Genomic DNA, 138,662 nt, shown 5'->3' on the forward strand with positions numbered 1-138,662 from the left:
GCTGATAAAATGCCAAACACACCTGTTATGTAATAATGCTAATTAATAACTACATGTACAGTCACGTGATACTGTTTCTGGTCCCTGGTTGGCAACCTATAATTACAGGCTACATGTCCACCTATATAGTGTGATGAGCTATCCATTATGTTTATGTGGCCTCTTGATCGATTTGCAACAGTGCAGACTTCCAGCCACTACAATTCTGCAGTGGCCTGGGCTGGTATGTACTGGCACCACTTTCTATGGGATGGAGTTAGAGCTGCTCCACTGTGTGTCAAAAGCCCCATATTGCAGATTCTAATGGTGATTCTCCGTTAGCTCCAATGGCCTGAAGTGGATCTGGGTGGTATCCCTGCTGCAGTGCAATGGGGGGGGGGGGGGGGTTGTCTTGCTGGTAGGGTTGACAACCCTCCTGGATTGCCTTGGAGTCTACATGGTTGTGTGCAAGGCCGCCCCTTGGGGGGATGCAAAGCTTCTGTGTGCAAGGCTGCCCCTGGGGTGGTGCAAGGCTGCCCCTCCCCCTCCCCCTTCCGCTCCCGGGTTGCTGGTCACAGCACGTGCTGCTGGGTGCTGAGCCAGCCGCTCTTGTTGCTGCGCACGCGCACTGGAGCAATTCCCGCTCCGTTGAATGCGCGTGCGCAGAGTGCGGCAACATGGCGGCGCCCGTGGACCTGGAGCTGAAGAAGGTACCGGCCGGGCCCGCCTGGGGCGCTGGGGGCGGCGCTCGGGGGCTGCAGCCGGAGGCCCCGGGGCCGCCCTTGCTGGGTGTCCCGAGCCTGGCCCGGGCAAACAGCGGGGCCCTGCCCCTCCCCCCGCCCGCGGCCCGGCCCGAGTCTCTCGGGGGGGCCCTGGCCCGTGTCGCTGGGGGGGCCTGGCCCGTGTCGCGGGGGGGGGCCCTGGCCCTGGCCCGTGTCGCGGGAGGGGGGGCCTGGCCCGTGTCGCTGGGGGGGGACCCTGGCCCTGGCCCGTGTCGCTGGGGGGGGCCCTGGCCCTGGCCCGTGTCGCGGGAGGGGGGGCCTGGCCCGTGTCGCTGGGGGGGGACCCTGGCCCTGGCCCGTGTCGCTGGGGGGGGGCCCTGGCCCTGGCCCGTGTCGCTGGGGGGGGGCCCTGGCCCTGGCCCGTGTCGCTGGGGGGGGGGCCCTGGCCCTGGCCCGTGTCGCTGGGGGGGGCCCTGGCCCTGGCCCGTGTCGCTGGGGGGGGCCCTGGCCCTGGCCCGTGTCGCTGGGGGGGGGGCCCTGGCCCTGGCCCGTGTCGCTGGGGGGGGGGCCCTGGCCCTGGCCCGTGTCGCTGGGGGGGGCCCTGGCCCTGGCCCTGGCCCGTGTCGCGGGAGGGGGGGCCTGGCCCTGGCCCTGGCCCGTGTCGCGGGAGGGGGGGCCTGGCCCTGGCCCGTGTCGCGGGGGGGGGCCCTGGCCCTGGCCCGTGTCGCTGGGGGGGGCCCTGGCCCTGGCCCTGGCCTTGGCCCATATCTCTGGGGGCCCTTCCCTTGCAAGCCCCTGCTGCTCCAAACGGAAACAGCAGCCCAACGTGCTATGGCCATAGTGCTCGAGAGCATCCTTTCCCAAGCCGTAACGGGCCCTCTCTCCCCCCCCCCCCATTAGGCTTTTACTGAACTGCAGGCCAAAGTTATCGACACGCAGCAAAAGGTGAAGCTGGCAGATATACAAATTGAACAACTCAACAGGACAAAAAAGCACGCACACCTCACGGATGCGGAGATTATGACTCTGGTGGATGAGACTCGCATGTATGAAGGTGTAGGGAGAATGTGAGTAATTTTTACTGATGGAGAAGGTTACGGCTACACTCTGCCCCATTGCCAATAAAACCTGCTGTAATTAATTGCATGTAGATTATGCCACTTTGAGAGATTTCTTTCTACAGTCAATGAAGCAATACCAGGTTTGTAAATATTAGATGCCTTCTGTATTACATCTTACCTGCTATACCTCTACTCTTCTTTTTCAAAACATACCTTCTTTGTATGAGAATGGGAAACTGTCGTATCCAGAGGTGGCAGTTAGAATAGTGGTGATCCTGCACAGGGGAAATTCACTCTTGGCCATCTGCAGGGCTTTTCTATCTCCTGTAAGTTGTTGAATACAGGGACAGAGGCTCTCTCATTGTCACTTATTTGTTTGAAAAGCATTCTGGCTTTTTTGTATCATACTGTGTTTGTTTAGGTGTCATCTTATCCCATTTTTAATTATCATTTCAATGGATCTTCGGTAAGTGAGACTTTAGTAATGGAGATTGCCTGTCTCCTAGAACTGGAAGGGACCTTGCAAGGTCATCGAGTCCAGTCCCCTGCCTTCACAGCAGGACCAAGTACCATCCCTGATGAATTTTTGTCCCAAATCCCTAAATGGCCTTTGCAAGGATTGAACTCACAACTCTGGGTTTAGCAGGCCAATGCTCAAACCACTGAGCTATCCCTCCCCCCTTACTGCACTGTGTTTCTCAGGATCAACCTTATAGGTACAATGTTTGCTACCTACCAGTTTTCAGACACAATTTATTTCAGTGAGTGATTACATATTTTTGTTTGTTGGTTTTTCTCATGTGAACTATAATCACATTTGGGACTTCATGAAAGTTTATCGATTCCACCAGCAGAGTTTGTATTCCTCATGAATGCTGATGACAAAATGTAGATTTGCAAGAAGTTATAATTAGCCTGTTCAACTTTATGCCTCATGAAATATGTATTTGTCCCTAAAAATTGTGGGTCTCCTAATTTAATGCACTCGTTCAGGGGCTGTGGTTGTACAAAGGAACTAAAATGGTGACTTCTTTAAGTTCTGTGAAAGGTGTTCTCTGGACTCTTTAGAGACCCAGGTGTAGTGAAATTGATACCAAAGAATTGTTTGTTCAGGTGCACTCTGGCATATATTAATTTTAAAACAATACTAGTAAAGAAGGAAAATGTAATCTTTGCACATAGGTTTCTTTTGAAGACAGTCCAATCTTAAACTAAAGCTACTATCGGGGTAGCCGAGTTAGTCTGTACAGAAAAAACAACAAATAGTCTGGTATAACTTTTATAAAGTGCTACCAGACAATTTGTTGTTTTTAAAGCTACTCTGTATTTTGATGTCTCGGGTCTGGCACATCAAAATTTGATGGAATGCTAATGATGCTTTCCTATTGTGATTACGATACCCTCTTGTAAAAGGCTACATGAACTAGTCTTTAAGTTAATAGCACATTCTTAATGGATAAGTGTTTGTGCTTAATGCTCTGAAAATTAAAGACAGACCAAGGTTTGGGAGTACTAAGGTTTTTCTTTCTGGTATTGTATCATAGTATCGACAAATTGCCACTTGAAGGGGTGTTCTGTGTCTCTCTTCTAGGGGTCCAGTATACTGTATGTACTGTCTCTTTGTGTCCTGTAAACTGCGAGTAAGCACATTATTCATGCCGCTGAATTGAATTTTGTGGTGTTATATGGAGGTCGTATTGACAGGCACCTTCAAAGGAAATTAATTTCAATCCCTTCCAATGAGGCAGAGAAGTGAATGATGCAGCCTGTAGGCAGATCAAAGTCATAGAGTTTAAGGCCAGAACAGACTACCAGATCCATCTAGTCTGTCCTCCTGTATGTCATAAGTCACTAACCCATCTAGCAGGCAAAAACTACATGCAACAATCAAAACTAGACCAAAATATTACAGCCACAGAAGAGTAATAGGCCGCAGGCAGAAATAGGAAAAAGTGAGGCGCACCAATGTCAGAATCCCCTGCATTGCAAGGAATTAAGTGAGATATACTTGGATAATCCTGGCATGTGATCTGCAGGAGAAGACAAATCCCCACCCTGGTTACCTCACTCATGATGATCAATTAGACCAGGGCTACTCAACTGTGGAAGCCCCAGGGCCCACAATGATACTCACAGCACATGCCGAGGGCCACAACTTAAGTGTGGTTGCATATACTTGCAAATATATGCAAATAGATTCTTTCACACTGACAGACATGAATACAAAACATGTCCCACAATGTCCCGGTGCTCCTGGCCCCTTCTCGCTGGGGACTAGAAACACCAACACCCTGTCTCGCCTGTTCCAGCCAGTCTATCTGCTTGCGTCTTTCAATGCTCACCCTGCCTGGGAGCGTGTTCCCAGTGGAGGCCATAGAATACTAGCACTGGAAGGTACCTCGAGAGGTCATCGAGTCCAGTCCCCTGCCCTCATGGCAAGACCCAGTACTATCTAGACCATTCCTGATAGACATTTATCTAATCTACTCTTACATATCTCCAGAGATAGAGATTCCACAACCTCCCTAGGTAATTTATTCCAGTGTTTAGCCACCCTGATAGTTACAAACTTTTTCCTAATGTCCAACCTAAACCTCCCTTGCTGCAGTTTAAGCCCATTGCTTCTTGCTCTAGCCTTAGAGGCCAGGAAGAACAATTTTTCTCCCTTCTCCTTGTGACACCCTTTTAGATATCTGAAAGCCGCTATAATTTCCCCCCTCAATCTTCTCTTTTCCAAACTAAACGGAACCAGTTCTTTCAATCTTCCCTCTTAGGTCATGTTCTCTAGACATTTAATCATTCTTGTTGCTCTTCTCTGGACCTTCTCCAGTTTTTCCACGTCTTTCTTGAAATGTGGTGCCCAGAACTGGACACAATACTCCAACTGAGGCCTAATCAGTGCAGATTAGAGCTGAAGAATGACTTCTCGTGTCTTGCTCACAACACACCTGTTAATGCATCCTAGAATCATGTTGGCTTTTTTTTGCAACAGCATCACACTGACTCATATTTAGCTTGTTCAGAGGATCCTCCTCGTGGGTGGTGTGTAAATCCAAACTGCACTGTGGGCCGCATGTTGAGTAGCTCTGAGTTAGACCCCGAGTATGTAAACAATAGAAGGGTTCTTCAGAGCAGTGAGACAAGTAGGCACCTCAGGGAAAAATAAAAAGCACCTTCAAAAAGTCCCCAGGAAATTTCTTTAAGCCGTTTTTTACTTAAGAGCATAAAGTGATGTGTTCAATTTTGAAGAACCTCCTTAGGTAATTTCAAAATTAAGATGGCAAATGTATTGTCCTTTAAAACAACACCTGCTGTATTTGTCTAAAGGGAAGAAAACAAAAAAGTAAACAGCAGTTAAGGTCATAGAACCATAGAGCTGGAAGAGACCTCAGAAGGCAGGACCAATCCCAACTAAATCAACCCAGCCAGGACTTTGTCAAGCCGAGACTTAAACACTTCTAGGGATGGAGACTCCACTACTTCCCTAGGTAACCCATTCCAGTGCTTCACCACTCTCCTAGGGAAAGAATTTTTCCTAATATACAACCTGGACCTCTCCCACCACAACTTGAGACCATTGCTCCTTGTTCTGCCATCTGTCACTACTGAGAACAGCCTCTCTCCATCCTCTTTGGAACCTTCCTTCATGAAGTTGAAGGCTGCTCTCAAATCCCCTTGGGGCACTCCGCTAGAAACCGGCCGCCATCCCGACATCGAGCCGTTGATCACTATCCGCTGGGCCAGGCCTTCTAGCCAGCTTTCTATCCATCTTACCATCCATTTATCCAATCCACAGTCCCTTAATTTGCTGGCAAGAATATTGTGGGAGACCGTATCAAAAGCCTTGCTAAAGTCAAGGTATATCACATCCACTGACTTACCCATGTCCACAGAGCCAGTTACCTCATCATAGAAGCTAATCAGATTGATCAGGCACAACTTGCCCTTTGTGAATCCATGCTGACTATTCCTAATCACTTTCCTCTCTTCCAAGTGCCTCAAAATAGATTCCTTAAGGATCCCTTCCATGATTTTTCCAGGAACCGAGGTAAGACTGATTGGCCTATAGTTCCCTGGATCGTCCTTCTTCCCTTTTTTGAAGATGGGCACTACATTTGCCTTTTTCCAATCATCCGGGGTGTCTCCTGATTTCCACGACTTTTCAAAGATAATGGCCAAAGGCTCCTCAATGACATTTGCCAACTCCCTCAGTACCCTCGGATGCATTAAGTCCGGACCCATGGATTTGTGTACGTTTAGCTTTTCTAAATAGTTCCTAACCTGTTCTTTACCCACCAAGGGCTGTCCATCTTCATCCCATCTTGCGTCACTTAGCACGTTAGTCCGGGAGCCGACATTGTCTGTGAATACAGAGGCAAAGAAAGCATTGAGTACTTCAGCTTTCCCCACATCATCTGTCACTAGGTTACCTCCTTCATCCATTAGGGGCCACACACCCTCTCTGATCACCTTCTTCTTGTTAACATGCCTGTTGAAACCTTTCTTGTTATCCTTCACATCCTTTTCCAGTTGCAATTCCAATTACACTTTCGCCTTCCTGATAACCCCCCGGCATTCTCGAGCTATACATTTAAACCTCTCTCTGGTCATTTGTCCAAGTTTCCACTTTTTGTAAGTTTCCTTTTTGTGCTTAAGTTCACCAAGGATTTCCCTCTTAAGCTGATCTGGTCTCCTACCATGTTTGCCTCTCTTGCTACTCATCGGGATGGTATCTTTTTGTGCCTTCAATAAGGCTTCTTTTAAAATACTGCCAGCTGTCCTGGACTCTTTTCCCCTTCATGTTAGCATCCCAGGGGATTCTGCCCATCAGAGGTCTGAGGGAGTCAAAATCTGCTTTTCTGAAGTCCAAGGTGTGTATTTTACTAGTCTCTTTTCTTCGTTTGGTCAGGATCCTGAAATCTACCATCTCATGATCACTGCTTCCCAGATTGTCACCCACCTCTGCTTCCCCTATTAGTTCCTCCCTGTTTATGAGCAGAAGGTCAAGCTGCGCACGGCCCCTGGTTGGATCCTTCTGCACTTGTACCAAGAAGTTATCCCCAACATTCTCCAAAAACTTCCTGGATTTCCTGTGTACTGCCGTATTGGTTTCCCAACAGATGTCAGGGTGATTAAAGTCCCCCATGAGAATCAGGGCCTGCAATCTAGAAGCTTCTCAGTTGTCCGAAGAAAGCCTCATCTACCTCATCCACCTGATTCGGTGGCCTGTAGTAGACACCAACCACAACATCACTGCTGTTGTTTGCACCTCTAAACCTAACCCATAGACTCTCAACAGGTTTTTCTCCCTCTATATACTGGAGTTCAGAGCAATCATAGTGCTCTCTTACGTATAGTGCAACTCCTCCTCCTTTTCTCCCCTGCCTGTTCTTCCTGATCAGTCTATATCCTTCCATGACAGCGCTCCAATCATGCGAGTCATCACACCAAATCTCTGTTATCCTAATTAAATCATATTTCTTGGACTGGGCCAGGGCCTCCAGTTCTTCCTGTTTGTTGCCCAGGCTTTTCGCATTAGTGTACAAACATCTCAGATAACCAGTTGATCGCCCTATCTTCTCCATTCGAATCAGGGGTCCTCCTTTCTTGCTCGTTCCTCTTTGCATTTCTTCCCAGTATCCAACTTTCCCACTCCCCTCAGGGTTTTGGTCACCGTCCCCCAACGAACCTATTTTAAAGCCCTCCACACTAGGTTTGCAAGTCTGCCCGCGAAGATGCTCCTTCCTCTCTTGGTTAGGTGGATCCCATCTCTTCCTAACAATCCTTGTGCCCGGAACAGAGTCCCATGGTCGAAGAAACCGAAGCCCTCTCTGCGACACCACCTGCGCAACCACATATTTACTTCCTCAATTCGACGATCCCTGCCCCGTCCTTTCCCTTCAGCAGGGAGGATGGACGAGAACACCACTTGTGCTCCGAATTCTTGGATCCTTCTTCCGCGCACTACATCATCCGCAGTAACCTGCTCAAGGTCATTATTGGCCATATTGTTAGTTCCCACGTGGAGAAGCAGGAAGGGGTAGTGATCCGAAGGTTTGATCAGTTTGGTAAGCCTCTCAGTCACATCTGAATTCGAGGTCACGGTAAGCAGCACACCTCTCGAGATTCCAGGTCCAGACGGCAGATGGATGGCTCAGTCCCTCTTAGGAGGAAGTCCCTGACCACCACCACCCATCATTGTCTTTTGGGGGTGGTGGTCGCGGAACACCCATCCCTAGTACTACGCATCCCATGCCTTCCAGTATCCACTTCAATTCTTTTGCTTCCTCTCTCTGCCCATCTTCCACTTACAGTCTAAAGACCCCTTTCTCTCTGTGCACCATGACAATTCCTTCCCTGAAGAGTTTACTATCTAAATGGCTTCCAACTACCCTTAATTCCAAGTTCAGTTTCATTGTGAGGGAATTTAGCTGAAGCAATATCGCCTGTTCTGTTGCCCTTGTTGCTGATGGCCAAGTACCTGCTATCTCTGAAATTTGCTTTTTCATACTGACAAAGGTTGGATCTCTTTCCATATGGGGATTATACCCCAATGACACACAGATTTTTTGTTGGTCCACATTGGCCACCTCTTGTCCCCTGATAGAGATTTTCTGTTCCCAATGTGGGCTGAAAAGGTTGGTATGGGTTATATCCTTGTAAATAAAGAGCGTGCAGTTGGAATTGTGGGTAGACTTGTGGCAGATAATGGTCTCCAGGGGTTGAGTAGAGGTGAATGAAGATACCAAGCACAGTTAAGGCTGGCATTGGGACCTGAATTGTGACTTTGACAAAATGTTGAGCCTGCAGCATTTTGGAAATGATGCATTTGTTGTTTTAAAGGTCAATATAAGCATAACTCATCTTCTAGATGTCAATCATTATGGAACATCTTGGTTATATCTGTGTGAAATACATGCTACCCAGAAGGCAATCAATTTTAATCTTTCATTGTTTTCTAACTACTACATGAGTAAGTATAGTGGCTTGAACTTGAGCACATTCTTTCTGAAGTGCCTTCTCTGCTTCTTTGTAATGTGAAAGCCAATTTGTCGTTTTCTTTATTGCAATCTGTGTAGCATGCAGCCCTACCTCTCTTCAGCGCAGAGTTTAGTAGTGCTAGATTTACTTCTACCCGAGCTATTTTTGATTTAGCACAAGGAACGTCAGTGCCAAATAGTAGGAGGTGATGAAGTGCAGTATACTGTAAGTTTCTGTTGCTCAGAAGTTATCCTAGACTCGTGGCATCTTGCCAAGTACATTTTAGTTATGTTACTTCATATTCTTTTGAAAGACTTGTTATGTAGCCTGATACAACTACCACTAACTTCTAGTTTTGCTGCTTAAGCTGTTTGTGAACTGACATCATTGTATTGCTTTGAGAACTATGATGAAAGTTTAAACTGCAGAATTCTCTGTCTGAATAGTTAAGATCTTTCCTCTTACATACTTTTAACATGCAGATAATTAATAGATCCAGTCAGAGCTGTAAGGGAAAACATTTATTTACACCAGACACAATATAGGGTTCACTGCAGTTCTTGTTGCTGTGGGATGCCAAAGGTGATTTTTTGTGTTTGGTCATGTATTAATATTTAGTTATGTAGGTTGTGTCTCCAATTTTACTACTTTGACGCTTTCTTAGAAGTTGTGTGCCTGAAGAACAGTCTGAGAATAAAACATTCAATAACCTCGTACAACTTCATTTTCAAGATTGTGCCCGAGAAATGTTCTATCTGCAGTGCAACTAACAAGAATGATCTGACTTTAATAGTGAGCTTTGAATTGTGGGTTGATTTATTTTTTTAATCACACAAATGAAAATTGATGTTAACAGAATTGAGAGGTGCCAAAGTGTCTCTCCTCCCCCTTAGCCAATCTAATCCATTTCCCTGGAGCTTTGACCATGTTGCTACTTTCAGTGCTATTCCTAGTGAGAGTAAAAAATCATAAAGCAGCAGGATCCCTATTTTCAGCCGCTGTGAAGACAAGTCTCTGTCTCCTCACTAATGTATGTCGCTCTTATACAGGGATACTCCTGCATACAGCAACAATCAAAGTGTTTTTGCCAGCACAGACAATAGCAAAATCTGGTTCTTCTTGCTGACTGTATATTCCTATTTCACAAAGAGCTGCCGGACAAGCTGGGCTCAATTTACCATTTGCCTACTATGTATAGGTAAGCATAGTAAATATGAGGAGGGTGCCTGTCATCCAGCTCCAGGGGCTGTACTCTGGTGAGAAGTTCAGCCCTGAATGCCAGATGCTGGGCAGGGAGAGTGTATTGGGAAGTTTGCAAGAATAAACAGGGACAGGCATCTTAATGCCTCTGATCAGTAGGACCTGCTACTTTTGAAATTCTCCCATCTTGCTGCTGGGGGAGAGCAGGGAGCTTATTTTCCCCCTTTTTCCTCCTTCCCCTCATAGACTGGTGATTTTTGTGTCATCTGCTCTTCTCTACTCCCTCAGCTTCTTGGAACTACTTCAGTGCCTACTGCTTCCGTTTCTGGTAGCGTTTGCAAGTTAGAGAGAATAGTGGACATGATTTTTATCAGTTTTATCTGCCCACAGATTTTTTGAATTGACCTGAGTCTTGCCAATTTCACTCTTCTGCTTGGAAAAGATATGAGCAGCATCAGGGGTTCTGGAACAGGGCTGCAATTAGAAGGCTAGCCCTGTGACCTACTTTGGCTACATCTGTGTGAAATTGCTTCTGGGTCAACACGTATCAATTTTTTCTTTCCCTTCTTCACAGTCACTCCGTGACTGAGTATTGTGATTCTTGTTCTCCACTGCATTGTGTCTCTGAGGTGCCTTCTCTGCATTATTATAGTGTGAAAGTGAATTTGTCATTCCCAAGCCTGGATTTTCTTCATTGCAATTTGTGTAACATGCAGCCCTACCTCTCTTCAGCACGGAGCGCGTAGTAGTGCTAGATTTACTTCTATGATGGCTATTTTTAATTTAACACAAAGAAAGCCAGTGCCACAGAGGAGGTGATGAAGTGCTGTCTACTATAAGTTTCTGTGGCTTAGAAGATATCCCAGCCTCATGGCATCTTTCCAAGTTGTGTGTGTGTAAAACTTAATTTCAGCAAAAAATGATGCCGAAGCTACTTGTGCTTGCCAGGGCAAACTGCATCGGCTTGTCACTGGCAAGTAGCAATTGCAGTTCTGGCCTGTCCTGACTGAGTGGTTGACTTTGTAGTTTTAACTTACATTTGTGTGTGTGTAGCTGATTTGTAGATACCTGGATTTTATGAATACTACACAATCCCTCTTTAAATTCAAAGAACATGAGGGTTATCAAGTCAGGCACCAAAAAGTTGGGTAGTTAGAATTGAGGTTGCACAGATTACCTTAGTTTGGACCCCCTTGTGCATAGGCATCATGATACAGTCTTTACTGTGCTATCTTTTCCGTAATACTCCAGCACAGTCTGTAGGGATATATATCATGGTTGGGTGATCAGGCAGACTGTAGTGTGTAAGTAAGAGCCCTGCTTCCTTTGTTACAGAAGTTGGAAGGTGTATTGTTTTTGAGGCAGGAGACTGCAGGAACAGAAAGGAGAATCGCATGGTTAAGACAGTTGAATGTTGTTCTGGAGAAGCTGAGTTCATGCCTTCCTTTATGATGATAGACTAGTCACTTAAATCAAACTTTTCACAGGTCATCGCTAACTGTTCCTCAGTTTCTGGGTACCCAATATGAGACCCTACGGTTTGATTTGTAGAAGTGCTGAGTGCTCACCAGTAGTCCAGTGACAGTGTATCATCATGTAAATGCTTGAACACAAACATTGTCTTGCCTTGTACTTTGAAGGCCAGCAGCTAGTGCTGTGGTAGACTATTTCAGGAAGCAAGCTCCCTAGCGTTGGCTCTCCCCTTATATCCAGTCCCCCAGTCGTGCCCATCTGCAGGCTGTCATCAAATGTAGCTCATCCCTTGTGGGCTGTTGCAGTCCTGCCCAGAGAGGCCTCTGAGACATGTAGTTAGGCAAGCACAAAGTATTGGGTGAGCTTCTCTTCAAAACTCTAACCTTGCAGTGTTCCTGCTTCAGGTCTTTTGCTGCCTTTGCTCCAGTGTGTGTCAGAAGGCTTTTCAGGGTATTTAAAACAGGAGCAAGGGAAATATTTTTGCTTGGACTTTTCATCCTGGAAGCATCTAAACCATCACTTTAATATTCCATAACTAAAAACATTTATCCAGTTTCTGTTAGGAAAACCGTATACATTGCTTGTTTGAGCAAAAGGCCTGGAACCCAAGGAAGCCTGCTCATTTTCTAGAATAAAGAACATGGCACCAGCTTTTTTTATACAAACTGCTCTTGAGTTGGTTCTTTTGCTGGTCATGAAGTTGAGTTCTCTGTTAAAGGAATTAACCCGATTGAAGATGCAGGTGTGTCCAGGAAGACATCGGTCAAGTGACTGGATGTCATTGTCCATTTTTGGCCTTGTGGCAGCATTGAGAACATGCAACAGCATCAATGTATGTCTCTTCCTGGCTGGATTGTTAGTTCTGAGCTGAAAATATCACTTCTGTGGGAACATACACATGAACCAGACAGAATGCCCAAGCTCTGAAGGCTTTTTTTCCTGTGCATCGCTGAGTTCCTGGGGATGCAGATTTGCCAGCTGCCCAGGGAGTGTCACCTTGTCAAAAATAGCTGCCTCTTTCCTGTGGGATCCTTGTTTGTGAATCTCCTCAGTTGTCATCTTCATGGTGGTTATTCCCTGGGATAGATCTTGATTGCTGAGTGAGGAGGAAGTGGTCAGTCTTGTTTTTTTTGATGTTCAGGAACAAATTCTTGTTCTAGGAGGCTTGTTTTTAAGTTACTAGGTACCTAGTCTGTGGTTGTTTTAGTGTGTTTTCTTCTGGTGATTAAACACATCTTATGTATCAGTTGTTATGTTGATTAACATTCTAGAGCCAAAAGAACAGTTAATTATATTTAGCTCTAAGTCTGTGATAAGTGGTGCAGTAGATGTTGAGCTGCCTAAATGGGTAGTGGAATGGAAATACTTTACTCTCTCAAATTCATTCTCTTTCTATCACAGGAGTATTCATTATATACTAGAAAACTTGCCTGGGTTTGGCCACTGGTTTCTCCCTGGGTGAACAGGACGGTTGGGGGGGGGGGGGGGGGGAAGAGGAGGGGAAAAGCACACCCTGGCCACTGGCTTCTTCCCAGTGCCAGCCCCAGGGGCGGGGGGGGGGGGGGGGGGGCGGGGGAGGCAGGAAGTGTGTACCCTAGATGCTGGCTTTATCCCGGGACCTGACCTAGGGGCAGAGGGATGCTGTTCAGGCCTCCTGCCAGCACTCTCACAGAGGGGGGCTGTGCGCAGGCCACCTGCTGATGCTCCCTGAGGCTGGCCTGGGGGCTGGGCTCCCTGGGGCTGGCTGCAGGGGCTGTGCAGCGGCCGGCAGCTGCTCTCTGGGGCAGGTTGGGGTGTCGGCTGTTGATGGCCAGTGGCTTTCTGCTCCGGCGCTTGCCACCTCTCCTGTGGTCATTCCACAGTCATACTCCCTCCTACCAGATCCTTCCCTTTCTGTTTTACGAGGAACAATCAAATTCCAGGCATATCCTATTGTCCTGGGCTAACCAAACCAAGAAGAAGCTTCATACCAAGTGAGGTGGTCCTAACTCTTATAGTTTAGGAGGAGTTCTTGAACAAACAAACTCACAGACGGACAGATGCACATTTCTACAATATGTGGATGGATTAATTCATGGGAAACACTGTTTGAGAGTGTTTAGGTGCTGGTGAGGAGGCATTTATATTAGTTTTTGCTGGTTTTTGGAAAATTATACAAATTTTCTCAAATGGCTTTTATTGTAATTAGGATACATGACAGCAGCACCTCTAGAAATGATGATGGGAAAGCTGCTAATCCCAGCCCCACAGTCCAAGTCAGATGCAGCACTGACTGTTCACAGTGAATTCCTTTTTTATATTGTCAAATCTATCCTATGGCCAAGGAGAAAAAGGCATGTTTTCTGGTAGCATGTAGTTTTGGATGTCTGTACCAAAGCATATTGCATAACCTATCTGAAGTATGTTACATTTTCTCTGCTTAATTAGCTAAAAATTGTTGTTTGTATTGTTTGGAATGATCTTCTTCCACTTCCAACACAGATTTATCTTTTTATCTTTGTTCAGGTATTATACTACAAAAAGGAAGTGTGACCATGTAGTGTTCAAGAAAAACTACAGGGTGAAAGAAATTGTTGAAGCCGTTTCCCCATGCTTCTCCTGGGTAGTGGACCCCCTATAACAGTCTCAGGCCCCTGCCAGGTAGACCAGCCTGGGCCAATAACCTTTTATCATCAAAACCAGGAGAACAGTCTGAAACACACTCACCAGTCCTGTGCCAGGCCTCCCATCCTTCCAAGGGCTCTGGCAGTTCAGTCCCTGCGTGAATGCAGGGCTGGTCCTTTCCTCCAGACTCAAAGGACATGCAAGTTCTGCTTTCTTTGCTGCTCCGCCAGTAATTGAGCTCTCTTCCTTCCTTTTTAACTGTCCCTTCGTTACCTGGCAGTAAATGCAGGTGTAGTGGGATTTGGCTGAATGGGCCCATAGCAGTTCATTAACCCTTGCCTATTCAGTGTGGGCTTGGTATATATATCCCATCACAGGAAAACACAAATTAGTCAATTTCTGTAAATCTTGATTTAGCTTTTGAAAAGAATGTATGGTGCCCTTTAAAAAAGCTGAGCCTAATTACTGTAGCATTATTTTTGCTCGTACTATATTTATCACCAATTTAGAGGTGAACCGCTACTTGCTTTTTTAAAGAAACTAAGTATGAACAATGGTATAAATCTACCATCTAGTTAAGTGTCTAGCAATGCAGAAACTGCAGTTTGGAAGCTGTGATACTATTTCTGTATGAAGTAATCTAATATGCTGGAACTGTTGATAGATCCAAAATAAAGTGAAAGCTAAAGTAAACATGGTACAGGTGTAAGACAAATAACATTCCCACATCAGATAGGGCAGGTATGCTTGTTCCTGACGTACCTCACATAGTTTTGAAAATGTAAATAGTTTGGTGTTTTCTGTTCCTCACTTTAAGTCATTTAAGAGCAATAGGCTATCACTTACAGTGATACACAATTTCATTGTTGTCCCCATAGAAGTAAAATTGGAGCACTTCCAGTAGTTAATCCAAATATAGGGGCACAGATATTACTTCCCGTGTGAATGTTATTGCCCCAACGCTACTTAAATTAAAACTGCCAAATAGCTCATTAATCTTGATATGTATATAAGGATCTGATTGCCTGTCTGTAGATAGAGTAGTAAAATAAAAACATCTGATTTCCACCCACAAATGTAGAGAATTGCAAAGAAACTTCTTTGGCTAAAGTTTGTTAGCCTGTAATGGGAGATTGATATGGTATATGAATTTTTACTCCAAAATATTTGCTAACTGGACTAAAGTGGAGTGGAGTCTAGCTGTATTGAGAATTCTCTGATTATTAGCTGCCTCTTGTCTCATAGCAGCAAACACAGAAGCAACTTCCCATCTAATCTGCTTGAGATGACTCAAGTGCACCAGCCAAGGAACATTAAGCTGCTTAATAAGATATTCAGAACCAGGCTGACAAAATATGAAAGATCTAGATATGAAGAGGGAGCTTGTATAAAAGTGTTTAAAGCATGTATATTGATGAGTTACCATATTTTTAATGTTGTCTTTGAATTTACGACTCGTAGTTGTTTCTCTATTAGATAAAACTGAAGCTTGCTGGGTGTATAACTAGTATCTAACACAGGCAAATTATTATTAGTGTTTAAATGGACGTATGTAGGGAAGGGAGAGGGATCTGTTCAGACGATCTCTGTTCCAGTCAAGGTGGATTGTTTAGGAGTTAGCTCCTTAGAAACCCTCTCCTCCATTGGCTTTGAACAGCACTTGCACTAATCCCACACTGGGTTACTCTCAAGCTTGAATGGCAGCACGACTTCAGCATTAAAAAGCATCTTTAAATAGATAAGGGCATGACTGGGCTTAGCCCAACTTTTCAAATTGCTTGGGCTGATTGAAAAAAATCTTGGCCTACAGCATTACACATGTCAGGCAAAGCATTTTAGTCAGACATGACACATTTGCGTGGCATACCATAATATATTTGCTGCATTATATGTTTATATATTACATGTAGAAAGCTGTGTTTAAAGAACGTTCTGGTTGTGTATACACCAGGGGACTGAGATAAGATGGTTAATTCTGGCATTTCCCAACTTTTCCTTCGTAGTCTTAACATTCTTTGAATATTTTTATTTGCAACTTTTTAGATTTTTTTTAAGTGAATTGAATAACTCAAACTCCTGTTTTATGGAACTATGTTGTCTTCCTGCATGAATCAGTGGTCTCGTCGGAATCTTAGTGCTTAGGGATGTGAATGTTAACCAGTCCTCATCTACTGTGACCTCTTCGTCTACAATTTCATCCCCTGAGTTAGGTCCTCTGTGTATTGCCTTCTGTGCTCTCCAAGTATCCAAGGAGCTCTTGGCAGTGGAGGTGGGGTCCCCACCGAGGATAGCGTCCAGCTCTTCATAGCAGCGGCAGGTCTTCAGTGAAGCACCAGAGCATCGGTTTGCTTCCCGGGCCTTGTGACCGACTTGTCTGAGTTCTTTAATCTTTGCTCTGCACTGCAGAATGTCCCACTCTCACCCCTTGTCACACAAGGATGGAGAAATGTCTGTACGTGTCCCAGTTCCTATAGGTCGCTCACAGCTGGAATTGAACAGACTCCTTTCCTAATACACTCCATGGCGTTCCAGGTGCGGGAGAGCTCCGTGTGATCCAGGCATGGGCACCTGGGAAGATGCCATGAGGCCACTGCATGCTGAGTCAGCCCAAAGGGCGGAGTGGGCAGGGGATGTCCAGGTGCTTAGGCCTAGTAAGGTCAGTCTGTGTGGAGTGCCTCATCCACTGCAAGGTGTCTATCGTGCATGTTTGTCGGCAACAAAGGGAGGGGAAAAGAAGAAAGTCCCTTGTGGGGCTGGAAGTTTTTTGTCAACAAAAATGATTGTTTTCCCCAACAAAAGTTGTTGCTGTGTGGATGTGGTTTTGTTGCCAAAAGGCACTTTTCCTCCACAATACTTAGTGTAGACAAAGGCTGGGACTCGCCTTCTCCTGGTGCACACTGTCCCTGCGATGAGAGCAGATTGAAGCAGAAAGAGGAGCTTACCCAAACCAGGAAGGAGAGCTGCATGCCCCCTCACCCCTCCTTACCGTAATGTCTGCATTTGTCGAGGCCACGGGGGTGGCAGCTGCAGTATTGTCTCTAACCCAGGAGCATGCTCGGTGTGGTTGGAAGTTATGCTAAGTGTGGACAGAATATTCAGTGACCTTAATCCCAAACCATTACCACGCCCTACTGAGCATGTACAAATGGTAATTTTTAGAGGTCTATAGTTTGGCTACACATGAATGGGTTCTCGTTCGGACAACAAAAGGCACCTCTCTGATGCCAGGATAACCCATCTGCTAAATTTCAGATTCCTACTCCAAATCTGCGGGGGAGGGGGGGGAGGAGACAGAAGGGGGCCTGGCCGGTAGAAAATATTTTAAAGATTGGCAGCACTACTTATTGCCTCCCTTAGCTCGTTCTGAGAACTAGCTTGAATAATTTCTACTGAATGTAAAATTAAAAAAGAAATCTGCCCTGAGGCATGAAACATTTCAGAAGATGGCAGAATTATAAGCAACTGAAGTCAGGGGTTCATAATGGAAAGCGTTAGGCAAACTTACCTATAGTGTCACCATGGTCCACTCATGCTAACGTGTATGCTGTGAAAAGTACACTCTGCGCTGATTTGTGATGAACATGTGTCCCCATAACCTCATCTAGCAACAGTTTAAATATTTTAAGATGTAATGCTGTTTTGTAAGTCAAATAGTAGATCCTGGCACAAACACACTGTGGGCTATGGAATTAAATATTCTGTGTGAACGTCAATATGAGGGGTGTGTTTGCCAGTATGTGCGAATGACATGAGGCCTGCAGATGAGAGAGTTTATAGTATTGTTGATGACTAGTTGGATCCTGAAGACCATGTTGGAGAGGGCGGGACATAAAATTATCTTTACAGATTTAAATAATGGAAAGACATATGCTGGAAATGTCACATCTGGAAATGGGGGGGAACTGTCCGGAGGAGACCATCAGCAGGAATCCTAAGGGCAATGTGGAACCTCCACCCGATTTTAAAGACACAAAAATCCTCCTTTGGGATTAGCAGAGGGTTATTGGAAGGAAAACATAAATCCGTGGGGAATTTTTAAAGATTCTCTGGTGGTTTCTCTTTTTGCTTGTGCTAGAATATTACTTTATTTTGTTCCTCTGATACATGTTATGTCTTTAGAGCCAGCTTCACGAGCAGTCTCAGATTATGTGTGTGTCACACTCAAACACGCTAGTAAAGAGCTGCTTGTGCTGCTGGCAGTCTAGATTGTGTTGAACAGTGCACAGAATCTCGCACCAGAAAAGCCTAATACAGTAAAACTCCAATTGTCTGGCATCCAGTGGTCCGACAGCAACTGGAACCCGGAAGCGCTCCAGCCAGCCGGACAATTGGAGCTGCTCTGCCCCCGGCTTCCCCAAGTCAGTCGCTGGTCAGTTTCAGCAGCCGCTGACTTGGGGAAGCCGGAGGCAGAGCAGCTGGGGTGCTACCGGGTTGGTCCCGCAGCACCGCCCTCTCCCATGCTGAGCAGGTCCCCGCCGACCCCCCTCAGATCCCTCATAGCCTCCCTTCCAGTACTCCGGCATATCTGATAATCCGGCACCCCCTGGGTCCTAAAGGTGCAGGATTATCGGACGTTTACTGTATATTTAAACTGACTCCCTACTAATTTTTATCCGTTCTTAAGGGCCTTAGCAATGCTATGTCAGGTTCCTAAAATTTATGTATCCAAATCATCACAAGAACACTTAGCTGTTTTTCTATTAAAAACTTGCAGCCTTATTTTTATTGGACCAAATGAATGGAACATCAGTACTTGATGAATCTATCCTACTGCATGAGCGATGGATATTTCTTGTAAGAGGAGCAGTTGTAGAAGTTAGTAGGCTTTATAATTAACAGCTAGTTAAGCTGAAAAGGGGAAATCCACAACTCTTTTTGGGTGGCTGTTTGGCTGCAGTGTGTATTGGTTTTTGCTCTGGGTGCTCAGTAATCAGGAGCAGAAAGCTTTGCTTCTGGAGAAAGAAACCAGTGAAATGAGCATGTCCTCCTCCCAGTTCCTAATGAACCCATGTTTGGGTAAGAGGCTTTCTGGGGCAGGGTTTGGCGTGATATTTGTCTTGTACAGCAACATGCACGCCCGGGCATTTACCAGTCATCACTGTCACATTTAAGAACTCTTGAGTAGTGGGACCTCACCTAAGGACACTAGATACGAGTGGGGCAGAGCCTTGCTCAGGGCCTCCTCCCCCTGCCTAGCTAATACCAGTCAGGTTCAGTCTCACAAGTTCAACTTCACACTTCCAAAGGAGGCAACTGTCAGCTTCACTGGCTTTGTTTTTCTGTCATGTTCTGGAGAGCACATCTTCAGCTGGTGTAAACGGTCATGGGTCCATTAACTTCACTTACACCAGCTGAGAATCTGTCCCTTGCTTTCCAACAACACCTCTATGGCCTTACATCATATGCTAGGTGAAAACACTCTAAATATTCTAGTTCCTGCAGTGTTACCAGCTCTTTCATTTCTTCATATACTCTGCACTGAATTAACATGTCTAGAATATTTCTTTTTATATACACACAGAAGAAAGTGCCTGTCTGTACTTTTTAGGTTTCTTTGACATTACTTACACGTATTACATTTCTTGAACTTTTATCTAAAGGGGAGCAATACAAATCAGTGTCCCCCACTACAGCAGGTACTGCACAAAAACATTAGTGCTTAATTTCTCCCCTACTTAACAATGAACAATCCAGCTAAGTGCTTAGCTGGATTAATTGAAATTGCAAACTTGGGGCCAATATTACTAATTTACTAATACAGATTGAACCTCTGTGGTCCGGCAGCATCCGTGGTCCAGCATGATTTTAGCTAGCCAGATGTCCACTTATCATGGGTGTGGGTAAGTTTCACGTGGTCACTTAAAGAAGTGTTAGTAATGCTGCGAGAAAATATTAACTTCCCGTGGTTCGGCAAATTCTCTGGTTTGGCACTGGTCAGGTCCCAAGGGACTAGAGAGGTTCAACCTGTAGCTAAATTAATCTAATACTCCTTATATGGCTGCATAGAGTAGGCCTCCCTGTTTTCTCTGGTGGCCTCAATTGGCTGAAAACTTTAGCCAACATTTTTGAAGCTGAATTCTGCAAGTTAGGCACCTACATCAATAACCCAGTTGTTGAGGGTTTGGTACCTCTGAAAATCAGGCCAGCTAGGTGGCCAAATGTAGATATAGTGATAGAAATGTAGCCGTGTTAGTCTGGTGTAGCTGAAACAAAATACAGGACTATGTAGCACTTTAGAGACTAACAAGATGGTTTATTAGATGATGAGCTTTCGTGGGCCAGGCCCACTTCCTCAGATCAAATAGATATAGTAACAAATGTAGATATAGTTTTCTATTTTTAATATTTCAATTTGAAAATGTTGGTTGTTGGTTACTAGTACTTCACTGATAGCAGCCAATATACATTCTTAAGCTTTAGTTTGAGGAAAGGAACCAGGGAGGATGTTTTCTCAGCTGAATGGTGTTGACAGCAGTAGAATCAAAGCTTCTATTTAAAAACAAAGAAATCCTCTACTCCTTATAGCTGCAAAGATCTTCTAGAGTGCTCTGTAGTGTTCCTCAGTCTAACTGGACAACTTCAGTGCTTCTGCTGCTGCTTCTCAAAAGATTTCTCAAGTTGCATCACAGTGAAAATTGACCAGAATCATGTCAGTTTTCACTGTTCCTTATTTAGAACCTAGTGGGCAGCAGTGAAACAGAGAAGATGACCAGCTTGAACTACTCCAACCTGGGAAAGCTATGTACAGCAAATGAGCAGTTACTGGATCTATTCACTGGTGAGGTCTACCCCAAAAAGAGTGTAAGGAAGTGAAGCCACTCCACCCCCCCATAGCACCCTTACAGTAGCCATGATGCTGTCCAGTGCAAAAGAGCATTTGTATATATTGCAGTAGTGCCTAGGAGTTGCATGGACAAGGATCTTACTGGACTCTGTACAAACCCAGCACAGAGTCCCTGCCTCAAAGAGTGCAGTATGGGGAAAAAAGCAGGGGCAGTGCTCTCCCTGTCTTCAACTTTACAAGGGATGTGAGAGAGCTTCAGATTGTGAGAAATGGAATCATTTACAGGATCCAGGGCTGCCCCATTGCAAATGCTGTGGCCTTTCCTTTCCCAGAGAGCGCAGGGGCAGCTGGGACTTCTCATAGGCACACTGCACCGAGAGATAGAGGCCTCCTTTTTGTTTAGTTACCTGGCTGTTGAATGTTAGGGCCTGAAACTGTTACCAGTGTCTGAGCAGATGGGGAGGTTGGGGCTGTGAGGTGGAGAAAGGGAGAAAATGGGGGGATACATTAAATAAAAAGAGAGAGCTGGAATTTTTGGGGAGCAAAGATGATACCAGGGAGGAACGACACAAACATGAGTGGACAGAAAAGGGACGAGGTGAGGAAGATATTGAGGATTACATAAGAAGGAAGAGCTGCCACGTGAATTATAAAGCTAGGAAGGAAAAACGTGTAACACAATCAAGGAAAGCACCATGAAGTGCGGTTGAACATCACATTAAGGGAAGCATGATTTTGCAAAATGTGAACATTACATGCAGCTGTTCCTGTAACTGCAGGGCTGTGATGGCGGCAGGCATTGTTCACCTAGGGTTAATCCTCAGGTTGCCGGTGTTGGGTACCGTTTTCAAGATGCGCTGGGGGATCCTCATTTCTCTTTGATTCTGATCTGTTCATTTTCCAGGCCCTGAATAAACAAGTTAATAATACCCATTAGTCATGGGAGATTATGCCACACGTTCAATTCAAGCCTTCGTGCAGAGGAGGCATGTAGTCTGGCACGGTCCACTCTAAAGCTATTCATTTTAGCTGTTCCACATGAGCACTTGTCACCTGGCACGAAGACGTGGTCCCAGACACTAGTTAGCCCTGGGAGGGACCTTGCACACAATGGTATGAACTATGGAGGCTCCTTTTAATCCTTCTGGGTGACTTTCTAAGTAAGGAAAAGGCTAATCTGTTGCTTGTGCATTCCTTGTGTGTGAGAGGAGGGGCCGGAGGAAGCTATGTCAGGTTCCTAAAATTTATTTGAACTCAGTTAGCCTTTACCTCTTCGCAGGCTGTCAGTCGGCGTCTTATTCTGAGAGTAGACACGAGCCACGTGGTTACTCAGATGTGTCTGAGCAATTTGGGGCAGCGTTCTTTTGATGGCTGTACAAGCTTGCTGTGACTTTCATCTGTAATTCATACGAAACTTCTTCATAACTTGACTATAAATGTAGAAATGGGAAGAAATAGACACTCGTGACTGCAGCTTCTGTTAAAGAAAAATGAATGCGACAAAACTGAACTTTAGAAAGCACTGGAATTCCAAGTTCACTTTAAAAAAAATAAACAATGGAAACTGTGAAACACAGCTAAGGGCACCCAAACAGGCATAAATCTGTCTCCACCGTGAGAACAGCCAGGGTTTGCCTTATCCCAACCATTACACAGATTCATTACCATTAAAATATTTATACCCGACTCTTAACTAGAACCGGTCAGGGACAAGGGTTATTGGAAAATGCCAGTACATGGAACCTGAAATATTTTTCAGAAATGGGTTGGGTTCAAGGAACTTCTGACAAAACACAGATAGGATTCCTTTGGCTCTGGGCGAGCCCTTCCATGGCAAATGTCCAAAGGCCAGGGACCCCAGGGCTTCTAAGTTTGTGGCTCAGGTGAAAGGACTGCCCCAAGATTGCTCGGCTGGAGTCATGGCTCCTGGGGCTTTAGGATCGCTGCTTAATAGTGGGAAATTCACTGGCATCCTATGGCATCCGCCTGGGAGGCGAAGGCAACTGGCTGCTCCATTTCATTTAGAAAAATGAAACCGAAATGGTTAATGTGTAAAAACAATTTTTTTTTTTTTTAGGATTTCTTCTCTGTGGGAAACTGAAAGTTACTGAACTGAATCAAAATGCAAACTTTTTTTAAATGGCAGAATTTCCCACGGAATAGAGATTCTGAGTTTTGCCAGATCTAATCTTAACCATAGAGATCAGTCAGATTCCAGGCATAACGAATTCGAGGAAGAAGTCCTTAATGATTCTTGCTTAGATATATAGCCTACTGAAGATCGTCCATATGCCATAAAATATCCAAGTGTCATGACATACAGAACCAGCGTGTATCTCTGTATTCAAACACTTAAACGGAGATCATAAAATACAGAACATGTATGGAAACCTAAAAGTTAGCTGGTGTCCGAGAGTCCCCCATTAGTATGTGTGAGCAGTTGTGACATGTCTGTGGTTGAAATCTTCAGTATTTCATTTATAGGCTGCGCGACTACAGTGTCTTCGCTAAATGTTAAGACCATTTAGATAGATAGATAGGCTGGTAACAATGCGCAGGACAGAAAAGGTTGGCATCAACTTTTACGCTTTACATTTAAGTGTTTAGTTTGTCTAGAATTGAGTACAGTCTGGGCCACTTTCACTAAACCATTGAGTGTTCAATTCCATTAGCTTTTATTGTTCTGTAAATGAATCTGTCTGCAGTCTCTCTGTATATAGCACAGGGAGAGAGACTAACATTTGATTGATGCAGTTTAGCTCTCTGCAACCATAGTAAACTTGCCTGACGTCTTTTCTTTTACACTTGTAGGTTTATTCTTCAGTCCAAGGGAGTTATTCACAACCAACTCCTAGAAAAGCAGAAAATAGCAGAAGAGAAAATTAAAGAACTTGAGGTGAGTTACAGGTAAATGAAGGTGATATTAAAAGTGGTACCTTAAGAAAACTCAACATGATAGTCTTTTGCTTCCCTTACATATACACTACAACCTCCATACCCCGGGTGTCCCTAACTTGGGAACACCTGTGGTACAGACCCTGGCCAACAGATGCAGAAGCGACTGTGTGCTGCTCCTCTCGTTCCTTACCCCTTCTCCCCTGCAGCTGGGAGAATGGCAGAGCACATCACTGCACGACTAGACGTTTCTTCCCCATTGCTCTTGCAGTGGCCAGAGGTGGGGAGGGGGAGTGGTGTTTGGGAGTGGCAGGGGACTCGGAGCGCCAGGTAAGCGCCCTTCCCTATCCCCCTCACTCCTTCCTTGGCCTGGAAAAATCTTTAATCTGGAGCACTCTGTTTCCCGGGGTATGCCAGATTAAAGAGGTTCATGTGTATTTATATAGAGCTGTTCATCTTTAAAGGGTCTTAAAACACTAGAACTTCTACCCACTGCTGAAACATTGCTCTCTCGAGTAGAATGCAGCAGCTGTCAGGGTTGTAATATTAACAGGCCCTCCTGCTAGAAAAATACCTATCTAGTCTAGAAGTAATTAAGAAGATTTAGACATTTTACCTAATGTCTGTGTTTGAGGGATACAGAAGTATGTAGGAAATGCACAGTCATTTCAGTTAATTTCCTTTTGCAAGTCCAAACGGCTGCAACAGAATCTAGTAATCATTTAATCTTGGCCAGTGTCTGTTGGGCACGGATCAGATTCAACTGCTTTGCTCCTTGCATTTAATTCTTCAGATGGGTGCGTGTAGAAATGCTCCATAGTGTTACCATTGTCTTTTGTTTGTGTCTGATATGCAAATAATAAGAAACCCTGCCCTATAGTTTTTTGAGCAAAGAATTTTAAAACAAAACCTTTCTTCTGTGTGCTCTGAAAGTGCAATTTAGAATCAAAGACAAGGTCTGTCTTTTATTTACTGGTAGAGATGCAATCTGCAGTCAAAACTGAGTTAGCAGTTCTGCTGATGTAGTGGGAGATGGAAAAGAATCCAACTGTCATATCTGCCTTATGTAGCACTAAAAAGAGTGTGTGTTTAAAAAAAAAAAGTGTGGCCTGGTTTTTCAGTTGCTGAGTAATCCCAACTCCCATGAAACTCCGAGGATGTGGCATCCGTTCCTTACTTTTGAGTATCAGGTTCTTGTGTTTCATTCAGTAAAGTACTTGGGGATGATTCAGAACAGACCTAAGGAGCAGAGTGGAAGAGTAAGAATGTGCCATTTTTAGGTCTTTTTCCTTTTAAAGACAGAATTTAATGTGGTAAAGGGCATTTTTATCCAAAGAATGGCAGATAGGATGGGGCAAATTTAAAGTAGCTGTGGCTGTTACGTTTGCATAGAAAAACCTTAAATCTGCACTTCCTTGGTATTGGCATTCATGTTTATGATATTTTAACTATAATGTCTTTGAAAAGAAATATACACTCCAATTAGAGATATGCCTGCAGCCGTAAGGCACCATGATTCACTCTTTAATGTGGGCGCATGTTTTTCTTATAGTAGTATCCTAATAAAGGTAGCATCCACCTTGAGAGAGACAGCCTAACCTTTGAAATCTGACAGTTTTCAGCAGAAAGGAGAGAACAGCTCAGTCTAGCTGGGTTGCTGATGAAAGGCAAGATAACATTTTGACTGCATTTTGGACATTGGCGGGCAGGGTTGTCAGGTCTGTTCAAGCTGGGTCTGTGCCTGTTTAGTTGTGCAGTGAAGGGCAGAAGAGAATTGCAGATGAACAGTGCTGTCCTATGCTCTGGAGAAAAACATTGACACTGTGAAAAGTCTGAGGGGTCGCCGTGTTGGTCTGTATCTGCAAAAACAACAAGGAGTCATGTGGCACCTTAGAGACTAATAGATTGATTAGGGCATCAGCTTTCATGGGTAAAACCCACTTCATCAGATGGAAATTGCAGAAGGATGCATGACTATATAAAGGAGATGTTGTTTGTGTTAATGAAGCTAATTCGGTCAGAATGGAAGGTGGTCACTGACCTGACCACCCAATTGCACCCTGACTTGATTAGTTTCATTAACACACACAACTTCTCCCTTATATGCTCCTGCTTCTGTATTTATAGAACACTGTATTTATAGAACATATTCTCTCATCTCTTCCCTCCCCCCCCCCCAATGAATAAGGTGAAAGATGCATTTGCAAATTTCAGCTGTCATTTCTGAGCCAGGGTGCAAGGGTGACCTCATTGCTTCGACAGTGATGAGACCCAATGTCAGTGATGTTAATGAGTCCCCATCCTGCTGTCGTGCTGGCTTAGCAGTTATTAAAGGGTTATTTTGAATGCACTTTCCAATTCTGAAAGCTATTCCCTTGCTTGATAATTTATCGATTTGGTAGCAGGTAAAAATGCATCCCTTGTTGGTGGCAATTTTTCTCTTTCTGCATCATGGAAAACATTCACCTGCATTCCTCTGTCTAATGTTGATCTTTAAATGGTAAATGTGTCATGATACGCTCCAGTGATTTATCACTTCCTCAGTGACTCTCTGTTGTTCTGAGCTCTTCCAGGACAAGATCAGGCTTTGGGGGCTGAATCAAATGCAGTAAGAGAGTGTGATCTTTGTAGCTGGCAGTATGGTGATTTTCAATGATCTAAGTGATAGAAACCACTTCTGAGTTATAATCAGTAATTCTGTTCCCCAGCAACAGACACACAACCAGCATCTGGTGGAAGTCTTAAGGAGTGTTTCACAGAGAGCACTCAGAAATCTAGAGTTTAGTAGCAACTCTGGGTGGTATTGATGGCATACAAGGGAGTTTTAGAGTCAGCTTCCTCATGATAATTATGAAGAAATTTCCAGAGACCACGGGGAGACAACAGCTTCATTTTGCCAACCTGTCTGCAGTTAGCTTTATAATAGTTTGTCACCTTTACTTGGGCTTCCTTCTTTGCATTCAAGCATATCGTTTGTCTTTCTTAACGGGATCCCATAGACTGATGGACCCTTGGATACGTTTTTGGGTTTTGAAGGCTTCATACAAATCATGACCCAGAGTATCCGTTTGAGTGGTACATTTTATGTTATGCTTTTTTCATATTAATGAGCTCTGGTCGGCTCACCTGTAGCTTTGAAACTGCTCCTTCTTGGTATTTAACAGCACTTAATACGCTCAGACAGTGCTTGGTTACTTCTAGGGAAGTCATTCCAGCCACCCTCCATGTTTCATTTGCAATCTGTTCGTGGGTTGTCAAGGAAAGGGAGCTATCTCACTGAGTGACTGCTTCATGCTGTATCTCATGTGTTGAAACTCTGCTGAATGGATATCGTTGGGTTTCCAGCTCACTGCAGAAGACGCAGATGTTCTTTTCCAAATGCATGCCGTGGAAATTAGAATAAGGCAAGTCTCACCTACTGTCGGCATCTGTCCTGAAATCTTTGACTTTTTTAAAATTCTCTTGTACTTTCTTTCCAGCCTTGCAAATTTCATTTTATGGGTGCACTTCTTACAGCATGTAAGTTGCAACTGAGGGCTCTGCAGGGGATTTTTTTTAAAGATTCAGCTACTAATTGGTATTCTTGATATCCCTATAGGTATCTAAAAATGATCAAGATTAAACTAAAAACAAAGATTTTGTCATAAATAATATTAGTATTGTAATGAACATACATTACATAACATTATTGTGTAACTGTCTATGTACTGTTTGCCAATGGATTCCAGTAATTTCTGGTTGCGTGCTGATGTTTTAATCAGTGCCTCATTACAACTCTCTTGTCATAATAAACCAAGCTGATAATCAATACAGGTTGAACCTCTCTGGTCCAGCACACTCTGGTCCAGCAACATCTGTGGCCTGGCATGGTTTGAGTTAGCCGGATGTTCACTGATCATGGGTGTGTGTGTCCAAGTTTCCTGCAGCCCCATAAAGTTTGTTTCCAGCCACCAGTCCAGGCTCTCAGTGTTCTGTGCTGTTATTAGCTCTAATTTACCTCAACATGTCTTCTGAGCCAGCAAACAGTGGGATTGTTGGTGATGCTGCCAGACAATACTGACCTCCCGGGGTTCGGCAAATTCCCTGGTTCAGCAGCGGTCAGGCCCGGAGTGTGCCAGACTAGAGAGGTTCAATGTTACCCAACCTGACCAATTTCTAGTCACATTATAGTATGAACATTTCTGCCAAGCGGAATACCTGGAGCTGGGAACCGGGGACAGCGAGTCCGCCCACCACATCAGAGGGGAACACACTGAATTCTGTACATTGCTGTGGATCAAGTGACACCTCCCTTAACTTTCTGTTTCTATCTTGCCCACATGCTCTCAGACTAACCTCATTGGTAATAAAGCTTCAGAGGGGTAGCTGAGTTAGCTTTTAAGGTGCTGCAGACTATTCGTTGTTTAAGTTTTTCCAGTTACAGACTAACACAACATGTAGATGGGATCATGAGCTTTTGTGGGCACAACCTACTTCTTCAGAGGACTGGAGTATTAAAAGTTCCGATCCAAGAATAAATAAGGGAAGGTGTTTGGATCCAGACTTTTAATTCTTCCAGTCCTCCGAAGAAGTGGGTTTGCCCATGAAAGCTCATGTTTTGTTAGTCTAAGATGCTGCTAGACTATTTTTTGTTTAAGTCATTGGTAATAGTTGTGCTTTCAGATGGGTAAGCTCTAGTGTCTACAGGACATAAGCATTGTTACTGCTCCCTGAGCATTTCACCATTGATAGGTGTAGTTACACTGGAACTGAGATGTCTGAGGGGTAGCGGTGTTAGTCTGTAACTTTAAAAACCACGAGGAGTCTTGTGGCACCTTACAGACTCACAAATGCATAGGGCATGAGCTGGCATGGGTAAAACTCCTCTGATGAAGTGGATTTTATCCCCAAAAGCTCATGGGACTGAAAAGGCAGCGGTAAAGTCCCTGGTTAGATGCAGTCCTAGTGTTGCAGCTGAATGGAATGTGGTTGATAGGCCTTTGTTTGAGTGGCGGGCTCTCATCTTGCCAGACTTTGGTCCATTTTCAGCAACTATAACCTTCAGTGGCAGGTCTCCATCTGTTCCTGTTCCTCGTGGGAAATGGGGCTGAACCTGCTGAACTCTCAACTTGCTGGGTTAAGCAGAGTGGGTGGAGTTCCCCATAAATTACAACCTTCTACTGTACTTAGGCAGAGCTTGATGGATGTTTTCTCTTCTTTGAAGCTTACAGCTGCCTTTGGCCAAGGGCTACTGGCACTGAAGCGTCTTTATCAAAAGCAGCGACTGGTCTTAGTAAGAGGTGGGGGTGGGAAAGTGGCTGCCTGTTACATTGCGCTCTCCTTTTTAGCTGTTGATACAGGGGTCAGATTCCCTACAGCTTCCTACAGTTAGTTTAGAATGAAGATTCATATCCACTATTAACTGCCCTTTCAAGCTGGCCGTTCCATGGAGAGCCCTGGGATTCCCTGGGGGAAAGGTTGAAGTCTTACATTGATGCTTCCTGTGAGCTGAGAATTTCCAGGGAAACGCCTGAATCCACGTTCCATCTACTCCAGCGATAAGTGATCTGAGGGAATTTCTCTTATTCCTGAAACCAGCCCATGATGGAGGGAGGAAAGAATGTGAAACTTAAGTGATCTTAGTGATTCAGCTAAGTTATCCTAAAGAAAATATCAGACTGAGAGAAGCGTGGTGAGGTGAAAATCCCCTCCTTCAGGTCATTACATGTGAATCGATTTCAAAGGTTGGATTTACCTTCCATGCCAGCTGGTGCTTTCTTTACCCATCCCCACGACAGCGGCACAGCTCCTGCGCTTCAGTGCACACTCTGTCCTCAACTGCCTGCCTTCGGTCCAGAGCCTCCTACAGTTGAGGGCCACAGTGTAACTTTGTGGGGGCTGCGTATTTGACATGTGTGTTTAAAATAATTAATTATTTACAAAATGATACTTTAGCATGTTCTCAAACATCTACACCACTGTTCTCGTGTTGTCGTGGTTGGTACTGTTATTTGTGGAAGAGCTGGGAGTGAAACCCAGCACAACCCATTTCCAATAACATTGGAAACAGCTGAATTAGTTTGGCTGAAATGCCCCCCCCGCCCTCCCCAAAAAAAAACCCACCCAAAAAAAGGTAAGCCTGAGGCTTGGTGTGGCAAAGTCAGTCCAAAGTTGGCAATGTTTTTTAAGTAACTGAAATCGGTCTTCTGAATGAGTGCTGGGCTACCTAAATAGGCAGTGCTCCTAGCTCCATTCAGTAATTAATAGTAAAATTCTGGTGTGTTGCGTTTTGGTGAGACTTTGCATGCTAAAACACTGCTCATTTTGCGTGTGCTTTGGAAAGTGAAAGTCTAGGGGAGCTGGATGCCTCATTCTTCTAGGGCAGGAGGTCTCAAACTTCATTGCACTATGACTCCCTACTCACAATAAAAATTACTACATGACCCCAGGATGGGGCCCAAAGCCTGAGCCCACCGAGTCCCACTGCTCCAGGCGGTGGTGGGGAAACAAAGCTGAAGCCCAAGAGCTTCATGGAACTGCTGGGATTCTTGTGCGTTTCAGACAGCTCTATTGCAGGGCAAAGCTGTGAGCTGTGGCAGGGGAACTAGACCTGACTCTGCACACCCAAAGGCGGCTGTGAACATTCAGTGGACATTTGAAAATGATCTTTGGCATTAAGGGCCCAATCCTGCAAGCGCTTGAGGAGCTTAACTCCATGGTTCGACTTGTACAGTAAGTGCCTGCAAGGTTGGGACCAAAAGGCAATAAAACACCAAACCAGCCTCTTTAAATTCTGCTGCGATTGATGCCCTGGGCTCACATGCTTGCGAGAGGAGCTTCCTACTCACCAGTAGCAATTGGATTTTTCCAGCCTGGATGATATCAATTCTCTTATTACGTTTAACTATGTTTGGTGTGTGTGAAATCTATTTTGAAAGCATTCTAAAAGGGTGACCACAGGCTCTTTTTAGTTCAGCAATGTTTGTGCAGTATTAGGAGAAAAACCTAGTAATGTTTTTCTTCCCTTGTTTTTAAGGAAACACGATATGCTAGGGGTGGAACAATGCTTTGTTTCAGGAAATGTTATCCGTTTCCATTGTCTGGCTCGATGAATTCTGTTTTTAAATGTGGCATTTTAAAAAGACCAAACTCTGTGATGTTAGAAAGACATGGAAAATGATTCTTCCTTCAGTGTGGAGGAAGTGATTACTGCTGTGTGTTTTCACTGGTAGTATCTGATAATCCCCTCTCTCCCGCTATTCTCGGCATGTTTAGTTGTCAGGCGTTGTCAGACTAAATTGCTAAAAATAACAAATACGGGGGAGGCTGCCCTGTGACAGCTTTCTCCAGTGTGTGCCACTTGTTGAATGTAGCTCCTTCATAGAAAGGGCACAAGCAACCTGCTTCCATTCTTGTTGAATGGGATTTCTTTTTTTTTTTTTAAAGTGCTGACAAGAACATTGTTGTGTGTCTCACATTTCCCAACCATGAATAGTCCATGCACATATACAAGAGGTGGGAAGCTGACTGCTGCTGTAGAGCGAACTCTTCAGAGTCTGTCGGCAGCAAAAGCGATGAGCCTGGAAAACCAGAGGAAAATAAAAAAGCATTCTAAAAGGGTGACCACAGGCTGGAAGTTTTGGCGTGTGGCTTCTGAGAAGCCATGTAAAATTGCTTGCCCAAACCATGCTCAAGATCTGTTCACCCCCCCTTATGATGATGATGTAGAACCTAGTATTTGTTCACCTTCTACCATTAGTCTCCTTGAGCAAGAGGGTGAGTGGGACTTTGCATGGAATAAAAGGGAAAAGGTGATTCCACCGCAGTGGGATCTAACGGATAGGGAGCTTTAATGTGATGACTCAGAAGTTTTATTCCTGCCTTTGCCATGGGCATAGTTTGTGATCTCGGCAGACTAGCACTTCTCCGTGCCTCACGTTTGTCTTCTGTAAAAGAAGCATCAGGCATCCCTCACCAGAATCGCTGTTGGGTCCATTATATTTGATGACACCTCAGGGCTTTTGGACCAAAGAATGGCCTAAGATAAGTATAAGATACCAGTAGCGTCTTTTTTCTATGGATCAGTCCATTAAGCAGTCTCTGAACTTGCCAGGGTTACTCCACGCTACATGGGAACAAAGCTCTTTTAATTCCAACAGCACATGTAGTGCTGCGACAGGTCCCTTGGGGCCTGAAGTTTTCTGTCAGCAGTGATGGCTTCTCCCACACCTGGCAGTATGCTTCCACTCTGCTCTTGAGGGGCCACCTCCAGAAGTGGGAGGGGAGCCTGGTCTCTCTGCTTTGAGCAATCCCTTGGTTTCCATGCAGAGATTGTCAATTGCTGAGCTGGACCACGCTTAATCCTGTGATTTACCATTGCCAAGCTGCTTATCCCATTGTTGATCCATGGAGCAGGGCAGTGGTCTGGGTGTGTGGGCTTTTTCAAAATAAACCGAGGAGAATGATGCCTGTCCCTGTTTGTTCTTCTGGGGGTGGGGACAACCCTCTCAAGCATTGCCATCTCTGTGGTTTTATTCTCTAGTGGATATAGAGCACACCTTTCCTTTTTAGCATAAGAAGCAGGCTGTCCTTTTTAAGAACAGTTCCAAGCGTGCCTGGAAGTGCTGGTTTGCTTGAGCACTGTGTTCTGGCCCTAGCTGCATTATGGACATCTTGCAAATGCTTCTTCCCACCGGAGCTAACACCAGTACAGTTACAGTTTGAGCAACATTGGGAGGACCTGCTGGTATTTTGAGCACCGCGTCCTCCAGTGTTGTTAATGTGGATGGAGCAGAACTGGTGCTGCCACCAGCCTGTCATATAGCCATTGCATAGACAAGCCTGTGCAGGTCACGGCAATGCTGCCTGCAGCATTTGGCTGTTCGACGTCTTTGGGAATATCTTGTATTGTTTCTAGACTTTCCCAACGTCTGCTATTTATGATGGTGCTGTGGAAGGCTCCAGGAAGAATTCTGCCTCTCCCAATTGTTAAGCTTCCCCAGCTGAGCCACTCCATGGCTTGGCAAAGTCTGGACTTGTTTGGCCCTTGGGAAGCTAGTCAGGGCTGTGGTGGTCTGGCTGAACTGGCTTCAACTGGTGTTTGAGGTTATCTGTGTTGTACCTGACTGGTCCGAGAGGCCTGGCTGGCTCATGCAGCTGGGGCTGGTGGAAGCCCTGTGTAACTTGTTCCAAGTGTCTGTAGTGGCCGTCTCGCTGCTCTCAGCACTGACTTCATCCAGGTACATCTTGGGCATTGGGGCTCGCTCGGAGCCCTTTACGCCAGCACACGTTGCTGACTCCCACCTGCTGTTACCAACATGGATGCAGGCTTCTGTCTTGGGGTTGCTCCACTTGACTAGAAAAATTGGTAACAGAACTATGTCCACCCGTGAGAATTCTTCCCTAGGAAAGCGCACCTGGGCCACTGCTGGACATTGACAGTGAGACTGTAGAACACACAGACGTGGTGTCCCTGGCTTCAGCTACCCTGTGCTCACCCCGTTCCGGGCTTCCTCCCTACACCGTCCACGCTGTGTCAGGCAGCTCCTGGAGAAGAACCTACGGGGCAGCACCGCACTAATTCATTGCTTTAGTCGCGGTTCTCTGCATATGGAGAGTGGCACCCTCACGGCCTGCTCTCATTTCTGTGCTTCCGTCGGGGGGGTGGAGTTATATACCCAGTGGTAATGGCCTGCACTAGTCCCTGGTGCCACCTGTAAGTCCCCACCGCTGCAGGATCTCCTATGGAAGGGCAGCCTGCTCATCATGCCGGGAGAGCTGCCAGCAGGAATCTAGTCTGAACGTAGTTGCTGGTTTTCAGGAAGAAAGCAGCTGAAGTTTATTCCAGGACATAAGAATCTGTAAAGTGGGGAGGGGAGCCCACTTTCTAGCCTCCCCTTTAAAAATTAAATACTCAGAGCATCTCCAAAAAGCCCTTGTAGCCCAACAGAAAAGCACAGCCGCCGCAACCCCACCCCTCGCCACTTTTTTGTCTTAATGTTTTTGTGACCAGCTGGGGAATTTGGAGGACTCTGAAAGCAGCATGATCAAAGAGCAAAGCTTTCCCTTTTACAGAGCATGTGTGTCATTCGGTTGCTGCTTTACAACTTTGGATTAATTCTAGTTAGTGCTGCAAGAGCTGGGGAAAAGTTAATGCTGCACTGAGTTCTTTATTGCTTGTGTCCTCCAGATTTGTGTCCAGGTACCCGGAGGAGCAGGATGAGCGAAGTAGAGGTAGCTTTACCTGCGATCCATGTAATGATGAGCAATCCTACTGCACGATTACAGTCTTGCATTGAAAGGGACTCAGCAGCTCCATAGTCATTCTGATGCAGCCAGGAGGTCAGTTTCTCTGGCCTGCTGGCATGGGGTTGATGCATTAGATCACTTCTGGTCTCAAACACAGAGCACAGGTGAAAAGCATGTCTGGCTTTTTAAAATTGCCAGCAAAGCATGGCTTATAGTAAGTGGTATGCAAGTAACAGGCTGCAAGGTATTAGACCTTAAATCCAGCAGGGATAGAAATAGGAGAATTAGATCATTTAAAAGAGGAGACTTACATCTTTATAATAGGATCTGGCTTAGCCCTGGGAGATCATGAGATCCAGACTTTTAAATGTTGTTTTTGGCCATGGTGAATTCAGTTGGATGACCAATATCTGTACAGTTACTTGTATGTATGTCTTTGCAGGGTGAGGCCTTTCATTTGGAATAAACATTCATAATAGAGATTTTTGTAAGGAAAATTTTGCAAGTTGATTATCATATTAATAATTCACTCAGCCAGCCTTCCCTTGAGCTGTAAATGATACAAAATAAACATGTAGGTTTTATGCAGTCAGAAGTTTGAAATTCCACTCCCTTTCATAGTTTCACTGTTGTTTTATCTTTAGGACCTTTGATGGTTTTCCTATCTTTATTTTTTTAGGTGTGTAAATGTGGTAAATTTGAAACTAGGAAAAGGATGTGCTGATAAATTAATTTCAAAAGAATTCTGATAGCTTATTGACGGGATGGTCTCTGGTCACATTTGTCCCTGAATTTAGATTTTGTAAAATTGTATAATTGAAATGTTTCTATAACTCTCTTAAGAAATCATCTCTGCATTGTTTGCAAATCAGCCTTGAGTTCTAGTGCAGGAGAGCTGAAATGTGAAATAGGCTAGAAACAAAAGAAGTCTGCTTCCAATTAGGGGTCTGGTCCAGAGTTAGGACCTGGACCCAGGTTTAAGAATTCTGGCCACATTTTTTTAAAATGATTTTTAGCTTCTGAAGGGAAGTGGTGATAGCGGAGGAGTAATGGCCATTTCCTCTGATAGGAGTGGAGCCTGCTTTTATGAATCAGTCGACAGTCTTTTACCCAAAGCCATCGTTGCACAGTCATTCTGTGTGCTTTGGAAGCTGAGGACCGGCACATTAAAAGGAGAGTTTGGAATTGGCAGAGACGGTGTCCAAGGCAGGGGGCAGCACTCCTCAGGGCCTTCCCTGGGATAGCGTTAGTCACCCAGGCAGTTCTTACTCATGGGACTAATATCTCTGCACTCACTCACCTCTGAGTCACTGTGGCCCGTCCAGCCGCGCCTCACTGCTCCTTACTCCATGACTTTATTGCAGGGGCAATTTGTGCTTCCTCCCCCACCACCCCCAGCCCAGGTGGGAACAGGAAATAATTATTTGTTGTCTAGATGACTCTGCATGCCCTTACCTGTGCCCCGAACTGACCCAGCCTTGAGTCAGCATCATTAAACCACACCTCAGTCCTCAGGAATACAAGGGTGTTGGGGTAACTGCCTCTTGGCACATGCCTTCCCTTTCTCACGCTTTACCTTGCCTGGAGTCATCCATTATTTCTGTCTCTACACTTACAAAGCGACAGTGGTGCTGCTGCAGGGCTTCACCGGGGACATGCATGGTAGTGAATAGAAGGGTTCTGCCGTCACCCTACTGACCCCTCCGTCCGTGAGAGGTGGTAATGTTTTTTCTAACAAGGTCTTCACGACAGGAACTGCTCTGACAGCATTACTGACTGGAGCCATAGCACTATTTTCGGAGCCAAAGTGCAAAACTGAGGAATTTACTACATTTTTCAGGACTCTGTTTTGTAAAGGACTTCTGCACAGAATATTCAAGCAGAAATTCAGATGACAAGGTGGGATTTTCAGAAGCACTCTGAATTTGGCCTGACTGCTCTGGAACTGAGCTAGATCAATGGTGAGGTCTTTTGAAAATCCCACCCTCGAGTTTATCAGGGGGGTTAGTATAACCAGTAAGGGATCTGCTGAGTCCAGAGTGAGGACATTTCTGCTGCCCCATATATTGAAGCTGCTCTGGTCAGTTTTCTCAGGTTTGGGGCAGAAGTTCTGCAGCATAGTTGTTGCCTTGCAGCTGAGGAAGGCTTCATCCATACTCCCAAATACCTCTAAGTTTTGTTGTTCAGATGAAATTATAGTTGTGCTTCCAAGTATAAGAGCAGTGCCCATCAACAGACATGAATGATGTTTCATCATAATTCCTCTTACGGGACTGCTATTGTGTGTTAATGCCAGGGCAAAAAGAGAAGGCGAGCGCATGTTTTCGTACATTGCCGAATCTTTCTCCTGATTTTATTCTCTGGACCATGTCAGCTGGTCTGGGGTAGATTCTTAGATTCCAAGGCCACAAGGGACCATTGTGATAATATAATTCAGTGTTTCTTAAACTGTGTTCTGTGGCAGGTGACCCCCCCCCCGCCCCTTTTCTGGGCTCAATAACTCCCCCCCCCCAACCCTTTTTTTTCCCCCACAAAAAAAAATCCTTGGTATTCCTCATAAAAAATTGTTTGGTGTTCCTTGATCTTAAAAAGATTAAGAAACACTGATCTAATTTGACCTTTTATATAGCACAGGCCACAGAAATTCCCTAAAATAATTCCTAGAGCAGAGCTCTTAGAAAATATTCAATCTTGATTTCAAGATTGCCAGTGACGAAGAATTCACCAAAACCTTGGGTAAATTATTCCAGTAGTTTAATTACTGTTAAAAATGTACACCTTATTTCCAATCTCAAGTTTTCTAGTTTCATCTTCCAGACATTGGATCTCAGTGTATGTTTCTCTGCTTGATTGAAGAGACCTTTATTCAATATTTATTCCCCTTGCAGATACTAACAGACTGTGATCAATTCATCCCTTAACCTTCTTTTTGTTAAGCTAAATAAATTGAACTCTGAGTTTATCACTAAGGCATGTCTTCCAAGCCTTTAATCATTCTTGTGGCTTTTCTCTGAATCCTCTCCAGCATCCTTCCCAAATTGTGGGTACCAGAACTGGACACAGAATTCCTGCATTAGTCACACCAGTGTCAAATATAGAGATAAAAAATCTCTCTACTCATGGTTCCCTTGTTTATGCAGCCCAACATTTCATTATCTCTCTTGGCCACAATGTCACACTGGGAGCACATGTTCAGCTCATTATCTACCATGGTCCCCAAATCTTTTCAGAGTTGTTGCCTCCCAGAATAAAGTTCCCCATCCTGGAAGTCTGACGTCTATTTTTTGTTCTTGTATGTATTTTCCTGTAGCCGTTTTACAAAGCACATTATGCGCATGCATGTGGGATGAGGCAGTGGGACTTGGGGATCAGTACACATTTTAGGTAGAACAGCTTCAGCATCTCTTAGTGCAGGAGAAATTTGCCAGCTGCACAAACAAGCCAAGCCAAAGTGCCAGTGTTGTGCTAGTGGTGGTATTGCGAGAAATAGGGCACGGACTAATTCCAGAAACCACCACACCTCCCAGGCATGGAGCAGCTCTTGTTAGGTTGGAAGTTCTGGTGATGAGCATCATAGGAATGAATCCAGGCTGTCCCCTTCTAAAGAAGCAGGTTCCTTGGAAATGACTGGGACTCCCCTGTTGTGTCCATGCCATTCCCTTCTGGACGCAGTATCTCAGTGGCTGTATGCAAACCGGCACCCTTTACTCGGCCTCCGTGCTCTGTTGTTGCCGCTAGCCATGGATGGGGTCTAATATTTTCCTGCAAAGTGGACAGATCTAGTTGGATTCTGGTGTTCTGCCTTGAGCAGCTTCCAGTGGAATTTCCTGAGATTCATCTGCTGCTTGGGCAGACCGGTGGTGAATGTCTCACTGTTCATCGGCTGCAGTAATGCAGCAGTTCTCAGGCTGTGGGTCATGATTCCCATTTGAATGGGATTGCCGGGGCCGGCATGGACTTGCTGGGGCCCAGGGCCAAAGCTGAGGCTCAGTTCCCTCCCTGGGCTGAAGCCCTCTGGCTTTGGGCCCCTGCCTGTAGTGGCTGGAGCTCTCCCCCTGCCCCCCAATGCAGCAGGTCTCGGGAGGGCTCAGGCTTTGGTCCCCTGGCCTGGGGTCAAATAGCTGCTTTTGTTGTCAGAAGGGGGGTCGCAGGGCAATGAGGTCGAGAAGCCTGCAGTAAGGTGTGAACCATAGGCAGCCCTGTGCGGTGGGGTTCTCGCCAGCCCAGGGTAATGTGGGAACTGGGGTGTGCCCCTGCAGCTGCTCTAAAAGGAGCCTGCTGCCTGCAGTGTTCTGACTTGCCCCTAGCTGGACATGTCGCAGCAGAAGCCCCGTCCAGCCTTCGATGGGCTACGCTGCTGGGCTAATTAGCTCTCACTCTGGCCAAGTAAGTGACAAGATGACAGAGCACTCCACGCTTTACTTGGTCGCCGGCTTTCTGAGGAGAGCAAAGTCTCCTTCCCTCCAGCCGGGGCTATGTGGACAATTTCAGCTATTCTGATGACGGCTGCAGCCCTGCAGAGTAAGGGTAACCTCACACCGCTCCTGTCTGGCTCCTGGTTGGGGGGCAGGAGGACTTCCTTCCTTCCCACTTGGGGAAGATCTTTCTCCAGACAAGTGTGTGTGCCCAACTCTATCTCGGGAGCTGATCACTTTCCCGAAGAGCGTTCCCCCACAGACGCTGAGGAATGCCAAAAATGACACGTGTTAACTTTAGAGCCACAGAAACTCTTGGCCAAAAAGTTTATAAAGGCCATGTCACAAGATGAGTGACATCAGGGCACTATCTGAGGCACCGAGTCATCTCCAAAGACTTCAGAGCCTTCCTTGAGGAAAGGCTTCTGGTCGTGAGAATAAAATACGGGCAACCGGCAGGCTGATATTCTAGCATGTGATGCAGTGCTTGGGAACAGACATGGGGAGAGAGCATCCTTAGGAAAGGGGGAAAACAACCAATGGTCTAGTAGCACTTTATAGACTAACAAAACATCTAGATGGGATCATGAGCTTTCGTAGGCACAGCCCACTTCTTCAGATGACCGGAGTGTTGAGTAGGGGATATGAAAACTCAAAATAAATAGGAGAGGGGAGGTGAAGCAGGGAGAAAAAGAATAAAGGAAGGGGGGGGTGAGACCGAGCATCATTAAATATCTGGAGAATGGGTACTTAAACCTAAGCAGATAAAAATCAGAGTCAATAGATAGGTTGCTAACACAGGAAGGATACCCTCAGGCTGTGTCTAGACTACATGCCTCTGTCGTGGGACGAGGTTTACCGGGGCTGCCGACAAAGGGCTTTGATGTCGGCAGGGGAGCGTCCAGACTAGCGCACTGAGTGGACAAACAGCTGATCAGCGCGGCAGCCATGTAAATGTAAATGAAGCCACGATCATTTAAATCGCGGCTTCATTTGCCTTTGCCAAAACAACAAATCTACATGGCTCCGTCGACGGAGCCATGTAGTTTAGACGTACCCTCAGAGAGCTGTTAGCACCTTCAGGGCATGTCTAGACTACATGGCTCCATCGATGGAGCCATGTAGATGAGGGTTGTAGGCAAAGGGAAATGAAGCGGCGATTTAAATAATCACCGTTTCATTTAAATTAAAATGGCTGCCGTGCTGGGCCGATCAACTGTTTGGCGGCACAGTGCTGTAGTCTGGACGCTCTGCAGTCGACATCCAAGGCATTTGTTGACCTCCCCGTTATGCCTCATGGGATGAGGTTTACCAGGGAGGTCGACAAATGCCTTTGATGCCAACCGCGAAGTGTTCAGACTACAGCACTGTGCCGCCAAACAGCTGATCAGCACAGTGCGGCAGCCATTTTAATTGAAATGAATTTAATTGATTATTTAAATTGCCATGTAGTCTAGACATGCCCTCAGTGGTTATGTAGGTAATGTCCTAGCCAGCCCATATCACGATTGAGTCCATTAGCATGTGAATTGAATTTGTGGATGAACTGTGATTCCAGTCCTTCCCTATGTATCTGGCTTGTGGAGCAAGCTGCCAGCTTGCTTCAGACCCATCATTTAGGGTTTGTAGGAACAAGGGTTTTCAAAGCCTAAAATTAGGCAGAATGTTTCTAGGACTGACTTGAATTTCGAGGAAGAGCTTTTTGTTTTAATGTAAATGTTCCCTTGCAATATTTGCAGCCCACTAGAGCATGAGACTCAGAGTTTGAAACTGGCTACTCATCTAATCAGAGAGCAGCACAATGCAAACATCAAAACTGGTGAAAAATGAATGATAAGCAATTTGATAAGACCGTGTCTTTAAATCCGATGTGCAATCCAGAGTTCTGCCTCTCACTGCCCAGCTCATCACTGAGAGGAGATGGGTAATATGGGCTTTTTAATGGAAAAAAGAATATATGCCACACTGGTTGGGTGCCCAGAGGCAGAAGCCCAGTGGACACATCGGTAGTACATCCTCTCCTGAGGACAGAGTTTGGGATTCTCCATAGATAGGCAAAAATCCAGCCAAAAACCATCCTGGTTTCTCTCCATGTAGGGACAGTATCTAAGACACAAGCCTGCAGGAAATCTGTTTCTTGACTCTTCTAAAACTAGTCTGTGAGCTCTGAGTCATAGCGTTTCCCCTCCCAGTGGAATACCTGAATGCTACCCCTTTCACCTGTTAGGAATGTATGGCTTTGTGGCAGGCAGCATACCTGATTCCGAATGACACCAGTTTAATTATTCTTGCTAAGATGGTGTCATCAAACTTACGGGAGGAATGTGCAACTGAACTCCATTTACCTGAACCTCGCAGGAAACGTTCCTGGATTGCCAAGAGAGAGAGTCTGTGCTAATTGCGGCTCTTTTCCTCTCAGGGCGTATCGGCTGCAGCAGCCTCTGCATTAAATAGAGTACAGTGCCCTCGGCTGCTGAGGAACAAACCAGGGTAGTTAGATCACAAAACAAGGTGGCAGCATGCTACCAGAAGGGGGTATAAAACACAGGGTCACCTCTTAAGAGTAGACCCAGGTGCAATGGTAGGTATTTAAAACAGCCTTCTGGTTGTACTGCTGACAAGGCAAAGCAGCGCCAGAGCGAGGAAGAGTCTGTCCATTTGTGGTCTGTCTGCTTTAGAAAGGAAGCCAGCTCTTGAAGCCAGAGAGGTTAACATGAGCTCTTTGTATGACAAGGATGCATGAACAACCAGTGCTATTTTTGGCTGCACCTCTGATCACGTAGGAGGTACCAGTTCTCCTCGACAGCCCTAGTGAAATCCCACCAGGGCTGTGACAGGCAGTCAAAGAATGAGGGGGAAAAGCTAAGAGAAGTAACGTAGAACAAGGCCTGGAGGGTATGGTTGAGGAGGAGCAACGAAAGGGCAAAATGGATTGTTACCTTGTTTAACCTGAGCAGCAAGTCAGAATGTAGGGCCCTGCTGCCAACTCCCTTGTTTCCCTTCTGTTACTGTTGGGAGGAGAATTTGACATGGGAGTCAGGTATTTGATGCACTTTTGTTAATTCACAAGGAATGTACAAAGTCCTGCTTCCCCAAACACAGGAGCCTGTTCCCTTGCTCCTGCCCCGTAGTTTCAGCCATCACTTTTACTAGGCTTCTCCCAGGGCTAGACACCCGGCTTCCAGGTGGTGTCCACTTGGCTTTCTTTCCTGCTTTGTCAGTGTGTCCCTGTCGTGCTTCTCTCCTTGTTGTGCTGTCCCATGCCTGCACACCTTTATTCCCAAGAAAACAGCCGGTGAAAATCTCCTGCGTGGTTGGAATTCCCGTGGGAATGTGTCTTGTCTTGAAGACTGCAGTGTTTTCTTACATTTAAACTGAAAGAAAGGTGTCTGCTCATTAATCAGTGTAAGTTGTTAACTAGGGCTATCTTGCGATTAAAAAAATTTAATTGCATGATTAATCATGCTGTTAAACAATAATAGATTAACATATTTGTGGATGTTTTTTATATTTTCAAATATATTGAATTCAGTTACAACACAGAATACAAAGTGCACAGGGCTCACTTTATATTTATTTTGATTAGATACTTGCACTGTAAAAAACAAAATTACCAGTATTTTTCAATTCACCTAATACAAATTCTATAATAGTTATTTTATCATGACAGTTAAACTTAGAAATGTAGAATTATGTATAAAAACTGCATTAAAAAACAAAACAATGTAAAACTTTAGGGCCTACAAGTCTACTCAGTCCTACTTCTTGTTCTGCCGATTACTCAGACAAACAAGTTTGGTTACAATTTGCAGGAGATAATGCTTCCTGCTTCTTACTTACAATCTCACCTGGAAGTGAGAATAGGCATTTGCATGGCACTGTTGTAGTCTGCATCACAAGTTATTTCTTCAGTGCATCTGGAACATATTCATGTGAACTCCTTAGGGTACAATTGTATGTCTCCTGTTCTGTTTTGTCCGCATTCTGCCATATGTTTCGTGTTATAGCTGTCTTGGATGATGACCCAGCCCATGTTCATTTTTAAGATTACTTTCACTGCAGATTTGACAAAACACAAAGAAGAGACCAGTGTGAGATTTCTACAGCGCTCAGCCCATGTACTGAATCTGAAGTGAGGTCCAATATCAGAGCGAGATAAGGTGTGGAACATACAAGTCTTAAAAGAGAACACTCCCATGCGGAGATTACAGAATGTAAGCAACCAAAAAAGAAAACCAGCCTTCTACTGGTGGTATCTGACTCAAATGATGAAAATGAACATGTGTCAGTATTATCAGCTTTGGATTGTTATCAAGTAGAATCAGTCATCAGCTAAAGCATGAAGGGGCATATGAATGTTTAGCATATCTGGCATGTAACTATCTTGTAATGCCAACTACGAAAGTGCCATGTGAACACCTGTTCTCACTTTCAGGGGATGCTGTAAATAAGCAGCAGGCAGGATTATTTCTTGTAAATACGAACAAACTTGTTTTTCGGAGCAATTGGCTGAACAACAAGTAGGACTGAGTGGACATGTAGGTGCTGAATTCTATATTTTGTTTTTGAGTGCAGTTATGTAAAAAAAATCTGTGTAAATTACACTTTCACAATAAAGTGATTGAATTACAGTACTTATGAGGTGAATTGAAAAAATACTGTTTCTTTTGTTTATCATTTTTATAGTGTAAATATTTGTAATATAAAGTGAATACTGCACTTTGTATTTTGCATTGTAATGGAAAACAATATGTTTGAAAATGCAGAAAAACTTCCAAAATATTTAATAAATTTCAGTTGGAATTAACAGTGCAATTAATCATGATTAATGTTTTGTTAATCTCATGAATTAACTGCAATTCATTGACAGCTCTAGTTTTAACCCAGTATGCACCAGTATGTGGTAGGGAAATAAGAGAGTTGGCAAATGGGTTGACAAGTTCAATCCATAGATACCTTCCAGGTAGCAGTATAGATGGAGGAAGGCCCTGTAGCTACTCAGTCTCTGAAAGTGAAACAGAGGGCATTGGCATCTTGGGGAATCTCCCACTGGTTGTAGCATGGTGAGAGTTCTAGTGTAGACAAGATGTTTCCACCATTTGGTCTAGACCTGCTCTAAATAGCACTGGTGATAGTGTCATGGTGGGAGATTCCCACACAGATGCTAGCGTAGGAGGTGGTCAGTGTTCCCTCTAATTTTTCCCATCCATGTGCAGAATGAATTTTTATGTGCACTGAGGCACGTGCAGATTGTGCATCACCAGTAGGAACATCTGCTGCTAGTGGTAGGTGCTCTGCTAATCAGCTGGGCGGCATTTGAATCTTTCCTGGGTGGTCACCCAAGCGCTCAGCTCACAGGGAAGGCAGGCGGTGGTGAAGGAGCCGGTGGGGTGAATGTGGAGCACTTTAGATAAGATCGGTGAGTGGTGCAGTGAGCAATACTGGCAAATGCAGCCTTTCAGGTTTGCTCCTCACAGTCCCCTCTTCTGGCCCCGCTCTGACTCAGCGAGGTGGTTTTTAATCAAACATGAAATATGCCCTATGCCCAAAGATTTAGAACTACAGATCTCATTAAATAATTTCCTTGTGCATTCAGCTGCTGTCAGGGCAGCCGTCTGCTTCCGTTCCTCAGCTGGGCAATAATTAACAGGCTACTCCACATGCCAGAGGGGTGTAATAGCAGGTCACTCCTCCATATTCGGATGTCCTGTAAATATCAGTGAAAGGCAAGTGCCATAAAAACAAACTCCCTTCTGAAAGTGCTGAAAACCGTTTCCTTGCAAACGAAGCCCGGGAGGCGCTGGGATCCACATGCCCAGGAATCCCTTGTAACTTGGAGCACTGGATGACTCGTTTGTGGGACACAGGATAGAAGCTTTTTTCCGGGATTGCTGAGTGTTGCAGTTCAGACACTACCCGCTGTAGCCTGCGCTGACCCACTTCACTAAACCGACAAAGCTCTATCTTGGGAGCAGAGCCCGACTGATAAGTCCTTACTTAGCTAAATGAGGAGTCATTTGCACTCACTGGCTGGGGCAGGGGAGAGCCTTTCTGTTCCAGACATAGACATCAGCTGGCCACCCAATCTCTTCATGCTACATAACCCTTTATTGTCCCTCCCTCCCCCTTGCAACTCAGCAGCTGAGCCTGGTCTACACTTAAAATGATCTTGGGCCTAGTTTATCGGGCCTAGGCCCCAGGATGGAGGCTGTTAGAGCAACAGGATAATTCTGTCGACCTTGCTCTTGCTGCAGGGGGAGGGGCTGGAAAAGCCCTTCCATCGATTTAGGAAGCACCGATCTCCGCGGTGGCGCCTTTGCTAACGGGCACATCGTCGCAGGAGGGCAGTCGAGTTTCTGATAATGCAAATTCACTTATTTGATTGGACCTCATTAATAGCAGTGTGTCTCTGTACACTCAACACTCATTTTCAAACTGATCTGATCAGGCAAATGGTTTTTCGGCTCAGCTGCATAATGCTCTGCTGCTGTCCCCAGAAGAGAGGACCAGAGAGTTGCGCCAAGTTCCTCTTTAGGCCCCAGGAATGGGAGAATGAGGCGGGTTTACACAGTTCCTGATACTGCTCCTGTGATGACCTCGCCAGTCTGAGGCGAAAGGACACTTCTTTCCCTTCCACACCCTTCATCAGAGCTTGGCCCTTAGAACGTAACGAGCCCGCCACGGCCTGGTTCTTCGGGCTGCGCCTCAGTGGAGGTAGCGGGAACGTTACCCTCGTTTGGCTGGGCTTTTAGTGCGTCGCTTCTTCCCCTGCCGGTGAGCCCATTCCATGGGGGGGAGGAGCGACCCGTGTCCTCGAGAGCACATTGCAGCGCTCTCTCTGGACTCGCTTGGCTCCTTCTTTCCCCAGCCTCCTCCATCTCCCTTTCCAGGGGCACAAGCCTCCACTTTGCTGAGTCCTAGGTCTCCATTGCTGGCATTGTCCATTGTGATCGCAGTGTCGCCCTCTCTGAGAGCACAGGCCTCCTGGAGAGGACTGACTAGTGCTAAGCCATCCTTGTGTTGGAGAGACACCAAGGCCCCTCGGCACTGACTAGGGACGCGGAGCAGCCCCTCCGAGGTATGGGACTGGATCCTGCAAGCCACGTGACGGGTGGGAGCACAGCGAAGGTGTGTTCAGCCATCTCACCTGTGCTGTGCTCACCTGAATCTAGAGCTCCTAAGACCCGAGAATTGATCTGATCTGGCTCTTTGGTGTTCAGCTCCACCTCGTGTGTTCACCAGCAGGGCAGCCCCACTGCGGGGGAGGAGAGGCCCTGAGCGGGGAGCGTAGAAACGTGCCTTCTCATCAGCCCCCAAGTGTGCATGCTTCAGCGATGGCAGCAGGGTCAGCGCCCCTTGCGCTTTTACTCAGCGGAAGCAAGACCTAAAGGGGGGTTGGGTTCCTTCTCAAGGGCAGGTTTGAATCCCATGAACAGAAAGACAGCGGTGGCATTGCGATGAAGTGGGTGTTTAATGACAGCGATAGAAATGACCCCTCCCCCTCCCATTTCCTCACTTGGCATCTGTTGAGGGCAGGTTTCAAGCATGAAATTTTCTCATAGAAATTTGCCTTGAGGACAAACAAATTGGGATTGCGTAAGCCACCAGCTAACACAACAGTTGATTAGCGAGTAACTTCCTCGGGGTGGATCGTGTGAGCTGAAGCCAGCCACATCCACCTTGGTTTGGCACCGGGGCGATGGGATGTGGAGTTCTGAGCACAGCTCTGACACACACTGTGTCTCTGCCCGTGGGCTGCTCACATCGCCCTTCCCCTACTGCTTCCACGTTGGTACAAGCACCTCGCTTCCGGAGCAGGGGCTGCACACGTGCTAAGGATTAGTGCAGCTAGTGCCTGGGCTCTCCGCAGTGGTGGTGGGTGGAGGGAAACCCAGAGGCTCCGGGTGTCATGGCTGGAATAGACTTAGAGGACTGGGCACTGGTTCTCTGTCTTGCTGCGGCTAACACCTGTCCTTCGCGGGTTGCAGACTTGTACTTGGCTGAACTCAGGCGGCAGCGGTAGCGGCTGTTGGCTGGAGTCTGGCTGGGAGAGCGTGCACACAAGGGCTACGTCTACACTGGCCCCTTTTCCGAAATGGGCATGCTAATTTTAAACTTCGGAATAGGGAAATCCACGGGAGATTTAAATATCCCCCGCGGGATTTAAATAAAGATGTCCGCCGCTTTTTTCCGGCTTGGGGAAAAGCCAGAAAAAAGCATCTAGACTGGCCCGATCCTCCGGAATAAAGCCCTATTCCGAAGGATCTCTTATTCCTACTTTGAAGTAGGAATAGGGCTTTATTCCGGAGGATCGGGCCAGTCTAGACGCTTTTTTCCGGCTTTTCTCCAAGTCGGAAAAAAGCGGCGGACATCTTTATTTAAATCCCGCGGGGGATATTTAAATCCCCCACAGATTTCCCTATTCTGAAGTTTAAAATTAGCATGCCCCTTTCGGAAAAGGGGCCAGTGTAGACGTAGCCAAGGTGTGTAGGCAGAGCTGTGTCACGGCACCACATTCTAATGTCTTTTCCTGCTGCTTTGAGCTCCCAGTCTTGGCAGTGCCTGACAGGAGACTGTCTGGTCTGGAGCTTTACCCTGGAATTTCCTGCCTTTTGGCAGCTTGTCCCAGCCTCTGAGCGCGCGCCCCGTGTTTCCTTTGGGGGGTTCCCCTCAGCGTGTGTCAGACTGGAGGAGGCTGACAGCCGTAGGGAACGTTGGACTCGCGTGTCCTGTGTTGGACTGACCCGGTGCTAAGGCTTCCCTCAGCCGTGCTCAAGCTTAGGGCTCTGGTGTCCATGCTAAAGCAGGCTAGTTCCTGGCTCTGCGCCAAGTCACGTCAATAACCATATTCCACAGTCCTTAATCCCCGCCCTCCAAAATGTGGAAAAAGTGCACCAATCTGTGAAAACGTGACTAGGTCAGAAGAGGGTTTTATAGATAATCCAGTGTTATCCGAGTGGGAATAGATTATTTTTTGGGCCTTGGGGGGTTTCTGCCAGGTGATTCTATAACTGTGACTACACCAGAGGTACTTTGGAAAGGAATACAGAAGTACTTTTTCTTTTCCTTTCCTTTGTTTCATGCTCAGGATGTGAGGTTTATGAATGTCTGACAAACTGCAATCAAGTTAAACAATCTCCTCTCAGTCCTTTGTTCCTGATGTAATGACAGTTATAAATGCGAGGTTTGTAAAGGGATGAAACGCACACTAGCCACGTAAAGGTGCGGTGCCAAAATATGCGTAAGGAAGGCTCTTTGAGTAGTTCTACTCTTCAATCCGTCTGTGTTGGGACCTTTTTCACTAACTGTCACTTGAGTCCTGCATAGAGCCCAAATGATCCCCTCCCCCTCCCCGTCCCCCTCCAATGTCCGCATCGTGTGTCTGGTGAGGAGTGTTGATTCCATGGGGGAGGATTCACTCCCAGCACTAAACTTACCACGGGAAGTGGTTCAGCTCCTGCTCCAACCCAGCGCGTGGTACCCGGGGGATTCGGCTGTTGAGTCTGTTCTGATTTTCTACTTTGCAGCAGAGGAAATCGTACCTGGAGCGGAGTGTAAAAGACGCTGAAGATAACATCCGAGAAATGTTGATGGCCCGAAGAGCACAGTAGGGGCGCGGCTCCCCCGGAGCCTCAGCTGAGTCGGTCCATTTCACCGGTGCCTGTCCGGATTAGCGAGAACCGGGATGGTTTTGAGAAGTGATGTTTGCTGCCACCTTCTGGTGGGAGGAGTTTGTGGGTGAATGCATTGGATGTCTGCATGTGGATGTTGTAATAAATGCTCCTTCCTGTGTTACTCAGCTCCTGCTCTCAGCAGGCTAGCTTGGCTTTTATGCAAGCTGCCTTGTTCATTGTTGGCTCTTCAGTGCAGGAACCCACTTGCTACTTCAGGCATTGGCCTTATTGCTCCGACTGGCTCAGAGTTTAATAGTCCAGAGCCCTGTCAGGCCCAGTGTCCCTCAGCAGCTCCCGCTCGGATACTTAGGGCTGGATGTTTGGCACCACCCAGGGTACACCCAGCGTGCAGCGCTCACTGGAAAATCTGGCCCTGAGGCCTGAGCTCAGGTCTGGTGCAGCCAGTGGCTACTCCCAGGCCTCGCATGGAGTGATGTCAGTGGGACGTGGACACAGGCAGTGCACTAGGGGGAGGCCTGTCTGTGTCAAAGCGGGGGTGTAGCTGGAGGCTGGGGCATGAGCATCATGCTGTCTCCTAAAGAGCTGCAGGGCAACAAAGCACTCTGTGTTCCTTGCTAATGGTTCTTTGAAAACCGAAACAACTGGCAGCAACCAGTGGCTGCGTCAAGGGAGGAGATGCAGAGCCACACATGGGCCGGTGCAGCAGGGCCTGTCCCCTCCTAACTTGGGGAGGGGAAAAGGGGGTGTGGGGGGGTGTGGCTTCTCAGTCCTTGGTACACTTCAATTTGTCCTTGCTGCGTGAGATCACTTGCCCCTTTCCCTTGTGGGTGTAGCTGTTAGCAAAAGGGTCTACGCCCGGCTGGCCGAGAGTTGCTTTGCTGGGGTAGCTGGTCAGAGTCTAGTCGTGCCTAAGGGCTCCAGTTATCTTGGCCAGTGGAGTCAAGGATGGTCCTGTCCCCAGAGAGCTTCCAGCCCAACCTGGCCGCCAGGGCTGCGGAGGCTGGTGCAGCGTGGCATGCCAGGGCAGGCCATGCCAGCGGGTCAGCGCTCACCTGCACGTCTGAGCTGAGCCACAGGGCCCGGCTCTCTGGACTTCTAGCCAGCAGCTGCACTAGAGTGCGGGGCTGGTGCCCCCTTGTGGATAACGTGTGTAAGGATGCACCCCACTCCGCCAAAGCAAAACCCTGGGGCTGTGTTACTCCAGGGCGCTGCTTCCATGGCTGCAGAGTCCCCGGCTCTGCTCCCCCTGCGTGGCCTGCCTGGCCCCGGGCCTGTCACGCCTGAGAGACGCGAGGGCGGGGCACGGGGATGGGAGTTCCTGTGGGGTCCATGCCCTGCTCCTCCTGGCTCCTGTCTCGCCTCACCTGGCAGTGCCCGGCGGGCGGGGCAGGTTAAAGTGCTGGATATGCTGGTGCCTCCTCCCATGAGCGGCTGACACACGACAGCCCCTTGGGTGGGCCCTGGAGCTATAACCGGAAAGCTACCGAGCCGCGGCGAAGGGACCCCTAGGCCAGTGGGGCAGGATGGGAGCAGAGCTAAGGGCGTTGTCCGGGGTGCGCCGGCCTTTGCTCGGCAGCGGTGCCCAGCGGCCCAGGGCTGGGGGGAGCCAGGCGATTGCTAACGCGCCTCGTGCCTTGGCAGTGTCCGGTCTGACCACGCAGGCTCCCGCCCGGCCCCACGGGGGTCCCGCCCCGGGCAGAGGGGCGGGAGTCGCTGCTCGACCAGTGGCGCGGCGGGCCCGGCTGGCAGCTGGGCACTAAGGAGCCTGAGCTGCCGGCTTGTGGCTTGAGAGCTGGAGGGAGGCACGAGCGTGCGCGGCCCCAGCTGCTACTGCGGGGGGGGGCAAGGGCCAGGGTCGGTCGGGCGCTGGCCGGGCCCCTCGCGCCCAAAGGCCGGCACCAGCCGCGAGGCCACGGGAGGCGTCTCCTCCCCCCCCCCGGGGAGCAGAGCGGGCCCTGGGGCGTGGGGGGGGGTGACTGGCTGTTTGCAGGGCCGGGGGGGGGGGGGGGCTGTGGCTCGAGGCAGGACCCAGCCGCAGCAGCGGCGGGTGCTCGCGCTGGGCTCCCGCAGCCACCGGCCCCCCCGCTGCTCCAGCCCGGGCTGCCCCCCCCCCGGGGGCGGTGCCAGGGGGCTGCCAGCCCCGAGCCCCGGTTCGTCCTGCTGGGCCCCTATTGGCCGGCTCGGCAGAGCAGCCGCGCCTGATTGGCCCGCGGGGATGAATCGCGCAGGCTCGGCGGGGGCGGGGCAATGCCGGCAGGCCCCGCCCCCCGGCTGCAGCCTGCGGACCCTGCGGGAGCCGGGCCCGGCTTTCCCGGGTCGCCCCCTCCCGCCGCGGCCCCGGGCCCGTGTCCGCCGGGGGGGGGGGTTGCCCACGCGGGCCGGGTCGGGGGGGGCTATAAATAGACCCCCCCCCCCCGCCCACATGCCTCGCGCTGCAGGCTGGACCCAGCGCGCCCGCAGCCCGGGGCCTGGCCGGTAAACGCGGGCGGCAGGAAGCGAAGGCAGCTTCGCACCCCTCGGAGCGGGGCCCGGGCCTGGCTTCGGGGCCTTTCAGCGCCGCCTCTGGCCCCGTCGCTCGTGCTCGGACCGCGTCTGTGCTGAGGAGTTTCCTTTGGGCTGCCCGGGAGCAGAACTGAACCGCCAGGCACGGCCCCCGGCTGGGGCAGGTCGGCTCCCCGGGCCACGCTAACCCGGCCCGACCCTGCCCGGCCGGGGAGCGTTTAACAGTCTTGTCGGGGACATTGGCTCAAGGGGCGAATCGGGGCCAAGTGCAGCCTCCCCAGGGGAGGTTACAGGCTTTCATCGCTACTCCCGACCCAGAGCAGCAAGGAGTCCGGTGGGCCAGGTGGAGATGACCTGTTCTCCAAGCATCAGGTGACAGCTTCTTTAAACAGGCCTCGTCTGTATCGTGGGAGTACCCAGCCCTGCTCTGGAACCCGCTGCGCTAGGCCCCCAGCCAACGTGGCAGGAAGGGTCTGTCTGCACTGCGCTACGCTACACCCGCAGGCTCAGTCTAGGGGCACCAGGTGGAGATATTCAGGGAGCCTGAGCTCTGAGATCCTTCCACCTCACGAGGTCCTAGATTCCTGACCCTCCCCCGCCCCCCTTCTGACCATCACCCTGCAATTAGAGGCTCTTTAGCTCCCAAGGCTCAGGCTGAGCCAGCCGTGGGTTTCTACAGCCTCCTGAGCTGCAAGGAGTGGATAGGGACAGGCCCGCGAGAGGCAGCAGCAGGGAAGCCGTGCCCAGGGGGCTGACACAGGAGGGTTCAAAGCACCGATCTGTTCCCTCTACAAGTCTCTGCCACTTCGCCCTCACCAGTCAGTTTCTAGTAAGGATGTTGCCGCACAAAGTCTTAAGGAATTTGACTCAATTCCACTTACAAGGAGCGGAGGACACAGGGCAGCGAACCAGGGGTCTGTGAGCGGCTGCTGCATCCGTAGGTGCTGCTCTTGGGGCTGGTGATTTAATTCCATGCAGGGGGAACAGGGCAGCTGGGCGAACAGTCGCTGGGTGAATTCAGTGCTGGGGGAAGGACACGGGGGAGAATTCCCCAGGGCAGATCTAGCAGCATGCTTGTGGCTCTCAAGCCTCCCCCAGGCCGGGTGACATGGGGGCTACATCCATACTGCACTCACTTGTGCAAGAAAATATGCAAATGAGGCAAAGTGGTAAATATGGCTACTCCTCGTTTGCATACATAATGAGCCACCATTTTGCACAAGGGGCTTCTGTGCAAAAAGCCATCTACACAGCTCCTTTTTTGGACAAAACCCCCCTCTTGTGCAAGAGCCGTTCTGCCTGGAAAAAGCAGTAGAACAGCTCTTGCGCAAAAGCCCCTTGCACAAAATAGCAGCTCATTAAGTATGAAATTAGGCACAGCAATATTCACCGCTTCCCTCATTTGCATATTTTCTGATGCAAGAGAGCGCAGTATAGACAGCTTGTGTGGATTTCGGCTGTCTCCAGGGCCCATCCAGCAGTGGGAGATGCCTCCATCCCAGCCTCCCGCAAAGAGGCCCGACAGGAACGGAATCTGTATGGTGTCGTATCAGGCAGCTTCACAGCATCTCCCAGCTCCCTCTCCGCGCCTCCCCCTCCCCAGCTTTGCTGGGACCAGCGGCCAGGAGTCTTCCAAGCGGCCGCGGAAGCGCTGAGCCGTCCTACGTACACAACAGCCACGCTGCTGCCGGGAGTGGGCGCGGTGCCGCGGTAATTGTGTCTCTGCGGATCTCACGCCCTAGAACTCGGCTCCGCCACGAGGGAGACAATTACTAGTTCCTGCAGCAGGCGCTCCTGGGAGCTTAGCCATGGTGGATTCCCAGAGCAGGCGCTAGGGGTCCTGGGGAACAAAAAGAAAACAGGCCACGTACCTGACACACACCCCAGCTGTATCTGACAAATTTATTGAACCAGAAGTGGGAGCTAGCAAAGGAAAATCAGTCATTGGCTTGAATTATTGCATATTTCTCCATGACCAGGAAAGGTGAAACGGAAAAGGATACACACACCGGGGTAAGAAGGGAGCCTTCGGCCAAAAGTATCATTCAGCACATTCTTTAAAATAGAATACAAATGGGAGAGACGTGACAAGGGACTCCCTCCCCTACGGCGAGGGGCGCGACCCCCGCGAGGGGCTGGCGGCTGTGCAAAGCGGCTCATTGATTACATGGTGAGGGGCGGCAGCGCGAGAGGACAGAGAACGCAGGGCGCCCTGAGGGAGGTGCTGGCCGCGGGGCCTTCCCCGGAGCTCAGGTCAGCATGTCCCAAAGGCAGCAGCAGCACAGAGCGGTCCAGCACGCCGTCAGGCAGGTACTCTCCCCCGTGTTGTCCCTTCGCCGCTCCTCCACCACGTACACTGCGGGGAAAAGGAGGAGGGTCAGAAGGGCTGAGTGCGGGCTGGGCAGCAGATCGCCTGGCCAAGGGCCGAGGTCTCGGCCAGACCCGCCAGTTAGCTCTGGCCTCCGTCACGCGGGCGGGCACAGCAGGGGCAGGCTCTGACGCGAAGCCCTCCGCACACCCAACCCCCCGCCCCGGGGAGACGCTTGGCAGGGCCGCATCCGCGAGGGCGGGGCTCGTTATGGGGCTCCCCGTCGCACCGCGAAGGTCAGAGTGTGGCACCTGCGGGAGGAACGTGGAGACTTGCTCCTTCACACCAAGCCGGCGTCTCTCGGGCAGCCTGGCGGTGAGCGACTCTCCGCAGCAGCATCCGGACCAGAACCCGGCCTCCATCCTCCTCCCAGGGCCCCTCGGCCCAGCCCCACTGGCCCCGGAGCAGCACTGCGCCCCGGCCACACAGACTCAGCTTCCTCGAGCCCCTTTACCAACGTCCCGGCTCTGAAGCCGCCACACGCCAAGGGGCAGCAGGCGCCGACCAGCCAGGGCCGGTCTCTCGTTACACTAATTGAGCAAGAAAACTGGCTTAGCAGGAATGCAGCAGGACTCTGCTTTGCCCAGCCAGGTGGAGAGTTGAGTAAACATCACTGCTGTTTAGCCACACACAGGGACTGCTACATCGGCTGCTCTGTGTGGGGAAAACACAGACCCCACCCTCCCAGGCCGCAGCTTTCACATGGAGCTCACGGGGCAGGGCCACGTGCAGGGCACGCTGCTCGCCAGCTAGCTCGGCACGGCCATTCGGCTGAACGGTGCCTTGGGAGATGAGCTTTTACCGATGCTCCGATTCCAGCCCAATCCTAATGCGGCCGCACGCGCCTGATCCTGGCTCCCCCGGTGCCGAGAGCAGGGTGTGGATGGAGCCGCCCTCGCGGGGGGCTGTGCTGCTGGCACTCGACTGGCGGAGCCTGCCCTCCGCCTCCAGCCGGGACCACCTAATGGGCTGAGCCCCACTGAGAACAGGGGCCAGTGTCTCGCAAGCGCCCGGGGGGCCAGTTCAAAACTCCCCCCCCCCGCTGCGGGTTAGGGTGCACAGGACAGGAAACGGGGGAGGGGCTCTTCCTGCGGGGAGGGAAGAGCGTAAGAACTCCCTCGGCTTAGCGCCAGTCCTCGCGGGACGGCCCCCGCCTGCTGCTAGCCGCAGGGCCTGGAGCTGGAACCCAGAGCCAGAGGCTAGCGGGAGCCGGTCTCACGGGGCAGGGCAGCAGCAGTGCAGAGACACCCCCCTGCGTGGGCCGGCTCACCCATGCTCCGCGCCCTCTGGCCAGCTGTCGCCCCCACAAACGGCGGGGAGCAAGGCAGACGCGCTGCCTGGCTAGCCTGTGCGGGAGGAAACAGCCCAGGGTCGGTATCCGCGCGTCAGCGCAGAGGGGCGCGGGTTAAAAACAGCTGCTGGTCTCCACAATGCCATCCACGGAGGGGAGCGCTGCCGTGGGAGCAGGCCACGGGCTTGGCTTAGGGCACTGCTTCCCAATCTTTTTCATACTGGGGACCAGTAAACCCATTCACAAGCTTTTGGAGGACTGGTAACATTTATTTGCATATTCATTAAGCAAATGATGAATATGCAAATAAATTGTGTCGCTGGCCCTATCTGTCTAGTGGGTTGTTCCACCTCCCTCCAGGCCGCCTTATTGGCCGGCGCCGGCTCCCCGGCTGCATCTGGCGTTCTGCAGCGGTGCGCACGGCGCCCGGCCTTCTCCCTGGGTCCTCGCGCCCGCCGGATCTAGCCCCGCCGCCCAGGAGCACACCCGGCAGAGGGCTCTCTCCCAAGAGGGCCAAGTGATCAGCACACGTTGCCAACTAAACGGTGAACAATTTCACTGGACGGAGTCCCATCCAACTCTCCGCAGCCGGTCAGAAACCCTACACCCCGCCCAGCCCCAGAAATAGCCCGCTCCCCTTGGTGCGCGTGTAACGTTACCCCGGCCAGTGGAACGGGCCTGCCCGTCACATGCTTTCAGTGCAACCCAGCCAGGGGCCGCGCGGACCCTTCCCAAGGTGCTGCCCTGTCCCAGCTGCTCTCACAGCACCGGAGCGATTGTGCCCAGAGGGGTTCACGTTTCCCCAGATTTTCACAGGCGTTACCAGCAGGCGAGTTTCCCTCTGCACCGAGAACACACCAACCCCTGCACGGCTTCGCTTTCCCTGACCCCTGGGAGGCCAGGGCACCCCAAGAAAGCCCAATTGCTACCCGGGGATTGGGGTTGCTCCCTCTCTTTGTGGGAGCACATCCCCCCTGCTGCTTTTCGTTCTCCCCCTGCTTAGCAAACACCAGTCTAAGCAGCACTTGTGAAGCGCTTCACAAGCAGGAGGGAGGATCGTCTTGCAGCAGGCACAGGACTGACCATCAGAGAACCTTGGTTTGACTCCCAGTCCTGTGACAGAGTTTCCTAGGAGCCCTTGCCAAAGTCACAACCAGCGTGCCTCAGTTTCTCCATCGGTCAGATGGCGCTAATAATACCGACCCTCCCTGGATGGAGAGAAGTGCTTGGCTCCCACAACGGAGTTTAGAGCAACACCCAAAGCTTCCCCCACACCGGACATTACAAAACCACCCTTAGTTAAGCTGCAGCCTCTCTTAGGAAACCCAGCTCTGAAGGGGAGAGCGAGCCAGGAGCGGACACCCGGTACGAGACAGTACGCAGCACAGCGCCGTGCGCACTGGACGCTGCACTTGGGCCTGAACAGAAGTCAGTCCACTGAAAGGTGTTACCCCTCCCCCACCTAACTTGAGGGGTAGCCGGGTCCGTCTATCTGCAAACAGCTGTGCCTCTAGTCCCACGTACTGGCCCATCTCCCTCCCTAGGCCTGCTCAAGGGAGAGGGAGACAACAGAGACCCAGGCTGGTGCTACAGAAAGGCAGGGCTGTGAGACCATTCAGGAAGCAGCAGCGAATAGATGAAGACCAGAACAACTGTCTGTTATTGCCAAGGGGAAGTGGCCTACGGAGCCTGAAGAATCGGTGTTTGTCTCTGCTACACTGGTACCAAGCTCTGAGGGTTCATTCCCCGCCCCGGGAAGCACAGAGAAAGCAACGGCCCCGGCTGCTGACCCACGGAGACACAGCCGGGCGCTGGCTGCACCCCTTGTGTGGCAGCCTGTTAAATGACCACGAGTTTCCCTGCAAAGTCCACTGGAGGGGGCTTTGCTTGCAAGTGAACGGTGATGTCAGGCGCGGCGGGTCATGCGGCGAGCAGAACTGGAGACCCCCCAGAGCACCGTGCGCCACATATTACCGTGGGACCGGCGCATGCAGGACAGATCACGCTGGCCTAGTCATTCCCTTGCTGAAATACCAGCCCCGGAGGTTCGTCTCCTGTGGCGCTCCGGGGAAGGGGGTGCGTGGATGGTAGAACCATCCCTTAGTGCACTGGGTAAGCGGCTCCCTGACGCCCATGTCACCCCCGGGTGGCAGCTCAGAACGAGGCATGTGACTGTTTAACCCTGATCCGACTGACATTTTTAAGCCTAACATTTGTTGGTTACAAACACTGGGAAGCTGAAACCCTAAGGCGCCGAGACGCTCTCTTCCATTGGACCTTCCTCTGCAAAGCTGATGGAAAATAAAGCAGAACTGAACCGGAGACTACTGGGATTCAAAGAAACAAAACACAAATATCACAGGGTCATTTTTCAGGAGCCCCTAGCCTTAGCATGGGAAGCACTAGTCAGAGAGACCTGGGAAGGGGATCTTGGAAAGGTATCCAGGTCTGATCAGTCCCGGGGAACCTGCACGGATTCTCGTACAAATACATTCTAGATGCCGTTCCGAAAGGCCAGCGCCTCCTTTGCTTACTCTGAGGCTCAGGTTCGTGGACTGACTCAGCAACCAGAGACAATGGCCCGAACAGTGCAGCCAAGACAGCTGCCCTAGGTGGATGGTAGGTCAGCACTGTGGGGAAATCAATCCAAAAGGGTTGAATTCAGGATTATGGGATGCAACCCAGCTGCCACTGACTCCAAGGGAGCCGCATTGGGCCTAAGGCAGATGAGTGGTACAAGAACGGATTTTAAATATTGGGTTGTAAAGAGTTTCAATACGAAGACAAGCCAATTTTACGATAAGCTTCGCTCTGCAATTGACATCTGACATGCTGCCATTGTGAGCGTTTACGGCCTGGCTGTGTGTTAATCCTTAGAACACCACTTCTCCCTCTCTCAGGGGAGATGGCCCACACATGCTATGGGAAACTGAGTCCAAGGCGACAAAGCGAGGGACTATTTAACAGAGCTATTCCAGTGCACAGAGTAAACAGACTCAGAAGACAAAAATATGTTCTCTAATTTCTTCCCAGTACTAGTAACTTACGTCTAACTTTTGAATGGTAGGCAAAAATATTACAACAAAATGTGATCATAACTTAAAAGCATTCTTGAAAAAGTATCTATTCGTGAAGTTGTCAGATCATCTCCTATCAATTTATGGTCTCGATCCTTTATTAATTTAAAGCTTTGTAATTACTGTCAAACAAAGGAAAAAATACAGGAAAACTAATCATCGTAAATATTATAAGCACACTGATGACTGTCCATTACTGTCTCGGAACAGGGCATCAGTATTTTTCCTAACAAATAAAACAACAAACTCTTAAAGGAACCCATTAAATGTAGCGGGCAGGAATGCACATCCAATTCACCGTGTTTCTTGCAAATGACTGCTTGGGTGAAAACAGGTTGGTTAAGTACAAGTACAACCATAGAATCACGGAGCACTAGAACTGGAAGGGACCTTGAGAGGTCATTGAGTCCAGTCCCCTGCCCTCACGGCAGGACCCAGCACCATCTAGAGCATCCCAGGTGTCTGAAATGTTGTATTACCGAAGAGCCTTGACTAGCAGTACTGAAATGGGACTACTGTAAATGTGCCGAATCATTCATTGGGTGGAATCTCACTAACCAAATGTGCGTTATCCCAATCTGCACAAGAGTGGGAGATTTGTCAATAGATCCAGTAGGGCTGGTCAACATTCTTATGTGGAAACTTTGTCAGTTTACTTCAACATCCCCAGAGTCTCGGGATAGATCATGGCCAAGGACAAAACGACTTTCCTCCTCACAGAGGGACACCATAAAGCATGAGCGTGCGCCTGGCCCATGGAGGAGAAAGGGAACATGAGCCACCAGAACGACAAATCCCAGTGAGCATTATGGCAGCATGTGAGAGTCGAAATAGCAGCTTTTCGCTGAATTGTCGTACGACAGCGTCTGCGGAGATAAAAACCTAACGTTTTCCACAAAAAAGACTTTTTCTGATCAACTGTAAGATCTAGTTTATTCTCCAAGTACTCAGCAGTAGGACAAAGTGGACCATGATTTTATATTATCTCGGTGTTCTTAATCGCATGAAGTACCAGTCAGTACAATCCAGCGCAAACAACAGTCAATATCGTATTGTTCTAAAAGCAAATACTACATCACCTTTTATTTAAAACGGCCTTTATCTTAAGCACACACATTTGGTTTCTGCTCGATTCATGTGTTGCTGATTAACTCCATGGAGAAATGGCTTTATGCACAGTATTCAGAACCTTTCCCCTGCTTCAGCGCTACAACTGGTGTTACGACACTAACATTAAAAATTGGGATGGGCTCAATCTTTGTAGTCGAATCCGAACGGATGACAGCCCACTAGCACACTCAGGCTGTGGACAGGCTGGCTATACTATACCTAATAAATGTCTTGGAAACAACAGCATGTAGCATTAGGGCACTGGTACTTATCTGTCCTCTGAAGGTAACTTACAGAAACTAAGGGCAGGTCTACACTATAGGGCAATGTCGGCCCAAGATACACAACTCCAGCTCCATGAATAGCAAAGCTGGAGTCGATGTACTGTAGGTCGAGGTATAGGAGAAACTCTCCCATTGACTTCCCTTATGCTCCTCGTTCCGGTGCAGTACCAGTGTCAACAAGCGAGTGATCGGCAGTTGATTTACTGGGTCTTTACTAGACATGCTAAATCAACTCCCAAAGGATTGATCGCTGCACTGCAGATCTCCTGGTAAGTGTAAATCTGCCCTAATTAAATCCCCATGGAGCTCCCACAGATCAGTTCTAAGCCAGTGGGGCCAGGTCCTTCCTCAGACAGTTTGGCGGAGGCAGTTTAGCATATGTACCTATCAAGCAAGAAATAAAAATGCACCTTTAGCTGAGTAAATCGGTCATATTTTGATTAAGAGACATCGCAGGAACGTTCTATTACCTTGACTAGCAGTACTGAAATGTGACTACTGTAAATCTGCCTTGGACTCATTAGCGTGTGTATCTGCAGAGAACAGTTACAGGCAAGCGGTCCTCTCTGCACTACAAATATGCAGTCCCGGCGGGATTCCCAGCTGTGGGCGCTACGCTGGTTCCTGGCTATCTGAAAAGAAAGTATCGGAGACAACAGGATCTCGAGAAGACTATAGACAAGAGCAGAGAGGCCCAAACTCCTGGAGGTGGACTCAGAGCAGGCCACATCTCTTCTGGCAGGTCAGATTCCCACTTGGGTCACAACAACAGAGGGGAGATTGTTGTGATCTTACCCCAGGCTGGATTTCTTCTGGGAAGCAGTGACACAGCAGCTCTCACTGCCTGAGGGACACTGGCTTCCTGCCCTAGCACGAAGACAGGACTAGGGACCGGCATGAACAGACACCCCCTTCCTATGGCTGTCAACATCCCAGTAACTCCTGCGATTTCAGAGGGAGGCGGCATGACAAGCAGAGCAGACCACTCAGTATTTTTTCTTTTGCCTGCAGACTGGGAACGTGGAACAGCACCTCAGTCTCGCCAGCTGACGTTACAGCCTTCTCGCATGCTCCAAAAAGGCTCCCAAGAGGCAAAGGGAGTTGACGTCCAGCTAAGAGAAAAAGGAAGAGGAACGGGGCTTGGCCAGAAAGATAATCTAATGAGGACTGCCCCTGGGACGAGTTCCCATACTGGTGGCGTTTTACAGAACCACAGCTAGGCACACACACAAACCGACTTCTCAGTTCAAGTTGAACTTTTACCCCGGGGAAAAGGGTCCCTCCCAGCGCTAGCTTTCTAGTCCCCAACAGCCCAGGCGTGGCAACAGAAAGGACAGAAACAACAAGGATACCGTGCAATGCAACATGGCGCTTCTCCCACACCCGAGACACAACGGGGAGCTGGAGCGCGAGACATGCACTAACAACCCAGCAAGAAGCCAAAATCTTCACAGTTTGCAGGATTGCTCTTAAGGAGGAAACGGTGTTTTGATAGCTCTGAGCTGCTTCTAGGGAAGTAGAAGGAAGTGAACCCCGGCATCACGGTTAATGGGAATACAAGGTTCGCATCCAACCGCTAGGTAAACCGTAGCATGGACCTCAACTCTCCCCTGACGCAGGTCAGACAGAGCCGCAAACAGACCCAGAACAGAGCTAGGCCCCGAGGCAGGTGAGGAGAACGAAGCATCGGTCTCCATCATGGCCAGAGTCCCCCAAGAGCGAGAGGCCAACACACCACAGGACCCTTCAGTGCAATCGGGAGAGACACGAATCCTAAAACACCGGGGGGGGGCATCACCCTGGGAGTGGGGATGGAGCAGAGAAGTGACCGACTCTCGTCATGGCCTTGCCCTGACTGGGAAAAGGTAGCGTTTGGGGCAGGCTTGGGTGTCTACTCCAGGGGCAGGCAATCGCTTTTAAAGGGAGGGGCCACTCCAACACCTGGGTAAGTGGCCAAAGGGCGCACCTTTTTGTGATACTAATGGAGGGGCTGCGGGGGCCGGGACAGCGCTGGGGTGGAGAAAGGAGCTCAGGTTAGGGGACCAGGGGCAGGAGGGGGTTGTGTCCTGTACCAAGGAACTGGGGTGTCGGAGGGGGCTTGGGTAGAGAGGATTCGGGTCTGAGGAAGCCATGTGGGAGGGAGTGCAGGGGCTGGGAGGGCCGGCGGTGCAGGAGGGAATGCAGAGGGTCTGGGTGGTTCCCTGGGTCAGGCAGGAGCGGTGCGGTGGCAGTCCAGCCCAGAGGATCGTGGAGGGCTGGATCAGGCCACGGGCTGTATTTTGACAAAGACCAAGAGGCTCTGGTGAGGCGGACACCGGCTGTCAGGTTCAGCTCTCTGCACTGTGTATCACTGATACGACGTGCTGGGGGAACTGGGAGATGTCAACTCCAAGTGAGGAAGGGACCAGCTCAGATTTGCTTTGGAAGACAACAATCCACCCACACGTTACTTGGCTAGACCCCCCAGGAGGGTGCAGACATCAAGGCAGAGCAGGCCGGGTGGATGTACACTGACCTCATCTGAAGGAAAAGGGTGAGGAGGTGCCCCACCACTCAGCTCACACAACTGTGAAATGTGGATCTGCAATCACCCGCCTCACGGACCAGTGCAGTTACTATGACAACCTGGGCAATGCAAGGATTTGTGCATGCAAATGGCCAGTGAAACGCAGCGCCAGCTAATTTCACTCCCAAATACGCCATTCCCCACAGTCACTCCTGGCTTGTGAAGGAGAAGGGACCCATCTCCCACTACCTGTGCCAAGACTTGGAGCATGATTTCCCGAGACACTTCCGTGGCTTCAGGTCTCTCTTCCTATTCCAAACAGCTGATAAATACAAACGACCGTCTTACTTATGGGTTAGGGAAATGAACTGCAAGTCAGTAGCAGAGTCTTCCCCATTCATTGGGTCCCCTTCCGCTGCAGGCTTGTATCCTGGTGCAGAATGATACTTCCCTGTCTCACAGGAGCTGTAGGAAGCTCGGGTAACAGTTTACCGAGGCCCTTGCATGGCACATGCTATTCAAGTTCAAAGTACGTCATTTCCGAATGCTCGATTTCCCAGGCTTTCAGAAGAGCAGAACATCCAAACCTCCTGTTGATGTCAATAGCAGATGCGGGTGTTCAGCACCTCTGCAAGCAGCCTTCTAGCCACCCACATTAAACTTGGCTTTACATCCTACGGTAAAGCCAGGGGCTCAAACAGGAAGGCACCATCGCTAAGATGGAGAAAGTCAGCTCTCCCACTGGGGGGAACTGGAAATAGGAGCATTTCAAAAGTTGTTTTCAGAGAAACATTTAGTAAATCTGAATCCGTTTCGAACTGGCTGGGCTTATTTCTGAAATGCAGAAATAACTGCTTGGAAAGCCCAAGGCACTGAAGCATAATTTCCCAAACCTTTGGAAATCCTCTTTGTGACAACAGTGTGTGGCTATAACAGGCACACAGTAAGCAGTCAGTGAGAATTACTACCTCGAGTTCCTTTAGCAGTTACAGACGGGCCTTCTCCAGTCAAGCAACCACTAAAACTTGAAGCAGGGTTTTCAAAGTGTACACGCGATGGGTCCAGAGGCACTGTGAGAAAATATTAATGATAGTGATATGACCCTGCTATTTTGTTACTAATTTTCTGATCGTTTTCTTTTTTTTGAAAGAATGCATAAGAAATACACAAGAAATAAAAATAGAATTCAAAGCTTTGTCTAGTTATTTGGGTCCCCATTGAATTAAATCTGCAGGACCTTATAGGGGCTCTATCTGAAGATGCTTGGAAACCCTGCTGTAAGCAATACGACCGGCTCTAATTAAGAAGTTTTCCGTATGTGCTGGAAGAGAAGGGTTACATCAGGGCTACTCAACACGTGGCCCATTTGTTTGCAGCCCACGGTGCGGTTTGGGTTTACATGGGGCTCAACATGCGGCCCACGGGCGGGAGCCAAACCAAAAAAGGAGTCAATAGAATGGTCTTCTGTTGATGTGCATTTTAGTAGTTCAATTTCTGGCTTGTCACTGCTCATGAATGGGTGCCAATCGGGTAAATACTGCATTTGATTAATATCAGCAGAACCGACTCAAATGGGGCCTGCGTGTTGTGTAGTTGTGCCTTAATCTTTGTATTCATGCCCGTCCGTGTAAAAGAAGCTATTTGCATGTATTTGCACAGATGTTTAGTTGCGGCCTTCGGCATGTGCTGTGAGTATCATTGTGGCCCCCGGGGCTTCCAAAGTGGAGTAGCCCCGGGTTACATAATGTGCATTCGGGGCCCTTGGTCTGCAGCTGCCGCTCTCTGGTTGTCCGGCTCTGAAGGCGGCAATCACCAGGATCCCCCATAAAATAATCTTGGAACCCCTCCCCCCGCAACTACCTTTTGGGTCAGGACCTCCAAACTGAGAAACTCTCGTCTCTCCTCCTCACACCCCCCCCCCATGAAATCGGTCCAGTATGGGGCAAAAGCACACCAAAAGACCAGACTTCACAGTGCAGGACATGTCTTGCATGGCCATGAATCTGGTAGGCCCTAACTCTGGGTCATGAAGACTGGCCTCCAGAGTCAAGCACTGCCCCTTCTGTGGCGGCCACACGTCCGTACCGTACTCCAAACAGGCCACCAAACAGCCACCGGATGGTAACTTTCAGTCACTATTGGTCGGAGCCAGGCTTGTTTTAACATGACAGGCTTTCTGTTTCACTCCCCTCTGCTGTCTAGCCCTTCCGCGGGAAGAGTATTCCATCCTCGGGCAAGCCCCACAAGGCAGCACTGGGACGAGTACTGTTCTTTAGTGAACAAATAACCAGTTATTTATTGAGCAAACTGAAATTAGCCAATAATATTCAAAGGCTTTGGTTCGTAACTGTGGAAAACTAACCCCCTCCCTAGTTAGATTAACGCCGGCTAGGAATGTGGAGGATAGTTGGCATTTAGCGATGATAAATAGGAGATAATGGACATTTGCCGAAGTGCTGATTGTCTCTGGAGTTGCACAGTCTTGAAGAGCTGATACGAAGAAGCAGTTAAAGTAAATAACATGCTAGTGGACACTGAGAAGGTGATAAAATATAGAGCAGAAAATGAAACCTACTGAAAAATGCTGGTTTGGAGAACACAGTCCGATTCCAGTTTCCACAACTGAAAAAAGTTCCAACAGATCAGAGAGGCTCATAAAAAGGCAACAAACATAATTAGCAGCATGGTGGGTGTGACACAGTGGGGGTACCTTGCTGGTTGCTATGCTGGGCAGTGGACTGTGGGTGACCTCCACTGGCTGCTGTCTGTAGCACGGCCCAGCAGGACAGGGGATGAGTCACTAGGCAAGGGTCTCTCAACCTGTCCGACCAGCTACCCCCCAGGGAGAGAAACAAAGGAAGGTGGAATCCCGCCCCTGGCTGGGGGTCAGGGCTGGAAGAGAGTTAGTTTCGGTTTGGGAAGCAGGGGAGAAGGAGCTAGGGAGGGGGCTGGGATTGTAGGGCCCAGCCACCCCCCATCTCAAGGGGGGGCACTGAGGCCTCCTAGCCCCAGTTCCTGTAACCAGATTACATCTGTGCTGTGCTGTACCCTGGAGAAGCAATAAACTCCCTCTATTCAACACGCCGTCACAATGGGTTTTACATAAAGAGGTTCAGAAGACCTGATTACTTAGTCCGGAAAGGAATTGGATTGGTCTTTTCATCCTGCCCCATAACAACGAGCACCCGGTGAGAAGAAAGGGCAGGCCACTTAGCTTCAATACAATCTCTGCAGCCTGGGAGTGTAGAATAGAGCCACATGTATCACGTGGTCAGTGCACAAGTTGCATAACACAAAGCTGCTCTCATTCCTGCAAGTGGCCAGATAAACGCAATCACTGGACCTGCAAAGGAGGGCGGGAGCAGTTCATGACTAGTATTGGTAGATATGCAGGCTAAGATAAGAACACACGGAAGGAAATCCGCCCTTTCGCACAGCATTGCCTACGTGCCTACGTTCACCACAGAGCTTTATTTGCTTTCCTCTGATGTTTCGGCCACTGCCGGACACGAGTTCTGCTACGCTGTGGTCTGACCCAGGATGTCCCTATGTTCGGACGGAGGCAAGTTACTGGAGCAGACCAAGTGGCCAGTATCAGCCAGCACTTTCGACATTCGTACGGCACTTTGTACTTTGGCTGGTCTCGCTCAGTTTGTGACAGCGGGATCTCTTTGTATTTCAACGGCAATTCATCGGCAGTCCTGACAAGACGTCTGTTAACTAATCAGTGCAGGCACTTCTACTTTGTGCTCCCACGGACCCTGCGAGCTAGTCCTGAGGAAAAGAGAGGGAAACGTTTTCCTCCTGAAGCGTTATCGTGTGGCTCATAGGTCTCACTACACATTGCCTATGTTCTGTTCCCGGCAGCTGTTCTAGATTTGCTCCAGCATCTCTTACAGCCACACTGACCTAGCCAGGTTTTTCTATCTGTAACTGTCCCAAGTATCCCATGGTCTTACAGTTGCCAGTGGCACAGCGTCCTTATGAAGGTAAAAGGAAACCTGCAGTGCTTATGAAATTCCCCAGAATGGAAAATCCTTGAGACAGACGGTCTAGGGCAGCGGTGCGCAATCCGTGTCTTCCTGGGGGTTCACGGCGACGGGCTGGCTGCCATTTTGTTTTCCCAGCTCAGAGCCCTACATATGCGTGGTGGGGGATGTTGCAGGGGAGAGTACCGGCGCTTTAAATTAAAGGGACCGCAAAAAATGTTCCTGGTGGTTTTTTTGCTCAAAAAAAGAGTGTCCATCCCCCGGGGGTCGTGAATTAAAAAAGGTTAAGCACCACTGGTCTAGGGGGATCTTGAAGAGGGACAAGAGATAGATGTGAACAGGTAACCTAAGCTACTGCACTGGGCTAGGAGGTTAGCTCAGACAGCTCACGGATAACACCCTTCCTGGTTCAGGGTGAAAGCTGATGAGCTGGGAAGGCCAAGAAACAACAATATTTTACTCTCACGAATAGCAGTTGTTGATATGAAATTATGGGTACTTGGGGGATGAGCAAGGTCTATGGTAGAATTTTTGGCTGTAGTGATTTTCACCAGCATTACCTCACCTCTGGAGGCTGACGCAGCAAGGATGAAACGTGAACATCACTGAGGATTCCCATCTGGTGTCATCGGCATTCTTACATGTTGCAAGATGACATCCTGCTGTCCCGCCCAATTCTTATGCACCCCCCGCCGCACACGCTCAGTTGCAGGGTTATATTTTTTCTTAATTTCTATCCCTAGAGGAAGTGTGAATCTTGTTCTGCTGACCATGAACATGACTATAATACCTGGAAAAACTTCAAACACAACAAACGGTCTAGCAGCACCTTAACGACTAACAGAACATGTAGATGGAATCGTGAGCTTTCGTGGGCACAACCCACTTGCTATTCCTGTTATTCGTTCTTCTTACACGTAGACCGAAGTGATGCTACTGAAAGCGGATGTGGTGGGTGGCAATATTATTTGAGGGGCTGACATTAAGGACTTCTCAGTGACGTAATGGTTTTCCAGGGGCTTTTACTAGCCATTCAGTAGCACAGGCCAGAAGAGTAGTGTAGTGAGCCGTACATTTTTCTGTTTCCTAAGCCAGCAGTTTCGCGTCCACAAGTCCCAGCCACAGAGAGCCAAGCAGGAGTTTTGTCTAACAGCAATACTAAAGCCTTCCTAGTTTCCAGGCTACTTCTATTAGGCTGTGTCTAGACTACATGCCTCTGTCGGCAGAGGCATGTAGATTAGACACATAGGCAAAGGCAAATGAAGCCGCGATTTAAATGATCGCGGCTTCATTTACATTTACATGGCTGCCGCGCTGAGCCGACAAACAGCTGATCAGCTGTTTGTCGGCTCGCATGCTAGTCTGGACGCTCCCCTGCTGACATCAAAGCCCTTTGTCGGCAGCCCCGTTATTCCTCGTGGAATGAGGTTTACCGGGGCTGCCGACAAAGGGCTTTCATGTCGACAGGGGTAACGTTCAGACTAGCGCACGAGCCGACAAACAGCTGATCAGCTGTTTGTCGGCTCAGCGCGGCAGCCATGTAAATGTAAATGAAGCTGCGATCATTTAAATCGCGGCTTCATTTGCTTTTGCCAAAACAACAAATCTACATGGCTCTGTCGACGGAGCCACGTAGTCTAGACGTACCCTTACTGTCCTACAGGCAGGTCACGAGACTTGGTGAAATGAATTTGAGTTGCAAAATGCCATTGTCTTGCAATCTTTCTTGACTGCCAGTTCCTGAAAGGCCACATTCTCTGAAAGGCAGATTGTCTTTACTGGAACAAGACTGTCACAACATCCCTCAGTAATACAGCAGGTATTAAATATACATACGGTAAACACTGTGAAATAGCCTGTTCTATGCTTGGGAATTCCCACCTCTCTAGTAGGGGGGAGAAAGGATCGGAAGAGGGGTGCTTTTACCACTGAGCTATGGGGTATTCTGGTGTGGGGTTGCCTCGGCCTCTCCTGTGGAAGCTGTTACACTGTGTATAAATCATGCAAGAGTGACCGGGCTGGAGAGCGGGAATGCCTCTTTAGTCCAGGGGTTAAGGCGCCCACCTGGGAAGTGGGAGGCCGCCCGGTCCAGTCGTCCTGCTCAAATCACACTTCCATCAGACTGGAAATCAGACAGGGCGAGAGGACAAGATTTATTGTACCAGAGAGTCAGGAGGAGGAGGAGCTTTGCAAAGATTTAGTTTAAAATGAAACCAGAACGCTCACAAAGGCTAGACCAACCTGCCCAGCGTCGGGTAACGCCTCTTGCTGCGGCCGGGCACCCTCATCACCATTCCCTGCAGTTTCACAGGTGCTGAAGGAAGGCTACTTTGAAATGTGTAACAATGTGAGAGCAACGACTGCTCTCATACTTGACTGCCCTGCAGTACTACACTGCTTCCGGCGCCAGCCCAACGCATGGGCCCCTCTGGGTCACTCCAATTCCCCTTCTTCCGGGAGCCTAACCCTCAAAGCCGCTCCCCTCCCTCCTCTTCGAGGCGTGGGTCTGGCACTTTTGCAACGCCTTAGCCGCTTCTTTGGATCTTTTGTTCCTTAGGTCAGTAACCTCTGGCTATCCGGACACTGGGAAATGTACAGAACAGGTCCCCCACCTGCTGGGAAATCACAGGGCAGAGCAAACCTCCAGATGCCGTTTTCATCGCCTGTGACTAAAACGGCAGCATGAGTAAGTCTCACCGGAATGGCGTCACCCATCGGCCGGCTCACCGGAGCTATTTTTAGCACGTGAGCTTGAGTGGAGCCAGCCTGCATCTGGCCACTCGAACGGGGAACGCATGAACGCAGGCCCCAGCGGGGGGAACAGGGCTGACGCGGTCCTGTAAAGGGGGGGGCTTGTTACATCGACACACACAAAGATACTGACACTCCAGCCCTCTGACGGTGCCGAGGGACCCCAGTACCCTACCCTCTGTCCCACTGATAGTCTCTCCCCATCCCCAGCCCTGGGGGACAGAGCCATTTCAGCCAGCCCCCCTCCTGGCTCTTGTGTGGCAGTAGCAGCTTGGGAGCCAGGACTGCCGTGGGGATTTAACAAGAAGCCTCTGTGCTCACACAGAGCAGGGGGGTTCCCAGCAGTCCGCAGTACGTGGGCACTTACGGCACTGGCCACTTATCCAAGTAAAACTGCAGGCCTCACTAATGAGAACATTCATCCGCTAATCCGCACCGGCAAAGAGCATTTCTAGGCTAAAGCAACACAAGCAGTAACGCCGCTTCTATGTGAGCCCAAAGACAGCAACAGCAATCTGAACAGCTGGACACACAACAATCCCGCAACAGCTCCAGGACACAGGTCACCGCTGCGTTCTAGGCCTAAGCAAAGCACATCGATATCCGCTTCAGTCCCTGGGAGCTGTAGCACACGCACATCCTTTCAGTTCCGTGGCGCTCTAGCACCTACAACCCAAGGGTTTTCAGGAAACTAGCTTAGGTATCTTGTCAGAGGGCGAGAGTTATTAAAAAGCATCCAAACTGTGCTATATCCTCTAGACATGTCTGGCAGCAGGACTTCTTCCAGGACTTCGATTTACAAGATACATTATGGCCAAAACGAGGTTCCAGGTTTCACTAGCTTATCCACCGACTCCTATTCACTTGCCAGATTTTCCACTGTTTGGTCCACAGAGATTAGACTCTGATATTTTCATCGTCTCATAACAAACGATGAGCAAATACCATTTCCCCAGAGTCTTGTGTTTTCTGGGGCCTTCCCAGCACTGCAGAAGAACAAAACTGCCCCATCGCCTTCAACTGGGAAACCTTAAGCTCTGCTTTTGGGCCAACCTCTCCATCGTAGGTAGCAGCGGAGATGCTCGCTGCAGGAGAGAATTGCTCTCTCAAACCCTGCTCGGTCTAATCACTTTGTAATTGTAAGGCAATCTGTAAAAACGCTTCCAGGGAACTACAGCTGCAAACGATTTCACCAGCTCGTGCCAAACTTGCCGGGTTTGGCCATGCAAGTAGCAGAAGAGGGTTTCCTTTTCCGGCACAGGACTGTTAACACGCTTGTGCGCTGGAAAAGGCTGAAGGAACAGATGAAACAATCCCAAGCCCCTAAGAGTCTTTCCGGGAGGAGGCAGGCGGTGCTGGACCTGCCTGTACACACACTGACAGTATGGCGGAATCCAGACAGGGGTTGAGAGGTTTGAGGCTGTGCAAGGTAATCCGCTGGGGATGGCTCAGTGAGCAGATCGGGGGGCTTAGGGGATTTCTGGGTGCCATGGTAACGGGGCTCTGCAGAGAGGTCCAGGTAAAGGCAGTGGGAAGGAAGCAGGTCTGGAGGGGAAGAGCTCGGCAGGGGGCTTGGTGAGGGGTCCAACGCCTGGGGGACCGGGGATCCAGGTGCAGCAGGTTGGGGGCTCAGTGGGAGATGGGCTCATTGGGGGCAGTGAGGCTCGGCAGAAGGGTTTAGGGCCGAGAGAATCTGGATGCTCGGGGCGGGTGGGAAGTAGCTCCCTCTACAGGGATCCCTCCCCTGCAGCTGAGGAACGACGGGTGTAGGAGGCAGGGAGGGTTCGCAGAGCTCCCTGGACCTGGGGGAGAAGTCTGGGGCGGACCTGACCGGGCTCCAGATGCCATGCAGGAAAAGAGGCTTGTCCCAGACAGGACTAGCAGATGAGCCCAGAGTAGGGTAGGAACCACCAGCAAGGTCTTCCCCAGTCCTACGCACAGCGGTTTCTCTCAGTGCCAGCTGTCCTGGGCACCCAAAACAAACTGGGGGAGGGTTATTTTTCTGCAGGGAAGCACAGAAATCTGGGGGAGGAGCATGCATTCAGCACATGCGCAGTGGTGCACAATTCCCTCAGGAGTCATACTGGGAAATACAGTGGTGACTGCCCAAGGAGATTAATGGGCTAGAAAGTCACCCAGAGCCACATGGAGGAGAACGCTGGGGCTAAAGTTTTCAAAGCTGCTGAGGAGATTTACATGCACAACTCCGACTGTTTCAATAGAACTGTGCATCTAAATCCCCTAGGAGGCTTTAAAAGTCTCAGCCTAGCCCTGCCTGGCTGGTAAGCGAGGAAAAATGAAAAAAGGTGGAACAGAGGCTAACGCTCAGCAGAAAAGGGCTGTGAACATGCCTTGTTAGAAGCAGTCCTCTCAGGAGCCCCCAGCGAGGCTGCTTAGGGACACTGCACAAGTCTCTGGTCAGAAAATGAGCCATGAACAGAAGCTGCAGCAGAAAAAACAAACAGTTTGAAAATGACAGCCGCCATTGGAGCTGAAACCAAAACCAGCAGTTCCCCTCCAGAAGTCCCCAGCTTCACCTACCCCCTTAGCAGGGTCACAGGCCAGAGAAGAGCGCTCCCCCTCTCTCCAGGATGAACAGGCTTATTCATTTCAAACATACAAGCACGTTACCAAGTAATTAACTTGCAAAACAGAGTGCGGCACTAGAATGCGGTTAAGGCACCATGCTGCTTAGCGTACCTGTGTTTTTCGGTCCATCTGCGTACACTGGTCCAGGAGGTGGGGGTGCATTCTGCCATCCATACTGTGGATAGCCCTGATAACCCGGCTGGCCTGGTTGATACGGCCCAGCAGGCCCTGGCGGGTAGCCAGGGTACGGGGTGGGGCCTGGAGGACCACCTGGTTGTTGGGTATATGGTGGGTATGGGGCAGTTGGACCTGGGCCTGGATATGGTGGAGGATTTTCGTAATTCATGTGGGATGCAAAATTTTTCCTAAAGGGAGAGAAAAAAGCAAAGACATTATTCTGCTTGTGACGGTTGAGTTTCTTACCAGCACGGTGCACAAAACTCAAATCAGACAGCCAGGCTTCTCCCCTCTCTAATACTTCCCAGGCACGGGGTAATCATTTACAGAGGCTAACGAGGAAGTTGTTTAAGGTCACCATAAGACCGGGCAGAGCTGGGAATGAACTCAAGATTCCCTAGAACCATGCTTTGGGCCACAAAGTCATCCTTACAGAAACGTAATCTGCTCGTACAGTAATCGAAGAAACCTCCGTTGATGTGATTAACCAATCACAACAAAACCATTACCAATATTACTTTGCACTTTATCAGTTTTTTTCTAGAACACCCAAAGTACTCTGGTTATTAATGCTAAGCCTCAAGTGTGTACGAGAATGGATAACAAAGGGTCACTTCATCTCTCACTGAAATTCAGCCATTTCGGGGGAGGAACACAGCAAAACTACATTTTCACTCCTTCTGTGAACACCCTTAGCGCGGTGAAGTTCTACAGACACAGAGGCAGAAGAAGAAAGTGTTGTTGAGATTTGGTCACACTGCAGTGTTTAAACAAACCTACTCTTCCGAAACACACCCATCATCACAAATGATCACACCTTGGGTTTTAGGCCACATACAGACACATCACTAAAGAGGGCTAAAAGTTCACAAACGGCATCTCATTGTTTTATTACACAGCAGTCGCCACGGGACTTTGACCAGCCTCTTTCTGATTACCATAACTGAAGGATGTACTTCAAACATGATGCCTCATTAGACTGGCACATGTTGATCAGAAAATGAAATCAGAGTAGTGTGAGGGGCGTGCGAAAAGTCAACAGCAGAAATGGCGTAAAGTTAGAGTGTGGAAACTTCCCCCAGTTTCAGAAATCCAAAAAGCGTTCTTAAGATTGTGCATGAAAGTCATCCCACATTCCCAAAGGGATTTTTCCCTTGACACTGCCTTTTTAACAGAGGACAGCAGGAATTTCACTACCCTCGTCCTAGGCGTCTCCTCATATCCACATGCCACCGGCTCCTGGCGTTTCTCTGCTATATGATTAATTAACTGAGAATTGCTGCTGGCACCACAGAAATGTGATTGGACTACTGACTGATGTTAAACTTCCAAGATTCTCTCCCTGGGGGCCTGGCAAAGGGAAGAGATGGAGGATGGATAAAAACATGAAGGTGCATGCTCAATATTATGCACCAGATTTCACTGACTTGGAGAGCTGAGGCTAAGAGACCACTAGATGGTCCAGTCTGGGGACAGGTGCATGACAGACCATATAGAGTTAACTGGATGAAATTCTATGAAGCCCCATAACTCGTATTAGACTACAGCAGAGAACTGACTTCCCCACGCTCATAGAGCAGGTAACTCCGATCTCCTGTTGGCTAAGCCAATGCCCTACCTACTCCCCTGCTCCAAGGGGCCCCATCTATACACCACACTGATCTAAACTAGAAATACTTTTATGTATAATCTAAATTACATTTACACCGTGCTTGGCACATCTCACAGACAGCTTCCAAGTGCTTTAAAAAGGAGGTGAGCATCACTCCCATTTTACCTATGCAGCAAAGTGAAATTACTTGTCTGAGGGCACACAGCAAGCGGATGAAAGAGCTTGCAGGTTATATTTAACAGCAGCTGAAATAATATTTACCAAAGTAAACTGTATTCAGGGTAATCTGAGCGAGCAAGCAATGGGGAACCAGCCCCTGCCAGAACAGCATGCAGGTGAAGAGACCATAAACACTGTGTTTCCTTGCTTGTCTGTTTAATTGTTGTGAGCCTGACAGAGCAAACCAGAAACAACCAGGGCTGTTTACATCAACAGTATTTCATCATCTCAGAGAGAGAACACGTGCGGCATTCCCCAAGGCTTGGTCCCCGGCTCCTCTGCTTATTTACAGGTTACCCGTACCTGGGTACCAATCAGTACAATATTAGTTTCCATACACATGCTGATGGAGTCCCAGCTTACCCTGCTTCATTTCTCTGCAGCACCAACCCCCAAACAATGTCAGAAATGTGATCCCCGAGATACTGCGCTTCAAATCCCACCTACCACAGCGCTGGAAAGCCTTGGGCTCTCAGTGGGTGGGAAGGACTGGGGGAGCCAGACTACAGTAGCGGCTTCTTACAGCTGAGAATTCATTCCAACACCTACTTTGCCATACAGGCCACAGAGATTGATTTAGGCTTTGCAAAAGGCAATTTTGGGGCATTCTTTTCTTATCCACCCTGAGATGGGTATTGTGTCAGGGCAGTGCATTGATCTGATCTTATCCTGCAGTTGTATTTGGCTATTTTAAAACCCTGCCATTGAGGCAAACCAGCTTTTAAAAGCACCTACTCCAAATGAGCCATTACATCACCTGTAATAAACAGTAATTTGACTCAGGTTTCAGCAGTGCTATTTTGCTATGCTCTCTTTTCTGCTGAGTTAATAGTTATGGGGTGGTTTGGAGAGAGAACATGCTTTATATTTCTAAGCTAAGCCAGGTGTTAGCAGGGTTGGAGCTTTCGTTAACTAAGCAGGTACTTCTCAGTAACAGATGCCATCCTACAAACCCCCTTTCCTTTGAGAACCTAGCCATTAGGAATCTAAAGCTTTGACTTGTCAGGGTAGGCACTACATGCTGCCACCTCATTATGACCAATCATTTCATTCTAGCTGCAGCCAGAATGCAAGATCATTTAAAGAGCGACATGATTTTAACTTCATACATATACTGTATCTTGTTTGGGTTTCCCAGCTAGTACCTTCTGAATTTGTATAATATCAAAAACAAAAATGTAAGGGCTTTTTGTCGTGACCTCACTTTTTGCTTTACTTCGGAAATGGTTCCCTTTTGAAAGAGTCAATAAAGCATTATGGTTGTCCTATCTCTCAAACAAAAGTAAAATTTGCTTATGAAATGTTGCTAGGTTTGATATATAAAAGGGACACAAGAAGTTTAGGCACTGAATTTAGGTTGCCAAGAAAAGATTGTTCAACATCTATTGATATAGATTTCATAATAGTTTTTAAATTATACAAACATTGCACAAAAGTGCTAAGGCATGAAACAAAGAAAAATAGAAACATATGTGGAGTTTTGGTCTATTTCACCATCCAAAGTTGAGGACATGCATATTTAATTGTCTCCACTTAAGGTGAGATTTTTCTGGGTTTTCCTATTTTAATGATGTGCAGTGTCATCTGTGACACAGATACGGGAGCCCAGCTGTTTTTAAAAAGTGAACTGTGATTTTTAATCCAGGCCCTTTATTAAGTGTACATGGATTCTTCTGTTGTGATGGCAACAATATGTTCATACTGTTGATTTTCATAAGTAAACAGACAGCGGTGGGAAGTTCTACCTGGTCTTATTTACCCATTACATTCGGTAATGGAGCCAGTCTTACAGTGATGTTGCCCATAAGGCAGCATGGAGTCCACTTTCACTGAGTGAGGAACGAGGAGAGGATTTCTGTATCCAGAGAAAGCTTCCTCTTCTCCTGCCCCCACCTTCTCTGACCTTTCAGCCAATACCACACTCGCTAAGGTCTCCAAACTACTCCTAGGATCACAAAAGCTTGGATTGTTCCCTTGAGCTATTGCCTTGTCTTTTTAGTTGGAATTTGCTGTAAAGAACAGAAATGTTACTCATGCATCCGACAGAAACCACCATCAAAATATGTTCTTATTGCCTCTCCCCAAGGAAGAGGAGGGAGACTTCAACATCGACCTCAACGGTACATAACGCACGGCTACCCATTACTAGCTAGCTGTGGGCTTCTTTGTTTACTAAGCATTGGTGGATTCCTCCTCCTTGTATTTTAAGTGTCCGTGGGTAAGAGATTGTTTAAGAACAAAACTGGCCAAGGCCATGAAGCCAGAAGAGATATGCTTCTCTTAAGGCCCCGAGAATACAGTAGAATCTCAGTGTTATGAACACCATGTTACTATCTGACTAGTTAACGACACACGTCGTCTGGAACTGGATGTACGCAATCAGGAAGCAGCAGAGATGAAAATCAAATGCAGTACCGTGTTATATGTCAACTACTAAAGAGAAAGAAAAAGAAAGTTTAAAAAAAAGATTTGACAAGCTATGGAAACTATTTCTATGCCTGTTTCATTTAAATGAAGATGGTTAAAAGCAACATTTTTCTTCTGCATAGTTAAGTTTCAAAGCTGTATTAAGTCAATGTTCAGTTGTGAACTTTGTTTTGTTCAAGGTAAAAAACAACCTTTGTTCCCAGGGTGTTTGTAACTCTGAAGTTCTACTGTATATTCATTCTGGAGGATATTTCTGTTTCACCTGCATCAAAACAGGAGTTGCAGTACTTTGATAAATAGATTGAGATGTTCTCTTCTTTAACTCCAAAGCCTAGCTGAACAAACCTTCAAACCAAGCTGGGAATCAGTGTTTAAAAGCACAGGGATCCTACTACAGCAACGAGGTCTGTATTAATATCTATGAAGAGACACTGATCGAGCTAATCAATTTTAACACTGTTTGGTAGAACTATATTTAAGCATGGTTGGGTCCCAGACACGTTAGCCAATCAAAGCACACCAAAAACTAGCTATTTAAAGCAATGTTTATTAACTCTGCTTGGGCTGCATGGTGGTCAAGATCTGGCACTTCACATTGTGTCGTAATGTTCATTGATGTTTCCTACAGCCAAATCTCTTAGTGAATCACATGAGAACAGGAGGTTGGCTGCAGCACAACAGAGCTATCAACAATTGTGGGATTTCAACACACCAGATTTCTGCACTGAGGCTGGACCCCAGAGCATCTGCACATGAAATTCTGGTCTGAGAGGAAGAAGAAAAATAAACTGATGATGGGGAAATAAGCGAAGGGAAGTGCAAGAAAGGAAGGAAAAGGAGGAATGAACAGAGGGGAAGAGACTTGAGGTGAGAAAAAGTGACGATCGTCTCTGGTTCAATTAAGGGGATTCATGATGAAAACCCAGTGAAAGCAGCCTCCTCATCCTGCCAGCAACACCTGCCAAGCAAGCACTCAACTTTCCAGAGCCGCTTCTCCTTGGGGGACTCCCGCAAAGCAGGCCTATCACAAGTTGTTCTTTGACATCAGCAGGTTTTTCTCCTTGATAGACTAGAAATCAGCATGAGTTAACCCTCACGCTTCGGCAAGACTAGGCAGCCCCCGCCACCTCAGCCAAAGAGAAAGCATTAAAGAACATGAACATGAGTGAGCGAGATACATTATTAATGGGGAGGATGTACAGCTTCCAATCTAGCTTCCTAAAGATGAAAAGCAAAATAATCAGATGCGGTCTGGCAAGTCAAAGACTTTCCTCCCTCCTCCCATTCAATGAAGAAATGCTCACAGCCTGTCTCCACCCCCACTGTTATCCTTTTTCCTATGTCTGTTTAAACGGGAATCACTTGGCTTGCGGAGTCAGGATGAAAACTCCGACTGCACAGAAGACAGCGATAAGAAACATCACAGCCAGCTCTTTGGGAATGAAAGGGGAGGGGAGAAGAGGGTGGGTTGGAAGAGGTTCTATGGATCAGTAAAAATGACTAAGCAAGGGGACCCAGCCTTTTCCCAGATAGCAACATTGGCTAGGAGGCGACATACCACACCCAGTCTGGATATGCAGCGCAGAGCGCTGCCTCTGCACTACAGACAGGCTAGTGCAATCAGCAGGAGATGTAGCTCTCTCTACGCGATGTGCCACAGAAATGGGCCTTCCCACAGATCAAGATGGAGCAGAGCGTTCTGATACACGTGGGTCCTCCGAGCGGCAACTGGAGCACCCCACTGTAGCAAAGCAGCACTCGCCAATGCCGATGGCACAAGGAGACAGCTTTCCAGTAGAGCGCTCTGATGGAAAGTGCACTTAGCATCAACACATCCCAGCTCTTGGCAACACGCCTAGAATTTAAATTATGTTCCACTCAGATTGTGTCTCCCAGTATCTCCAGGAAATTAACACACAGGGTCTGCTTTCTAAATGGCACTCAGAGTCCTAGGACTGGAAGGGAGTCAGCTAGTCCAGTCCCCACCCTCATGGCTTCTACGTTTTTCTTATTCGCAGCAACGTTCCATGCAGTTTTACAGCTGGGCCCAGTCTGACAGGCAGAGGAGGACTACGGAGAAGTGAGGTGAAGAGCCACCATTCTGCACTTAACTCTCACAGATGCTCTCCTCCAGGATACTCCACAGCATCATTTCTAGCCCTGTGCGAGAGGAAGACAACAGTCTGCATATCCCTTCCACACAAAGCCCAGAGGCAGCTGTGGTCGGCTCTGCCTAGACACTCCCTACCATGGGTTTGGATTCTAACGTTTTCGTGAACAGATTTTCATGAAGCTCATTGAAATGTCAAGACTTCCCAGTCAGCCCCAATACTGTCATTAGTGTGAGATCATTTGCCCCTTACATATCTAACTGTTGTCTGGGCCTGGGCCTTGGCCTTGAACCTCATTACATTTCAGGACAACAGTGATAAGCCACAAAGAATCGGTACCTCCGTACTAAATTGTACACCAGATAAGCTGTCTGCCCCTACAAATATGCAAAAGACCACCTTAAAGCATGCAGATGTGGTCACACCATCTCAAAAAAGATATACTGGAATTAGAAAAGATTCAAAAAAGAGCATAAAGGATACAGAACAACTTACCTATGAGGAGAGATTAAAAAGACTGGGACTTTTTAGCTTGGAAAAGAGACCACTAAGAGCGGATATGACCAAGGTCTATACAATCATGCCTGGAGAAAGTAAACAGGGAAGTGTTATTTACTCCTTCTCATAACACAAGAAGTAGGTGTCAAATATCAGAGAGCTAGCCGTGTTAGTCTGAATCTGCAAAAGCGACGAGGAGTCCTGTGGCACCTTGTAGACTAACAGATTTATTGGAGCATAAGCTTTCGTGGGCAAAGACCACATGCATCTGACGAAGTAGGTCTTTGCCCACAAAAGCTTATGGTCCAATAAAACTGAGTCTGTGAGGTGCCACAGGACTAGGTATCAAATGAAATTAATAGGTAGCAGGTTTAAAACAAACAAAAGGAAGTACAAGTTGTACCTCCCTTAACCGGGACTCTCTGGTCCAGCAACATCTGTGGTCCTACCTGGACCATAGAGCCCAGGTATGGGGAGGTCTGACCACAGGGCAGGAGGGGCCAGCAACGAATTGGGGGAGGAGGAGGCAGGCGGTGCAGAAGGGAGCTCGAGCCTAGGCAGTGGCCACAAAGCTCTGGCCTCACTTAGCAAACAGAGAGCGTTAACCACTCTTGAACAAGCAAAGGATCGGTTTCTTCCTGAAGAAGCCGTCCCGTAACTCTGACGTGTCTGCCAGTGACTCTGCAGGCTCAGAACTCCTCGAGAGCTACTGAGGTCTAGGCCAGTCCTACAGGTCTGTGATCTAGAGAAGTCAATTGAGAAGACAAGCTACTGATATGCTCAACGGCTTCAGTCTTCCTTCCATGTCAGGACTAGAAGTGGGCTGTGCCCACAAAACCTGATCCCATTGACACGTTTTGTTAGTCTATAAAGTGCTACCAGACCCTTTGTTGTTTTTTCCTGTACAGACTAACTCGGCTATCGCCTGAAGCTTCAGTACTACACCCGTAAGTGCCATGAAAGATCTTCTGGGGACAGCAGGCCATTTTAGTCATGCTGGGCTTCTCAACCATTCTGGATACAATTCACGATTCATGGCAGTTGTGGTGATTAAAGAACTTTGCTAACATGCATGGAATTGTCCAAAGAGCATACCTAGGAGACAGGAATGAGCGGATGATGATCAATTCAATATCTCATCACCAAGTTATTAGATTCACAGAGGTCAGGTCCCTCAGTGGTCATTAGCCAGGGTGGGTAGGAATAGTGTCCCTAACCTCTCTGTCTGGAAATGGGTGACAGGGGAGGGATCACATGAGGATTACCTGCTGCGTTCCCTCCCTCTGGGGCATCTGGCATTGGCCGCTGTGGGCAGACAGGACACTGGGCTGGATGGACCAGCGGTGTGGGAGTGGAAGTGAGGGCAGGGGAGGGGAAGGAAGAGGAGGGAGTTTGGGTCCAGGAGCGTGGCTTGGAGTGCCGCTCACCTCCGACAGTCCTCACGAGCGGCTCCCCAACCCTGCTGTCAGTGGTGGAGGTGCCACAAGGCGAGTCTGCAGGCATGCTACCTCCATCCCCCTCCCCAAGTGCTGACTCCGTGGCTCCCAGCCCATCAGCTGGGAACTACAGCCAATGGGAGCTGCAGGGGGGCAGCATGTACAGATGGAAGCCATGTGTCTGCCTGCAGTACAGCCTTTGGCTGCACCTCTGCCAGGAGGGGTAGGGGTGGGAAGCTGCTTGTGGGGGGCCACCAGAGATAAGTGCTCCCCGATCTGGGACCCTGAGCCCCTCCCATGCCCCCAAACCAGTAACTGTCCATGAAAGGTGGCAGTTGCAAGGGAATGGTACATGTCACTGGAAGGAAGTGATGCTGAAAATATTCTGGCCAGCTCTATTGAAGTCACATGGATCATGCCCTTCCCATTTGTGAAGCATGGCACATTTGCAGAGGCTGAGCTTGCTGCTCTAGACTTCACAATACACCCCCACAAGCTCCTGGGCTCCATTGCTGGAATTCATAAGGCAACTTCAGCTTCCTCTGGGTCAGCAGAGAACACAATCACAAGACGACCCAAAGCACATTCCACTTCCCCCTTGTTACTTTCCCTTAGTTTAAGGCTGCACTATTAATTCCCACTGCTGGCTATCTGTTCCCCAGCATACAAAATGGGAAGTGACTGTCTAGGAAGGATACTGCAGAAAGGGACCTAGGGGTCAGAGTGGACCACAAACTACAGATGAGTCATCACAATGTGATGCCACTGCAAAAAAAGCAAACATGATGCATTAACAGGAGTGTTGTAAGGAAGACACACAAGTCATTCTTCCGCTCTACTCTGCGCTGATTAGGCCTCAGCTGGAGTACTGTGACCAGGCCTGGGCACCACATTTCAAGAAAGATGTGTAGAAATGATTAAAGGTCTAGAAAACACAACCTAGGAGGGAAGACTGAAAAAACTGGGTTTCTTTAGTTTGGAAAAGAGAAGACTGAGAGGGGACATGAAAGCAGTTTTCAAGTACTTAAAAGGGTGTTTACAAGGAGGAAGGAGAAAAATTCTCCTTAACGACTGATGTTAGGACAAGAAGCAATGGGCCTAAATGGCAGGAAGGGAGGTTTAGGTTGGACATTAGGGAAAACTTCCTAACTGTTGGGATGATTAAACACTGGAATAAACTGCCTAGAGGGGTTATGGAACCACCATCACTGGAGATATTTAAAGAACAGGTTAGACAAACATCAGCAATGATCTAGAACGATGGTGCTGCCATGAGGGCAGGGGACTGGACTTGATGACCTCTCAAGAGCCTCTATGGTTTGTCTCTGTTCACACAAACAAGAGCTAGATGCTGGAAAGCTGTGGTATGTGGTTCCCATAGGAAAAGCGTTGCTGAATCAAGGTAAATTACATCCAGTGTGTTGTAATTATATCTAACCTGCAATCATATAAAAAACTCAAGTTCCTCCGACATGCTGTATGTTTTATAAACCAAAAGGGGCTAGCTACCAGGGACATCAAAGTCACTGATACAAGAAAAGTCACAGGAGCAGACTGTCAGCCAGTGAAAACGCACAGCTCCACTGACATCAGTCTCTAAAATGGAACATACTTCTACCACAACCCTGCCAAGGAGCGAAAGGCAGACCCTACACTTGTGTGGGGCTCGTTGAAAAATTGTGGCCTGAACATAATTTTGTTTGTTTCTGCAGAACTTTTGTGTTTTAATGCTTTCTTTTACAAAGACACTTGCACTATATTCATGTTGCAAGCTCCCACATTACACACTTGAGAAGCTGGAGCCTAAAATTCCGGTTTTGTTTAAAACCGTCTAGGATTTGAATTTCCAAATTCACATGCAACCCCAAACAGTGCATGAAAACCAGAATCTAAGACTAATGATACGAGTAAAACTGACTTGAACAGCCATATTGATCAAGCTGATGAGGTGATATGTTGACATGTAAGTTAACTACAAATCCTTTTAAAAATACAAGGAAATATGCTGCTTATTACTTATACAACAACCTGAGAGCATCCCCTGGCACAGAGCAGCAGCATGCATATCAGTGAGTAACACTGAAGCTTTGCTGGGATGATTTACTGCTGTAGGTGTACAATGGAATTCTCATGGCAGTAAATGTGGTTAGCACATAGCCCTAACCTAAGGCCAACTGCACACAACGAAAGACATTTGCATAGGACATGTCTTTGCAATGACTTTTCTCTCCATCTTTGTGGACTCACATTCCTTAAAGCAGAATTTCCTTGTCAGGTTGACCACTGGAATGGAATTTCCTGCCCCTTGCTTTCCTGTTACTATTTCTTAAATCTCATCAGTTGCAACATGTGTCTTATCTGCAGCTCAGAGAAGGACACAAGATTCCTCTGCTAAACAACCTCAGGAAGTCACATGGCATAGGAGTGCAGGTAAATCCCCAGTAACAATATTGTAACAATTCCTACATCCAACATAACGAATGAAACTGACAAAGCCGGCAGCTTAGTCCAACATTCAGCCCTGTGGTATGGAAACTGCCAAAGTTTATATCTGATTTTGAATCTCACAATTTGCCATCTAATGCTGTATCAGTTGAACTGATGGATATGTGGTGAAGTACATTGCTAATGTTACAATGCTGTCGTTAGGACGTACAACTACCACAGAAACTCTAATACTGACCTTTAGTCACATTTTTAACAGTTATGCTCATACTAAAATTTTACTTTTGTTTACGCAGATGAAGTGGATCTTAATTAAATCTAAAGCCTTAGAGGAAGTGATCTCTCTCATCACATGATGAGCCCTCAGAGCCTTCCTCCTAATGAACCAGTGTCTGTTCCAAATGAGCACACGACTCGAAGTCATGGCCCCAAACCCTGACCCTAACAATACCATTTATTCGAATCCAGTTTCACTTTTGCTTTGGTATCTTGCTCCATTTCCCTGGACAAAGAAATTTCCTTTCCTCTCACTGACCATATAGAGTCATTTGTTCATTTCCAAAACACACATGGAAACAATCTCATGTAAGCGCCTAACTCCAGTATCACTCTTTTACATAGACTGGAATCATTATATTGAACAAGGCAGATTGGGCAAGTATATAGCCTGTTTAAAGTGGGGTTTATAGCACAACAAAAAGACAGACAAGATGCAAATAATACTGGACAATCAGTTAAACCCCAAAACTCTACACATAGGAACAGTTATGCTCCACAAGAGGCATAGCATTAAGTAATTTATTTTATTTTATCTGAATTAGAACAAGTCTACAAACATCAAACAAAAGATATTACCTCACCCACTTTGTTTCTCCAGCAGCAAACAAGACATTTAACTATTTACAAAAGAGTCCCTATGACTCTCTAGCCTATCAAATCGATCTCTCTCTAAATTTTCAGCAAAACAGTTTCAACACAATAGTAAATAATGAATCAACTGCATTGGAATGTAGGTTTACAACATCTTCCATGTTAGGCAGGGATACTATGAAATATCCATGGATATCATAATGGAAACACTACATTAACATTTATAGGTTACGTACGATTTTCAATGTCAGTTAAAACTCACTAAAGAAACTGACAAAATCAGTTGCTTAATACAGATGATCTTTTAATAAAGCTGAAGTAGAGGCATAATTCAGTAGAGATTTAGAGACATTTTGTTGCAGACTATTAATTCAAGAGATTGGTGTACCAAAAAACTTAGTACCTTCTACAAGTTTTACTGCATAAAATATAACATAAAAGTTATCAACCCATCACAGACATTCCGTGCTAGCCATTTCTCTAAAAAGTGAAGTCATTATTTATGAGTTTTACAAGATAAGACCACCTCCTCCTCCTCTCACCTCACCTCTATGCAGCCTCAGTGAGCAGTTGCTTGGAAAAGTATTTCTAACATACCTAGATTTATTATGCTGGCTGTGAAGATGTACAGTGTTTAAACAAATACAAACCTATAATTTACACAGCTGTAGATAGCACAACAGAAGCCTTTATAAAAATGGGGATACGCAAACAATTAATTTTGGTTTCTAACTGAATTTAAGATACAAAGCTAGACATCAATTTGGGAACATATAAAATGGATATTTAGGGTTTAGCCAGATGTGCATAAAGCAGAAACTCTTCACTACAGAAACTGAAATCAGGACTGAAGTGTCAGTAGGAAGTCCCCTTTCTCCAAGTGTCTCCATATAATACTAAAACATTTAAAACAAGTAAATTCCTCATCTGGACGGTTAGAGACAAGGGACATACATCCAGGACTTATTCTGCTGGCCTCTCACGTGATATGGTATGAATGTCTCTGTTAACTAAGAGGGGCAGCTGTGTTAGTCTGTAACTTTAAAGACAATTAAGTAGGCCAGTTGCACCTTAGAGATTCACAGACCTCAGATAAGTTGGAGTAGAAATATATACCTTGGATTAAGTTATTTCTACCCCAACTCATCTGATGAAGTGGGTTTTACCCACAAAAGTTCAGGAGCCTATTTATTTATGTTAACTCAGACAATGCTAATGTGCATATAACAGGTGTCTAAGATACATTGCTTCTCTAGTAATTCATTTGCATGGTGTCTGCCATATATATACACAAACAAATGCATTTGAGATAAATGCTATTAACCCTGACAGAACATACCACAGCACAAAGAAATAGTGAAGTGATGCCATAGGGTGTCTCCCCACACAGGAAAGGCGTAAATATGGTAAAGCATGTAAATAACTAAAGCTGGAAGATGAGGCAGACCAATCATAGGATTTCTGAGACCAGTAACCCCCCCGCCTTCCCTCATGGCACCCTTTATTTGATTAAGGCACCCCAACTAAGAAGGGTCTACACTGGTCTGAGATCTCCAGAATCGTGACACCAGTGTCCTGAGGGAGCAAGATCCACTGCTGAGCAGCTGCTAGAGCTATAAAGTTTTCTGTGATATTTCATCCAGATGGGTTTTGTTTTCTCTGCCCCACTCCTGACAGGCAGAGGGACTCCCACCAGCCCTGAGGAGCCCCTCTTCCCAGGAATGCCGCCCAGCTTACTACCAGGATAGGGAGAAGCCACCAGAATGATTTCCCAGAAAAGACCCACTCCCTGCCAGACACTCAGCCAGTAACTCCTGCATCCCAACCCGCCCTGCCCTCCCCGGGGCTCACCCTGCCCCACCGCCCACAGTTCCCCCAGATCCACCCCACCCCTCTGCCCATGGCTCCCCCAGACCCAATCCACCCCTCCCCTCCCCCACAGCCTCCGCCCTCCCCCACGCTCCCCCAGACCCCCCACCTCGCCCCTCCCCCACGCTCCTCCAGACCCCCCACCTCGCCCCTCCCCCACGCTCCCCCAGACCCCCCACCTCGCCCATCCCCCACGCTCCTCCAGACCCCCCTGCCCCGCGCTCCCCCAGACCCCCCACCTCGCCCCTCCCCCACGCTCCTCCAGACCCTCCCTGCCCCGCGCTCCCCCAGAGCCTCCGCCCTCCCCCACACCTCCCACCTCGCCCCTCCCCCACGCTCCTCCAGACCCTCCCCCACGCTCCTCCAGACCCCCCTGCCCCGCGCTCCCCCAGACCCCCCACCTCGCCCCTCCCCCACGCTCCTCCAGACCCTCCCTGCCCCGCGCTCCCCCAGAGCCTCCGCCCTCCCCCACACCTCCCACCTCGCCCCTGCCCCGCGCCCCCCCAGACCCCCCCCACACCTCGCCCCCCGCCCCGCGCGGTACCTGCGCGTCCGGCCGCCTCGCTCTCACTCGCCCTCTCGCCACCTGCCACAGACGCTGCAGCTGAGCTGACGTCACAAGGGGGGTGGAGTCACCTGACTGCCTGGAAGCGAGGGGGCTGGAGGCGACTGCGTCACAGCAGGGGATTGGAGGGAGGGCGCGAGCCGCCCCGGCCTGGTGCAGCGCCCCGCCCCGCCCCGCCCCGCGCGTGTCCAGCCCGGGGGGGCGCGCGTGCACCCCCCGCTGCACAGCTGCCCTCGTGCGCTCCCCGGGCCGGCCGCGCTGCCCAGCTCCCTAGGTCAGAGCGGGGGGGAGGGAGGGGTGCACTACGCTGGCCCGGCCCCTGCCACTGGGGGGGGGGCATTCCTCAGGCCAGGGGCTGTGCGGTTATGGGGGGGGGCATTCCTCAGGCCAGGGGCTGTGCGGTTATGGGGGGGGGGGGAGGCATTCCTCAGGCCAGGGGCTGTGCGGTTATGGGGGGGGGGGGGAGGCATTCCTCAGGCCAGGGGCTGTGCGGTTATGGGGGGGGGGGGAGGCATTCCTCAGGCCAGGGGCTGTGCGGTTATGGGGGGGGGGGAGGCATTCCTCAGGCCAGGGGCTGTGCGGTTATGGGGGGGGGGGGAGGCATTCCTCAGGCCAGGGGCTGTGCGGTTATGGGGGGGGGGGCATTCCTCAGGCCAGGGGCTGTGCGGTTATGGGGGGGGGGGAGGCATTCCTCAGGCCAGGGGCTGTGCGGTTATGGGGGGGAGGCATTCCTCAGGCCAGGGGCTGTGCGGTTATGGGGGGGGGGGAGGCATTCCTCAGGCCAGGGGCTGTGCGGTTATGGGGGGGAGGCATTCCTCAGGCCAGGGGCTGTGCGGTTATGGGGGGGGGGGAGGCATTCCTCAGGCCAGGGGCTGTGCGGTTATGGGGGGGGGAGGCATTCCTCAGGCCAGGGGCTGTGCGGTTATGGGGGGGGGGAGGCATTCATCAGGCCAGGGGCTGTGCGGTTATGGGGGGGGGGAGGCATTCCTCAGGCCAGGGGCTGTGCGGTTATGGGGGGGGGAGGCATTCCTCAGGCCAGGGGCTGTGCGGTTATGGGGGGGGGGAGGCATTCATCAGGCCAGGGGCTGTGCGGTTATGGGGGGGAGGCATTCCTCAGGCCAGGGGCTGTGCGGTTATGGGGGGGGGGGGGGAGGCATTCCTCAGGCCAGGGGCTGTGCGGTTATGGGGGGGAGGCATTCCTCAGGCCAGGGGCTGTGCGGTTATGGGGGGGGGGGGAGGCATTCCTCAGGCCAGGGGCTGTGCGGTTATGGGGGGGGGGGGAGGCATTCCTCAGGCCAGGGGCTGTGCGGTTATGGGGGGGGGAGGCATTCCTCAGGCCAGGGGCTGTGCGGTTATGGGGGGGGGAGGCATTCATCAGGCCAGGGGCTGTGCGGTTATGGGGGGGGGGCATTCCTCAGGCCGGGGGCTGTGCGGTTATGGGGGGGGGGAGGCATTCCTCAGGCCAGGGGCTGTGCGGTTATGGGGGGGGGGCATTCCTCAGGCCAGGGGCTGTGCGGTTGGGGGGGGGGAAGCATTCCTCAGGCCAGGGGCTGTGCGGTTAGGGGGGGGGGACGCATTCCTCAGGCCAGGGGCTGTGCGGTTATGGCTCACTCTGGCTCCGCTCCGCACGCCTGGCCGTGTCTGCACGTGTGTGGGCACAGGGTGCGAGCCCCTGCTCTCTGCTCTGACTCTGTGTGGCAGGGTGGCGGATAGCCCCTGCTCCCCGTAGCACCTGCTACCTCTGCACTGGCGGCTTCTTGCACAAGAACACATCCACACTGCCACGTGCGAGCTGTACTTTTGTGCAAGTGCCCATGGCAGTGTGGACGCTCTCTTGTGCAAGAAATCCCTGCTGAGCGTCCACACTGCCCTCTTGTGCAAGAGCTCCTGTGCAAGAGGGCTTACACCTGTTAACAAAGAGCGGCGCTTTTGCACAAGAAGCCCTCTTTTACCATGCCGCCGTACTGTAAATCTTCTTCCGCAAGAGAGGGTGGGCGGTGTGGATGCTCTGCGGAAGAACGGCCGTTCTTGTGCACTAACCGGCCAGTGTAGACATAGCCCTGGAGGGAAAACATTGCCCTTTAAAGAGAATGGTGCTGAGCTTTCCGTACATGCTTGGGAACATGTTCAGCGTGTGTCCCCTGCCTGCCCCGGCACACCCCGCCTGCAAGCAGGGAACGCAGCAGCCAGAACCGCAAGCCTGGAGTGGCATTTCCTCTTCCAAATTGAGGCGCAGACACACAACGTGCTGACTTGGTACACCCCAGGCTTGTGTGGCTTGTACACATGGGGCCCAGTTGTGGGGGGGGGCTGAGCCCTCGCTGGCCAGGCAAAGTCCAACCCCTTGGACCAGTGCAGCGCCCTTTGCGGGAACCGCAGGGCTTGTGCCGCTCTTCCCTCCCTGCCCGGCCCTGGGCCAGCATGTCCCCTTGGATTGCCGCTAGCTGGGCAGCACTAACTGGTGGAGCTGCAGGGCAACCCTAAATGAGGATCTATGGCAGGACTGGCCCCTACTGATGGCCCTTTGCCCTGGCACCTGTGCTGCCCTATGTGGGCTGGATCTCAGCGTGGGGATCAGGGCCTGGGTCAGGGTCTCAGTGGGGGAAGATTGGCAACCACAGCTCTCCCATGCCTTTGTTTCCTGTGGTGTGTTACACACACTACTCCCAGGACCGTGTGTGGGGAGGAACGTTAGTACCCACATGTAGTTACTGTCTGGGGCCAGAAGTTGGTGCAAAGTGGCACTGAGCTAAGAGATTTCAGGTGTCTGGGTACTTCCAAGGCCCGATAAGAAACAATTATTGCAGGGGTAGGGGGTGGAGAGGAAGGTTGCAGGCCTGGATGCAAATTATTATCCTTCAGAGAATTCTGGATGTGTAGATGCCCACGGCCAGAACCGCAGAGCAACCAGCTCATGGAAGGCAGACGAGAGCGAACAGGCAATAGATTCAGCACTTTGCACTTAAGAACCTTTCCGCCCACGGATCTTGGGGTGCTGTCCAAATCTCCATACATTAATCAAGCTTCCCAGCACCGCCACTGCGCTGGATATTGGCAGGGCTCGTTTCACTCCTGGCTGAAATTAGTTGTTTCTGGGGTGGGACCCAACTGCTCCACGGAGCCACCCAGGCCTGGCAGCGAAGAAGAATCCTGGGTCCTGCGGGGATTGCTGCGACTACCTGACATGGAACGTGGCTGAGACGTGGGAGGTACCAGCCTGAAGAGGGCACGCCCACATGCTGTGGAAGCCCTTGTTTAACAGCTGTCCTCCTGGGAGCCTGATTTTATTTGGCATCATTTGCTCTGCTGATGATTTAGGGTTGTCATTATTGCGTGGGCCCTGGGGCCTGTCCTAGGATAACTTACTAGTAAGTGAAGGGAAGCCAGCCCCTTCCAGCCAGGGGTTCCAAACTTTACAGCACGAACACCGCTGAGCCCTGGGTTGGGGGTTTGGAAGACTCAGGCTGTGCATGAATTTCTGTCCCACCAGCAGCATTCTGCCCCTGCAGGCGAGATACAGTCTTTGATCCCTCTGCATTTCTGCTCCCTCCCCCACCCTGAGCCACAGCTGGGCAGGCAGGCTGTGACACAGGCTAACCGCACAGTGCTGGGCTGGTTTGGGTGTGATGCTGACTCCCAGACTTGCTCCCTATCTGTATCACCCCTGCCACGCTGACGTGCTGAGTACCACTGTCTGGTACAATGTTCCGTGCCACCTGCTCCCATTTCAGATCATCCCCTTTAAAGGCTTTGCCTTGCCCTGGGGCTGTGCTGTTCACACTCCAAGGGGCCCTCAGATACCATGTTGCTGAGGTCTAAGGGGGCCGGTCCTAAGCCACAGTCCCAAACTGCCTAGGAGGTAGGTGGGCGTGATCAGACCAGCTCCCTCAATGTGCAGAGAGCGACCGCTCCAAGGACACAAAGCAGGCCAGGTCCAGACTGGGTGGTGGGTATAATAGGGGCTTGGCTCCCAGGGAGGAGGGGCCTGGGTAGAGGTTCCCGCAGCCCTACCTTCACCCTCCAACCCATCCCCTGGCCAAGCCCCTGCCCTGATCACTAGACCACTCTGCTGTCCCTTCCTGGGTAAGGAGATGGGTTTTCAGAGATGCTAATGAGAACTCAAGCACAGGAGCAGCCCAGCAGGGTGGACATCTCCTGGCTACAGCTGCTTTATCCCCTTTCCTCAAGCCCCTTCTCTGGGAACAAACCCCAGTGGTCCCCAGCCTTGTCCTTGCTGGGATCCACCCTGAGTCTGCCTGTTGGGGAGTCCCTGCTTTCGCAGCCCTGGTGCAAACTCTGCCCCAGTGCATGTTGTCCCCATGCACTCCATGGCGGAGTGGCTTACCTGGCCTGTCCTTCCTGCTTGCTCAGGACAGTGACATCAGTGGGTGGCCGAGCCTGCTGGCTGAAATTGGGGCAAATCCCCAGGCTGACAAGGCCCTGGCAGCATCTTCCGAGGGCTTCCTCCTCCGGGGGGAACGTGGGAGCAGGTCAGGACACTGGGAAGCAAGGCAGGCACGGCGGTGTCAGCTCCCCCACAACTCGAGGGAAAGCAGATCTGGAGGGATCGCTTGGAAGCCTGTTGCAAAAAAGTGGCTGCGTGGACTGAACCCCCAGTTCTCTTCCCTTTGGGCGCCCCTGGGTGAGAAGGTGGGTAGCCATCCCTGCTCCCAGGAGGCTGTGCAGTGAGGTGGCCATGTGGTAGGGGCACAAGGCCAGTAGCCTGTGTGAACATAAGAGCAGCCAGACGGGGTCAGACCAAAGGTCCATCTAGCCCAGTATCCTGTCTTCTGGCAGTGGCTGCCACAGGCAGGGATCAGAACAGGGAATCCTCATGTGATCCCTCCCCCGTCTCCCACCTCCAGACAAACAGAGGCCAGCGACACCATTCCTACCCCGCCTGGCTAATGGCCATTGATGGACCTAATCTCCATGAATCTATCTAGCTCTTTTCGAACTCTGTTAAAGTCCTGGTCTTCACAACATCCTCTGGCAAGGAGTTCCACAGGTTGACTGTGCCCTGAGTGAAGAAAAGCTTCCTTTTGTTTATTTTTAATCTGCTACCTATTAATTTCATTTGGTGACCCCCTAGTTCTTCTATTGTGGGAATAAGTAAATAACTTTTCCTTATTCACTTTTCACTCCAGTCATGATTTTATAGACCTCTATCATATCCCCCCTCTTTTCTAAGCTGAAAAGTCCAAGTCTTTTTAATCTCTCTTCATACGGGACCCGTTCCAAACCCCTCAGCATTTTTGTTGCCCTTTTTTGAACCTTTTCCAATGCCAGGAGATCTTTTTTGAGCTGAGGCGACCCCATCTGTACGCAGTATTCAAGATGTGGGTGTCCCATGGATTTATACAGAGGCAATAAGATATTCTCTGTCGTGTTCTCTATCCCTTTTTTAATGACTCCTACCATTCTGTTTGCTTTTTTGACTGCCGCTGCACACGGAGTGGGTGTTTTCAGAGAACTACCCCCAGTGACTCCAAGATCTCTCTCGTGAGCAGTTCTAGCCGAATTAGTCCCTATCACATTGTGTGTATAGTGGGGATTATTTTTTCCAATGTGCATTACTTTACATTTATCAACATGAAATTTCATTTGCCATTTTGTTGCCCACTCAATTGGGTGAGATCTTTTCGCAGCTCTTCACAGGCTACTTTGGCCTCCTTCATTCACTCCACTTCCACGTCAGTGTCTTACCCACGAGGAAGCAGCCCAGACAGTCTCCCAGTCACGTCCAGTGTCTGTCCTGAGCAGACCCTGAGCCCGTCCACGTGAATGGTTCTTCCTGCACCTGCCCCTTCCATGCTCCAGTTCGCTGCCCATGAGATTGCGCAGAGCCGGGTTGCTTTTCCAGCCTGCACTGCCCTCTCGTGGGTTGCTTTGGGTTCCTGTCCCTGGCCTGGTTTCCTCTCAGCAACAGTTCCCAGCAATCTTGCAGCTGCCTGTGCTGTAGGGAGTGGGAGGATTCACACACACTTTATTGAGCTATGTATTGATTCCAATGACCTGTCGGGGTGAATGAATAAGAATAGGTGTGGATGGGGTGTGATTGTGGAGTGGACAGCAGAGGCTAAAGGCAAAGAGGCAAAACAGCAGGAGACCCAATTGTGTGAAGTGGCCATGGGACAAGCACGGCTCAGGTGTGACACCCAGAGGAAAGTCCTTGGCAGCCGTTTTCGGAGGAAAGCTGTACACAGTAGTTCCTCAGTGAGCCATCGACAGAGCTACGGATTAGAAGTGTGCAAGGGTCCTTCACGCTGGGGCAGCCGTGGAGACGAAGCAACAGAGGCCGGGACAGCGCCTGCACGGCCAGATCTCCAGCCTCTTCCAGCTCCTATCAGGGCTGGCCACCTGGTCAGGACGTTGGATGCTCGGAAAGGGGAATAGAATCTCTCACATTACATGCAAGTGCTCTTCTCTCTGGCTGGTGATATAGACACGGAATAAAACTACTGGAAGGGCACTACTCTCCTTGTGCCCTCAGGCCTTTGGGTCTCCTCTTTAAGCTCCCTGGAGTGGTCTGAACCCCCACCCCCAGAGGGACCGATTTGTATGAGATTGCACCTGCAAGCGGATAGTGAGCACAAACCTTTGTCCTCTGCCCGCACTTTCGGTTGGGGGGAGCTGACGACAGACGGGCCACCCAGAATGTCTCCCACGCACTGCAGGAAGGAAATAAATACTCCCGAAGGATCTTGCCACCGGTGGGGGAAGGCCAGGCGGTGTTACAATAGTGCAGCGCCCCAACCATGCTTCTGGTAGCTGGCACTTTAGGTTGGTTTGGGGAGCTGTTGGAACCAGGGTAATGGCTGGGCGCTGTGGATGATTCAGAGCACACAGCCCTTGGGGCTGGCATTACTGGCAGCCACGTGCATAATGAGGCCCGGCTTCAAGGAAAGGGGGCATGGCCAGCTGGAGCTAGAAGACAGTACGGCCGGATTTTGATTTTATTCAAACTGCTGCAAATTGAGAGGAACTCAATCAGGGTCAGTGGAGTTACACGAGATTTACACCAGTGCAGCTGAAAGGCGAATTGGGCCACATCTGGGTTGATCTGCTTTATGGAAGTGTGACAGGTTACGTTGCCCCCAAGCACCCCCTGGTGGTGTAGGGCAGCGCCGCGGTACTCCTGCCTCAGTTTCCCCATCTCCCTCCGTGATTGACATGGTTTAGCCCCCTGGCTGGTCACTATGAGCGTTTAAACCCCTTTTGGGGTATCCAACTGGCCCCTTCAAATTCCCTTTGCCCGGCTCCACTGGGGCTGGCAACAAGGTTCTTCCCAAAACGGAAGGCCTCTGCAGCCCCTTCTCTCATCGTGCTCTTCGGCCTCACGCCAGTCCTGGAGCTCTTTTCCTCCTGTGCCCCCCCCGGCCTCTCTTCCCTACAAGCCAGGGCCTGCCTTGAACCCAGGAGCGGCCCTAGACGAGCTGCCGGAAACTTGTGCCCTAGGCCAAACGCGCGATCGGCGCCCCCGCCTCCAACCCCTCAACGGCCGTTTAATTTGGTGCCCTAAGTGACCGCCTAGTTCGCGCCTATGGGCGGGCCGCCACTGCTTGAACCAGACCCGTTTGTCACCTGACATGGCTCCAGGCCCCGGAGGGGGATTCTGCCGGCTAGATCCCTGCAGTGCCGCCGCGGCCCTGGCTTGCCGGGCTGGTCCCTGTCGCTCACGGGCAGGGAAAGGCAGAGCGACCTGGCTCCCCAGGGCTGCGCAGGCGGCAGGGTTACCGTCTGTGCCTCACTCGCGCCGGGGCAGGCTCAGGGCCATGTGTCTGGGAGCCGCACTGTGTTCATCCGTAGTATCGGGGTCCAGGGAAAGTCACTCCTATCACACTCTACTGACGGCGGCTCTGGAAGCAGGCTCCGTCCTGTGGGGATTGAACTGCTCGGGGGCTCCATTTCTCCCCCCTCCATCTCCGCGTGGCTGGTCCCTCCGCAATCCACACATCACACTCAGCAGCCTAGAGGGCCAGCTCTCCTTCTGCATGAGTCGGCTGCCCCATAACAGCTGCCTCTCCCTTTGCTGAGCCGCTGGCCCACCCTTTGGAGGAGCAGCCTGGAGCCAAGCCTCCCCTGCAATGAAGGGAAACTGAGGCTGGCTTTCTGCTCCAGCTCCCCTGCCCTGCGGCGCCAGTTCTTGGCCTGCCCGTGCTGGGTTTAGGCTTTGAATTTGCCCACCACAGGCAGGACTCAAAGGATGGAGCCTGAAGTGTGCGGCCCACCCAGGACTCTGCTTTCGGATGCGACAGGCCCGACTGCTGATTGCTGGGCTCCGCGGCGCTGTCGACTGGACTCTCCACACACCGCCCCCCACGAAACCTGGCCAGGCTGCATGAGCCGGCACATTGGCCAGAGCTGCCACTCCTCACGTCAAGAGGGGGCAGAGAGTGTGTTCGAGGCCACTTACCCGTGTCTGTTCGCAGGGTAACCTGCAGACTCGATGACAGTTGGAATTCCAGCTTCGGATTGGCTGTGCGTTTTGCCGAGGTTTACAGAGCTCCACCCGGCAGTGCACATGCCCCGGGAGCCTGCTTTGTGCACACAGGGACTGTGATGGGGCACGTGATCAGGAAGACTCCTGGCAGGGCAGCTGGTTGTGTGGCGATTGCAATTCACGAGTGCCGTCGTGGTAATGGTGCTGGCAGATCAAGTGTGAAAATGAACGCATCGTTTTTGCATACACAGACCTGGAAATCTAGCACATTGACTATAGCTTGAACCTTTCTAGTCCGGCACCCTCAGGACCTGACTGGTGCCGAGCGAGAGAATTTACCAAACCACGTGAGGTCAGTATTGTCTTGCAGCGTTACCAGCACTGCCACTGCTTACTGGACTCTGAGAAGACATGTGGGGTAAGTTAGAGCTCAGTAACAGCGCCGGACACAGAGCCAGGACTGGTGGCTGTAAACAAACTTGATGGGATGGCAGGAAACCCGGCTACACCCATGATAAGAGGACATCCGGCTCACTCAAATCATGCTGGACCACGAAGGTTGTTGGACCAGAGAGTGTTGTACCAGGGTGAGCACGTGAGGGAGAAAGGAGGCCACTTTACAGATAAAGCCAAATTCCATAGGCTGCAAAGAACCACACCACTAAAATGAAATACTGAATAGCTCAAGCCTGAAATTCCAGAGCCACTTTCAAGCCGAGGGTGGCGAAGTGCGTTCTTCTTGCTCTCTGGGAACGAATGGGGCCGGCAGGCATGGTGGGCTGAAAAGGGAAGTTGGGGCATGGGAGCATGTGCGTGTGCACCCTCTCTTTCTCTCTCGCACATAAGAATAAAAAGGAAGGGGCCATAGGTCCAGCAGATGGGACCACTGATCAGCGCCAAGATTTCAGAAAAACAGCTAGTCTTGGCCAGAAGATTGTTAGTGGGTATGACCTCACCACGGCCCCTTCGTAAATTGTTCCAGCGGCTCCTTACGCTCGCTGCTAGAAATGTACCGGCCTGAGCTGGTGTAACTCCAGCGCTGCATGGCGTAGCCCTTTCTCCGTGAGACTGACGAGCCCACGGGTAGAGGCACCAATCTCTGGGCTCGCTCCTGCTAAAATCTAAACTAGGCTGGCTGGGCAAGAGAATCACAGCTTGAAATCAAACATCAGCCTGCGGTGCTTTCGACTGGGTGTAATGAAAACCACCGGCCAGCCCGGTGACACCAGGCCGGGTCACCATGGGCCAGGGTATGGAGAGGGCACCGTGCGACAAGGAGTCTGGTTACAAGCTTCTGACAAAGTGGGTTTTGCCCACGAAAGCTGATGCCCAGATAATTCCGTTGGTCTGCAAGGTGCCCCGGGACTCCTCGTTGTTTGTGCAGAGGCGGACGAACACGGCGACCGCTCCGAGACGTTAATCAGCCAACCCCTCTCATGCATCTGGGCACAGAGCGGGAACTGCAGGAGTCGGGCAGGATCTAACCCCCAGCCACGTGCATCATGAGGCGCAGGTGGGAGCTGCCTTTCACAGACGTGTCCCGTGAAGGCAGGAGGTGGGACAAGAGGGCCCACGAGCGCGTTCTCTGAACACACGGGAAGGGAAGATGAATCACAAACCCAGAGCTCCCTCTGCTCAGCTTGTTGTGTAGGCAGCAGGGGGCGCAGGAGACCAAAGAAATGCGGGGATGCGCTCCCCTCCGGGCAGGAGAACTGGGACTCGCAGGCAGGGGGGGGTCGCATGCTTGGGGGAGTCAGTGGGGGACCCCGTGTGAGCAGCCACGGCCGAGCGCTAAGGGAGCAGAGTCTAGCTCCACGGGATTCCACCTGGGCCTGTGGAATCAACACGTGAGCTGAAATAGTCCTGTTCTCAGCGCCCCCCGGTAGGGTTACGTTACCAGATCGTTTCAGAAAAAATACCGAACCAAAAAAAAACCCCACGCCAGGAAAAAGTTTGTTGAGCAAAACAAAAAAACCCTTTTGGCCCTAACAGGCTACCAGTGGCCACCCGCCATCTTGCCTCCCTGCACGGGGCCGGACAGCTCCCTGCTCCCAGATAGGAACTCGGTAAGCACTAGGGTGGCCAGGCTGTCTCCGGCATTTTCGCCTCCTGGGCAGGGAAAAAGCAATCAGGAAGTACTGGATATTTTAGGTGTCTGGTATTTTCTGAATTTTTTTACTCGACAGGAGGCGAACATACCGGACACCTGGCAACCCTCGCACCCTGGCCCCTATCTGAGTCCAATGCTAGAGGGCAGGCCAAGCGGGACCGATAGCTGAGCTGTCCCCGCCGCCCCGTGGCATGGGCTAAGCAGGGGCACAGGCTTGCGAGGGGAGGGAGTGGGCCTGAACCGGGCCCACCAGGCTAGAGGAGAAGGAGACGCACCCTCGCCTCTGCTCTTTGCCGTTCTCCAGCCCCCAGGCTCACGGTGGAAGGAAAAGCTGCAGCACTCGTGATATTAAAGTCAAACCTACAGTAACGGCGCCGCAGTTGAGTAGCGGCGAGCCATGGCAGCGGGTGTGAGGGCAGGCTCTCTCCAGTGGCGACAGGCCCTCTGTGGCTCGTATCGCAAGGCAAGCTCGGCCTACCGCATGGCCCCGTGGCGGCAATAAACTTGGGCTCCAGTGACCCACTCTGGTGCTGGCTCATGCGAAGCGAAGCCGGCGCTGTGCCCACTGACGCGTGCGGTCTCACTGGGCCGGAGCCGCCACCCCCGGAGACAGGCCGAGCAGGCGTGTAGTAGCCTGGCTCCATGCCCGTTTTCACCCCGCCCGCTCCTGGGCTTCGCCTTCGGTGTGCAGCAAGGAACGGGCTGCAGCCCTCGTGGCCAGAGAAAAAACCATCACAAATCACTCTTCTGAACAGACAGTTGCACCCGGCACAGTGGGAGCAAGCGGGGCGCGAACCTGGGATCCACCGCTCTGAACCAATAGGGCCTGGGATGAATGGAGCCGGTTCTGTGGCGTCCAGCAGGGGGCGGGCTCACATCCTGGCTCGAGTGAACGGTTAGAGCAGAGCTTTTCAATCTGTGGGGCAGAACATTTGCGGGGGGAGCAAGTGGGATGCCAGGCGGCTCGTGCCACCCTCATGGGGGGTAGGAAGGAAGCGCCACCTCCCCCCCGGCTCACCTCACAGGCCACCCAGCTGGGTGATCGCTGTCAATATCTGCTGAGGCCCCACAATTGCCTCTCCCAGCAGGCCCCGCCCCCTGCTCTGGCTCCGCCCCCAGAGCCTATCACACACGCCTTCCCCCACCTGAAAACCCAAGGGGGGCAGGATTGGCCCCGTCCTGGCGGTGCAGCCTGACTGCCAGGTGGAAGCCATTGCTCTGTCTGTGCGTTGGAAAGATCCAAGGGCAGGCAACGTGGTTATAGCTGGGCTGAGCGCTCCTGAGCAGGCTGTCAGGGCGGCTTCTGCAGCTGCCTAGTTTTGTCTTGGCTGGGTTGGGGGCGACCAAACACCGAGGGCAGGCTCGGCTCAGCGGCTCTGCCAAGCACTGCACTCGAGGGAAACGCGGGCGCATGCTCTCAGCCCTCCCTCATATGCTAGTGGGACATTCGCCAGGCAGGAGTCCAAGCCCCATCGAGGGTCAAGGAGACAAGGAAACTGAATCCAGACCCTTTTGCCATCAACAGGATAAGCCTGTAGCACGTGGTTTACGGGCTCCCCTCAAGGTCAAGGGCGGCTAGGTCACGTCCTTACAAGCCCGCCAGGGGCAGAAGACGTCATCGACTAGGCTAGACCAGTCACTTACCGACTCCCCCATTTCCGAGTCGCTATCAGAACCGTGTTAGCCAGAGACTTACCGTTTGGCCTGCAGTAGCGCCGGTGCTGTGCAAATGCCTCTCACCAGCAGTCACTAGCGAGCCGGAGCACCGGAGACCGAGTCAGAACCAGCCACTCCATGCATAAGGACATCCGCCCGTGTTACTGTCATTCCTCAGTGCCCCCTGGAAAGAACGGCAACGATACTTGACACGGAGCGTTCGCATCCCGGGCGTGCGACACGGTTCCCGCCTGTCAGAGCCTCACGCCTCGGCCCCGTTTCCGGAGTGGTGGAAAGGAGCACAGGCTAACCGGTGCCAAAACGGCTCATCGCTTCGCGAGCAAAGCATCACCCGGCAGCCGCTTCGGTGCAAAACCTAACATCCGCCAAAGCAAAACTGCCACCGTTTGCCAAAGGTCCCGGAAACCGACCCGGCTCTTCCGTACACATCCCCCGGCGAGAGCCGGCAGCTAGCCAGTGCTCTGGGAACCAGACGTGAACCCCCCGTCTCTGTTCGGTTAAACAGTAACGCACGAAGGCACCGGGAGACGAGCACCTTCCTGCCCTTACACCTCTTCCACCGTTCGCAGTCAGAGCTGCTAGTAGCAACGTTTCCTCATGGCCGGCAGGGCCGGCACGGAACATTTTGGCACCTGAAGTGGGGAGCTCAAATGACGCCCCCATGTCTCCTCACTTGGGCCAAAACTTCTACACTCTGGGTCCTAGTGGCACCCCCCCTCCCCAGTCTGGCACCAGAGGCGGCCGCCTCAGATCACCTCATGGTAAGGCCAGTCCTGCTGGCCATGTCCCTTTAAGGCGCGAGAAGGCCTGGTGAGTTACCAGGGTATGTCTGTGTACCCAAAAGAACAGAACATTTGCCATCCTCCAGCACCTTCCCCCTGGGCACCCCGGGCCAGTGGAATGGTGCGGATTTGGCTACGCAGGCGCGCCCATGTGAGGGGGAGGTCCCCCCTGCTCAGGTTTGGCAGGTGCCTCTGGGGTCTGAGAGCAGGAGGCAGATGGCTCCAGGAAGGGCAGCGTTCCGGCTACGTGGCATGCATGGGGGCTGCACCGTTCCCGTGGGCAGAGCCAGACGGCGAGAGGTCCGAGATGTTCCAGACGCACAGCTCCCTGGCTAGATTGCACGAGCTGCTGCTGCAGCGGGCCGCAGTGCATGTGTCAGCAGCGGCTACTCCTGTTATCTGTGTCCAACAAACTCGGAGTCGGGGCCAGCAGCAAACCTCCGGCATCCGCTGGCTGCTGCCAGATCTCAGCCAAGGGACAGAGGCACCCAGGATCTCTGGGGACCCCTAGACCAGGGCTTCTCAAACTGTCTGTCTCATGGCCCAGTTGAAGAAAATCGTTGCTGCCAAAACGCAACATAATTTGACTAGAGCATGGGCACTGGGGTGGGGCTGAGGGTGAGAGCTTTGGAGTGCGGGGGGGGGCGGGGGGCGGGGCTGGGGCAGAAGGGGCTTACCTTGAGCAGCTCCCGGTCAGCAGTGCAGCAGGGGGGCTAAGGCAGCTTCCTTCCTCTCCTGGCACAGACGACCATGCTGCCCCCAGAAGCAGCCGGCAGCAGGTTCCCAGCCAATGGGAGTGCAGGACTAGTGCTCGGGGCGAGAGCAGCGCGGGGACCTCTGTGTGCTCCCCCAGGAGCTGGGCTTGCTGCAGCTGCTTCTGGGGCGCAGCGCAGTCTGCAGTGCCAAGACAGGAGGTGTTCTCCTACCCAGCTTCTGTCTGCAAACTAATCAAACACAGGGGAGGTTAGAACAGTAGTTGCAACAGAGTGTCACCTGTGACTGTGCCCTGCTAGCCAAGAGCCGTACAGGAGCTCACGTGGACTCTAGTTTAGCTCCCATGCATATAAATGGAGACCCACTTAACCCCTGAATTGCTGGAGTCTCTGTAAAGCTCCTTGTAAACAGTTCTGTCAATGAAATCTCCCAGGAAGTTTCTTATTTCTTTCTTAGTAAAATCCTCCTCTGGGAAGTATTGTCTCTAACAGGACCTGCTTGTTGTGTATCTTGCCCAATGCGGCACAGGAGCCCGCCCCGGCTGGGCAGGCCAAAGCATTCCTCACGAGTTTCTTTCAGACGGCCTCTCTCAAGTTTCAAGCTCCGGTAATGCTTGATCCTTAGCGGACAATAACCGATTTACAGGCTGTGTCACGCTGGCATTCACGGGCCATGGCATCAAAACCTCGTCCTGTAATTTCCAGCGAACATTCCTTCCTCAGGATCAACCTTTCCTCTCCGACTGCCGCTGCTTTCTGCTGGTTTTTCTGGTTCCTCCTGCAGCTGCGTTGTTGCTTGGAGGGGAAAGGGGACAAGAGGGATCTGGGACTAACAGCGCAACTATGTTTGGCTCCTGGGAATGGTCATTGGAGGAATCGGGGGTAGACGGACACTGAGGCCATGTCTATACTTACCACACCAGACATCGATCTTCTGGTATTTGATTTAGCGGGTCTAGTAAGGACCCGTCCAATCGAACGCTGAGGGTGCCCCCAGTCGACGCTAGCACCCCGCCATTCAGGAGCAAGGAGGGAAGTCCTGTCGGCAAGATCTCACCCCACCGCTCTGGGAATCTCGAGCAGTCGGCATCAGGCACTGAGAAGGACATTTCTTTTGTCCTTTGCAAAAGCAGATACGGATCCGCTGCCTGGAGAAGCCAGCCCCTTGCCAAGGGCGGCAGAACACAGAGACAAGCACCTGACAGCAGCGCCACATCCCCAGGGCCACGCGAAATACATGGCACCTGAAAACACGGGGCACCACAATTTGCCCCTACTCAGCTGAGTGCACCTGTATGCCCCTGGGTGATGCAGGGCTTCCCCCTGCCCCTTCCACACGTGCTCCTCTTGGCCAGCAGAGGGCTCCCTGCTGCCAGGCTGGGGGCAGAGAGGAGCCCTCAGACTCTGTAATTCCGCTCCAGCTGTGGGAGGGTGGAGAGAGGGGAGGAAAGCAGCACAGGGGAGGGGCAAGAGGGAAGCCCCAGCCCCTGACCCTCAGCAAGAGCCACATGGGGGAGGAGGGAGAGAAGCTCCAGAGCTCCAGCAGGAGCCATGCAGGGAAGGGTGGGGGGTGGGGGGTGGGGTTCCAGACATCTGGCAGGAGCTACACCGGGGGGGGGGGGGGGGGGAGAAGCACCGGGACCCCAGCAGAAGCTGGGGGAGCCTCAGTTGCATAGGGCCCCATCATTTCTAAGCCTGGCCCTGCATGGACCAATCAGTACCTGGCCACCCAAGGAACGTGGGCTGAAGTCGTGGCCCTGTGGCGACTGGCCTCAGCAGACTCTCAATTTCACCCACTGGCCTGCCTGTCTTTCCCAACTTGGACACCACGCCCACGCTCGGATCCACGGGCGGCCCTTGGTCTGAGCAGAGCCCTGCAGAGTCGACAGATGAGGAGGGGGTGTTGGCTTGCAGCTATTTGGCAACGTGTGGCTGTTTTCCCATGACACTATACCCATGTCACACACTCTGCTCGTGTCACGTAGCATCACGTGCCGCAAGTCTGTGCATTAACGGCTACACCGCCAATAAACCACCGATGTACGAATGACTAAACTGGGGAAAGGCGCTAGGCTTAAGGTCTGTGCAATCCCTCATTTTGATGTGCAACATTTGGCTAACCAGACTAGTCGACGCCATCCTGATTCCACCTTTGGGCAGTCTTGAGCGGTCGGAACTCAGACTCACCCTTGCAAGTAGCACTTTGCCGTCTTTGCAGCCTGATTCACAACTCATTGCCTTGAGACGGCGCTGCCAGGTTTGACAGCAGGCAGATTAGCCCTGCCCGGGTGTGCAGCTTAGAAGGGCATTGGGATCAGCAAGGAGCTACAAAGAAAATTCAGTGTTCAGGGAAAGATGCCCTGTTATGAGACAAGTGAGCTAAAGAAGCTCAGTCTAGTTACAGAAAGGTAGCTGTGTTTAATTTTAATTAATATAATTTAATAGACTTTGATTATTCCAATTAATAATTTTAATAATAATTGTATATACATGGGTATGTATATAATTTTATACATTAATAAATTTTAATAATACAAATGAATTAATGTGTTTGCCTTTAGAGTGCCACCCGTCTCCTTGTGGGTTTTGCTCAGTCTAGTTAGTTTATCCAAGAAAAGGTCAAGTGGATCAAAGTCTACGAGCACCTGCATGGGTAAAGGGCTGTTCAATTAGGAAGAAAAGGGCACAAGGCCCAGTGGCTGGGAGCAGAAGCTAGACAATTTCAGACTAGAAATAAAATGAGGGCAATTAATCACTGGAATCACCAAGGGCTGTGATAGATTCTCCATCACGTGTCTTTAACTCAAGACAGTGTCTTTCTAACAGTGCTCCGGCCGCACGAGAAGGTCTGGGCTGAATGCAGAAATTCCTGCGTCAGGGTCTGGGGGATGCGTTATGCAGCAGCTCAGACAAGATGATCATAATGGCCTTGTCTGGCCTTGCAATCTATTTATCGATGGCGAACACAGAATCGACAGCTCTTGCGCGGTGGCATGCGGGTGCGGCGTGTTTCCCCTTCCCTGTTTGGGCTAGTTTGTAAAGTCTGGAATGAAGATTCCAGCCAGTTCCCATTAGAGTGACGGCAGACGTCCCAGCACTTCACAGGAGCCGTTTGTTAGGAGGAAACACTTTTCACTGGATGGTAAAAAAATAGTTTATAACCATGTTAAAGTCATGGGAGAAAGAACTGGAGTGAGGTAACTGGCCATTTATTGTACATACACATATAAAGGATTACTGCACAGAGGAGAACACATTGTACCCAGCTATTTCTGCTGTGCTTTGATATACGGTCTCATTTTTCATGTACAAAGCAAATACAATGCATACAATTATGGATTCTATCACTTACATGCCAGTTTATTATGCACATACACTTACCACACTTGCAGAAACCAGACTGCAAATTTAAAACTTTGATTATTGAACATGTAAAATAAAGTTCTGCTTATTTCTCATGCTTTGCATAGCACCGAGAGTTCTGCTTTGAGAATATTTTGGACAGGTTATGGCCAAGATTTTCAAAAGTAAAGCCTAAAATATGGGTCTTAAATCCATATTTAGGCACCTGAATAACCAGTCTGATTTTCAAAACTGCTGAGCACAGAAAACAGGTGTTTAAATGAGAAGTGAGAAGGAAAGAATTTCCAATGTAGAGGGGCTGTCCATCTAGAAAACCAGGATGTGTGAAATTATTAAATAGATATAAAGGGACCGAAATTGCAACATATGGAGGGGTCTTAGGTAGCTGTCCAGATGAAAGACAGAGCCAATCCAATAACCTCTGGTTTCCTTCTTCCAGCTGCCAATGTCCTCTTCTTTGGCTTGTGGGAGCAAAGCTTGGAACGAGACTCTTCTCAGCACTCATGAAGAGATCTTGCTCTTCTAAGGACAGAGTTGTTGCTTCTTCATTCGGACCCTGATCTGCAAAACACATAAGGGTACGTCTAGACTACATGCCTCTGTCTCCAGAGGCATGTAGATTAGGCTACCAGACATAGTAAAATGAAGCGGCGATTTAAATAATCGCCGCTTCATTTAAATTTACATGGCTGCCGCGCTGAGCCGACAAACAGCTAATCAGCTGTTTGTTGGCTCAGCGCGATAGTCTGGACGCGTGGGTGTTGACATCAAAGGTATTTGTCGACCACCCAGGTAAACCTCATCCCAGGAGGCATACCTGGGCGGTCGACAAATACCTTTGATGTCGACACCCTCGCGTCCAGACTATCGCGCTGAGCCGACAAACAGCTGATTAGCTGTTTGTCGGCTCAGTGCGGCAGCCATGTAAATTTAAATGAAGTGGTGATTATTTAAATCGCTGCTTCATTTTACTATGTCTGGTAGCCTAATCTACATGCCTCTGGCGACAGAGGCATGTAGTCTAGACGTACCCTAAAGTACATGCTTAACTTTACTACTCTGAGCAATTCCATTGAAATCATGGGTCTGTTTCCAGTAGTACTGTTAGCACATGCATAAGTGTTTGAACTAGTGCTGGGTAAGATTCGTCAACTAAAACTTTTTTCCTCTCACCATGCAAAAAAAATGCAGATTCAGTAATGCTGAAATGTTTTGTGAATTTTCATTAGTTTCACCAACTTGTTTGTGTTGGGGAAAAAAAATCTAAAAAAAGTTGAAACATTGATTTGGAACAACTTCATTTTGACATTTCCTTCAATTTTTAAACAATAAAAACCTTTAAAATATTCAAAACTGCAACAAAACATTTAGTTTTTGATCAGGTGACATACTTGACCCAAAGCAATGCTTTTCAACTTTTCGATTTTCCATATATTCACAATACCCCCTCCCTCCGCCCCGCATCATTTTTGGTTTGTCCCAACTGCCAAAACAGTATCTTTATTTTTAAGAATTTTTAGCCACCTAATAAATCCATTATTTGCACAGCTCTAGTTTCAACCATTGGGCCCTCAAAGATCTTCAGTTAAACTCCAAGGCATGGCATCTGCAGAAGTTTACATTAACTATGGAAAGTGTGCTTCCCCCAACATGTATCCAAGGCGGCACCTGCTGCGAATATCATCACTCTGTATGGTACGTTTTGTCTGCCAAATAGCCACAAGATAAACATTTACAACCACCACATTTGAATAGCGCGAGTGAGGTTCTAAGAAGCTCAGACTCAGATCCGGGCTAACGGCCAACTTGATCTCCAAAGCTGGATATGGCCCAGATTTGGCTGCCTTTAACTCCCCAGCAAATTCTTGTGGGATGTTGTAATTGCTTGTCACAGGCAAATACTTGGATTTCAAGAAGGGATCTTGGGAGTTTCATGTTATTAATGATGACAAAAATATTTTTAGTTGCACTATATCTTTATAATTCCAGAAGCAAGCAGAATGCCCAGAGACGGTTCTATAATAGTCTCATCCTATTCGGTTTCAAGAAGTCAATCAAATTGAAGTCGGGTTTGCAATCTGTGTGTAAAATATGTGAACCAGTAAGGCAATGTGGGTAGCAAAAACAAGGGAAAGTGACTCATCTGTTTTTATTGTCCAGGCAGCGAGAAATGCATGATGTGAATCAGCTACATGCACACCAGTGAGGAAAATTAAAGGTGAAATCCAGCCCCACTATAATTAATGGGAGTTTTGGCATTAATGTCATGGGAGACCAGGATTTACCTATCTAATAAGTTGCCCATATTTTCACTCTGTGTGTCACCTGGAAGCCTAGAATGTCTGTTGAGTCAATGTGAACTGATGGAAATAGCTCCAGATGTTGTTGAGAGCTCTTTAATAAAAAAGTGTCACCACATTCAGTCATCACCGGGATTTGTGACCTGTTACCATCCCGTTTTTAAGGTCTTTGTCTTTTTGATTTTATGAATTACACCCATGTGATATACAGCTACGTGAGGCATGTAGCTCTGCCATGCTTACCGTCCTAGACCAGGGTGATAGCAGAGGTCACTCGACCAAGCTCCACCCTTACCCAGTAGCCAATTTACATGCACCAGTTTCATTGATTGTTTGAAGGAGACTAAACAAATGAGGGATTAGTTGGCCCAGGTACCATACCTATATGACATCATGGGGTTTCAGCTACTAGTTGTTATAAACTATGCTGTTATCAGTAAAACCAGTGGGAATATTTAACGTGGTAGGTGAATTTTAACCTGAGAGCAACTACTCCACTCGCATGGCCAATAACAATAAAAGACTTACGTGGAGTAGGCAGAAGGAAGAAGCAGAGGTCTTGTTGATCCCACCAGATTTGTTGTGCTTCGATGTTCCTTCTTCTGCAGGGAAGGGGTGTTCAGAAGCCTCCATCCCACCATCCCCCACGCCAGACTCCATGGTCCACCGCAACAGACTTCACAAACAAACTAGATATTGGATCTATTTCCCCTGCCGCCTCTGTTCTGAAATGAAGAGCTGAATAGCAGTAAGGCTACGTAACTGGGACAGGAAGTGGAGATGGATAAGAATACCCCCTCCTACTGGAACTGCTGGGGGAAGTTAGGTAACCAGAAAATAATAATCGGAGGGGAATCTGGCCTGGTCAGTGGGATCAACACCTTGAAGTTTTTTGTGAACGTACCAGAATCCAAAGTGGTTACGAGCTTCCTTCTGCATCTCATCTGAAAGGCAGCATGTGGCCCTTGGTTCATCCTAAATTATAGAAAAAAGGGCCCCCTCCTGGATGGCCAAAGCCACTTCTCTTCTGGGTGCACTGAGTTTTCCTTGGTATTGGTTCAGCCTGGCTTCGCATGTGAGCCCCGATGGGAACCGTGCAGAGAGTAGCACAGCTTATGGGTAACCAGACATTGAGTCGCCCACAGCCAACAAGATCGATAGGAGCAGTGTAAAGCAGCGAGTACACAAAAAGGTGCACAGGCTAACCCCAAAAGAAAACCTTTCTGCAGCAGGAAGAGAGAAAAGCAGCAAGAAGCACTATCATGGCCTCATGTTGTCCTGCCACTCGGAGGGTAAAAACAACCAGACAGGGTCAGACCAAAGGTCCATCTAGCTCAGTGTCCTTTCTGTCAACAGCGGCCAGTGAGAATACAGAGAATGGGGCAATCACCAAGAGATTTGGTAGCAAATTCCTACCAGACCTTCCACGTTGCAGTCAAGGAAATGAATCTTTCAATGCAACGTGTTTCTCGGGGGACTTCCGTGCGCTCAGGAGAGGACGTTCCCTTGTAGCTCATGACAGCTTCAGAGCCTTTGATGAGGGACCCTGTCAAAGTCTAAGTACACTGGATCCCCCTTGTCCACATGCTTGTCCACCCCTCTAAGGATTCTAGTAGATTGGTGAGACACGATTTCCCTTTACAGAAACTGGGTAACCTCTTCCTCACCAAATTATATGAATTGCTGTGTCTGATCATTCTGTTCTTTACTGTAGTTTCAACCAGTTTGCCCATACTACTGACCTTAGGCTCACCAGCCTGTCATTTCAGGGGTCATCTCTGGAGCCCTTTTGAAAACTGACATGTCATTATCCAGGCCCCAGTCATTTGGTCCAGAAGATGAATTAAATGCTAGTTCCAAGCCACCATGCTTCTGACTCTTTTTACGGGACCAGGGTAAGGAAGTGCTTAGAGGAGCGAGCTGTGAGGGGTATTAAGGGACAAACTGTGAAACAAGCAAACTGTATGTTTTATCCAAGCATCATTCTAGGAATCAGTCTGGAAGCCTTGAGGCAGGCGGATCTTATCCCCCCTTCCAGCTTCTGCAGGGCCGTCTCTGCACCCTGAGTGCTTTGTCTAATCTACTTAGGAAAAGAACTTAAACAAGGAGGCTTTCAGCTCTTCCCTGGAGAAACTATTTCCTCGTCTAATAGCCCCAGGAAACGTTTTCTGACACTCAGCCCAAGTTTTCCTTTCTTCGGATTCATCCCATTGCTCCTTATTCTCACCTTCTCTTTGGGGTGCATGCTCTTCCTGCTTGCAGGCAGTTACAGTTTGACCCAAGGCTACTCAACACGAGGCGCCCACAGCCTGTTTGCGGCCCGCGGGGCAGTTCGGGGTTACATGGGGCTCAGCACATGGCCCTTGGGTGCGATCCTTTGAACATGGCCTCCATGGGGAACATGCTCCACAACGGTGAGTCAATAGAACGGTCTTCTGTCATATGGGTGGAAATTGGGTAAATATTGCGTAGTCTGGCCTTATTCTTTGTATTCATGCCTGTCAGTGTAAAAGCTATTTGCATATATTTGCATATGTATTTACATGTATATGTAACCACACTTAAATGGCGGCCCTCGGCATGTGCTGTGCATATCATTGTGGGCCCCCGGGCTTCCAACGGTTGACTAGCCCTGGTTTAACCAATGAAAGGCTGCTCTTTGAGGGGCGTAGCTTTCACAGGGGCATTGCAGGGCTGTGGTAGCCATGTCGGTCCCAGGAGATGAGACACAAGGGGAGTGAGTCATAACTTTTATGGGAGCAACGTCTCCAGAGGGTGACTCTTTTGCTGGCCGCTTACACAGAGACCTGCTCCGAGGTGGGGCCAGATCAGACACGATGGTCAGAAATACGCTTTTGGTGACCCTAAGCCTCTGACTGCCAGAAGCCGGGAGAAGACGGCAGGGAGAGAGCCTCAAAGTGCTGAGTTCTGTCCCCTCCCTCTGGGGCACCTGGCATGGGCCGCTATCGGCAGACAGGACCCTGGGCTGATGAACCTTTGGTCTGACCCAGTCTGGCTGCTCTTATGTTCTGAATTTTAACAGCAAGGAGCCATAGGGGAGAATTTTGGCCTCTTAATTTTGTTACTCTTCTTTGACAGTCGTCCCCTCCCACGTTGTCCTCTAGCGTTCAGCTCATTCCCTGGGCTGGGCCCAGCCTGGGTGGCAGCTCCCTGGGCATGGTAATTGTGCTTGGTGCAGGGGCACAGCTATGCGAACCTGCAGCTGCAGAATTAGCTGGCCCTGTCTCCTCCATGAGCGGCGATGGGGTGGGAAGGGTGGGGGCATTGTGTGTGAGGCAGGCAAGACAAAATGTAAATCTGCTCCCTCCCCGGACTCGAACCCTGGGCCAGCATCCTCTGTGGTTCAGAAAGACAGCCTGGCCCGTGAATTCATAGTCAGCCAGAACGGGCTGCTCTCTGGCCTGTGGGACGCACCGAGTCCAACTGGCTGGCCACAGGGGTCCCTTCTGGACTTAGGACCTATGAATCCATGAATATTGCACACCCAGTTGAGAAAATGCACCAGCCACCACGTGCATGCACTATGGTTTTGTACTAGTGCACTGCTGCCTAGAAGTGATGGAAGGTCTCTAAGAGTGGGGGAGCCATGGCCCTGCCCCTTCCGACACCCTGTCTCCACTCCAGCCCTTTTCCTCATGGCCCTGCCCTCATGTCACCCCCACTCCATGAGGCCCCGCCCCTTCCCTTGTGGCTCCACCTCCTGCTCATTGCTGTGGGTGTGTAGAGCACTTCCTGCCCGGGGCTCTCCTGGGACTTCTCAGCACTACTGCAGTACAGTTAATTAATAACCTAGTAGCTACATGGCCCCCGGGACTGTTGGGACTTTAGTCTGGTTTGTCTTGGGGCTAATCACACTGTAAATCATTTTACAAGCTGCCTGCTTTATGGAGAGCCCCACACACAAATTCTTCCTTCAGTTACACTTATTTGCTCTTTCGGGTTTGCTGGGGAAGCAGGCACGTGGGCCACGAAGCCTGCAGGATTTGCATGCACATGGGTCTTGATATGAACCAAAGAACGGGGCACTGTCCTTGAATGCTACTATTTAGCTTTGCATTCACTGTGCCCTTGCAGTTTTCAGTACTCCATTTCCATTCCTTCAGGGGCCCAGCCATGGCTCATTTAGCGCCTGTTAGTTGCCATAGACATTAATCCAAGACAGTGTTGCCTAGTGGATATACATATCTCCTTCACAGCTCAGAAAGGCTTGTGATGAATTCAAATGCCGTTACAATTCAACTTACTGCCTTTTCTGTTGTTCCCACTCCATCCCCTCATCAACATGATTATCAATTCATGTTTACTGTTTGGCTTCAGAAAAAGAAACTCATCCAAAATACCGGCTAAGGTAAGCTAAATAACTAAATGAAATGTGACATTGAAAAAGACAGCCAAGCTGGGTGAGACATCTCTCTAACATCTGGGAACCAACCCGGCTCCAACAACCCTACATACAAATCTGTAGACAGATGCACTGGGTACAGAAAACCCAACCAAGCAACCAACTCAGAATTAAATAGCTGTTGGAATGGGAAGCAAAGTGACTGGGGCTAACTTGTAATTAGCAAACCCAAATGAGTTTTCAGCTGCAGCGCAAATGAGCTAATGCTAAGCAGCACAACAGGAATGGGAGGAGGAATGCTTTTAAGACTTTGTGCAAGAGGATGACAATGAAGTAGTAAATGAAGATACATTATGGAACCCTGCTAAGTGCACTAAGAAGTCAGAGGCCTGGAACTGCCCTGGCAGAGGGAAATAAAAACAGAACAGAAAACTCCCAATAAAGAAACAAAAGGGAAAGATTTAAAAGAGGGTATTGTGGGGAACTAATGGAAAGTGGGGGGAAATTTTGAGATGTGACAAATGAATTACCACTAGAGGGCAGTTAAACACCATTCTCATGGAACAAACTGAGTTTCCTAGCAAGCCAGCAAGCAGTAATGGATGGTCTGACAATGCAAACTCAAGCCTGACTTATTGCTGGCACAACTATTAAAGAAAAGAGCTCCAGCTGGAGAAATCATGCATGAATGGCAATTTACTAGTCAGAGTCAGAGGATTCAAGACTTATTCCAGACTTCTTAGGAATGTCCACACACCCCGGAAGGAGAAGAACAAACCCTCTCGAACAGATGGCAAACCTCGATTTGCAGAGAATGGCCGAGAAGAGGACGCTTGCTACAGAACGTGAATCCCAAGAAGTCGTCTGGCCCAGAAGCTTCTGTACCAGGCTGAGCGATGTCTCATCCCCTGTTTGGAAGCAAATCAGTAATTAACTCAGGACTCTTGCCAGAGTCTGGATTGGTTTAATTTCTCGGCACAGCACAGTTGAGAAAGGTGGCCGGATGCAGCTGGAGAGCCAGCGTATGCCGGAACACACACAGGATGGAAACAAGGGCTGCATCTCCGACCCGCCTTAGCAAGGTGGAGGAAGAACAAAGGAAGATGACTTACCTGGGCATTCTGCCTCTCTGAACAGCTCGGCTTGCAGGAGTCTCGCTCCTGGAGGAGGAGGGTGGAACTTCCCAAGCATGATGGGTTTTGTCCCTGAAGGAAGCCAGTTCTCTCCCCTCTGGGGTGGCACGTTTCCCTGGCTCTCTGGCCACCGTGTCTCTTCATGTCTGAGTATGTTTGTTCTTGGTCAGAGTCAGCAAAGCCGCTCGGTGTGCTCACGAGTTGCTCAGGCTCTTCCAGCGTTGCCTGGCCTTGGGTTTTTGTGCAGACCCCTTCCTGTGTAGCCTGCGTGCCTTGCTCTTCCTTCCCATCGCTCACCTATGGTCTGGTGGAGGCCTTGCCCTGAAGTGGTCTTTGCAGTGGCCCGTGAGCGCTTTATTGAGAGACAGCGACGCTTGCCCTTTGGGGTCACTGCCCGTCAGTCTCTGGCTGGCGGATGCCTTACCGCCAAGCGCTGTTCCGTCTCACCTTCCCCGCAGGTTCCCTCACTTCGCCTCCGCTCTCCTGTGCGTTGGAGACCTCCAGCGCTCTGGGTTAGTGCTAGGCAGCAAATGGCGCTTTCCCAAGGAACGGTCCTCTGCCGCGGGCCTCGTTAACCTGAAACGTCCGTAACTTGGAACAGCTTTTCCAGTGTCCATTTCTGTGGGAGCAAATCCCCCTGGCTCCAGCTATGGCCCACGAAGCCCAGAGCTCATCCCATGCGGCCCCGAGCAGACAGCACTGGGGAGACCGTGTTGAGTGCTGCCAGCTGCCCGTGCGCGAGAGGCTCCGGGCAGAGCGCGCGCATGGGGCAGCTCTGGCTGCGTTCCCAGCTCCCAGGGGACGGCGCTGACAGGAGACCAGGGATGGCTTTCCACCGCCCACCATGTGCCTGAGGCGCCCAGCAGCCATGGCAACGAGTGGTGTCGGGGGGGGGAGGGGGTACCCAGGCCTTCCCCTGGCCGCAGACACAACTGCAAATTCAGGTGAACGCCCGCGCTGAGCTGCCAGCTCTCCTCCTGCAGTGAGCCTGGAAACGGAAGTAGCAGCCCAGGGAACGGGGAAGCAGGGAGGGAGGTCCTGGGGGCCTGAGAGGCTGGAACTCCAGGAGGAGCCACTGTCCCTGCTCCAGCCAGAAGCCGCCAGCTTCAGTCACTGCCTCTCCCTCTCCAAGGCCTGGGCCCAGCTGAGAGAGCTGGGCAGGGACCTCTCCCCCACTCCCTTCCCTCTGGGGAGACTGGCATCGGCTGGGACCTCTCCCTTCCCCCCTCCATTCCCCTCCCATCAGACACTGGGGCCCGCCAGGACTTCCCCTCCCCTCCATTTCCCTTCCACTGGAAAGCCTGGGTCCCCTCCCCAGTCCCGTCCCACAGCTGGCAGGAGGAAGCTCTTGTTAAGGGTTGGGTCATCACACAGGAACCAAGTGAAGAACATTCCTATCAGTCATTGCTACAGAGGAAAGGAAGGTCCATGCTGTTGGGTTTCTTAGGGTTTTCCTGGTTTAATTGATGAAAGCTCGACTTATTTGTGTCAGATTTTAATGTCCATAAATATGGAGCCCAAAGTACGGCTGACAGGGACCAATAGGATCATCTGTTCTGATCCCGTGAAGAACACAGATCACAAAGTGGGACCTTGCCTACAAAAACTTATGCTCCAATAAATCTGTTAGTCTAGAACATGGGTTCCTGAACAGGGGGGCTGTGCTCCCCTGGGGGGCATGAAGAAATTCCGGGGGGGGGGCACGAGGTGACCCAGCTCTCCCCCCATCAAGCTTTTGCTGCCCCAGTCACTTCCTTTTTTTTTTGCTCAACAAGTTTTGCTATTTTTTGGGGGGGAGGCGGTATGAGGATTTTTCAAAAATAAAAAGGGGGTGTGATGACAAAAAGTTTGGGAACCTCTGGTCTAGAACGTGCCACAAGACTCCTCGTTGTTTATGCAAAATCTCAGTCAATCATTTCTGCATTTAACCCCAAAACTTCTCTTTGGGCTAAGGTATCAAGTTTGGAAAGATATCCCATCCTGACAAAGACTTCAAGTGATTGACATCTGCCATATCCCTCAGTAAGTTATTTCAGTTACTTACCCTCACTTTATTTCTAGTCTGCATTTGACTAGCTTCAGTTTCCAAACAATGGATCTTTTTGTGCCTTTTCCTACTAAACTGAGGAGCCTTCTACTATTAGAAATCTCCCATGTACTTGCTGATCCATATTTTTAAACCTTTTTTCATTTGCAGATTCCTAAAAAATGTCAAATGGAGGTGCAGGTACCACCTACCTTTGGAAATCTAAGGGCAGGGCTGCACTAAAAAGGAAGATAACAATCAAGATCTGCAACTCCAGCGTCATTAATTATGTAGCTAGAATCAACATACTTTAATTCGAGTTTCCCTTCAGCCTCCTGCTGTGAGGACGGATGGGAGCAAATGCTACTGTTGACTTCCTTTACTCCTCACAGAAGCAGGAGTACTGGCCGCTTTCAGAGGTGCCTTCTGAGTTCAATTTAGCAAGTCTTAACTAGACCTGCTAAATCAAACCCCAGAAGATCAACTGCGGCAGCATCGATCTTCCGTTTCGTGAAGACATGGCCTTATACATTATCTGCTGATACTGGGGTCCGTAGATCACAGATTGAAAACCACTTGGATAAACTAATTAAGCTGAGCTTTCTATGTTTATAAGCCATGTTTTTTAGAACCCAAATCTTTCTTGTGGCTTTTTTCTGAACCTTTCCCAATTTTTCAGCCCCCTTACAGAAGCATCAGAACTGGCCATAGTATTCCCGCAATAATCTCATCCCTGCTGTGCATACCTCCCTACTTCTGTGTAATGATTTTTTCCAATTAATCTAAGTTTTTTAAAGATGAGAACTTTTGTGAAAAAAAAATCTGGTTTTTACATTTTGGGGAATTTTATAGAAACAAACCCTGGAATACTGATCATTTGCCAAAAACTAAACATTTTTGGTTTAAAATTTTCAATTACTATTTCAAGACATTTTGTTAAACATTGCCTTAGGAAAAACAAATTTCTCGAACTCTAGCAACTAAATAGCTTCCTGGGAATTCTTGGAGCTAATCCTTACTACTGAAACTAATACAAGAAAAATGAAGGTAAGTTTGGAGACAGTGATTGCATGTTTTATTAAACCCTCTAATAGAAAAGATCAAAATTTCTTTCTTCCTGTTATATATGTAATTGACAGGCTGACAAGGAATAATGACCATTTCCTGGTTAATAAGAGTTATACTGGTATTCAATAATTCATATATCTCTCCCCCACTGAGATTTTATTAAGTGTTGCCCTCCATTGTATTGCATATATCAGAGATTCTCAAATTGTGGTCCAACACCTCTGTGATGTTCCCTCTAAGGGTCCAACCTTGGAAGGTTCCCTATCTAAAAATGAACTGGTTCTTGGGGGAAAAAAAAGACATTGAAGAACATCTTGCTGCTCTTAAACAGTTTGAAGCTCACTTTCCAGTAGAACCTGAACCAAAGACCTGGATGTGAATCCTTTTGGGGTTGAAATCAGTGAGCTGCCTTTTGGTTTGTCTAGCAAGGCACAAGAGGGCTTGTTGGAGCTTTCTTGCGACAAAACATTACAATCAGAATTTAAGGGACATTCCTTGAGTTTTGGAGCGTACCCAGGACTTGCAGACAAAGCAGTGTGTTTTCTGGTGCCATTTGCTACTACAGACCGGTGCGAGACAGGATTTCAATCACTTACCACCCTCAAGTCCAAAGCCAGAAGCAGGAGGAATGCTGAAGCTGACCTAAGGCTAACGCTGACAGACATTACACTCAACTTCCTTGAACTTTGCTCACAAAACCACGCACATCCATCCCATTGGAAAGGTAAAGCTATTGATGTTAAAATGTGAGCTGTGTGCTTTACTTGTAGAACTGAAAAACCCTTCATTATTATGCAGGTTTTTTTATACAGTGCTTTTAGTCAAAATACTTAGCAATAGTCAGCTAGTGGTACAAACAACATTTGGAAAGGTCTACTGAGACTCTCAGCAATTTTCAAGTGGTCTGTGGATAAAAAAAAGTTTGAGAACTACTGGTATATATACTGCTACTTGTGGCATATTTAGCCAGAGCTTTTTGTAATTAACATGGCTTTAATCAGTTGCCCCCATCCCCTGGTATTGACTATTTTATAAACAAAGAATGAGGAAGGAACGAAAAGGGAAGACTTTTGTGACTGCCCTTGAAACATGGCTACTTAAGCCTGAAACCTCTTTGGGACAGAGGCCGGCTGTATGGGACCTACCTGGCCCATGATTTGGGCTCCTTTGTGCTACAGGAATACAAATGAAATCTTGGAATGGCTAGGATAACAAACTTTGACACTATACACTGGCCCAACAAGGGTTAATTTGATGACTGTCTAATTTTTAATTTCCCTTCTATTAAATGATTAGACTCCAGCATTGTAGCTGATTTGACCTATAGATGATCTCAAATTCTCCTGGGCAACCTGGATGGTTTCCGTGTTTCTGACCCAGAACACACACATGGCATCGTTTATCAATGCTTCTTTGCCTGTTGAGTTTAACATGCGAAATCTCTTGGCAATAAAGCCCACCCCAGCTGTACTGCAACCGACAAAAATGAAACTGACCCAGGGCAAACGTGCCGTGTGGATAGGGCCAAAGGCTGTAGGGGCCATTATCAGCAGGCATGGTTGGACTTCTGTATGTGGGGGGGGCAGCTCCAGCCAGGCCAGTGAGTGGAGGAGCAAATTCCCCACCTGCAGTTTGGGGAGGCCATGTCTCTCATACTCACCCGTGCTCTCAGCCGCACAGCTCTCAAAGCAGCAGCAGAGCGAGGAATGGCCTCAGAGAAGGAAAAACTGGCATGTTGCACAAGTGTGTTGCCTTGGAAGAGGCAGAGGGAAAAACAGAATTGGAGCAAAGCTGTTATTGCAACTGCAACTTGAGTGAATTACTTCCACAGGCAACCTCGTTACAATTCTTCCCGGTTGACCTGTGTGGCACAACGACTGGACTGGGAACTCTGGCTGATGTGCGGTAACTGTGGGGGCTAGAAGAGCTCTTGGGATATTTTGCACAACTGAGTGCTGGTTTGTTTTTTGTTTTTTTGAGGCAGTAGGTAGTTGTGGCTGTGTGTTGTGAATGGCTAAACCCACCTGATTCTTTCCTGGGAGGAGCATACACTATGGACCTGACAATCTCAGACCTCTGCTATTTGCCAGACTGAGATGGGCAGAGATTGAGAAGGTTAATCAGCTTCTCCAACAGCTGTTTGCAAAAGGCTTCAGCTATTGTCTTCTAACACTTCTGTGTTTGAAAGGGAGAGACACACAATCTCTTTACTAGCTACAGAGACTGTTTCAACTGGTGGAGAAGCTAGAGATCTTACTTTGTGCCTGATCTCAGATTTTTTAAAGGGTCAGTTTCACTTTTATTCTCCCTCCTGAAATTAAAAAAAAATAGTTTGGAGGGGGAAAAAAAGCAACTCCAGCTTTGGCATACAGCATTAACCAGGGAATTTGAAGCTGTTGGATTCTTTTTCAAGCTGCGACCACGGCTCGCTATGTTATCTTGGACAAGTAATTCAACCTTTCGCTGCCTCCGTTTCCACATTTGTGAAATGAAGATACTTACTGAACTCAGATGTTCCATGAATGTATTACTGAAAAGGGCTTTGGAATTCTAAAGGGCTGTACCACTGACAAGTGTTCAGTATTGGTTTTGGTGTAAGATTTGTAGTGATAAAAATGCTCTGCCGACTATTCTTTTGAAAGATAAGCTAGAAGAAGTATGTTCCTTCGTCCTGTTTGCATACTAATTAAGCTCATTTAAAATTTGGTTTTCAATGGCAGTGCATACCAGGCAAAGCCTATAGAGGCTGAAAGAAGGGTTTATTCCTGTAGAAATTCTCAAAGGATGGGAACATAGTAAAATCAAAATACTTCACTCCCAAGAATATAAGACTGAATACAGTAAAACTCCAATAGTCCGGCACTCCTGATAGTCTGGCATCAAAATGGCAAGAGCCTAGTGAGTGAGCTGTGGCAAAAAATGAGTCACGAGGTAACAGCGGCAGCAGCTGAACTGAGCAAAAAGGGTAAAAAAGGCTTAAAAAACTAAAACATTACAGTATACTGTATACAGTATGTACAATAAAAAGGGTTAAGAACACTTTATATACAGTATATAATGTATACAGTATATATATATAAAAAATAAATAAAAAACCAGTTTATAGTACCTCCTGATAGTCCGGCATATTTGATAATCCGGCACCACCTAGGTCCTATCGGTTCCGGATTATCGGAAGTCTACTGTACCAAAAACAGATTCTCTTTGTGGCCTGGCAGAATTATCCATGGAACCGGGTTACTTTAAAATAACACAACTTTACCCTCAGCTGCCCTGTCTTATATTTACATAGTATTTTGCCATTTTGGGGCAACAAAGTGAAAATGGAGATTTGGGATAGGAAACTGTCTTTGATTTTAAATGGGATAAGGAAAGGACTCAAAAATGTGTTCCATATTTCAGCTTCCTCTTCCTATTTTGGTTTCAACCTATGCATCTGGGATCTGTCCTGTGGCTGAATTATGCAAAGATTCTATAGCTTCTGTGAATCTTTTTGCCCCGTGTGGTCCCAGTGTGTAATTAAATAGATCATGCCCATTGAAAACGGAACTGGAGTGTCATAGGTTTGTAATCTGTGAAGTTCTTTTCAAAATTCCTTCAGTGACTTGTATAAGTTTATTTCCTTTCTGCAGAGTTCTCATTTTGGGAAATGCCTGCTAGGTTTCCATCACAGTACTCCACTGGCTCAGAGTTTAACTGAGCGTTGTTGACAAGACAGGAGCCAGCCCTCCTCTTTCAACCTACCCACTGTGACCATGTTTGTGATTGCAGACGAGTGTTTGGATTTCCACGCTACGCTTTAGCAGTGCCCGAGACGTTACTTCTCTCTCAATGAGGTTCAGAAGCTTTGGCTGACTGATCCGATACGTTCTCGGAGTTTCACTGTCTGAGAAAATAGCCCAGAATCCTTTGTTATACTTTTTTTGGACAGCATCTTTAGTACTTTGTCTTCAGTCCTCTGCAGCCTTCTTTCCAGTTGTAGAATCCATTGCATTAAGTGGAAAGGCATTCTTCCTTAGGTGGGAGCTTTTAGCCATTATCGGGTTATTTCTCATGCTTGGTCAACTTTTTACGTTCAATGGCCATGCCACGTTATTATTTCCCCTTCTAATTTCTCTTTCTCCACTTGCAGCATCTAGTAGTGACCCTGAAAGTTCAACTTTGTCTGGGGTAACATGTCCAAAGCGAAGGGCTTCCAATCAGTGCTGTTGCTTTTTGTGGGACAGTGATGGTGAAGAGGTTGTTGTAAAGGAAGAGTGCACACTGAGCTCTGGGCCTTCTGTTGTTGTTAGTGGGCTGCCAAAGAAACAGCATGCTCCTGAACGACCCTGACATTGAAAAGTTGGAACTCGGGGCGTAAATCACCATCACCGCTATGTTTTGATGACAATCAAAAATATCTTAACTGCAGAAGCAAACTCCATGTTGAACTCTCCGGCCTCAGATGGTCTCCTACAATGGCACATCTGATCTTTAAGAATCTGAAGAAACCAATTTTCAGAGTAAATGGTAAATTACCGTGTTGCACAGGCCACTGTAGACAATTGTTTTGACTAGTGGTTCTGTATCCAGAAATCCCCATCTCTGAACCCAAGTGGCGCTCTCAATAAAAGGCAGAATACTCCTCCTGTCGGAGTTCATACTGTCAGACAGTATCTATCCACATCAACCACCAAAAATTGATACAGACAATTAACACACAAATGGAGACAAGCTTATGGTGGTTGGTTTTGGTGAGATGCTTTATTTGCATTTGATTTTCCAAACAAGCAAAATGAGAGTACCTGCAGGAGTCAACAGAGCCCTGTTGCCATATGACCAATTTACTATCTTTTATAATGGCCATCCATGCCAACTAATGGTGGCCAGAGATTAAAGATAATTTTCTTAGCAACATTCCCATTTTTACAAAAGGGAAATGGGGGAGCTGGATTGTTAGAAGGGATGGATAATTTTATGACCAATAGCTGTAATTACGCATACTAAGAAAGATGCTCTCAAATAGGATTCACACTGGCAGATATTTGCAGCAGAAGGTCAGGAAACATTCTCTTGACATGTAAAACTACTACACAATTTAGCCAAGTGCCTTGTGAAAGTTTTCACCTTCTTCTGAAGTGCTGCATATTGGCCAGGGCTTGAAGCTGGATATCAAATTAATGAATTGTTGGCCCAAGCCCAGATAGTGAATTCAATCTATGTGTTGTGTAGGGTCATGTACTTCCGCACTGTCTGAAACCTCAGCTTCTCCAGTTGAGAAAGGAAGTTCCTGTGAATTAAACTAAACGCACCCACACACCATATCCCTATGAGGAAATGCTGCATACAAGGAGAATTAGTAGGATGTCTAAGTATCTGGAGTTGGAGCATCTGTGTACACGCAGGATTAAGCTGGAGAAAGAGGGCTTTCGCTTTGGGTTTACTGGCATGCATGACCTCGAGTCTCTACTACTGGATGAGAGCTGGGTCTGCACACACGCATGGAAGTGTGCGAAGACTTGCGTGAAGGTGCTTTTCAGGTGAATGCAATGTTGCCTAGCCTCACTCCTCCGCTGGGCATCAGAACAAGGCTCCGACAACGATGAGGTAGTAAAGGGTTAATCTCAGATTTTGCTCATCTCTAACTCGATTCTTTTCTTCAATAAAGTGTACACAAAATCCATTTCCAACCCCCTAAGGTTGTCAACGTAAGACAAGTTTTCCAAATAGAATGTTTAATATTGAGCACATTAAACCAAAACACGGTGGCTTAACTAGTATGCTGCACCAAAAGCTGTCTGCAGAGCCGAGGTAGAGAAACAGACTGCATTCTTTGTATTTTCAGTGCTTGCAGGGTTAATAAAGAACGGATGGCAATAGCTTGAGCATGGCAGAGTGGCCCGATTCTGTACAAACTCCATGCACACACCTCAGTCGTAAGTCCCAACAGCTCAGTTATTTCAGGCCCGTCCCTTTAATTGTGCCTCCATATTCACTCAATCCAACCTCTTACCTGTCTAGTCCCTGCTTCTCTTGGGCAGAGACCAGCACTCTCCTTGAACTATGGCCTGATTCCATCATGTCACTATCAGGGTCTAGGATGAGACCAACCCTATGAGACCCAAGCTAGAGTTTGATCTGAACTCAAAACTCCAGCAACCCCTTTCATTACCTTGCCCATTGGATTTTCTCCAACACTGATAAAGTCTTAACACTTTCACAGTCCCTAACCCTAGCATTCTAAGTCATGCATCATTACCACCCATGGCTTCAATAATCAGAGAACAACAGTGGTTCTCAGTCCCCATTAGAAGACAGAAGTGTTTTGGGACCTATCTAAGGCATAAATAGAGAGGGAGGTTGTGAGCCCCTGCACTTCCTTGCACCCCTCAGACTGAGATCCCATGACTTTGATCCATCTGGGGATACCTCTTGTGGGTTTCTCCAGCTCTTCCACAGCTGGCCACAGAACAGCTATGGGCAGCTTCAGGATGTGACTGACTGAACTCTCTCTCCAGTCAGCAACTGACTTTCCCCCACAAAGTTTTCACAGAGGAAGAATGTAAGGACCATTCCATCAGTCCTGTTTGAATTCACTCAGTGTCAGGCTTTAGAATTCATCGCCTTGAAACATGATGTTTCCTTGTAACAAGCCACTGTCAGCTGAAAGATTCACCAAGTGAAAACTGTGGCTATGTAATACCATTAGTTGGCAATAGTTCAGCTATTAGCATACTGCTCCACTTCGGCATTATAATTTGTTTGAGAGGAAAGAGAAATACCACGATGCAGATAACGTTGGAAAATGTTACATAGTAATCCTGTCAGAAATCTTGGAGAAACATATGTTTTCTGTCTCCCTCAGTATTTAATTTAAAACAAACTGATGCCTGGGGGTGGGGTGGGGGGGGTGGGGGGGGGGGGAACACTCTAGGAGAGTTTAAAGAACAGCATGAGCTGAAAGACATTAGTCAAAAATTATGTTTCTGCATTAAAAATCAGCACCGTAAGAGCAATCTTAAATCAAATAATTTATTAAGTAATTACATGTAAACACTTTATATTTACTAGCAAATACAATGCTTGCTGTTTTTAAATAGATAATTCAAAAAATAAGAATCTATCATTAACGACAGAGTGATTAGAGATATCCATTCTATTGTACAGTGAAGAATTTGTTTTCTAGTGAAGTTCACATCTTGATTTTTCTTACTTTGCTTTTTGACTTCAACATAAAACACAGATTTGAGCAGCACCCCAATATGATGTCAAAGCTGACTTTGGTCTATCAGCAAGGGCTAAACAAGAAATCACCCCCACTCTGGAATTTTAAACATTGACTGGAGAAGCCAGACGGCAGGCCTTTCATAAACATCTTACAAAAAATAAATTCCTTTTTGTCTTAAAACAGAGAAAATAGAGTCAAACTATGAAAAGCTTTCTTCTGAATGGTAACACGAGTATGACTTCATCATTTCCAGAGTTAACAGTTGTCTACATACAATACAGATACACATACACATAGCCACAGAGTTTCTGAAATGTGGCCTTTCAACTAAAATATTTGATCATTCTGAGATTGTTTGGTGCTCAAGTACACTAAAACCAAAAAAATGTTAGCTGCTTATAGTCAAATGAAAAATAAACATCTTTATTTTTTGCCTACTTTATTTCAATTTTCAAATAAATTTTAAATAAATCTGTACAAAGTATACTGTTACAGTATATATTTGTAAATTAGCTAAAATGCCTAAATATAAAACAACAACACTACAATAAAGCAGCATATATTGGCACATCTCTAATAAAGATTAACTTGTAAACCCAAATGTACCACCTCCCACAAACACCTTTGTGATATTTTGGATCCTTTAAGGAGAGTCATGTTGCAAATACATGAAAGATCAAGTCTTCCCTGGCCTCTGATAGGGAAAAAAAATACTGGCTTTTGATAATTCTGCAAAGAACATGAACATCTGAAAACTGAACTGTTAAAGGGACACGATCGGGTTAAAAAAATTAATTGTAAAAAAAATGTCTTTAGAGAACCTTCAGTTAGTAAAATAAAGAATTGTGGACAATCTAATTTATTTTCACCATCAGTGCTGAGGGAGATGAAGAAAGTGCTCAATCAAGGCCTGTTCCTGGTTTCTGTAAAAGCTTCGCCAGTGACTTTCCAGGGCATAGGCTTGGGCCTTTAATTTGGACAATGAGAAAGATTTCAGGTTCTGCATCTAGTCAGTTTCCAGCTGCTTTTTGGCTCACCCATAGCCACCACACTGCAATCTTTGGGATGCAAACACTGCTATGGCAAATGCATACAGTCAAACTAATACAAAATGTGTTTTCATTGGAATTTTTTAAGAAAATAATGAAAACACTTCTATCAAACTCAACCTTTCCAAATCCTTGCTTTTACAAAAACTTAAAACTGATCAGACAACGTCCCTTTACTCATTATAAAAAAAGTTAAGATTTTAGATACATTAGATAATGCAGAAAAATCACTGAAAACTGGCTGAGAAAAGCCATTTAACATTCAAAGTATTCTCAAGTTTTCAAGTAACAAGTTCCAAGTGCATTGTTTAGCTGCATTAGCTTTGAAAATCTGTAATGGTAGTATTTCATTAAATTATCTTAGCACTGGGCCTGAAGAGTGCAAGTGTTACATTTCAAAGAAGAGAATCACTTCTGTACTTTGTTCTCCCAGAAAGATGGATTTAAATCAGTCTTAACTTTCTTTTTAAATGCAAGTTAATCTTACATAGAATATAATGCAATACTGACTGCAGCAGAAACCACGGAAGTGGAACACTATTAAATAAATCTGAACTCACACAGATTAAACTTTGTTAAATATTTGTAAATTAATAAAATATTGACAGTATTGTAAAATTACAATATTTACAGTAAGAAAAATCCAGAGTAATATATAACCTTTAACAGGCCTTTATCTCCAAGTTGGGATGGCAAGGGAATTATAAATATAGGAAAGGTTCATAATAAAGCTGCTTTGCAATGTAATTTTCCATTAGTGCTAAAGAGGATAATCTATCACTGCCTTTTAAAGTGACTTCTCATGGTGGGATGGAGCATTTGAGTACCAAACTGGGAACACAAGTCCTCCTGAAGCCAACTGTATATAATGTAGGACCATTCTCGATTGCTCAGATTAAAGCTGCTGTACTACAGAACTACCAGCAGTCAGAACCACACAGGCTGCAAAAGGGGAGGAAAGGTAGTTTTCAGCTCAGAAAGCATACTGCTTGAAGACTCCGGCCATTACGGACTCCAACTAAGGGTGCAAAAGCTTTGATTTGTTCCGAGACCACAAAACCAACCAAGATAATGAAACACATCCAGGAAGAAATTTACAAATTGTGCTGCATCTCCTTAAAGGGACATTGTTCAGCTGAACTGCTATAGAAAATAGTCTTGCATTATGCATGCTGTAGATAGTTAAAATTATTTTTTTTTTAACTTTTTTTATTTCACATGTTCTGGAGAGTGAAATTTGGCTGGCCTGTTGAGTCAGCTTCATTTTCTATTCCTTTGCTAGCTTCTGTCTCTTCAGTATGAGCACAATGCAGTTGTGTTTGGTTGCAAACATTATAAAGAGGAGTTTAAATACTCCCAACTCCTCTTTTTGGTTTTTATGAATAAAAATTTATTTTGTCAAATGTATTTCTACCCAGTTTTTTTTTTTTTAATAACCAGAAAATCTAAACTTTGGGTCTAAACAACAATGTCCTTTTAAGTTTTGAACATTTCACTATTTGATTATTCTCTCAACTTCAAAGCATATTTTTATGAAGTTTAAAAAAAAAAGATCATGTTCAAATTGTTTTTCCCTTTACCTCTTGCAAGAGAGAATTTTGATTTTTCTAGTGAATACTTTCAGATAAGTACTATGAATAAATATATTTAAACAGAACTACACACACTATTGTGAAGTACAAGTCTCCTAAGTATAAACATTTAGGGGTTTTCTCTGAGCACCCACCACCAGTTTACACAAGCTCCGATAGTCTGAAAAATAAAATTTCAAATTTTTTTTGGAAACCTACCAGTAATTTGTAAATTACATCTACATTACCGACAGATGTTCTCTAGGTCCCGTAAATTCCCTTTTCGGTAGTGCAGAGGAGAAAAACTAGGAAGAAAATTTTGTACCTTTCAATTACCTGAGAGATCACATAATTTATATTAAATGGGGGAGGATAGAGAGGAAATGACAACTGACCTTATAAACAAAGGTATGTTTAGGGCTTCTGATTTCAGGAATAAACCGATATTTACTGGTAAAAGTCTGCCAAAAAACAAAAACAGAAACACAGGATTACTGGTAAATATTGGTTTATATGGAGAAAAAAAATGTCATTGTGTTCCTGATTTCCATACGTTAAACTTCTATAGTTCTAAAGAATTTCACAGTAGGGGCGGATAGGACAGTTTCAAATTGAACTGCTGAGCACCCATGGGCCTGCCCCTTATCTAACAGATTTTTATTTTGGCAAAGTGCCCCAAACCAGAAGCCTCATGTTGAAATAAAACTATATATCTCCTTCTGAACCCTCCCACCCCCCACTTTCCAAAACACTGTAGTTAGCACTCTTGGAAGATGACTGACTGACGGGACCTGGGAAACTGATGCCCTTTTCAGAATGACTTAAAAGAAATTCACTTGTACATCGTATGGCATCTCATTGTCCTGACAACTGCTTGGATTTCAGACTCTGGGATTCTGTTATCCCACCACATGAGATATCATAAAATATACAATATTTATCTGACTTCAAATAAAGAATTTTCTTATAAGTGGTTATAAACCCTTTCATTTTATTTACATGCTTATTTATTTCCAAAAATAAAGAGTTGGTCCACACTGGACATGAGAAGAAGAGTTAAAAGTTTAACATCTAAACAAAGTACAAAGTACAAGAAGTTCCAGAATTCGGTGGTTGAGTCAAACCACAGAAACATATGACATGAGCCACTGACACATTTTTACATAGCATTATATTCTCAATAGTATTTACAAATGTAAGGTTAAGATGACTAGAAACCTCAATGGAACAGAACAATGTGTCATGGCTAAAAAGAAACAACAGCTTTATAATAACCTAAATACAAAGGAAAAACAAAACTTTACATAATGTTTGGACAAAAAAAAAATTCCTCATTTAATTTTTCTGGTAGTCAAAATTTAGGATTAAAGTTTATGACATCTTGAATACTGACTACATTTAACTTCCTAAACACAAACTTAACAGCTACAGTAAACCAGCTCACCAAGTATGTGAATGGCATTACAAATAGAGATTTCTTTATTTATTGTACCTTTTAAGATACAAGAATGCGTGTGGCTGAAATACAAAATACCGTGGCACTACAGAAGGGATTACACTCCACCAATGAGCCTGTTTACAAACTGGCCATTTTTTTGTTTATATATTTAACTCGTGAAACGTATTAATCTTACTAGGCATTACATACACATGCATGGGAGAACATACACTGGGACAAGAACTGCAGAGAACTTGGACCTTTTCAAGTTTCAAGGTCACCCTCATGCATGTAATTCTTACAGGAGTCAGACCACTAAGGACCATTACACAGAGGAAAGCCCAAGCAAATGAAGCTTTACTCTGAGAGACGTGAGCTGAAGCGCAGTGGAAGGAATCCGCTTCCAAACATACACTCCTGGATGCCTATGCTGTCAACTCCATGTTATTTGATTCGGATGAAATTAGCACTTTGCAGCCTGCTGACCCCCCTCCCACGCTGATTTGGGTCTTTGAATATGCACCCACTGAACATGCCTCCATCTTGCCCAGTTTTTTCCCTAGCTGCAGCATTAGGGTCAGACACTACTGGATACGTGTCCGCCCCAATAAGTCACATTCCTTCCTGCACAGATTCTCTACTTTGTGGCATTCTTGCCAGAAAAGTGCAGTTTGGCCTTAAAGCAGATGGGGAAAGGAAATACGTACCCCCTTTTGCTTGTCTTTACGGTCGCTGAAAAAGATCTAAAAGAGTTTTGTTTTCAAATGAAGGTTTATTTTCCTACCTGTTTTATATTAACAATTCAGGTCGTGTCTACCTTGCGTTTCCTGGAAGACTGCAGAGGATTAGGGACTGAGTAGATTTATGGCATCAGCTATCTTGGAAATGAAATCTGATCAATTAAGGAATTTTTTTTCCCCCACTCAGACTACTTAAAACTTTTATTTTTAAATCTAACACCTACTTGTCTCAGACATCTAACAGCTGAAAAACCCCTGACGAGACAACATCCCCATCATGATATTATTTGAGTGCCTACCAAGTTTTTTAAAAACAGAGTGATTTTTTTCCCTCCCTATTCCAGCCCCCATTTAAGAGCTGAGAATGCTCCCAACCCACATCCGTGGGTCCTCCGACAGAGACCCACAACAGATAAAATGCGGGAAAAAAGACTTGACATCCCTGTATATATTATGTGGTGAAAGACATAATATATACACAGCATTTTCCCCTCTTCAAACCTTTGGCACTCAGACTAAGCTCAAGCCAACGTGTAGACAAGTACAGAATCCCATTTATAGAGCCCCAACAATAACTGTGAAGTATTTGAACTACAATATTTGAAGGCAGATCGACTTAATACATTTGAAAAAAAAAGTAGTAATATTACAAATTAAATGCCTGCTCTAAAAATACCTCAGAATAAAAACAGGCTTGTCGTCGTATAACTTGACATACAATCTAGAAAATTAAGAATTACCACTATTACTAGACCAGGCAATACAATCATCAATGCAAGAAGGTCTTTTCTGACTGGTCTATACACATTTTTCTAGCTAATCCCAGATTAAAACATAACAAATATGAAAACTTGAACTGTGAAAGGCTTGAGCCTGCAGAGCCTTTGATCGTCAGGGGACTCTCCCTCGGCTCAGTGCACATACGAAGGATCAGAACTCAAATCATTCAACAGCAAGCACGGTAGATTACAGGATCTTCCTATAGCCAACTGCTGTCAGGCAGGCAAAATGGGTTCTATGTTATGCAACTTTGCAAACCTGATGATATACTTTAAGCTACAAATTGTGAGGATTATATTGAAATTAATGCTTGGGGGGAAATCTGCTTTTTTCCAAAAACTAAAACTTTCACTGGGTAACTGCCAACTCATCAAGGAGAAAAAACAGGAAAGTCCTGGAGACCTATTAAACTACAGTATTAAAAACAATGAAGCTTTAAGTGTTTAATACACTCTGACCTCAGAACATTGCTCAGGCACTCAATCTGGAATAAAAATCCAAGCAATTAAGAAAGCCTCATGGGCTACAACATGGGAAGGATCCAAATTACAACTAATGTCAGCGTTTTATATGCTCACCAAGTGCCTTAGCAGGTAACAGAGTTTATTTGTGGCCCAACAATCACAGACTGGAGTAATAAAGTGAACTGGAAATCAGTAGTCGTCCTAATCCAATACGCTGTCTGCATAGAGAGTGTTCCCCATTTTCTATGCCATTCTTCATGCATCCTACGTGCTTTTAAACCCAAAAACATAGCCGAGGGATTGCAAGTTATTTCTTCCACTGAACTTTTTTTTTTGGGGGGGGGGGGGGAAGGAGAGGGCATTACTCAATATTCAGTTCCATCTGCCTAGTCTCCTTGCTTTGCCAGGCCCCGCTTATATTCCTCAGCCTTCTCAAGGCTTGGGTAACCTACATAGCCCTCCTGTTCCCCCTCCTAACTCATCAGTTAACACATTAAACGTGGGCTCTGATATTGAACCTTCAGGCACCCAACGTTAACCTTGTTCCTATGACGAAAGTATCCGATTGTTTTCTGTTCCTTAGCCAGTTTCTCATCCTCCCAGACTGAGGTTTTCTCCTGAACCACAATCTAGTCAGGGAGCTCAGGATGGTTTTCCTGGTCTGTCAGCAGCCACAGCAGCCCTGAGAGCTGTCTCGGGGGCCTGTACGTACAGTAGAGCAATGGGAAAACACAAGCACACTCCACTCCCACAGCCAGCGGGAACTGAGAACTCTCCCAGGCTGAGGGAATTCTCAGGTGGCCACTTTGGCCCACGATCCTGATCACTGTGTGCTGCCAGAGTGGTACACAACGGCCAGAACAAGCAAGATAATCTGCCCCCACCTCCAGACACTACTTTCCTCCCACCCTCTACTCAGTTTCCTAAGTAGCTTCTTGGAGGAACTGACGAAGGCTTTATGATATCCAAATACATTAGGTCAGCTAGTCCTACGTTACCCTCTGGTTTGCCGATGTATCCGAAACATCCTTGTAGATTATTAAAGGTGCAGTTTTCCTTCGCAGAAGGCAGGCTGGTGTGGCCCAATCGTGTTCCTCTAGATGTTTTATTTCAACTAGTCTGCCTGGTACTGAAGTAAACGTCTTTGGTTTGTAATTCCCAGGCTCACCCGTAATGTCTTTCTTAAAAAGAGGTACAATATTGCCTACTGTTGAGGCATTTATTTTAGAGGGCTAATTAGGATCTGTATCCTAATTAGCAACTCAGCCTTTTCATTCCAAAGTTCCTTCAGAAATCTTAGATGAACTCTGGTCTTGGTCATCACGGGTCTTTAATTTATTAGCTTGTTCCAGCAGCTCCTCTTTGGACACTTCCGTCCAATCAAACAAGGAAAATGAGGTTCTCTTAAAGAGACGATCACGTTCAGGTATCTCAAAACTCTTCTCTGCATCAGTTTCACTGCACAAGTCACTCAGCTTCTCTGCAAAATCCTCATGGGCCTTCGTTGCTCCTTTTACAGCCTTATACCTCAGTGAGCTCAAATTTCATCATAGCCTTCCTGCCTCTAAGACACTTCAGGTTGCATTTTCTCTAGCTCTTCAAAAACCCTCAACCCTCCTAATCACCGTTTTCCATGTTACCTGCCATAGGTTTCTAGCCCCTTCACCTGGGTTGGGCTTCCATTTTCAGAAAGATACTAGTGTGATTCCAGGAACTCTTATACCTTGCCATTTAACCATACTAATTTGTGCCTGACTCCCTGCTTTCTTTTAACTTCAGATCCGTGGCTACCTTCTTGGATCTTTATGAGCTTTGTGATACTTAACTGTCATCTTTGCCGAGTCTAAGGATTTTACCTCCCTCCCTTTTGATGTTAGAGTCTTTTTTATTAGAATCCTCATTTTCCTGAAATTTTCTTTTCCTAAATTTAGTATTACTAGGTTGGTTTTAGGTATTCCTTAATGGCTGAACTATATTTCTTAAATCAATGCCTGTGCATTATTTAATCCTAAAAATCAAGAATCTCTTTGGAATAAACTGCTACAAGAAGCAATCATTTAAGGTGTCAAGAAATTACTTCTCCAAATTGTGCTCTATTGTAAGACCTGACCAGTTCATACATGGGTAGCTGAAATAACCCCTTATTACAGTTTTATGAAGAATCAACTGCCTCTTTCTCTCTTTCAACAATGAATAGTCAATAGTCTCTTCCTGACCAGGAAGACAGTAACGTACTTGTGCATTTGTATCTTTATGACTTGGGACTTGTCTCTATGCAGATTCTAATATATGTTGTTCGATTCCAGTTCTCTCAGATTTGATGGAAATGTTTTAGGTACAGAGTTACTCCATGGTCTCTATTACTTAGTCTCTCCTTGTTCTATTTTTGTATAGCCAGGTATCACAGCATCTCTGCTCCTTAGGATTCCACCATGTTTCAATAATGCCTATCACATCAAGGCCCTCTTCCATTGCTGGGCATTCTAGCTCATCTATATGTAAGCCTCTCGCACTGGTACAAAACACTTCTAATTTTTATTGCTGGCGGTATGCCTAGTGCTTACTTAACTCCTTCATCTGACACCCTGTCCTTTTCTAGGCTGTACTGCTGCAGTCTCAGCCTGCCTTTGCTATATTTTCCACTGCAAATTCTCTCCTATATGCAGAGATTCCATTTTATCACTGACAACCCAAGCAGATGCCCTAATCCGGTCCCGCTGCTCCACTGCGCCCGTCAGCGTTCCCTCAGCTCCTCGTTTAATCTTCCCAAAACCTCATCAGCTTCCTATGTCACTGGTCTGGTATCACTTGGGATTAAAGCAGAACCCAATCGATCAGCTAGGCCAGCTTTACCCTCCAAAGCTCCTCAGCACCTAATTTATTTACCCTCCATACTTTCTGCAATCTCTTCTCAGCCGCCCATCTCCAAAGTGCCTCCATGCCTTGCAACATGCAAAGCCTGCTACGACAGCATTTCAGAAAAAGGTACCCCCAACATCCTAAGCATATATATTGCTGAATCAAGATCTTAATGAAGTGTGATCAAAAGACCTATCCGCACACTGAACTACATAAACTGGCCAAACGCCTCTTTCCTAGGTATCTACATGTAGATTTCCAAACACCTCCACATCATGGATTCTAGTAAGTACCACAACCACAAGCTTCTCCCCAGCACTTGTCAGAAGTTTACCTAGGTGTCTGTTATCTGTGCAGCTGAGAAGCAAGTCAGCAGATGGCTCTCACAGTAGCCATGCATTTGGCTATCCATAGTTCTAATGATCTGCTTCTCTGCCACCAGATAGTCCCTCTACGGCTCACAACTATCTTCTGAAGGGGCCCACTCTGGTGTGCGAAGAACAGTCTCTTCTCTATCAAAGGTAGAGCCTCAAGGGTTTGCCCCTCCACTCTGCCTTGCCGCTCACCAGCCATAAGCCAGGCTTCCTCAAGTGGAGGTCTGATGAAGCCAAAGCAGAGATAATAGAACCTGATTTACAATGTCTACAGATGCTGGTTTTGTCTGTAATTCCATCTCTCTCCTCCGCCTTGCAGGGTCTTTGGCTTCCAGATGCTGAACTGAGGCTCCAAGGACTCCCAGTTCCTGGCACTGCTTGTACAGATGTGTCATTTATCTACAAGGCAAGCAAGCCATTCTGTCCCCAGTGCAGTGATCTCCATAGTTAATCTGTTATACCTCCATAACCAAACTAAGAATTATGACTGTTCCTAGTTACTAAGATTTATCTTTCAGTGACAACCACGCCCAGGTCCAGTGGCTTTATTTTGGGCCACCAACCAAAGGGTTTGATTCAGCACACAAGTTACGGTATAGCTCTGCAACACCTGCAGAAACCAATTTCCCAGAACTTTTGTTGCCTAATGCAGCATGGAAGTCCAACATATTTTTGCTGAATCAAGCTCTTAATGCAGTGTGATCAAAAGGCCTATCTGCAAACTCCACTACATACACTGGCCAAAAGTCATTACATATCAGTTTTAAATATTTAATTCACAAATATTAATTGCAGAAAATAGCTTGCAGGCCAGAGAGGGGCAATAATTTTTGAAGGAGGGTGGTGGTGGGGGGGGAAAACTCTACAAAAATCTGAAAAGTGATCCAGGGCTGTACTTTTCCATGATATTAATGGGGGAGGTATGGAGTCTGGGATGGAGGTTGGGTGAATAAGGGAGCTTGGGGTAAGGGACTGTGGTGCAGAAGAGGGTGTGGGATCTGCGAGGGAGTTTGGGTAAAAGAGGCGGTTGTGACCTGGGGCAGGGGATTGGAGTGCAGGGTCTGGGAGGGGGTATGGGTGTAGGAAGGGAGGGCATGGATTTGGGTTATGTTGGCTATGGATGTAGGAGGAAGGGAGAGGTTTGGAAGGGCCTAAGGTGCCAGATGCGGGCTCTGGCCGGGAGACTTACCTAGGTGACTCCCAAGCAGCAGCTCAGCAGGTTTCTCAGGTAGGTTCCCTGCCTGCCCTGCCCCCACACAGGCTATGTGTGGCTGTGAATAATTGCGAGGCTGAGGGGAAGGAAGGATACTTCATGTGTTGTCTGCTCTTCCAACAGGCAGTTCCCATTGACTAGAAACTGGCCAATGAGATTGTGCTAGGGGGCAACATGCTAAGCCTCTCCCCCGGGCTTGCAGCTGTTCAAAGACAAACAGGGCCCCTGCAGCTGCTTTTCTGAGCAGCTTTTGAGGCAGGCTGAGGGCCTGTCTGAGGCTCCTCGCTGGCCTGTGGGCCGGATGCGGCCCGTGGGCTGTATTTTTTGCCCAGCCCTGTTGTAATCCATCACCCTGCAACACTGCCATGCAGTGCTGAGACAAAATCCACATCCATTGTTTTCTGTCTGGTCTTGCCTTTAACAAGCATGTCCCAGGAGTAACAACTCCACCATCTTAGTCTATAGACAAGTCATTAAAAAAAATCCCTCTTACGAAAACCTGAAAGAAAACACCATCTAATCCTCCTCAGGTGCTATTCCCCTCCCCCCGCTCCTCCACCACACAGAGTTCATATAGACTAGCATTGCTCCATTAAAAATTCAACATTCTGATAAACTGATGGCAAGTTATGGACTCTTCTACTCACCTTATTGGAAGTTATAATACCACCCCCCAAAAGCCATAGAGTGTAAGGCCAGTAAGGACCACCAGCTTATTCTGCATAGTACAGTACAACCATCTTCATGCACCCTTCTTAAAACAATCCAGTCCCCAAAATCTTGACAGCTTGCCCAGAAATGGAACCACTAGCTGTGCTGGACTGATGCAGAAAGCAGATTCCACAGACATGAGCTGCTCTCTGAAGACAGGCTAGGCTGCCCAACATCCAATCCTCAGGACTGTAGCAGAGGCTTCTGGATTTGAGCCCCTCTGCTGATCTCCAGTCACGTGGGATCATAGAAGGAAAAAGGCAGACATTGACAGAATGGGTCCCCAGCATTGATAGGCCTTCTGAATACCCAGTGAGGTTCACTTGGCCAACACATCTCAAAGACCTGCAACAGGGAGTTACAGAAAGTCAGCGTTCTTGGCCATTGCTGGTGCCTAATCATCCAGAAGCAGTTGAGAACTTAATAATCCCGAAGGCAGTGAACCGGGGTCACAAAAACCAGAGAACCCTTACAAATAAGGGAAACTAAAAGAGCCCCCTGCCTAGTCTTCAAACCATTTACTCCAGCCAACAAGAATGATCTGAGTTTTGTATGAGCTGACCCTCTGCCGCTTTGTCTTTATTCAAGTCCCAGGCTCAGCTAGGCACTGGCTGCATGATATTGTGCCAGATTACATGGGACCAACACAGACATAGGTTTCACACATGCCTCACACCAATGACATCATCGGCTGCATTTCCTCACCGACCAGACCTACAACTCCTCCGTACACGGAACAAGAGGGCCGAGCATGACTCAGTGGACCACTTAGCACACATGACCAAGTACCGAGGCCATGGGATCTCTCAGAAAAAAGGGAACTGAGCCACTCAGGACAGATTTCATATGCTCATGCAGAGAGTCAACACCTCTTCCTGGCCAAGTGAACTAACAGATCTCTATTAATCAGCTAAGACAGGGGCGGCCAACCTGAGCCTGAGAGAAAGCCAAAATTTACCAATGTCCATTGTCAAAGAGACACAGCAATGTTGTCAGCACTTCCACCCCTTCCCCCAATCAGCTGTTTTGCGGCTCGCAGGAGGCTCTGAGTAGGAGCGAGAGCACAGAAGGTTCGGGGAAGTGGCGGGGGCCTTGGTAGAAGGGGTGGAGTGGGGGCAGGGTTTGGTGCAAATGTGGGCACCCCCCGGCACACTTGAAAGTTAGTGCCTGTAACTCCCGCCCCCTGCTGTCAGCACCTATGCAAGGAGCCACGTGTTAACTTCTGAAGACCTGCATGCGGCTCTGGAGCCACAGGCTGGGGGCCCCTGGGTTAAGACATCTGCCACCAGGCAGCCAGCAACATCCTACCCCCAGGCATAGTCTCAGTCTCTGTCAGGATTACCCCAGATTGGCATGGATCAAGATGACCCGAGGAATCCAGGTGCCGTTGGGACGGTTTTTCTACAGCCTTCTCCACAGACAATTCAAACTGGATGATAAAAGGAAAAGTTTGTCAGCATCAAGATTTTTGTTTTGAGCCAGGGCCTAATCATTTTGGTAAGAGAAGTGGGCACTTCAACAGAAGTATCACTTAGCGGACCCTGCCAATCAGCTCTTAGAACAGCCTTCACATTGTCCTATTGGCTCTCACTAGCCAAGAGGGTTCCAAATTCGATCGAAGCTACAAGTTCTTGCCCAAAGCTTCCTCAGCATCCCTGTGGTCAACAGTAGAGGCAAATTAGCCTCTTTCCTCAGAAGACTCCACCATGACACGGTGGGCTTAGTCCACGTCTTCCGTGCTCAGCTCTAATTCCCCTCATTACTGTGTCTCAGGAGCAAAACGCCAAAGAGAAGGCCATGTAGGGGCCTCCATTTCTCATAGCCAATAACAGAAGTGATGCTGAACCTACTGGTCATGAGCGGGACAACCAGCTAAAGAGTCGGCTGAGTACTATTACCTCCGAACAGGCTCCATCAGACCGAAGGGCCCAATCTGACAGGCTAACAAGCGTGGTGGGTGAGGAGGCCAGCGTATGACATCCATGCCTGAAGTCCCCTAATCCGAGCTCAAAAACAAAATGGAAAAAGGAGGCCAGGAATTGACATGGAGACAAATAACTTACGACAGCCCCGGATGGTCATCAGGAAATGGCAAGGCAGCTGAGAAGAGAGATAATTTGCACACACAAAGAAATCGCCCCAACACAGGTAGAACTCCAGTCCTGTGCAAACTGCCCTCTACATACGACTTTTAGAACCACATTTTCTTCTGTTACACTGGTACAGCCATAGTGGCATCAGAGATACAGAATTGCTTCACAGAAGAGAATCCAGCCATCTCCCTTCTGTGCTCCTACACCTCACGGAGTTACTGCACATCAATTGCTACCTGATTTTTGAAGATATAGACCTGATATGCTCCCATCTCTCAACACTCCACTGTGCTGTTGGGTTTTACTAGAATTGCAGGTGGCAGAGTCGCGTATACCTTGTTCCCAATGAACTGTACAGCACCGGACTTCCGTAAATGGGACTATTTCCCCCTCTCACCATCTGGGACCTACCGTGTCACTCCTGCTTACCTACCAGTTTGTTGGGCAGGTTTTACGCTACCATGCAACTTGGGGGGAGGGATGCCGACATGCCAATCTCACAGCACGTCTGAAGTGGAGGTCATATGCATTGGAACGCAGAGAATTCATCTTAGATTGATGAACAAATACCGACTAGGGACTCGCTGTCTGGGAAAGGGACTTTAGGCACTGTTCCACAACAAGTATTCCTCCTCCTCCCTTCACTCTGAGAACTTCCTCTGCGCCTTGCCAAGGTAACACTTCTGGAAAATATTGCCAAGGACTGTGGCAGAATGCAACCGTCTGTTCGGTAAGAGGACTGGTAACATGCATCTCCCCAGGAGCTATGCTGGATAGTGGTAAGACATTAAGTTTGAGAGCTGATGATAAATCTACTCTTTAATGTAGGCCGAAGGTGCTTGAACAATCTTCTTGCAGTTTTAGACCATAAACCTTCTTCAAAGCCATCTAGGTCTGCTGGGCCATCTAGCTCTACTTCCTAATCCGGGTACCATCTAAATTGGGCCAGATCCTTCCAAGGACCACAATGATAGGCTCTCCCATGAAGGAGTCCAGAATTCTCTTGTGGCTATCTTCAAAGCAACATTTCAATGCAAAGTCTTTCTATTCGCTTTAGTATACCCCGCTCTCCTTTTTTATAACCTCTTCCAGTTCAAATGACTTGCTTTGCACCCAGATTGCAAACGATCCTGTTTCGGTTTCTTTTAGTTTCACACAATGCACTAGATGTATGAAAAGCAACCCTAGAAAACAAATCCATCCTCTACCCTCAATTCCCCCTATACTTCTCTCACCACAATTTTAAGCGTTTGGGACTTGCTACAACTACCCGATTAGCCAGCAGAGAGTTTGGTATTCAGTTCCCATATGCCATGTAGGGCTATTACGAGTCATTACATAGATAAACTCAACGCCTGACCCTCGTAATCTTCCCATGCTTTGTATTTCACTAATCATGGAATACATTTCAAACTGCTATATAAGATGACTTCATATGGCCTTCATGTACGCCTCTAATGCCCTGGTCATACAAATGACTATTTTCACAGTAACTAATGTACTTCAAAAAACAAAAGCAGAGGGAGATTTAAAAAACCCAACACAAAGCAAGCCAAAGACAACTATCTAGCATGAACATGAGAGTGAGGAGATGAGTCACACTCATTTGAGAAGACCTGTCCGACCTATTCCTGGCTTCTCCACTCACACAAAAATTCCTTGCTGCCAAAATTTAAAGCAGCATTTTTCATTTGCATTCAGACCATTGCTCTCAGTAATTCCAAACACACAAGAGATTAGTTTTAAATGAACAATGCCAAACACGAAGTCCAAAGTTTAGATTCTGGCTAATAAAATGTCTAAATATCAGGTTTAGAGAAGTTCATTATATTAAAAATACATGAGCAGTTAAAAAAAAAGATGACACCTCGGTGCCATGTTTGCAACCCACACAAAGCTTTTTGTATAATGGCAGAGAACCAGAGAGTGTTAAACTGACTGAAAGCGAAGTGAACCTAGCCAGTGTAAAGGGACACCATTAATCTCGTTTAAGTTACCTTTCATTTTACAAGCAACATGCAAGGTTCCCACAGCTGAACGATTAGAGAAAAAGACTGACTGTTTTGACAAAAAGGACAAATGATCATTTTGACAGCACTGTGTGTGCAGCTTCACTGTCACACTACCAAAGCTATCCTCCGTTTCCTCCGTTTTTGTGGGGCAGGTTAAAGAGTAAAAAGTTTTATTAAGTACAGAGAGAATATTTTAAATAATAATAAAAGATGGTTGTTAAGCACATGAACTGGCAGGAAACTCAGAAGCAGAGATAGAACCTTCAACCACTTGAGCTGTCAAAATTTAGACGTCAAAATTGACCGTGACTTTTTAACTACCCAAACTGAGTTAACTGCAAAAAAGTAGACAGCTAACATGGGAGAGGAAAAGTGAAGGTGGAGTAAACCAGGAAATTTTAAAAAGTTAATGTATTAGCATAACTGATTTTAAATAATGATTTTTAATTTTAAAAAAATCTTGACAGTATTCATTAAAACTCTCCGGAATGAATGTCAGCAAATCCCTGACCTTTCTGAAAACTACCATGAACTAGTAGTAGGTTTCTGAATGAGTAATCTAATTTCTAACTAGCTGATCATATACCAATGCTCGTTTTCTACAAACTGAGCTGACAAAAGACAGAAAATTCAGCACTAAGTTATACCGAGTTTTCATGTTTTGCACAAGTTCCCAAGCAGTATAAACCTGTTTTAAAATTCTTGTACATCAATGTCAGGATATTCACCTCCATCCCCGACAACTTTACAAATAACAGGAACAAGTCAATCAGATTTGGTATATGCCTTGAAATGGAAAGTCTGGACTTAAAAAAAATAATACTTGTGAAAGTTGCTGAATCCACTGAAGTCCCCAATCCAAAATAGTTAGCGTATTTTTTGCTTAAAAAGCTTTAAATGTTTATCTTTAAGAATTTGAAACAGGGGAGACTTTTGAAGGAGAAGAAACATGTAAAGGTGCAAAAATATAACATGGTAACCTTGTAAGGCTTTGAGGAGACTAAGCATTTTTTCTTCTTAAAGGCCAGGAAAAAAAATCCAAGGGTCAGTTTAAGAGTTTACAGGTACCGGATTACATAAAGATGGATGCATAATGTCAAGAAGCACAATCAAGAACTTCAGATTTGAATTATTAAAAGTTGTATGTGTTAGCATTAGATAAAAATGCATATCTACCAAATCGTCACTGACTAACAGTAAAAGTAACTTGGATATGAAAAATCATTTCAATTTATGTCAATATTTATCCTTTTTCTCCCTCATCCCACTCCATTCCTCCCCAAATTCACAGAGGAGTAGCTATGTTACTCTGTAACTGTAAAAACAATGAGCAGTCCTATGGCATCTTACAGACGAACATGTATTAGGTCATGAGCTTTTGTGGGTAAAACCTACTTTAAGGTGCCACAGGACTGCTCCCCAAATTCAGTTTACTTTTTTCTTGGGAGACGTATAGCACCACTGCATTAGAACGTACAAGAAATGAAAACAGTGAGTACAACCAATAGAGATCCATTGACTTTTTATTACAAATTTACTTGATCATGTGGCTTCAAAAAGTTTAAATCAATACCCTATTTTCTGTATGCTAGTACAAAGCAAAATCTATTTTACAAATTAAATACCTAAAAATTTGACAAAAATAAAGTTTTATGGAAAACAGTTATAAAAATATTAAATCCTCTTAAGGTAAGAGGATATATTCCCTCCCCACCCCTGCAGTCCTGTTATACAATATTAATGTTCATCATTTTTAGAATAGGTAGGTATATTTTGCTGTTAGCATACAAAAGTCATACTAATAGCTTTATTTGTATATACTCCAGTTAGTGCATCAATGCCATCTGATTGTAATATAATCAACTATCTTTAATTGAATCCTAATTTACATTGAATAGTTTGCATAGTTTGAAAGGGATAAAGGTCATACTATAGCTAATCATAAAAAGAGTGGTTACAGAGCTGTTTTAAAGGCAACAAAGTAATTGCTCCCAAATAAAGTTATAGGCCTGCTCTAGACAGGGGTTAAAATTACCAGCAGCTTTCTGCTTTGCCCGATATGATCGTTATATCTCACTAGTCAAAGTGGACAATCTTTCTACTCTTTAGATGTCTGAGAAGTTCTTCGTAAACTGCTAATTTTGCGCTCCTTCCCAAAGAGTGCTACGCTGAGCAAATTTCAACCCCTGCAAGGGATACTCCAAAAAGTGACACTGTCAAGTATTTTTTTAAAATAAAAGGTTTACATTTTGAAAATTCTCCATTGTGTAGGACAGGACGCCTTCTGAGAAGTTTGAAAATAAAACGCCCACTCCTTACCCCTATACCACATTTTTCTATTTGGCAACAGCTGAATCTCTCCTCCCCTCCCCCCACTCCATTTCATAGGGCGCAAAAGCCAACTTGGCTTTATTTGTAAACTTCTATGTTGTCACAGGCCTCTTCAATGATTTCGGCACAGTTCTGGTTTGTTAGTCAGCTTTTGCTCCCCTTGTGGCTGGATGGCTGCCTTTTGCAGCAGAAGCAGAACAATAAATAAAAGGCATGAATCAACAGTGGCTAATTTTTTTATTTAATTTCTCAGAGACAGAGCATTAATTTTTTTTTTAAAACAAAAAAAAAAAAAGAACTTAGAATCTGGAGGACATTCTCCATTAGATTATAAGCGCTTTAAAGAGAGGTCATGTTTTAATTATAAATTACTTGACAGTGTCCCTTTAACTTAAAAATAAACGAATGTCAGTATTGCAATGAATTTCAAGTTTTCTTGCATTTAGTCATATAAAGTAGTTTTATCATCCTCTTGGACCTTTTCTACAAGACATTTAAAAGCATATCATCAAGGAAAATATAAGGCATACTTTTCAGGAATTAAATTTCTTGGCACATTTGAGCATACTGTCTTTTTAGAACAACACATATGGTCAAATATACCATTACCTTTATTTGTCTAACATTAAACAGGGTTTTCCAACTGTATTTTGTTTTAAATACTGAGATAAAGAACCTTGGTAAAGTACCGAGCACCTCAGGGAAAAAAGAAAAGAGATGCTAAATAAAATAAAGAAAAATCCTTTACAGTCATTTAGTCGTTCATCCATATCATTTATGAATTCCTAGAATATCTGGATGTGGATTTAATTTAAAACAAAAAACAAAACACTGACCACAAGTTCTCAGACACTGTTACAACACTTTGCTAAAACTGTGTTAAGCTGTAATGGTATGAATGGAACTGCACAACCCATGCACTTCTTCACCCAATCAGATCCCATGCAGAATCTGAATTTTACAGGTAAAGATTTCCCTTTAGTCAATGCTGACCCTGGGGAAAAAGCCTATATATTTAACAAAGCTTACATTAACTCAAAACTAAGGAAGGACACTTTGCAGTATTTTCACTGACTCACACTACTTATTGCTGATAACGTAGAACACTTGTAACTATGAGCAATGTGTGTCAATCTGCAGTATAGCTTTGAAAACTGTAGTAAACTGTAG

General features: G+C 47.9%; 2 protein-coding genes and 1 non-coding gene across 15 annotated transcripts in view; 1 reads left to right on the plus strand and 2 right to left on the minus strand.

Annotated features, from left to right (window-relative positions):
• Positions 1 to 563: 563 nt before the first annotated feature.
• Positions 564 to 70,775, plus strand: PFDN1 (prefoldin subunit 1). 2 transcript variants are annotated; one of them, XM_075900094.1, is made up of 5 exons: positions 564 to 689; positions 1,602 to 1,768; positions 23,616 to 23,700; positions 67,661 to 67,789; positions 68,614 to 70,775. In XM_075900094.1, the coding sequence occupies exons 1-4, from the start codon at positions 657 to 659 to the stop codon at positions 67,787 to 67,789; spliced, it is 414 nt and encodes a 137-aa protein (XP_075756209.1). In that variant the 5' UTR covers positions 564 to 656; the 3' UTR covers positions 68,614 to 70,775. The 2 variants fall into 2 exon arrangements, with proteins under 2 accessions (XP_075756209.1, XP_075756210.1); XM_075900095.1 differs by lacking the exons at positions 67,661 to 67,789; positions 68,614 to 70,775 and adding an exon at positions 47,869 to 48,140.
• LOC102453535 (uncharacterized) lies at positions 52,367 to 84,767 on the minus strand. The gene is made up of 2 exons (XR_012896276.1): positions 84,652 to 84,767; positions 52,367 to 52,834 (listed from the first exon to the last, which is right to left on the minus strand). It is a non-coding gene; the product is annotated as an uncharacterized LOC102453535 (transcript).
• Positions 84,768 to 102,131: 17,364 nt separating this feature from the next.
• LOC106732606 (transcriptional activator protein Pur-alpha) overlaps positions 102,132 to 138,662 on the minus strand; it is a 46,248-nt gene continuing 9,717 nt past the window's right edge. For 2 of the 12 annotated variants that reach the window (XR_012896287.1, XM_075900101.1), the window contains one exon: positions 137,713 to 138,662. This exon is cut by the window's right edge. The gene's annotated coding sequence lies outside the window, so the exon portion shown is untranslated. Of the gene's footprint in view, positions 102,322 to 104,588; positions 122,939 to 137,712 lie in introns of those variants that run through there. The other 10 variants (XR_012896285.1, XR_012896284.1, XR_012896283.1 and 7 more) reach the window with 10 other exon arrangements.

This window comes from Pelodiscus sinensis, chromosome 17 (genome assembly GCF_049634645.1).
Source record: "Pelodiscus sinensis isolate JC-2024 chromosome 17, ASM4963464v1, whole genome shotgun sequence".
NCBI lineage: Eukaryota > Metazoa > Chordata > Testudines > Trionychidae > Pelodiscus > Pelodiscus sinensis.

Bases quoted from the DNA above. Each gene is read 5' to 3' on its own strand.
- PFDN1 (XM_075900094.1), top strand. From the start codon at position 657: ATGGCGGCGCCCGTGGACCTGGAGCTGAAGAAG. The intron at 1,769-23,615 runs GTGAGTAATTTT...TTACACTTGTAG, and splicing joins TATGAAGGTGTAGGGAGAAT to GTTTATTCTTCAGTCCAAGG. The intron at 23,701-67,660 runs GTGAGTTACAGG...TTTGTTCCTTAG, and splicing joins AGAAAATTAAAGAACTTGAG to GTCAGTAACCTCTGGCTATC.